The 144,179-nt window shown below is 47.1% G+C and overlaps 2 protein-coding genes across 2 annotated transcripts; one reads left to right on the plus strand and one right to left on the minus strand.

The window, feature by feature from the left end:
* The first annotated feature begins 12,357 nt into the window (after positions 1-12,357).
* Positions 12,358-112,341, plus strand: trim62.1 (tripartite motif containing 62, tandem duplicate 1). The gene is made up of 5 exons (XM_078239061.1): positions 12,358-12,846; positions 92,361-92,456; positions 98,227-98,483; positions 100,842-100,957; positions 110,002-112,341. Exons 1-5 carry the CDS (start codon positions 12,442-12,444, stop codon positions 110,550-110,552), a joined length of 1,425 nt encoding a protein of 474 aa, XP_078095187.1. The 5' UTR covers positions 12,358-12,441; the 3' UTR covers positions 110,553-112,341.
* An 11,780-nt stretch (positions 112,342-124,121) lies between these two features.
* Positions 124,122-128,316, minus strand: svbp (small vasohibin binding protein). Its single transcript, XM_078239060.1, has 3 exons — positions 128,216-128,316; positions 127,313-127,429; positions 124,122-124,364 (listed from the first exon to the last, which is right to left on the minus strand). The coding sequence occupies exons 2-3, from the start codon at positions 127,424-127,426 to the stop codon at positions 124,266-124,268; spliced, it is 213 nt and encodes a 70-aa protein (XP_078095186.1). The 5' UTR covers positions 127,427-127,429; positions 128,216-128,316; the 3' UTR covers positions 124,122-124,265.
* Positions 128,317-144,179: the final 15,863 nt, after the last annotated feature.

The raw sequence follows: 144,179 nt of genomic DNA on the forward strand, positions 1-144,179 counted from the left end.
GCAATCTTAGTGATGGTGTGGATGAGTGATCAGAAGCTCAGCTTGGGATCAAAAAATGACACTAAGTTCATGAACTGTCTGGTTCAATGTTAGACAATTGCCAGGGAGAAAGATGGAGTAGGCGGTGAGGCAATGGAGTTTGTGTTTAAACTGCCTTTAAGGGATAGCAGCATGCCATCACTGGAGAGGAAGTGTGCCATGTGATCCGGTCTCAGTTTCACTTTGGCCTGTGAGCAGAACACATCCCACACAGCTCAGCTACTGATGTTTTCAATCTTGCTTTGTATAAATGTTCCCAAGTGCCTCATCTAAAGAAATGAATGCACGGGCTGTTTACATAATTCCTTATGAACGATTGGTGCCTTTATTTCATTATAAAAGCACAACATGATGCTCTGCAGTGGTCAAACAGTTTGGCAGCAAGATTCAGTACAGGTACAACATGGTATTGGTCCCCTTATATGAGGAAGGATATATTGGCATTGGAGGGAGTGCAGAGAAGGTTCACCAGGTTGATACCGGAGATGAGGGGTTTGGATTATGAGGAGAGGCTGAGGAGATTGGGTTTGTACTCGTTGGAGTTTAGAAGGATGAGGGGGGATCTGATGGAGACTTATAAGATAATGCGGGGGCTGGATAGGGTGGAGGCGGAGAGGTTCTTTCCACTTAGTAAGGAAGTTAAAACTAGAGGACACAGCCTCAAAATAAAGGGGGGTCGGTTTAAGACAGAGTTGAGGAGGAACTTCTTCTCCCAGAGAGTGGTGAATCTCTGGAATTCTCTGCCCACTGAGGTGGTGGAGGCTACCTCGCTGAATATGTTTAAAGCGCGGATGGATGGATTCCTGATCGGTAAGGGAATTAAGGGTTATGGGGATCAGGCGGGTAAGTGGTACTGATCCACGTCAGATCAGCCATGATCTTATTGAATGGCGGGGCAGGCTCGAGGGGCTAGATGGCCTACTCCTGCTCCTATTTCTTATGTTCTTATGTTCTTATGGTGAACGGCCGTAAATTGTGTTACGTAAGATGAGACAATGCTTGATGTTTTGATCAGACCACAATGAGTATGCAACATTGGAGAAGGTTGACATTGTAGCATTGAGAATGTACAGGGAAGCTTTGAATGTACATAAAAATTGTGCCATAGGGATGTTGTGCTAATAACGGGTGGCTTTGAGAGTTGTTGAATAATAAATTGAATAAAATAAGGAGGAAAGTCAAAGGGATGATGTCAAAATGTGCACAAAATTCCCCAGTTTGAATTGGGATGCATTTAATCTACTATCCGAATTCAGAATGTTCCTTGATTCAGGTGTGTCCGAACCAGACAAGCAAGCCATAAAAATTCATCTACCAATAGGAATGAAGGCCTGCACATGTTAAACATGTCATGATTAACAGAAGAAGAGATAAAGGATCCCCAAAAGATATGGATTACATTGAAAGACGGGTTTAGAATCAAGTTAAATTTCCATTTTCATCGAATGGAGTTCATGTCTATGGGGAGACGACGGCCTAATGATATTATTGTTAGACTATTAATCCAGAAACTCAGCTAATGTTCTGGGTTCGAATCCCGCCACGGCAGATGGTGAATTCAATAAAAAAATCTGGAATTAAGAATCTACTGATGACCATGGAACCATTGTAAATTGTCAGAAAAACCCACCTGGTTCATTGATATCCTCTAGGGAAGGAAATCTGCCGAACTTACCTGGTCAGGCCTACATGTGACTCCAGAGCCACAGCAATGTGGTTGACTTTCAACTGCCTTCTCAGGACAATTAGGGATGGGCAATAAATGCTGGCCCAGCCAGTGACACCCATGTGCCACGAATGAATAAAGGTGAATAAAGGATATCATTTCGACAACAGATGACTGAACCTATAGTCCACGCTGTCAGCAGATGCAGGGAAAAGGGTACGTATGGGCTGTCATTTGTCAAATGCAGAGTTACCTGACAGAATTGTTCAGTTGGTGATTGCATCCACTCCCATGGAAGCATTCCAGTAGGATCTGTTAGACAAGCCAAGTAAAGTATTGCATTGTAGGACTTCTCAAGGATGGATACTGGTTTGAAGTGATCCTCACAGGTCAACAAAGCTTACAGGCCCCCGTATCACCCGGATTGGTGAGTAACTTAACTAAGTAACCTAAGCTAAGCAAGACATGTGGAAGGTGTGGCCTTCTGCATGGAAATGCCCAGCTTTCCATCAGTTCTGGAGGATACGTGGCAAGAAGTGTCATTGGCAGTGGCAAGGCACTAGAGAAAGACTAGTATAGCTATAGAGAGCCATGCACTGATCCAAACAGAACATACACAATGGGTACACAGTACTGTGCAGCTAGCAGTATTTATTCATTCACTAACTTCACGTGCAGGTTCCATAGTCCTGGAGTGCAAGGACAATCAATCCTTCTGGGTGCCATCGATGTTCTACATCATGGAAACTAAAGCCCCAACAACTGCAAGTCTATTGTCATACCATGACCTTGCAATAGTCACAATCCATGGAATCAGTCAGACCTCACATGACAGATCAATCTCAGAAATGACTCCAATCACTTCAGTTTATGACCTAATATCATAATTAATGGGGTAAACATATAGAGTAATGGGGATAGGTCTGGGTGGGGTGCTCTGTTGGAGAGTCAGTGCAGATTTGATGGGCTGAATGGCCTCCTTATGCACGATAAGGAATCTATGATTCTATTCTCCGATAATACCCAGAACGTTTTGACAAAATTGGCAATTTTTAAAGGAGCTGCAACATTATGCTTGCAGGAGAATGCAGGTCCGTCAATTGATCTGGTACATTTTGGAGTATTGCGTACAGTTCTGGTCGCCGTATTATAGGAAAGATGTGGAAGTGTTGGAAAGGGTGCAGAGGAGATTTACCAGGATGTTGCCTGGTTTGGTGGGAAAATCGTATGAGGAAAGGCTGAGGGGCTTGAGGTTGTTTTCGTTAGAGAGAAGAAGGTTAAGAAGTGACTTAATAGAGGCATACAAGATGATCAGAGGATTAGATAGGGTGGATAGTGAGAGCCTTTTTCCTCGGATGGTGTTGGCTAGCACGAGGGGACATAGCTTTAAATTGAGGGGTGAGAGATATAGGACAGATGTTAGAGGTAGGTTCTTTACTCAGAGAGTAGTAAGGGCATGGAATGCCCTGCCTGCAGCAGTGGTGGACTCGTCAACGTTGAGAGCGTTCAAGTGGTTATTGGATAAACATATGGATGATATTGGAATAGTGTAGATTAGAGGGGCTTTAGATTGGTACCACTGGTCGGCGCAACATCGAGAGCCGAAGGGCCTGTACTGCGCTGTAATGTTCTATGTTCTATGTTCTATTTTGCACAATTCAAATGCAAGAAGCTACAGGAAGAAATGGTGAAAGATTCCACACCACAGAAATTGTGGGAAACTTTCACTGAGGAATAACCTGATTCAATTCAGCATGTCCACGAACAGACGATACCATTTTGGCCTGATCAGGGCAAACTAGGCTTCTCCCGGGGAGTTAATTTTCAAGGCAGGCAAGTCATCATACTAGAACGTCTGATATTTTTCAACAACTTCATTACTCACACAAGGGCATAGATTAGTTGAGAAGACTCACAAGAGACACAGCCTATTAGCTGGATATGGACATTGAAGTCATTGTCAAGAATTGTGAGGCAAGTCAAGAACATATGCCAAGTTAGCACAAAGCACCATTGATTCCACATGAGGCTCCTACCCAACCTTTGTCCAAAATCACATCTGACCTCTTTCATGTCCATGGCAATGACTTCATCGTCCTCATTGACTACTTTACCAAGTACCCCATTATTTGACAATTGAACAATATGTCAAGAACAACTACCAAGCACATTCCAAGTGCTATTTTCAGTTTATTTGGTGTGCCTAGAGAGATCATTATGGATAACAGTTTATTGGTAAGCCATTTGAAGATACATGTGAGAATTGGAATATCGATCACACTACTTCTTCTCCTCATTACCCTATATCTAACAACCCAGCTGAACAAATGAGTCACACAGTGAAATCCATAATTCAAAAATATAGACAGATCAAGTAAGATCTACACGTTGCAATGTTACATCTGAGAGCAACACCTTTAAGTGCAGTTATTCCATCACCCATGGAGTTCATGTTTAGCAAGCCAGTGCATACCAATTTACCTACTATTACCCATTCTACTCTCTCAGAAACTAAACAGCAACTTTTTCAACTGTAAGAGAAGATGACCAATAAAATGCAGATGCAGAATTGCCAAGGTTAGACTTGGGTCACCGAGGTCACATTTGGGATATGTGGCAACCAGGTGAAGTCATGAGGATTTATTCAGAACAAAATCCCTATAAAGTTATTCCACACAAAGACGCAACAGTGAGGTGGAACCGATGACAAACTGAATCCATTCCAGCTCCTCAATCATCGTGCAGTCCTGTTGCATCCACGACAAGATTCCAAATGCAACCAGGAACAACATCTACGAATGATAATCCCACAGATCACTGTGAACAATTAATGACACTTCCAGACAAGGCTACCATTACAAGATCTGGGAATACCAGTCGACTATCTTTCCCCTTCAGAGACTCAAAGATTTATTTGTTGCATAATGGTAACTAAACATGAAAATGTATTGTAAATAGTTCTACTTCTTTGGAATGAGTGAAGAATCTAGAAAAAGAAAGGGGGATGTTGTAATATGTTGTTCAGCATGCCATCACTGGAGGGTAAGTGTGTCATGTGATCCAGCCTCAGTTTCACTTTGGCTTGTGAGCAGAACACAGCACACACAGCTCAGCTACTGTTGTCTTCAAGCTTTGTACCTTTGTATAATGTTCCCATGTGCCTAGTTTAAATAAATGAACCTACACCATGTTTACATAATCCCTTATGAGCAATTGGTACCTTTGTATCATTACAAAAACACAACAGTTTGTGGTGACGACCAAAGACAATGATTGTTTAAGAGTGATTTAGAGATCAGAGTCCAATTGGGGAGGAGGATTCAGAAAGCTTATTTATAAAATAACCAAATTCAACTTCCATCTGAAATCTAATTGAGGAGTTTTTTTAATTCATTCATGGGCATTGCTGGCTGGCCAGCATTTAATGCGAATCCCTAGTTGCCCTTGTTGAAAGGGCAGTTGAGAGTCAACCACATTGCTGTGACTCTGGAGTCACATGTAGGTCAGATCAGGCAAAGATGGCAGATTTCATTCCCTAAAGGGCATTAGTGAACCTGATGGGTTTTTCTGACAATCGACAATGGTCTCACAGTCACCATTAGATTCTTAATTCCAGATATTTTTTATTGAATTTTAAATTCCACCATCTGCCCTGGTGGGATTCGAACCCGGGTCTCAGACCATTAGCTGAGTTTCTGGATTAATAATCTAGCGATAATATCACTAGACCATTGCCTTCTGATGAGTTATGTAAAGAGTAAGAGATACTGAGAAGAGCAAGGGCGATCTATTTGTCCCTGTATCAACCAGCCACAGCCCTTACAAGCGGGCTTTATTTGAATCATTCATTGGATGTACGCAGCACTGGCAAGGTCAGCTTTTATTCCCCATCCCTAATTGCCCTTGAGAAGGTAGTGCTGAGCTACTGTATGGAACTGCTGCAGTCCATCTGGTTTAGATACACCCGCAGTGCAGTTTTTAGTGTCTATAGCAAGACAAATGCTCAATAATTTGCCACATATTGATGTTAAACTGGTGTTACAGTTAGACAACATTTCAAGAATGATTAATGTGGAAAATGACACAGTAGCTTGGGGTTTTCAGGTGACTGGTCTGAGCTACTGTTTTGCATTCAGATTATGCAGCATTTGATCTGGGAATGTTACATATGAATGTATTAAAAATAACGGACGGGGAGTAAGACAATTGCCTCACACAATGACGTTGTCTTGCACATCACAATATATAGACACACCAGTCCACGGTCCACCAGTTCTTGTTTGATGAGTATAGTTAAGTTGCTTCATTTGTTAGTTATAGCTAAACTGTGTTATTAAATAAAGATTGTTTTAGTATAAAGGATCCCTGATTTGTCTGGGGAATTACTCCCAAAGCGAAGTGTCCTATCCTCATATTTATGCCAAACTAAAAAAATTGTTGGGGTCTAGTCTGGTTTCCAGAACCTTGGGGTTCTGGTCCAGCACCCTAACACTTGATTTCCAAATGGAGAGGCTGCAGAGAGAAGTGTATTTGGGCTAAGATCCTGCAAATGCACTTAGTCCACATGGATCCACAGATTGGATGCAAAGTGAGAAAAGCTTCCATTTCACTGGGACAGACATTTTTACATTACAACAAGTCTAAATAGGGCAGGAGAACAAAGGGACCAAGGGGGAAACACAATTTTGCTAAAAGTAGCAACACACGCTGAAAAAAATGAACAAAGCACTCGGATTCACTTCTAGGAGAATGGGAAAGCTGAGATCTTATGTTAAACTTGTATTGGGCATTGGATAGACACACTGTTAAAACCCAGGCCAGAAATTCCAAGGTACCTTGTGAAGTTAGCCTCAACCCTGATTTTGGCATTGGTGAACATAAGGTGTTTCACTCTAGATATGATTCAAGTGACCCATTAGGAAGCTTTTAGTAAAGTTTATTTAAGAACACCGTTAGAATATAACAAAGAGAATTGGCATAACTTTTACCAATTACAAAACGTAAACATGACACAGTATAACTCTTAACAGCTAGCTATCTCTGTTGTTCCAATTTAAAAGCAATATCCCATAGACATACACCCTTCTTCAGAATTAGTTAGCACTAAAACAAGTATGCTCACGTGATACTACATTGCCAGCTTCTAACGCCAGTGGACAGAAATCCAAACATCCCTTTTCAGAGAAGGCTATCTCCGCAAGACAGTAAAACAGAGCAGTAAATCTAGTCTCTAGTAGCTTCAAGTCTTCAGACTTCAGAGACAGAAAAGGATACCTCTATCACTTTCTGCAACTCCAAGCAGCATCTGAAACAGCTAAGTAGGAATCCTTTGTGTAAGCCTAGCTATCCCCAGTCATATGACCTGACCTGTCAATTATCCCAATCAAGTTCTACTCTGCAATCCCAGGGCAACATTAAAACTACAGAACACTGCATTAGTTCAGATTAAAACAAACATGATATCAATTATACTGTTTCAGTAACAATAATAATTATACTGCTTCAGTAACTGTTGCAGGCAAAACGGCTCCGACTAAATGCCAGGGACTGCTTGAAACATCCTGCAGAGAAACATGATTAAAATACATTTCTTAAAGGCACAGAATCGTCACAACACTTAACAGTATTGTGAAGAGTTTGGGTCTCCAAATGATAAAAAGGTGCAAAAAAGATTTATAAGGATGATATCAAATTGAGCATTTAAATCCACATGGATGGAAAGCCCAAATAGGCTGGAGTTTTTCTCCAGGAAGAAGGAATCTGAAGGGTGGCCCAATGGACATCTTTAATATCACAAAATTGTTGGATATAGTCGGAGTAGAGAAAATGTTTCCACTTGTGGGAGATACCAAAACTAGGAGTCATCATATAAGAGGGTCACCGATAAGGAATTCGGGAGAAATTTCCTTACCCAGAGAATTGTTGGAATGTGGAACTATTTACCACAAGAGTAACTAAAGTGAATAGCATAGATGCATTTTAGAAGCAAGGTAGATGCAGGAGAAAGAAAGGAATAGAAGGTTATTCTGATGGGGTTAGATGGAGAGGGGCAGGAGAAGGCTTGTGTGGACCGTAGACATTGGCATGGATCAGTTGCCCTGTTTTTGTGGTGTGCGGACTATGTAATTCTGTATCACTAATGAGCGTAAAAAGCAACATGCTACGAAAACGAATGTATAAATAGTGAAAGCCTAAAATAAAATAGTAGGAAAGAATATCAGGTCAGTCAGTCCAGCAGAGGGAGATCCATTCATACTTCAGCTGTTCCAGTCTTTGAATATACTGAATATTATTGAGGGGGCCAGTCACACTGTGACCAAGATTTCAAAGACAGACAGAAAGATCTTTATTTTTTTATTATTTATTAGTGTCACAAGTAGGCCTACATTAACACTGCAATGAAGTTACTGTGAAAATCCCTTAGTGGCCACACTCCCGCACCTGTTCGGGTACACTGAGGGTGAATTTAGCATGACCAATGCACGCCTTTTTGGACTGTGAGAGGAAGACATGATGTGGAGATGCCGGCGTTGGACTGGGGTAAACACAGTAAGAGTTTAAACAACACCAGGTTAAAGTCCAACAGTAGCTAATGGCATTTGCTACCAAATAAACCTGTTGGACTTTAACCTGGTGTTGTTAAAACTCTTACAGAGGAAGACATAACAGGCTACAAGATGAAGGTATGTAAAATCGCTGACTCCCACGTATTCCTCTCTGATGAGCTCAATGCACTCTATGCCTGTTTTTGAGCAAGAGGTCAGCGAGAGCACGTCCTCCACCCGGGAAGCCCTGGATGAACCTGCATTTGAGGTCACCATTGCAGATGTCAGAGCAGCTTTCTCGAAGGTCAACTCACAGAAAGCGACTGGCCCGGATGGGGTACCCGGACGAGCACTCAGATCCTGTGCAGATCAGCTGGCGGGAGTATTCACAGACATCTTCAACCTCTCTTTACAACAATCTGAGGTCCCTTTCTGCTTCAAGAAGATGACCATCATCACGGTGCCTAAGAAAAGCCAAGCAGCGTGCCTTAATGACTATCGGCCGGTGGCTCTGACATCCATCATTATGAAGTGCTTCGAAAGGTTAGTCATGGCACGAATCAATTCCAGCCTCCCGGACTACCTGGATCCAGTACAGTTTGCCTACCGCCGCAACAGGTCCACAGCAGACACCATTTCCCTGGCCCTGCACTCAACCCTGGAACACCTAGATAACAGGGACACCTATGTCAGACTCCTATTTATTGTCTACAGCTCAGTCTTCAACACCATGATTCCCGCGAAACTCATCTCCAAACTCCGTGGCCTGGGCCTCAGCACCTCCCTCTGCGACTGGATCCTGAACTTCCGAACTCACAAACCACAATCAGTAAGGATAGGCCTCCTCCTCAACACCTCCTCCACGAACATCCTCAACACCGGTGCCCCACATTGCTGTGTTCTCAACCCCCTACTATACTCCTTATACACCTATGACCGTGTGGCCAAATTCCCCTCCAAATCGATTTTCAAGTTTGCTGATGACACCACCATGGTGGGTCAGATCTCAAACAATGACGAGACAGAGTACAGGAATGAGATAGAGAATCTGGTGAACTGGTGCAGCAACAATAATCTCTCCCTCAATGTCAACAAAACAAAGGAGATTGTCATCGACTTCAGGAATCGTAAAGGAGAACATGCCCCTGTCTATATCAATGGGGGCGAAGTAGAAAGGGTCGAGAGCTTCAAGTTTTTAGGTGTCCCGATCACCAACAACCTGTCCTGGCCCCCCATGCCGACACTATAGTTAAGAAAGCCTGCCAACGCCTCTACTTTCTCAGAAGACTAAGGAAATTTGGCATGTCAGCTATGATTCTCACCAACCTTTACAGATGCACCATAGAAAGCATTCGTTCTGGTTGTATCACAGCTTGGTATGGCTCCTGCACTGCCCAAGACCGCAAGGAACTACAAAAGGTTGTGAATGTAGCCCAATCCATCACGCAAACCAGCCTCCCTTCCATTGACTCTGTCCACACGTCCCGCTGCCTCGGAAAAGCAGCCAGCATAATTAAGGACCCCACGCACCCTGGACATTCTCTCTTCCACCTTCTTCCTTCGGGAAAAAGATACAAAAGTCTGAGGACACGTGCCAACCGACTCAAGAACAGCTTCTTCCCTGCTGCATTCAGAATTTTGAATGGATTTACCTTGCTTTAAGTTGATCTTTCTCTACACCCTAGCTCTGACTGTAACACTACACTCTGTACTCTCTCGTTTCCTTCTCTATAAACAGTATGCTTTGTCTGTATAATGCGCAAGAAACAATACTTTTCACTGTATATGCCTATTGCCTATATACATGTGACAATAATAAATCAAATCAAAGAAATTGAAGCACCCGGAGGAAACCCATGCAGACACGGGGAGAATGTGCAGACTCCGCACAAACAGTGAGCCAAGCCAGGAATTGAACTCAGGTCCCTCGTGCTGTGAGACAGCAATGCTAACCGCTGTGCCACTGTGCCACCCTAATTGATCCAGCTCCTTTCATGACTCCAGGATGTTTCATAGAACTTCAAAACCAATTGAATATTTCTAAAGTGTCATCACAGTTGTATTGGACAGAAACGAGGCAGCCAAAATGTGCACAGCAGGATCCCACCAGTAGCAATGACATAAACGTCCAGGGTAATCTCTTTACGTGACACTGGTTGAGGGATAGGTGTCAGGCCAGGATGCCGGGAGAACTCAATTTAATTGAAAAGCATTTTGCCTTACATTCGCTTAAAAGGCAGATGGTTTAATGTCTCATTCAATAGATGGCACCTCTAACAGTGCAACACTCCCTCAGTACTGGACTGACACGTCAGCCTGGAGTCTCGAGAGTGGGACTTCCTTCGGATTCAGAGGTGAGAGTATTCGTATTGGGCCAACACTGGCAGCAAAACCCAAGTTTGATGATATCTCGCCCTTATTATAGAATCAGAATCCCTACAGTACAGAAGGAGGCCATTCAGCCCATTGAGTCTGCATCAACTCTCCGATAGAGCATCCCACCCAGTCCCTATCCCTGTAACCCGACAAATTTTCCCTCTAATCCCCCTAACCTACACATCTTTGGATACTAGCACTCTGTCCTTTCCTTATCTCTGAATGGTATGCTTTGTCTGCATAACATGCAAGAAACAATACTTTTCACCGTATACCAATACATGTGACATTAATAAATCAAATCAAATCAAATCAAATCAGACTAAGGGGCTATTTACCATGGCCAATCCACCTAAGCTGCACATCTTTGGACTATGAGAGGAAACAGGAGCACCTAGAGGAAACCCACACAGAGAGATGGGCTGAATGGCCTCTTTCTGCAGTAAGAAGTTTAACAACACCAGGTTAAAGTCCAACAGGTTTATTTGGTAGCAAAAGCCACACAAGCTTTCGAGGCTCTGAGCCAGCATTCCCTCCCTGGCATCATCAGTTGGGAAGCAGAGGATAGGGCAACCCCTGGGTGAAGATGTTTTTTTCTCTCTTGAGTGGAAAATTGGCAAAGTTTTAAGGTGACCCTGAAAAGTGGATTGATTCCATGAGATTATTCCCCAATAGGAAGTGGGGGACTCCCAGTCATCTGGCGGCCTGTCGTGGCACAAAAGGTTTAAGAATTAATTTCCCTTTTTTGTTAGAGGTAGCCTCGAAAGCTTGTGTGGCTTTTGCTACCAAATAAACCTGTTGGACTTTAGCCTGATGTTGTTAAACTTCTTACTGTGTTTACCCCAGTCCAACGCCGGCATCTCCACATCATCTCTTTCTGCACTGCAGGGATTCTATGAATTCCAGAATATTACCTAAAATTAAATTGCCAAAGGGACACAGGTTCAAACTGGCAAAAAGTAAATTGAGAGTTATATCAGGTACTGTCCTAATAAAGAGTATTGGACATGTCGTCGCTATTTGGAAATTACTTTAAATTACATGTTCCCTTCCTCTATTGTTCCCAGTTACACGTTTACAAATCTATTTTGATGGTATTAAACTCTTTAAGTAGAAGTGAAGCGCTGGTTTCAGGGACACTGTGATGCCTTCACAGTTGAAGTGCGAGCCAGCATTCCCTCCCTGGCATCATCAGTTGGGAAGCAGAGGATAGGGCAACCCCTGGGTGAAGATGTTTTTTTCTCTCTTGAGTGGAAAATTGGCAAAGTTTTAAGGTGACCCTGAAAAGTGGATTGATTCCATGAGATTATTCCCCAATAGGAAGTGGGGGACTCCCAGTCATCTGGCGGCCTGTCGTGGCACAAAAGGTTTAAGAATTAATTTCCCTTTTTTGTTAGAGGTAGCGAATCCGATTGCAACATTAATGTAACACAATAACACGGTCCAGGAGCGACCATTTCCTTGGGGGGAAGGGATAAGAGACAGAAAAAATGGAAAGGCGGGGAGTTTAACCTGGGAGGGGGTGAAATCGCCTGGAAAGGTGGGGTTGTGTGTGGCTGGGTGAAGTGGGAGTGAGAGAGTGGGGTTGGAGGGACTGAGGTTTAAAGGGTTGGTGCCGGCTTTCTCCCCCCACCCCCCTCTCTCTGTCCCAGGTAGTAGCTTGGTGCTTCCCACAGGAACACTTCCTGGAATGAAATTGATCAGCAGTGAGAAGGATCGCGGAGAGGAATTCACATCAGAGCAGAGGGAGAGAGAGAAGCTCCTGGTCTAATATAACCCCCCCTTTCCTCCCAGTCTCAGCCTTTTGTGCTCCTTATGGCTTGCTGCCTCAAAGACGAGTTGCTTTGCTCCATCTGCCTCAGCATCTACCAGGACCCCGTGAGCTTTGGCTGCGAGCATTATTTCTGTAGGAAGTGTATCACCGAGCACTGGAACCGGCAGGATCACTGCTCCAGGGACTGCCCCGAGTGCCGGAGGAGCTTCAGGGACCCCTTGCTCTCCCCCAGCCTCAAGCTGTCCAATATCGTGGAGAGGTACAGCGCTTTCCCCCTGGACGCCATCCTCCAAGCCCAGAGGAACTCCTTCCCCTGTAAGGACCATGACAAAGTCAAGCTGTTCTGTCTGAATGACAAATGCCTGGTGTGCTTCTTTTGCGACGAGCCAGCTCTCCACGAACAACACCATGTCACCAACATCGAGGAATCCTTTGAAGAGATCCAGGTAATCCACCACCTTCATGGACAGAACACAGTCTTGTTCTTAAAGGGGCTTTGATCTAAAGAGATATCAATTCTGTCATGCAATTGATATGCTTTCTCTCTCTCTTCCTCCACCATGTCGTTTATAAATGTCATTTATGTCAACTCATTGGTACAATACAATATTTACTAAACAGGAACCAAGCTGTAGGGAGACTCTATTTAAACAAAAATTCTCTCTCTGGGCAAAAGTCACTTGCCCAGGGATTCCAAGTAATCTGATGCACTGAGTTTGGGAGGGGAGATGTTGTGGCGGGGTGGGGAGGTCCAACCAAAATAACTTCCCCATAACCTAAATATATCCTGGAGAGGCAAATGTTCCTCAGCCAGAGCTAACTGGACATTATAGAATCCAGCTTACTCCACATTTAAAGAGACAGTGCCTTGGTGAAAAGTATCCTCCCTGTGGGAGGAGGGGGAATGGTTCCTGAACCAGGCCAGTTAAGATGTGAGATGCAGGGTGATCAGGTGATATTCAGGGGTGCTCGATTAAATTCCAGATACATTTTTTCATGAATTGTGCAATCTTTTTAAATGTTGCAGTTTGTTTTGGATTTCTACACAATTTATGACCACTTTTTTTTAAACAATTAAATCCCCTCCCTCTTCAGAAAGTGCTGATAATTTGCTGGGGTGGGGGGGGGGGGGCACTGCTGCCTCACAGCGTCAGGGACCCAAGTTCGACTCCCGGCTTGGGTCACTGTCTGTGTGGAGTTTGCATGTTCTCACAGTGTCTGCGTGGGTTTCCTCCGGGTGCTCCGGTTTCCTCCCACAGTGGAAAGATGTGTGGGCTATGTTGATTGGTCATGCTAAATTGCCCCTTAGTGTCAGGGAGATTAGCAGGGTTAATAGAGCAAAGAAAATTACAGCACAGGAACAGGCTCTTTGGCCCTCCAAACCTGCACCGACCATGCTGCCCGACTGAACTAAAACCCCCTACCCTTCCGGGGACCGTATCCCTCTATTCCCATCCTATTCATGTATTTGTCAAGACGTCCCTTTAAATGTCACTACCGTATCTGCTTCCACTACCTCCCCTGGCAGCAAGTTCCAGGCACCCACCACCCTCTGTGTAAAAAAAACAATACATAGGATTATGGGGATAGGGCCTGGGTAGGATTGTTGGTGCAGGCTTGATGGGCTGAATGGACTTTTCTTGCACTGTAGGGATTCTATGATTCTATCTCAGCCTATTGGCCATTTTTTGAGGCTGAATCATGACTGTGTGTCGGGAAGCAGCTTGAAATGGGGAGGTGGGAGCCCATTCTCATTCTGGTATTCATATCTGGGTAGATCCATTGGGGATCACCGCATACTGACCTTTGATGACCTTTCTTTTCCCTGCTCAAGGCTAGATGAAGCTAATTGTGGCTTTTCAATATTTATACACCACCTTTCCTGGCTGTAGGATGTCTTAAAACTGTTTTATAACCCCAACAAGGCATCTTTGCTTTTGAAGTGCAGTCATTGTTGTAATATGGGAAATGTTGCGGGTAATGTATGCATGATAATGAAGATCTGATAATTTTTTTAAGTGATTGGTTGAAGGTTAAAGGAGGGTGTCTGGGCCCTGCTCTTTTTTTTCCCCAAAATAACACCACTAGATCTTTTACTTTCATCTGAAAGGGCAGATTGATGCTTAGTTTAATATCCGTTCAAAAGATCACATCCTGATAGTGTAGCACTGAAAACAGCATCAGGTTAGATTTCGTTCTTCAGCCTCTAGAGTCGGACTTGAACTCAAAACCTTCGGACTCCGAAGAAGTGTTGCTATCATTAAATTACATTTCATGGGATGTGGGCTTCGCCAGTTAGGCCAGCATTTATTGCCCTTGAGAAGGTGGTGTTGAGCCATCTTCTTGAACAGCGGCAGACCATATGGTACAGGGACACCCACAGGAAGAGAGTTCCAGGATCTCGACACACTGACAGTGATGGAACGGTGATATATTTCCAAGTCAGGATTGAGTGTGGTTTGGAGGGGAACTTGAAGGTGATGCTGTTCCCATGCATCTGCTGTCCTTGTCCTTCGAGGTGGTAGAGATTACAGGTTTGCAGCGTGCTGTCTCAGGAGTCTTGGTGAGTTGCTGCAGTGCATCTTGGAGATGGTACACACGCTGGTGGTGGAGGGAGTGAATATTTAAAGTGTTGGATGGGGTGCCAGTCAGGCGGGCTGCTTTGTCCTGGATGGTGTTGAGCTTCTTGAGTGTTGTTGGAGCTGCACCCACCCAGACAAGGGACAATATTCCATCGCACTCCTGACTTGTGTCTTGCACATAGTGGAAAGGTTCTGGTGAGTTGCTTGCTGCAAACTTTCCATCCTTTACCTGTCCTGGTAGCCACAGTATTTATAAGGCCAGTCCAGTTCAGTTTCTGGTCAGTGGTAACCCTAGGATGTTGATAATGGGGGATTCAGTGATGGTAATGCCACTGAATGTCAAGGGACGATGGTGAGATTCTCTCTTGCTGAAGGGAGATGGTTATTGCCTGGCTCTTGTGTGGCATGATTGTAACTTGCCACTCAATAGTCCAATCCTGAATATTGTCCAGTTTGTGTTGCATATGGATCAGACTGCTTCAGTATCTGAGGAGTCACAAATAATGATGAACGTTGTGCAAATCATCAGCGAACATTGCCATTTCTGACCTGATGATGGAGAGGCTTAGGACACTACCCCAAGAAATGCTTGCAGTGATGTCCAGGGTCTGAAATGACTGACTTGTAACAAACACAACCGTCTTCCCTTGTGCTAGGTATGACTCCAACCAGTGGAGAGCTTTTCTCTCTGATTTCCTTTGACTTCAGTTTTGCTAGAATCATACGATGCAGAAGAGGCCTTTCGGCCCATTGAGTCTGCACTGACACATTAGAAACACCTGAATTCCCACCTAATCCCATTGAATGTTATGACATGCCAAATGCCCATCCAAGAACTTTTTAAAGGGTGTGAGGCAACCCGCCTCTACCACCCTCCCAGGCAGCGCATTCCAGACTGTCACCATCCTTTGGGTAAAAAAGCTTTTCCTCACATCCCCCCCCCCCCCCCAACCTCCTGTCCCTCACCTTGAACCTATGTCCCCCCCGTGACTGACCCTTTAAGGGGAATAGCTGCTCCTTATCCATCTTGTCCATGCCCCTCATGATCTTGTGTACCTCAATTTGGTCGCCCCTCAGTCTTCTCTGCTCCAACGAAAACAACCCAGCTCGGGCTTCTTAATGCCACATTCAGTCAAATGTTGCTGCCACTAAGTGGCAACTTCTTTTAAATTATTTCATGGGATTGTGTCTTCGCTGGTTAGACAAGCATTTATTGCCCATCCCTAATTGCCATTGAGAAGGTGATGGTGAGTCACTTTCTTGAATCGCTGCAGACCGTACAGTACTGGGGCACCCACAGTGGTGTTAGGGCAGTCAATCTCGCCTCACCTCTGGAGTTCAGCTCTTGTTCATGTTTGAACTAAGGCTGTAATGAGTGGCCCTGGCAGAACCCAAGTTGAGCATCAGTGAGAAGATTATTGCTGACAAATCAGCTAGCTCCCCACAGAATTCTGAACCATGTTGCTTAGGTCAAAACCACTCTTTTTTCCTATTCACATTATTTTTTTATATGAGTATCACTCTCCATTTTGGCTATCAGCTAAGCGGCTAGAGACCAGGTAAGGATGGCATATTCTCTAAAGGACATAAGTGAACCAGATGGGTTTTTAATCGCAATCATAGATTCGCGATCAATTCCAAATTTTTATGTTGGATTTAAATTCCAGTGGTGGTGGTGGGATTTGAACCCATGTCCCAGAGGATTAGCCTGGGCCTTGAGATTCCTAGTCCAGGCACAGTACCCCTACATCACCATCACCTCCATTTCCTGATCTTGTTTCCCAATGTTAAACCTTCCACCATTTTTAGTTTAATTAGTGGATTGATGGGATTGGGTCACAGCTGATGATATTATCAGTGATGTCTGCACTGATTCCGTCAAAGTTGCAAATTCCCTATCGATGGTATTTTATTTCAGGGAAGTGGAATGTGCTGCCTGTCAGTACCTGCAGTGGATGACAACAGAATATTCTATCATGGAATTTTATTTCCCCTTCATATCGCCTAAGAAATATGACCAAAGTCTAACGGGTACGTTGGATTTACAGATCAACATACAAATGGAATCATGGGCGGCACAGTGGTTAGCACTGCTGACTCTCAGCGCCAGGGACCCGGGTTCAATTCCGGCCTTGGGTGACTGTGTGGTGTTTGCATGTTCTCCCTGTGTCTGCATGGGTTCCCTCCCACAATCTGAAGACGTGCTGGTTGGGTGCATTGGCCATACTAAATTCTCCCTCAGTGTACCCAAACAGGCGCAGGAGTGTGGCAACTGGGGGATTTTCACAGTAACTCCATTGCAATGTAAGTCTACTTGTGACACTAATAAATAAACTTTAAAAAGTTAGAAGGAAGCGAGGGTAAAAGCAAAATACTGCGGATACTGGAATCTGAAACAAAAATGGAAAATCTCAGCAGGTCTGACAGCATCTTAAGGGTCATCCAGACTCAACATTGGTTCTATTCTCTCCCCACAGATGCTGTCAGACCTGTTGAGATTTTACAACATTTTCTGTTTTTGTTTTAGAAGGAGGCTATATGGACCAAATGACGGCAAGGAGTTCCAAAGGCTCACAAACCTCGGAAAAGAAATTTCTCCTCATCTCAGTCTTCGATTGGCACCCCTTTATTCTGAGACTATGCCCTCTGGTCCTGGACTCTTCCATGAGGGGAAACACGCTCTCAGCATTTACCCTGTCAAGCCCCTTAAGAATCCTATTTGTCTCAATGAGATCATTCTCTCCCATATTCTTTCCGAGGCCCCAACTTGTTCCAGTTCCCATGCGGTGTCTGAGGGCACTGACGCCTTCTGGGCACCACAGGGGCTGGGGTGTATTATCGACCCCTTTGATCGCATTTTAATTTGATGTTTTAAGTTTCCTTTCTACTTTGTCTTTTGTTTTGGGTGGTTCCCTTCTTTTTGGGGGCTGCCCCTTTTAATTTGTCCCTTGGTTACTTTGAATTAGTTTAATTGTTTTGTCAAAGAGATTGACTTGTTACAGTTCCATCAGTGTGAGTTGTCTTTGTTACCTAGTTACCCATTCTTCGTGTGCCAACCTGGATGATGAGTGTTGGTCAGTCGGGGAGTATTACAGCCAAGGCTTGATCGTGGTCAGTATCCAATGAATAGAGCTTTGGTTATTGATCAGAAGGGGGAAAGCTCTGGCTATGTCTCTCTTGGTTGGCCAAAATGAACGGTAGTGTTCTGATTATGGTCATGATTTAGATCAGCATTGAGCGAGAATTGATCTGTATGGCCCAGTTCCACAGTGGACAGCACCAAGCCAACAGAAGCATTTGGGAAATAGTGCCCATTATCTTTTGCGGCTGATATCATTAAATTTTTTGGATTCAGATGGTTAATATAGGTGGCCTTTTTAATTATTTTAATTGAATGAAAAGCTTGACGTATGAAGAGTGTTTGAGCACTCTGGGTCTGTACTCAATGCAGTTTAGAAGGATGAAGGGGCATCTCATTGAAACTTACAGAATACTGAAAGGCCTGGATAGAATGGACGTGGGGAAGATGTTTCCATTCGTAGGAGAGACGAAGATCCGAGGGCACAGCCTCAGAGTAAAAGGATGACCCTTTAGAACCGAGCTGAGGAGGAATTTCTTCAGCCAGAGGGTGGTGAATCTATGGAATTCATTGCCACAGAAGGCTGTGGAGGCCAGGTCATTGAGTGTATTTAAGACAGATGGATAGGTTCTTGATTGGTAAGGGGATCAAAGGTTACAGGGAAAAGGCAGGAGAGAAACGTATCAGCCATGATTGAATAGCAGAGCAGACTCGATGGGCCGAATGGCTTAATTCTGCTTCTATATCTTATGGTCCTATGCGTGAAGTAAATTTGCGAATGAACACTTTCACCCTCCATTTCCCATTTTGTCTCCAGTTTCAAAAGCACCAACTGAGACAACCCTGTCCTGTAAAGAATCCAGTACTCGTGCTGTCGTAACTCAAAACCCTCCCCTGAAAATAGTTCCATTGGGTGTTTCTGAAGGAAAGTGTAACTCCTGGCAGACCTGCCACTGTTACTCTTGCAGGCTAAGCATTCAGTGCAACCATACAGACCAGTAATGCACCTCTGTCATTGCTGACTGATAGAAACCTCCACCCTGATTAACAAAAAAATGTTTCTGACCACAGAAAACACTCACACACCCAAATTCTACACATGAAAATTTGTCCTCTTGCTGCTGGTTCCACTTACAACAATTGTCCTCTGTTTTCTCATTTAAGGTGTTGAATAATTAAGAATATCAATAAATTTATCCGTCTTCTAGGTGAGAGGGGGATTTTCACAGTAACTTCATTGCAGTGTTAATGTAAGCCTACTTGTGCCACTAATAAATAAACTTTAAAATGTTCTGATTTACTCAAACTTTTTAAGTTTAAGTTTATTTATTAATGTCACGAGTAGGCTTACACTAACACTGCAATGAAGTTACTGTGAAAATCCCCTAGTTGCCACACTCTGGCCACACTTAACTCTCCCTCAGTGTACCCGAACAGGTGCCGGAGTGTGGCGACTAGGGGATTTTCACAGTAACTTCATTGCAGTGTTAATGTAAGCCTACTTGTGACATTAATAAGTAAACTTTAGAATGTTCTGATTTACTCAAATTTTTTAAATTTAAGTTTATTTATTAGTGTCACAAGTAGGCTTACATTAACACTGCAGTGAAGTTACTGTGAAAATCCCCTAGTCGCCACACTCCGGCGCCTGTTCGGGTACACTGAGGGAGAATTTAGTACGGCCAATGCACCCCAACCAGCACATCTTTTGGACTGTGCGAGGAGTCTGCAGATATTCTCCAAAAGAGCATTTTACCCAAGCCCTATCCCTGTACCCTCGTGCATTTAGCAAGACCAATCCACCTAACCTGCACATCTCGAGACACTAAGGGGCAATTTAGCATGGACAATCCACCTAAGCTAATCTTTAGACTGTGGGAGGAAACCGGAGCACCCGGAAGAAACCCACGCAGACACGGGAAGAACATGCAGTCTCCGCACAGACAGTGACCCAAGCCGGGAATCAAACCCGGGTCCCTGGCGTTGTGAGGCAGCAGTGCCACCAAGTTCTGAAATAAGCAGATTTTTTTGCCGCTAAACCCGTTTGTCTAGCTCATCTTCTTTAACAAAGATAATCCTGAGGTGTTCTACATATGAAGGCAGGTTCATATTAAAAATCAGTTCAGGGTGAGGTGGCATGAATCTGCTTCTTCAGGGTGCTTCTGCTGCCAACAGTGTGCCTCTGTTGGTGCCAAATCTTCACAAGGTCCATTGTTCAACACCGTTGCAAAATATAGACTTCTGGTACATTAAACCTTCAAAAGATCCATTGGGTGGAAGCAATATGAGCACCACTCTGCTGAATGCCTGGTAACAAGATGAAATAATAACGTAATTCTGCTACATTATTGAGTTGTTTCTATTAGAAACGGGCCAACGTTGAGCAGGACATGCTCTTTGGGATCTATCTCCTCACACTGAAACCATCGGAGAAGTCCGATGTCCGGAAATAATAGTCACGATTTATTTTTATTCACTTGTGAGACATAGGCTGAGTCAGCACTTATTGCCCATCCCTAGCCAGCCTTGAACTGAATGGCTTGCTAGGCCATTTCAGTGGGCAGTTGAGAGTTAACCACATTGCTGTGGCTCTGGAGTCGCATGTAGGCCAGACCAGGTAAGGACGGCGGATTTCCTTCCATTGCGGGCGGTACGATGGGTTTCTTCTGGGTGCTCCGGTTTCCTCCCGCAGTCCGAAAGACCTGCTGCTTGGGTGCATTGGCCATGCTAAATTCTCCCTCAGTGTACCCGAACAGGTGCCGGAGTGTGGCGACAAGGGGATTTTCACAGTAACTTCATTAGTGTGTTAATGTAAGCCTACTTGTGACACTAATAAATAAAATTTTAAAAGGGCGTCAGTGAACCAGATGGGTTTTGTCGACAATGGTTTCATGGCCATCAGTAGATTCTTAATTCCAGATATTTTTCGTTGAATTCAAATTCCACCATCTGCTATGGTGGGATTCGAACCCAGAACATTAGTTGAGTTTCTGGATTAATAGTCTAGCGATTATATCACTAGGCCATCTCCTCAGTAGTGATGACTAGCGATTCGTCAGTACTGAGGCCTCCACAACAACAGTCCACTGTGGAGGTGTGACAGCTTCTGTTGTTGTGAGCTGTAAAGGTTTGGGGGGGTCAGGGAGGGTGAATGTCCAAGCTCCACAAAAGCCAAAACAGAACAAAGCGGCAAAAAGCTAACTTGGGCAAACTTGCCATGTTTTTCGGGTTCCTCTGACCTGAGAACATGACCAATTCCACACTGTTTGATCTGTCAATTTTTTTAAAAAAGCCGGACTTCTCGTCTGCAATTAAGTGTGTTAATGTCACAAGTCGGTTTATATTAACACTGCAATGAAGTTACTGTGAAAATCCCCGAGTCGCCACACTTTGGCGCCTGTTCGGGTACACTGAGGGAGAATTTAGCCTGGTCAATGCACCTAACCAGCACGTCTTTCGGACTGTGGGAGGAAACCGGAGCACCCGGAGGAAACCCACGCAGACACAGGGAGAATGTGCAAACTCCACACAGGCAGTGACCCAAGCCCGGAATCGAACCCGGTGCTGTGAGGCAGCAGTACTAACCACTAGTATTAATTAGTATTCTTTTCAAAGAGTTTAACGTTGCCCAGAGCCCCTGACTGAAAAGGAACACCTACCTACTTTTGATATCACATTTTAGGTGCAACATCCAGAAATCACAACTGTTGTCATTTTTTTTAAAAATGCAAATGGCGAAAGCAAAAGCTGATAACGAGCGTCTAATTGTCATCAGGATGTGCTGAACTATATTCAGTCTTATGACTTTAAAGGGACAGTTTGCACAGCTGCACAAGAAACGGGGCATAATCCTCCAGTCAATTTAGTTACAAAGCAAACTCTCCGACTTGCCGTGAGCAGTGCCACAGGCCATCCACTATATGAACTTAAGAATATATTAACGTAATAAATGGGAGCAGAAGTAGGCCACACGGTCCCTTTTGAGCCTGCTACACCTTTCAATGATATCAATGGCTGATCTACCACACAAACTCCACTTTCCCACCCGATCTCCATTTCCCAAAGTCCCTTCATCTCATCTTTGATTTATATTTAACTGCTGAGTCTCTGTGGTCCTCTGGGGCAGAGATATCCAATGATTCGCCACCCTCTGAGGGAATAAATTCCTCCTCATCTCCTTCCAAAATGGCTGACTCCTTTTTTTCCTGAGAACGGCGCTGCTAGTTCTAGACTCTCCCTGCAGGGGAAGCAGCCTCTCACCATCGGCCCTTCCTGTCCTCCGGACGAGATTTTCACCACTGCAGTTTGATTCTCGTTCCCGCGCTGTGCCATTGAGTGCTAATGTAACCCTACTTGTGACTAGTAAATAAACTTTAAACTAGAGGGGATGGCTCTTGGTGAGTTCTGGTACCAGAAAGGGGATTACCAACTCTCGATCGCTGCCCGTGCTGGGCAGTTTTTGCCTAAGTGCATGTTGGAACTAGGTCAGCAAGTGTTGTGCCTTGAGTGATCAACATTGGCTGACTTGGAGTCACGTGGACTTTAGCATTTGGCAGTGCACTAACTCCATGTTTCTGGTACCAGAACTCACCAAGAGCCATCCCCTCTAGTTTAAAGTTTATTTATTAGTGTCACAAGTCGGCTTACATTCACACTGCAATGAAGTTACTGTGAAAATCCCCTGGTCGCCTGCTCGGTTGCACTGAGGGAGAATTTAGCACGGCCAATGCAGCTAACCAGAAAGTCTTTCGGACTGTGGGAGGAAACTGGAGCACCCGGAGGAAACCCACGCAGACACGGGGACAACGTGCGGACTCCGTACAGACAGTAACCCAAGTCGGGAATTGAACCCGGGTCCCTGGCGCTGTGAGGCAGCAGTGCTAACCACTGTGCCGCCATATCTTATGTGCAGGCTTGTGGACCTTGTGTATCAGGTTCCTTATTTAAAATGAATCAAAATATTTTTTAAAGAGAAAAAAAATTTAATGGTGATGTTTAATGACATTTGTTTGGTGCATAATGTATCTCTTTACCATATGCTGCGTCTGCTGTGCCAGAACTCCAGTGAGGCTACAGGATCTTGTGGGAGGGAGTGGGAGAACTAGCTTGCTCAGCTAGATTGTGTTTGTTTAGCTTCATTTTTCCCCTTGCACTGGTTGTACTTAATCTTGAACATATTCTTGTGCAAATAGCAAGTGTTTGGAATAAATCCTTGTTCGTTCTTGTGCACGGTACCGGGAGACAGACAGGAACAAAATACTCCCTGGCCTCTCATTTTCCCTTGAATGATTTCTCTCCGATTATTTTTTCTCCCCTCTCCCCCCTCTCCTGAAACCGCTGAGTCTTTCTTGTGGGGAAAGCTCCCATCGGTACTTTTATTTCAACCAGGTGGGTGACACAGTGGTTAGCACTGCTGCCTCACAGCGCCAGGGACGTGGGTTCAATTCCCGGCTTGGGTAACTGTCTGCAGAGTCTGCACATTCTCCCCGTGTTTGTGTGGGTTTCCTCCGGGTGCTCCGGTTTCCTCCCATAGTCCGAAAAACGTGCTGGTTAGGTGTATTGGCCGTGCTAAAAATTCTCCCTCAGTGTACCCGAACAGGCGCCAGAGTGTGGCGACTAGAGGATTTTCACAGTAATTTCATTGCAGTGTTAATGTAAGCCTACTTATGACTAGTAAATAAACTTTTAAAAATACGTAACCGTGGCAATGAAGGTTGACTCTGTAGGACACCATAGCTTAATATGACCTTGTTCTCACTGAAGGACCACACATTTCTTATCACTGACAATCTACTTTCTTCCAGTCTAAATGTATTACAGCTTGGGTATCCTTTATCCGAAACCCCTCAGGGCCAAGTGCATTTCAGAACATTTTGGTTTTCCATACCACATATCGACTTGCGTTATAAGAACCGAAGTCTAGGCTAGCAATAGTCCAATGTAATGGCTAGAACAATAAGATGTATCTGAATAATAAATACAGGGTACCTGTAATACGCTTCTCTTTGACATGTTAACCACAAAGATCACAAAGTAAACAGTGCGGACAAACAACTAGACTTCCCGTGCTGAAGGTCAATGAGATTCAAAACAAAGTGTGGTTTCTGGATTCACGGATAAAGGATACTCATAGAATCCCCACAGGGCCCATCGAGTCTGCACCGACAACAATCCCACCTAAGCCCTATCCCTGTAACCCCACATATTTACCGCGCTAATCCCTCTAACCTACACATCCCGGGACACTAAGGGGCAATGTGGCATGGCTGATGCACCTAATCCGCGCATCTTTGGAGTGTGGGAGGAAACCGGAGCACCCGGAGGAAACCCACGCAGACACGAGGAGAACGTGCAGACTCCACTCGGACAGTGACCCCAAGCCAGGAATCGAACCCAAGTCCCTGGAGCTATGAAGTGCCTCGGCCTGTACCTCTCTGGAGAGTGATGCGATTGAGAGATATGGGCCGAAGCTGAGTACAGGAAGGAAAAACTTGCATTTATATAGCGGCCTGTCCCATTGCACTGAATCAACAGGCTACTTTTGAAGTAGGTAAGTTGCTAATTAGCCATTGTCCCCATCTCTTCAGTGTCTCGTCAATCTGTTGGGTCGCTTTCAGGGGCGCCAGGTCAATGTACTATTAATCCAAATGTACAGCAATTACCTCGTTAAGGGAGTTGCTAGTTAAACATGTGACATTGATTGTCCTCTAAATAGAGACAGCTGGAGAACTTTGGGGAAGACCTTCTTGATGGCTAGTAGCATTGAGGAAGTGTCTTGCAATAAACCGACTCGAGCCTAACAGACCAGTCAGGATTGATTCTTCCATCGCAGTCACTTGTTGTGAGTAACACACCACTCAGTAGCAAGGGCAGGGCAAGCAAGGAAGAGGGTCCCAAATCTACCTCAGCCGCAACGGGAATTGAACCCATTGGCGGCACGGTAGCACAGTGGTTAGCACTGCTGCTTCACAGCTCCAGGGTCCCGGGTTCGATTCCCGGCTCGGGTCACTGTCTGTGTGGAGTTTGCACATTCTCCTCGTGTCTGCGTGGGTTTCCTCCGGGTGCTCCGGTTTCCTCCCACAGTCCAAAGATGTGCGGGTTAGGTTGATTGGCCAGGTTAAAAATTGCCCCTTAGAGTCCTGAGATGCGTAGGTTAGTGGGATTAGCGGGTAAATATGTGGGGGTAGGGCCTGGGTGGGATTGTGGTCGGTGCAGACTCGATGGGCCGAATGGCCTCCTTCTGCACTGTAGGGTTTCTATGATTTCTATGATGTTGTTATTCAGAATCAGGCACTCACCCATCTAGTCGACTGAGCTAACCGGCTCCCTGTGTAAGTAGATGTAGCTGCAAATGTGATCACTGTAAGGTACAAGGATTTTTGATTTGATTTAATTTGACTTATTATTGTCACTTGTATTGGTATACTGTAATAAGTATTGTTTCTTGCGCGCTATACAGACAAAGCATACTGTTCGTAGAGACGGAAAGGAGAGAATGTAGTGTCACAGTCATAGCTAGTGTATAGAGAAAGATCAGCTTAATATAAGGTAGGACAATTCCGAAGTCTGATGGCAGCAGGGAAGAAGCTGTTTTTGAGTTGGTTGCTACATGTCCTCAAACTTTTGTATCTGTTTCCCGAAGAAGGTGGAAGAGAGAATTTCCGGGGTGCGTGGGGTCCTTAATTATGCTGGCTGCTTTTCCAAGGTAGCCGGAAGTGTAGACAGAGTCAATGGATGGGTGGCTGGTTTGCTTGATGGACTGGGTTCACAATCCTTTGTAGCTTCTTGCGGTCTTGGTCGGAGCAGGAGCCATTCTAAGCTGTGACACATCCAGAAAGGATGCTTTCTATTTTGCGTCTGTAAAAGTTGGTGAGAGTCGTAGCTGACATGCCAAATTTCCTTAGCCTCCTGAGAAAGTAGAGGCGTTGGTGGGCTTTCTTAACTATACAAGGGGCAAGAGGGAAACTAATGACCACTTCACCTGTGGTTTTCTTTTTGCAATGTTGATTGAGGAATGAATGCCTCACTCTTATTGGGGGGGAAAAAAGAGTCTTTTGTATCCACTCGAATGGGTAAATTAGATCTCAGTTTACTGTCTCATCTGAAGGATGGGACCACGATCGATGTGGCCCTCCCTGTGTCCTACACTGAAGTGTCCAGTGATAGCCGGAATGGATTGATGGAAATGAAATTGGTGTACGATGTTCCTATCTGGAAGATTCACACGTTTTCTGTGGCTTTTTTTTCCACAAAATACGTTATGTCCTTGTTGGAGAAATTAAAAATTAATTGCAAAACCCAGCTGCAATGCTGAGGGAGCAACTGCCTCTGTCTGTCTGTTATCATTCTGAAAAGAATGTGGTTTAGGAAAAAAAAGCAGTAATTAAAACTGAGGGAGCCAGCTGACAACCATAAACCACGAGAGTACTGCTGGAGTGAAATAATAATGGCTTCTTTTGCGACCTAGCGATTAAATTAGGGCCCTGTCTGCAGCACTCAGCTACACATTCCCTCTGTACGCTCGGTGTCAAATGCAGTGCTCCAAGTATTAAATTACTAAATGCGAGGCATTCGCCAGTATGGGAGAATGATCGATCCAACAAATTGCTGTTTGAAACGTTATTTTGTGAAGGAAGAGTTGGGTTTTTTTTTCTGCCCTGCCCCCTCCGCCTTCCCTGAAAGCACAGGCTTGCAATTGTGGTGGGGGTGGGGTGTGCGGGGGAGGGGTGCTCAATCTTATGGATAATAGCTGCCCTCTGACATCTTGCCCACCTGGCTATTCTTCATGCATTGCTTTGGAGATGGTCAGTGTCGACAGCCTATTGGGCCGCGGGCATATTTGGAGCCCGGTCCGACCATGTCCTCATCCAGTGCTTCCAGCATCTTCTATAGTGGCGGTACCCTGGATAGAGATGGGCAGTGGGGATTCTATCTGGAACCCTTTTTGTCATTCCTACCCAGACGGAGGAAAATTGAATCATGTGGGAAATCTGAGTGTTGGGGGAGGACGGCACGGTGGCACAGTGGTTAGCACAGAGCCAGGGACCCGGGTTTGATTCCGGCCTCGGGTCACTGTCTGTGTGGAGTCTGCATGTTCTCCCCATGTCTGCGTGGGTTTCCTCCGGGTGCTCCAGTTTCCTCCCACAGTCCAAAGATGTGCAGGTTAGGTTGATTGGCCATGATAAATTGACCCTTGGTGTCGGGGGGATTAGCCGGGTAGATATGTGGGGTTGCGGGAATAGGGTGGGATTGTGGTTGGTGCAGACTCGATGGGCTGAATGGCCTCCACTGTAGTGATTCTATGAGAACAGTATCGGAGTTGATGCTGCTCCTTACAACTTTATTCATCTGTGGGACATGGACATCATTGGCTGGCCAGCATTTATTGTCCATCCCTAATTGCCTTGGAGGGCAGTTGAGAGTCAACCACATTGCTGTGACTCTGGAGTCACACATAGGCCAGACCAGGTAAGGATGGCAGATTTCCTTCCCTAAAGGGCATTAGTGAACTCAGATGGGTTTTTCCGACAATGGTTTCATGGTCATCAGTAGATTCTTAATTCCAGATATTTTTTATTAAATTCAAATTCTGCCATGGCGGGATTCGAACCATGATCCCCAGAACATTAGCTGAGTTGCTGGGTTAATAGTCTAGCGATAATACCACCAGACTATGGGCAGTGGGGATTGTAGCTGGAACTCATTGTGCCATTCCTACCCAGACGGAGGAAAGGTGAATCATGCGGGAAATCTGGGTGTCGGGTGAGGACAGTGTCGGAGTTGGTGCTACTCCAGATGAGGATATACCTGCTGTCTGAATGTGCACCGAAGAATAGCATATCTGTGAGTGAGATACTGGTGCCTGTGGAAACTGCACACAAGGCACCATCACTGCCGGCAACAGAGCAGAGGAAATTGGAAGATCAGAAAGTGCAGGATGTAGTTAATAATTTTGCCATTGGGTTACTAACCAGGGGGTTGTGTTTGTCAAACTGCCTCCCTTAGGTTTCACTGGGGCTGCTTCTCCAGTGTTTTGCAGCTGTGGCAATATTCCCCAGGGAGAGAACAGAGCAACAGAGAGAACACTGTGTGGGTGGCACAGTGGTTAGCACTGCTGCCTCACAGCGCCAGGGACCTGGGTTTGATTCCGGGTGTGCCGGTTTCCTCCCACAGTCCGAAAGACGTGCTGGTTAGATTCATTGGTCACACAAATTCTCCCTCAGTGTACCCGAACAGGCGCCGGAGTGTGGCGAATAGGGGATTTTCACAGGAACTTCATTGCAGTGTTAATGTAAGCCGACTTGTGACACTAATAAATAAACTTTCAAACTTCGACATCCCGAGGATTTCCATTGACCAGAAACTGAACTGGACCAGCCATATAAATAGAGGCAACATACCGCGGATACTGGAATCTGACACAAACGGAAAATGCTGGAGAAACTCTGCAGGTCTGACAGCATCTGTGGAGAGAGAATAGACCTAACGTTTCGAGTCTGGATGACAAACATTGGCTTTGTTCTCCAGCCAATATAAACACAGTGGCTACAAGGGTAGGTTAGAGGCTGGGAATCCTGTGATGAGTAACTCACCTCCTGACTCCCAAAAGCCTGTCCGCCATCTACATGGTACAAGTCAGCTGTCTGATGGTATCCTCCACTTGCCTGGGTGAGTGCAGCTCCCACAAAACTTGAAACCATCCAGGACAAAGCAACCCATTTTACAGGCATCACTTCCACAAACATTCATTCTCCACCACTAACATACACTAATAAAACTGGGCAGGAACTATAGAATCCTTACAGTGAAGAGAAGGAGGCCATTCGGCTCATCGATCTGCACTGACTCTCCAAAAGAGCATCCCACCCAGGCTCTCCCCTCTGCCCTTAACCCTGCGCATTTACCATGGCTACTCCACCTAACCTGTGCATCTTTGGAGTGTGGGAGGAAACCCACGCAGACACGGGGAGAATGTGCAAACTCCACACAGACAGTCACCCGAGACCGGAATTGAATCTGGGACCCTGGTGCTGTGAGGCCAGCAGGGGACCTAAAACACAAACAAGTGGTCTGGGATTTGGTGAAGGACTGGAGAGCATTAAACGAGTGATGAGGGTGTTGGGCAAAAGGAGGCAAAGATGGATAGAAATTTTAGAAAATGATTCATGGGACTTGTAAATGATTAGAGGAGAATAGCAGAGGAGGAAGAGGGAGGGATGCATGGTGGATCTGGCAAAGCAGAGAAGGCGGGAGGGTGGCACGGTGGTGCCTCACAGCGCCAGGGACCTGGGTTCGATTCCCGGCTTGAGTCACTGTCTGTGCAGACTCTGCATGTTCTCCCCGTGTCTGTGTGGGTTTCCTCCGGGTGATCCAGTTTCCTCCCACAGTCCGAAAGACATGCTGGTTAAGTCCATTGGCCATGCTAAATTCTCCCTCGGTGTATCCAAACAGGTGCTGGAGTGTGGCGACTAGGGGATTTTCACAGTAACTTCATTGCTGTGTTAATGTAAGCCTACTTAGGGCGGCACGGTAGCGCAGTGGTTAGCACTGCTGCTTCACAGCTCCAGGGTCCCGGGTTCGATTCCTGGCTCGGGTCACTGTCTGTGTGGAGTTTGCACATTCTCCTCGTGTCTGCGTGGGTTTCCTCCGGGTGCTCCGGTTTCCTCCCACAGTCCAAAGATGTGCGGGTTAGGTTGATTGGCCCGGTTAAAAATTGCCCCTTAGAATCCTAAAATGCGTAGATTAGAGGGATTAGCAGGTAAATATGTGGGGGTAGGGTGGGATTGTGGTCGGTGCAGACTGGATGGGCCGAATGGCCTCCTTCTGCACTGCAGGGTTTCCATGATTTCTATGATTTCTTCTACTTGTGATGCTAATAAATAAACTTTAAAATCTCAGTGGCCAAGAAGTCATGGAAGAATCAAAAAAGCAGGTTGATTATGGCTACTGCCCATGCAAGCCATGGATTATTTTTCGGAGTGCATTCTGAGCTGTATAGCATTGGGGTGGAGTCGGGGATGTTTTGCAGGTCTGATCCTGACTGGGAATCACCTGCGGTGATGAATTACGAGCATTATGTAAGTGTCTGAAGTGTGATGTTTTCCCAGTAATGTGTTGGAAGCTAGACAAGAAATCACCCCATTGATGGGTTTGATTCGTCATTGATTGCGATGGTGGCATGGTGAGAAACATTTTTGAGGTACTGTACTAAATATGCAGTAGGATTCCATCACTGTGACCTGCTGAAGCCATTCGACCAGAAACCTCAAAATAGCTCCTGTATGAATCTTCCTTTTCAAATGGAGTGGCTTGATCGGTGCAAGTATTCCCCAAACAACCATTATTTTAAAACCTATTAAAACACATGTAGAAGCCTATATACTACATAAGGGAACTTTTTAAGTGTGTACTATTGTACCATCAAGTGTTAAATGATTCAATGTGAAATTGCTCCTAATAGGAGATTGAGGTTTGGTTTATTTTTGGTTCTCTTTTTTTTTCCCCCCCACTTTGTCTTGGGAACAATTTGAATTTTTCCTTTTAAAAGTGGTTCACTCTGGCTCTAATTTATTATTTTTCTTAGGTTCATAATTTTGAGTCACATTTGAATTTTTAGCACAGTATAATTTCTCCAAAGGTTGCTTCACTGTAGCTTTACCAGATTGAACGCATTCACTGCAGTTTACAGGCACTCTCTCTCCTCTGCTCCTTGTCCGTCCTGCAGACTTCCACCAAATTCAACATGTCGCCTTCCTTCACCTCAAACCCAATTCGGCAAACCCCTCCACTCCCCGCATCCTCCTGCAAGCGCTGATCTCCGACACCTCCTACTTTCTACCTCCTCCAAAGTGGCTCCCTCGGCTTTTCCTCTCCCACCTTCCCAAAACTTCCCTTTTTGGTGTCTTCGCCCCTTTTATCCGTAGAATCCCTACAGAAAGAGGCCATTCGGCCCATCGAGTCTGTGCCGACTCTCTAAAAGAGCATCCCACCCAGGCCCTCCCCTCTGCCCTATCCTCGTCACCCAGCACGTTTACCATGACCATTTAACCTGCACATTTTCAGACACTAAGGGGCCAATCCATGATGAAATTCAAGATGGCGCCAGAGTGAGGCGACTTCTTGCAAGCTGTCCCCAGCATACCCTCTGATTATTTTCCTCGCTTTCTATGCTATGACTAACATTATATTCTGCACCCTCTCCTCTCCTTCTCCCCTATGTACTCTATGAAGGTATGTTTTGTCTGTATCGTGTGCAAGAAACTATTTTTCACTCTATCCCAATACATGTGACAATAATAAATCAAATCATTCCACCTAACCAGCACGTCTTTCAGACTGTGGGAGAAAACTGGAGCACCCGGAGGAAACCCATGCAGACACGGGGAGAAAGTGCTAACTCCACACAGTCACCCAAGGCCAGAATCAAACCCAGGTCCCTGGCGCTGTGAGGCAGCAGTGCTAAACACTGAAGTTTAAAGTTTATTTATTAGTGTCACAAGTAGGCTTACATTAACACTGCAATGAAGTTACTGTGAAAATCTCCTGGTCGCCACACTCTGGCGCCTGTGCGGGTACACTGAGGAAGAATTTAGCATGACCAATGCAACTAACCTTCACGTCTTTCGGACTGAGAGAGAAAACCAGAGCACCCGGAGGAAAACCCACGCAGACATGGGAGAATGTGCAGACTCCACACAGAGAGTGACCCAAGCCGGGAATCGAACTCGGGTCCCTGGTACTGTGAGGCAGCAGTGCTAACCACTGTGCCACCGTGCCGCCCTCCGCCCGTCTTCATCCATTTTATCCTCTTTACTTCACCATCCCCTCAATGTTGATCCTGCCCATTCCTTCAAATAGGAAAGTGGTTTCGCAGGTGAAATTATTCCCAGTAGAAGTGGGACTCTGGTAAGAGAAATGTTGAGGATAGCAGAACCCTGCACTGTGTTTGTTTATAAATATAATTTGCGCCCCACAAGGCTTTGACTATCTAATTCAGTGGATGCTTGGCATGTGCCCCAGTGCTGCACATGAAGAAAGGCCACCTGCAAGGGGAACTGGAGGCATTTGGGCTGTGGAAGTGAGACCCCCCAGTGTGAGAAACTATGTTCAGAAGAGGAGGGAATTAGGAGAACAGAAAATCGGTGGTCTAACACAACCAGCCCCAAGCCATCAGTAACCTGGACACTAGCGACAATAGACGGAGCTGAAACTTCAGGTATTTTGTTACCCCTTCTATTGTAGGTGCTGTCTGTTCCTGAGGCACATGTTTTTTTTTGGATTCTTGAATGGGATGTGGGCACTGCTGTCAAGGCTAGCATTTGTTGCCCATCTCTTGCAGTCCTTGAGAAGGTGGTGGTGAGTCGCTGCCATGAACCGACACAGTCCATGTGGTGTAGGCACAAAGAAAATTACAGCACAGGAGCAGGCCTTTGGCCCTCCAAGCCTGCACCGACCTTGCTGTCCGACTGAACTAAAACCCCTTACCCTTTCAGGGACTATATCCCTCTATTCCCATCTTATTCATGTATTTGTCAAGGTGCCCTTAAAACTCACTATCGTATCTGCTTCCACTACCTCCCCGGCAGCGAGTTCCAGACACCCACCACCTTCTTTGTAAAAAAAAAAAACTTGCCTCGTACATCTCCTTTAAACCTTGCCCCTCGCACCTTAAACCTGTGCCCCCTAGTAATTCACTCTTCCACCCTGGGAAAAAGCTTCTGACTATCCAGTCTGTCCATGCTTCTCGTAATCTTGTACACTTCTATCAGGTTGCCCCTCAACCTCTGTCGTTCCAGTGAGAACAAACCAAGTTTCTCCAACCTCTCCTCATAGCTAATGCCCTCCCATACCATGCAACATCCTGGTAAATCTTTTCTGTACTCTCTCCAAAGCCTCCATATCCTTCTGGTAGTGTGGCGACCAGAATTGAACACTATGTTCTAAGTGCAGCCGAACAAAGGTTCTATAAAGCTGCAACATGACTTGCCAATTTTTAAACTCAATGTCCCAGCTGATGAAGGCAAGCATGCCGTATGCCTTCTTGACCACCTGCGTTGCCACTTTCAGTGACCTGTGTATCTGTACATCCAGATCCCTCTGCCTATCAATGCTCTTAAGGGTTCTGTCATTTACTGTATATTTCCTTCTGTATTTGGCCTTCCAAAATGCATTACATCACATTTGTCCGGATTAAACTCCATCTGCCATCTCTCCGCCCAAGTCTCCAACCGATCTGTATCCTCTGATGGTCCTCATCGCTATCTGCAAATCCACCAACCTTTATGTCATCCGCAAACTTACTAATCAAACCAGTTACATTTTCCTTCAAATCATTTTATATATGCTACAAACAGCAAAGGTCCCAGCATTGATCCCTGAGGAACGGCACTTGTCACAGCCCTCCATTCAGAAATGCACCCTTCCACTGCTACTCTCTGTTTTCTTTGACCGAGCCAGTTTTGTATCCACCTTGCCAGTTCACCTCTGATCCCATGCGACTTCACCTTCTGCACCAGTCTGCCATGAGGGACCTTACTGACGTCCATGTAGACAACATCCACTGCCCTACCCTCATCAATCATCATCGTCACTTCCTCAAAAAACTCGATCAAGTTAGTGGGACATGACCTCCCCTTCGCAAAACCATGTTGCCTCTCGTTAATACGTCCACTTATTTCCAAGTGAGAATAAATCCTGTCTCGAAGTATCCTCTCCAATGATTTCCCTACCACTGATGTCAGGCTCACCGGCCTGTAATTACCTGGATTATTCTTGCTACACTTCTTAAACAAAGTGCTTAAGCAGCACCCACAGTGCTGTTAGAGAGGGAGTTCCAGCAATTTGACCCAGTGACAGTTAAAGAGTGACAATATATTTCCAAGTCGGGATGTTGTGTGGCGTGGAGGGGAACTTGCAGGTGGTGGTGTTCTTGTGCATCTGCTACCATTGTCCTTCAAGTGGCCACAGGTTTGGAAGGTGCTGTTGAAGGCAGCTTGGCAAGTTGCTGCCGTGCTTCTTGTATATGGCATGGACTGCTGCCACTGTGTGCCAATAGTGGTGGGAGTGAATGTTTAATGTGGTGATCGGGTGATGGGATGCTGATCAAAGGCTTGCTTTGTCATGGATGGTGTCGAGATTCCTGGAGCTGCACTCATCCAGGCAAATGGAGAGTATTCCATCACATTCCTGACTTGTGCCCTGTGGATGGTGGATAGGCTTTGGGGAGTCAGAAGGTGAGTTACTCTCCGCAGGATTCCCAGCCTCTGATCTGCTCTTGTAGCCTCAGTATTGATATCATTGGTTCAGTTCAGATTCTGATCAGTGGCACTGGGGCAGGATACGGTGGCACAGTGGTTAGCACTGCTGCCTCGCAGCACCAAGGACCTGGGTTCGATTCCCGGCTTGGGTCACTGTCTGTGCAGAGTCTGCACGTTCTCCCCGCATCTGCGTAGGTTTTCTCCAACAGTCCGAAAGACGTGCTGGTTAGGTGCAGTGGCCATGCTAAATTCTCCCTCAGTGTACCCGAACAAGTGCCGGAATGTGGTGACTAGGGGATTTTCACAGTAGCTTCATTGCAGTGTTAATGTAAGCCTATTTGTGACACTAATAAATAAACTCAAACTCAAATGTTGATGGTGGAAGATTCGGTGATGGCAATGCCATTGAATGTCAAGAGGTGATGAACAGGGATGGTCATTACCTGGTACAAGATGTTGGTTAATCAAACCATTTCATCCAGATGTCTGATCCTAGGCAGCGATTGTTAGCAGGATGTTCTGTTAGAATGGGTATTACAGTCGAGCTGAATCCTCACGTAGTATTCACTGGTATTAGCTTACTAACAAAAAAAACCCATCCTGGCTGATTTATTCAATCTCCAGTTCAGACAGCAGTGACCAATTATAATGCTCAACTACTGTCTTGGCTGAGATCAGATAACTCTGTACAGACTGGGAATAAGATCTGAGACCCTTAGATCTGCAGGAGTTGTTTTTACTCCTTTTACTGCTGGGGTTAGTTTTAGCCTTCACTGCGTTGAGTTTCTCTTTACTTTCTCACTGGCCCAACTCTGGAGAAATCAATCTGGTCCTTGAGCTTATAGTAATGTTAATGGATTCACATGATCGATATCTTGGCCATTATGAATAATGGCAACTCCCGGCTTTGTGACCTTTAGTGCACCGAGATAAAAGTTCTGCTGTTGCATCAGCTAGCTTTCTTGTGTGGTTTCTTAGAGCGGCACAGTGGTTAACGCTGCTGCCTCACAGCGCCAGCGACCCAAGTTCGATTCCCGGCTTGGGTCATTATCTGTGCGGAGTCTGCACGTTCTCCCCGTGAATACGTGGGTTTCCTCCAGTTTCCTCCAACAGTCTGAAAGACGTGCTGGTTAGGGTGCATTGGTCGTGCTAAATTCCCCCTCAGTGTATACCCAAACAGGCACCGGAGTGTGGCGACCTAGGGGATTATCACAGTAATCTCATTGCAGTGTTAACGTGAGCCTACTTGTGACACTAATAAATAAACTTTATTCACTAAGTCGATCAATTTGGCATGAGCTGCACGCTACTTTTATTGGTGTGGGGGCGGGAGAGGGGTTCGTACTCTTATCGGTTCTTACCCCTGACTGGCTCCATTTAATTACCTTCTGTGGAAAGGACACAAAAAAAGATTTATCGCAACCTGCATAGCATCCTAAAATTAAAGCGAAAGACTGCGGATGCTGGAAATCTGAAATATAAACAGAGTTTCTCTCTCCGCGGATGCTGCAAGACCTGCTGAGTTTCTTTTCTCCGTTTCTATTGACATAGAGCACTATTGTAGGCAAATCAAGTGTGTCAGTGACGTCTGCAGTCAAAATCGAAGAACCCGTTGTTTCGGGACGATTGTGCTGGCAAACAACATGTTCTTTTGTACTGTCCAGGAAATGGTGAACCATCTAGAACACAAAGGTCCCCAATTCAGTCAACCAGTTGGTGTTGGATGACCTGATATTTGTTTGGGCAAATGTAGGGATGCTACAGCTGGGTTTTACATGCCTGGACAGGCAGAGAGCAAGAACAAGCGAGAGAGAGAGAAGGGAAATCGGGCTAGATTCCTGAACATGATTCTGCGATTTCTTGCTGGAACACAAGTACTCAGTTTGGATTCCAAAGATGTGCAGGCTAGGTGGATTGGCTGTGTAAATTGCCCCTTGTGTGGTGATTCGTGGGATTAAGGGATAGGGCCTGGGTAAGATGCTCTGCCAGAGAGTCAGTGCAGACTCATTGGGCTGAATGGCCTCTTTCTGCACTGTAGGGATTCTATGATTCAGGTTGAGCTACTGTACTCCCCATGGTTGAATAGCTTTCTGACATTCACTGTCTAGACTCTCATGCGCGGCTTGTCCACTGGGTAAGTTATTGATGGCCCATCAGCCCGCTGACTGAATTGAAGCTCCCTGGGAAAGTGGGAACCAGGAAAAACTTGAATCAAGGTATTGATTAGTTATAGTGCAAGGTGATATGCTATTGTCTACTGAATTCCCCTTTACCATCTGTCCCCATAATGTTTCATATACCCCAGAAACATGTTAGAAAATGGTGTTTCTAAAAATAAATCCTTCCATGGGATGCAGGCATCGTTAGCAATCCTGAATTGCCCTTGAACTGAGTGGCTTTCTAGGCCATATTAGAAGATTTGGGCGGCATGGTAGCACAGTGGTTAGCACTGCTGCTTCTCAGCCCCAGGGACCTGGGTTCGATTCCCGGCTTGGGTCACTGTCTGTATGGAGTTTGCACATTCTCCTCGTGTCTGTGTGGGTTTCCTCAGGGTGCTCCGATTTCCTCCCACAGTCCAAAGATGTGCGGGTTAGGTTGATTGGCCATGCTAAAATTGCCCCTTAGTGTCCTGGGATGCGTAGATTAGAGGGATTAGCGGGTAAAATATGTAGGGATATGGGGGTAGGGCCTGGGTGGGATTGTGGTCGGTGCAGACTCGATGGGCCGAATGGTCTCTTTCTGTACTGTAGGGTTTCTATGATTTCTATGACAGTTAAGAGTCGGCCACATTGCTGTGGGTCTGGAGTCACGTAGGCCAGACCGGGTAAGGATGGCAGATTTCCTTCTCATAGAAGAGAATCCCAACAGTGCAGAAGGAGACCATTCGGCCCATCGAGCCTGAACCAAAAACAATCCCACCCAGGCCCTATCCCCGTAACCCCACATATTTACCCTCCTAATCCCCCTGACACTCAGGGGCAATATAGCATGGTCAATGCATCTAACCTGCACATCTTTGGACTGTGGGAGGAAACCGGAGCACTCAGAGGAAACCAACCAGACATGGGGAGAATGTACAAACTCCACACGGTGACCTGAGGCCGGAATCGAACCCGGGTCCCTGGCGCTGTGAGGCAGCAGTGCTATCCACTGTGCCGCCTTGAGGGGAATTAGTGAACCAGATGGGTATTTATAACTATCAATGATAGGCTCACTGAGCCTAACTTTCAATTCCAGATTTTTTAAAAATGGAATTAAATTTCACTAGCTGCCGCAGTAGGATTTGAACCCGTATCCCAAGAGCATCAGCCCAGACCTCTGGATTTCCAGCTCCATTCATCGGACAAGCCTCCAATCTTTCAAAATGCTTTTGAAAGCTGTAAATAAATAAAAAATTCTCATTTTTGTTTTGATTTTTGCATCCTAGTCCATGATCGTCTGCCAGTTAACCAAGTCTGGAGCCTCGGCTGACTGCGTTCCTCAACTGATATTCCAACCGCTACACCAGCATCTCGCTTACCGTCAATTGAATATCCATCATTAGACCCCTTTGTTAACTAGGCCATTAGCTTAATGAAAACTTGTTTCTATAAATAAAGGTTTGCCAGTAAAACAGAATAACCCCGTCACTCGCATTGAAATACAACTGATTATCATTCGTGGATGTGGCTGTGACATTAATGATAGAAGGGCCTTAATCCCCACTGAGAAAGTCGGGGAGAAAATCAGTCGTTTGCCTAAGAGCTTTCTGTTTCACAAAGGCTCTGATTAGCTACTGTCGGGTCTGAGTGAACAAGTCCGTGGCCTTATTGCAACGAAGGTTACTGCTTGTGAGAAATTAAAGAAAATTGCCACAGTCCTTGTGTGTGTGTGTGTATGTGTAGCATGTCTGTGTCTGGTGCTCTGTCTCAAGGCCAAGTGCCTAGGGGGAGGTTTCACATTCCACCCTCTGCTCTCATTCTGGTTTCTGCCGCCCAACGCTGTAATTGCTTATGACTTCGCCGAGGCAGCATGTTAGACATTTGCTATCCTGTTTTGACCCACCCCGCACCCCTGACCCTACCACCCCGCCGAAGGGTTGGGCCACAAGCGTTCCTCTCCCCTGCCTGATTGAAGCGGGCTGCTTGGGCTCGCACATGGATAATGGAAATCTGGGTGACTTACTAACTACAGTTTTTTAAAGTTTATTTATTAGTCGGCTTACATTAACACTGCAATGAAGTTATTGTGAAAATCTCGTAGTTGCCACACTCTGGCGCCTGTTCGGGTACACTGAGGGAGAATTTAGCACGGCCAATGCACCTAGTTCTGGACTGAGGGAGAAAACCGGAGAAAACACATGGGGACAGTGACCCAAGGTGGGAATCGAACCCAGGTCCCTAGCGCTGTGAGGCAGCAGTGCCACCATTGCCTATTGGCACCACACTCCGGCCAGAGTCGACACCTTTGGTGCAAAGGGGTTGGCATATCGGTTGAGGAACACTGTTGGTCGAGGACTTAGACTTGGTTAATTGGCAGACGATCATGGTTTGGAATCCACAATCGAAATAAATGAGAATTATTTACGTACAGCTTTCAGAAGCATAGAATGGAGAAAGATTAGAGGCATGTCGATTTTAATGAAACCAATCCCATCGCAATTTGTGTCCATGCCAGGCTTTGTCTCTTGTGTAGCTTGGTTAAGGGTGTGTTGCTCAGGTGGTTCGTTTTTGTGGTTTCAAAAATATTTCTCTATTGGGAAGAAAATGCCAGTTATGTGGCACTTTGTGCTGCACTTTGATGTATCGCAAACATACCAGAACTGAAAGACATTGACTGCCACGATATGTAAATGAATAAACATTAAACCTTACAATGGATTGTGCAGGAATGAAAGAGGTGATTGACTAAAATGAGGAAACTTGGACGGTATCTCTTGGCTCATTCTAATTTTTGGGGACTGAAGCTTGTGGCCATGGGTGGAGTTACTTCTGAAAAGGATCACTGTTCTCCGCTGCTGTGCACAGCACCCATGGGCTGGATGTGGTGGAGCCCCCGGGAAAGGGGGGCGATGGAAGGTGGTCACTAGGGAGGCTAGCGTTTACCGACAGCGGTAAAATTGTTACCGATTAAATCTGCTACGGGAAGGTAACAAAATGGAAAGCTCAGCCATTAGAGGTGGAAATCTCACTAATGTGCTTAAATGTCCCCCGCCCCCCGCATATAATTTAGTTTGACAGGATTTAATCCTGCCTGCACCCTTTTAATGAAACTCATGCCTTCAGTAATCCGTCCGCTGAAAGCTTCTGACTTATACCCTTGACTCCCTGAGAGCCCTATTGACTTGGTGGCACAGTGGTTAGCACGGCAGCCTCGCAGCTCCAGGGACCCGGGTTCGATTCCCGGCTTGGGTAACTAACTGTCTGCGTGGAGTTTGCACGTTCTCCCCGTGACTGTGTGGGTTTCCTTCCGGTGCTCCGGTTTCCTCCCGCACTCCACAGATGTGCAGGTTCGGTGGATTGGCCATGGCAAAAGTGTGTGTGGGTGCAGGAATAGGGCAGGAGAGAGGGGACTCAGAAAGAATAGAGTCAATGTTTTGAGTCTAGATAACCCTTCGTCAGAGCTGAGAGCAAATTCTGGTTTTCTTTGCTCTTAGCTGTTACAAAGGGTCATCTAGACTCAAAACGTTGGCTCTATTCTCTCTCCACAGATGCCGTCAGACCTGCTGAGATTTTCAAGCACTTTCTAATTTTGTTTCAGATTCTGGCATCCGCAGTATTTTGCTTTTATCCGAATCGCTTTGTTCCTCCCCAGTTTCTAGTCTCTCGCCCTGAAACAAATATTGCCGTTTGTTCTTCCTTGGATCCAGAGTAGGTGACCTCTCACTCTTCTCACACTGAACTCCATCTGTCAGTTTTGCGCACACACACACTTTATCTCTGTCCCTTTGCATAGATGGAACAGCAAGATGCAATTTGTGTCTCTTAGCATAGTGCCATCTGTCAACTTAGATATACAATTCTCTCCTCCTTCATCCAAGTCATTAATGTATGTGGTGAAAAGCTGAGGCCCCAATATATGTCCCTGGAGAATACCACTAGTTGGAACCCACCAATCAAAGTACACTCCCTTTATCCCCACTCTCTCTCTCAATCTGTGTCACATGGTTACTCCAATTCTGTCCTTTAGCCACATTACTGCTTCCCCTTTCCTCATTTCTGTGTCCTTTTTTGTTGCGACCCTATAAACCTGGAATATTTAGCCTAGCTCGTAGCCAGTTCCATGTACTGCTTTCGACATGGCAATATTTGAGCTCAATTTATTTATTAACTCATTTTGTTTAATGTTGTGTGCATATGGAAATTCTTATTCAGGAAACTGTTCCCATCCTTGGCATGGTGATGTTCTTCTTCCGTATGTTGCCTTTTCACACTTCTTGTTGGTGATTTTATTTTTTTGCACCATGTGATAATACGCAATTTAAAATGTTCTTGAAGTAAAGCTGGGGTGATGAAAATTAACAGTTTTTTTTTGTTGCTTCTTATAACTCTGCCTGTATGCTCAATAGTTACCTACAGATATGGCAAGAGTAGGCCACTCAGCCCCTCAAGCCTGCTCTGCCATTCAGTAAGATCATGGCTGATCTGATTGGAACCTCAAAGCCACCTACGCCCTGATGACCTTTCACCCCCTTGCTTATCAAGTTTCAATCTAGCTCTGCCTCAAAAAGAGGGGGGGGGGGGTGAAATGGCCTAGTGGTATTATTGCTGGACTATTAGTCCAGAAACTCAGCTAATGTTCTGGGGACCCGAGTTCGAATCCCAGCGCGGCAGTTGGTGGAATTTGAATTGATTAAAAATAATCTAGAATTAAGAATCTACTGACGATCATGAAATCATTGTCAATTGTCAGAAAAACCCATCTGAGTTCACTAATGTCCTTTTAGGGAAGGAAACCTGCCGTCCTTACCTGGTCTGGAATGTGGGTGACTCTCAACTGCCCTTGGGTAACTAGGGATGGGCAATATATGCTGGTCAGCCAGCGATGCCCGTGTCTCACAAATGAATTTTAAAAATATTCAAAGACTTCCACTTCCTTTGGAGGAAGAGAGTTCCAAAGACACTCGACCCTCTGAGAGAAAAAAAATGCCAGTATATAGTGTCAGAAAGCAGAGGTAGTTCTAAGTAATCTATGTCTTGTATTGTTAGAAATAAGGTTCAAATTTCTGAGAGTTGAATTTAGTGTTTCTGTGCAGGAAATGGGGGAAAATTCTGGTTATGCTCACGCATGGGGCTTTTGGTTTCATTACAAACTATATCTGTGTTGTGATTAGAGTTTACAACATGAAAAGCAAAGAGAGTTTAAAGAAAAACTAAGCTGTTGCTTAACCACCAGGGGCCACCTTTTAGGTCAGAATGACCTTTTTGGGTTTAGTTTTAATGGGTCCAAGGCTAGCGAGAAGGCAGCTCTCGCAACTCTGCCAGGAGCAGAATAATGGAGTCATGAGAAAGCAAGTCTCAGAAACTAAAGACTACAGAGTTCTAGAAACCAGGGAATGAAAAGAGAAGTAGCAGGAAGATTGAAGTCAAAGGGACAAAAGAAAATGGAATTTCAACACCATACTGTTCATTGGAATTCAAGGGAACAGCAGAGAAAATGGTCTTTGAGTTGAAGAGAAAGCTACAGTAAGCAGATTTAAAGTGGGAAATCAGACATCAGAGGTAAATCTAAAGTTTGGTGACATTTTACTACAGTTTGTGAAGCAATGATATTCTGTTGGCATGGCTGGATACCTGAGAGATTGTGTGAAAGCTTGAATTTAAGTCTCAATTCCAGGCAGACAAAATACTGAAAGGAGAGTTAGAAATCCGGGAAGTGGATCCTTGCTGCACACAGCCGAGGGAAAGCATTGTTTGAAAAAAGATTCTAATGTGTGCCTTACAAGAATGGATTTGTACTCATCCAGGCAAGGGGAGCGTATTATACCACCACTATGCTAACAGCGCTGTGGGCGTATCTACACCACGGGGACTGCAGTGATTCAAGATGGCACAAAAATAGATGAAAAGGCAGGTTGCGAGAGGGATGCAAACAGTTTACAAAGAGTTATTGATAGGTTAGGTAAATGGTCAAAAAGTTGGCAGATGGTGTATAGTGTGGCAAAATGTGAAGTTGTTCATTTTGGAAGGGAGAACAAAAGAACAGAGTATTATTCAAATGGAGAAAAACTGCAGAAAGCGACAATACAAAGGGACTTCTGCACGAAATGCAGGAAGATAACACACAGGTACAGCAGGTAATCAGAAAGGCTAATGGAATGCTGGCCCTTATTTCAAGGGGGTTGGAGTATAAGAGTAAGGAAGTCTTGCTGCAACTGTACAAGGTACTGGTGAGACCACATCTGGGGCACTGTGAGCAGTTTTGGTCCCCTTATTTAAGGAAAGATATCATTTCATTGGAGGCAGTTCAGAGAAGGTTCACTAGGATGATCCCCGGTATGGAGAGATTGATTATAGAGTCATAGAGGTTTACAGCATGGAAACAGGTTCTTCGGCTCAACTTGTCCATGCCGCCCTTTTTTTTTAAACCCCAAAGCTAGTCCTGATTGCCTGCATTTGGCCCATATCCCTCTATACCCATCTCACCCATGTAACTGTCTAAATGCTTTTTAAAAGACAAAATTGTACCCGCCTCTACTACTACCTCTGGCAGCTTGTTCCAGACACTCACCACCCTCTGTGTGAAAGAATTGCCCCTCTGGACCCTTTTGTATCTCTTCCCTCTCATCTTAAACCTTTGCCCTCCAGTTTTAGACTCTCCTACCTTTGGGAAAAGATATTGACTATTTAGCGGATCTATGTTCCTCAATATTTTATAGACCTCTATAACCCCTCAGCCTTCTATGCTCCAGAGAAAAAAGTCTATCCAGCCTCTGCTTATAACTCAAACCATCAATTCCCGGTAGCATCCTAGTAAATCTGAGGAAAGGTTAAACAGGCTGGGACTCTACTCATTGGAATTTAGAAGAATGAGACGTGATCTCATTGAAACGTATAGGATTCTTGACAGGGTAAATGCTGAGAGGGTGTTTCCCTCATGGGAGAGTCTAGGACCAGAGGGCATAGTCTCAGAATGAGGAGGCGCCAATTTAAGATCAAGATGAGAAGGAATTTCTCTTCTGAGGGTTGTGAGTCTTTGGAACTCCTTGCCACAGAGTGCTGTGGGGGTACAGTCCTTGTGTATATTTAAGACTGAGATAGATAGATTTTTGATCAGTAAGAGAATCGAGGGAAAAAGGCAGGAAAATGGGCATGAAGAACGTTGAAGCCATGATCCTATTGAATGGCAGAGCAGGCTTGAGAGGCTGAATGACCTGCTCCTGCTACTATTTCTTATGGTCTCATGATCTCTGTCCTAAATGGGTGATTCCTTATTTTCCACAATAGCCTTTAGTACTAAATTCTCCCATAAAAGGAAACACCCTCTCCACATCTACCCTGTCAAGATCCCTCAGGATCTGTTCTGATGAAGTTACCTGTTGCTCTTCTAAACTCCAGCAGATACAGGCCTAGTCTGTCCAACCGTTCCTCGGAACACAGCCTGTCCACTCCAGGTATTTACATTATCTTTGTCACCTTTACTGCTCTTTGCTTTTCTCTTACCCCTGTTTTCCTTGTCTTTAGATTTTGATTATTTCCAAATCCTGATGAAGGTTCATCCAAGAGTTGAAACGTTGGCTCTATTCTCTCTCCACAGATACTGTCAGACCTGCTGAGATTTTCCAGCACTTTCTGGTTTAGTTTAATACTGTAAAGTCTTTTCCCTGATCCTGCTTACTCTTTCTGCTCAGGCTCCCGGAGTCCCAGTCCAGGTTCATGTGCAGCCTGTCCCAGCAGTACAGGTACTCCCTGCCCCAGCACTATACCAGGGTCTCATATAATGAAACCCCTTCCTTCCAACGCACATTACTTTCCTGGCTTCTTTTTCCCCTGTGCCGGTTAACAAGCGGCTTGTTGTGATATTCCAGAGATGACTATCCTTTGGGTCCTGCTTGTTTACAGTGCTGCCTAGCTGTTGTCCTCTTTAGCAGGTCCCCCTGACCTCCTGTTTCCTCCATCATTGGATTCTGACATGGATTACGACATTGCAAGTTCCTCCCTAGTTCTTTAGATACGTCTGATGCCAGCAATGGTTAAGCAACACACCATCCTAGATTCCACTCTGACTAAAACTATACTCCTGTTCTGCTGCTTCCATCATAGAATCAGGGAACAAAAACAGAAAATGCTGGAAAATCTCAGCAGGTCTGACAGCATCTGTGGAGAGAGAATAGAGCCAACGTTTCGAGTCTGGATGACCCTTCGTCAGAGCTGGAATCAGGGAATCCCTACAGTACAGAAATAGGCCAGCGTGGTGGCACAACGATTAGCACTGCTGCCTCACAGCGCCAGGGACCCAGGTTCAATTCCGGCCTCGGGTAACTGTCTGTGTGGACTCTGCACGTTCTCTGCATGTCTGCGTGGCTTTCCTCCAGGTGCTCTGGTTTCCTCCCACAGTCCAAAGATGTGCGGGTTGGTGGGTTAGCCATGACAAATTGCTCCTTAGTGCCCCAAGATGTGAGGGTTAGGGGGTAAATATGTGAGGTTACGGGGTAAGGTAAAAGAAAAAGTGGGTCGGTGCACACTCAATGGGCTGAATGGCCTCCTCCTGCACTGTCGGGATTCTATGATTCTATCTTCATAGAATCCCTGCAGTGCAGGAAAAGGCCATTCAGCCCATTGAGTGTGCACCGACAACAATTCCACCCAGGCCCTATCCCCGTAACCCCACATATTTACCCTGCAAATGCCCTGACACTAAGTGGCAATTTAGCATGGCCAATCAACCCAACCCGCACATCTTTGGAGTGTGGGAGGAAAACGGAGCACCCGGAGGAAACCATGATTCCATCAGGCCATTCAGCCCATCAAGTCTGTACTGAATCTCTGAAAGAGCATCCCACCCAGGCCTTCCCCCTCCATCCTATCCCTGTTGCATTTATTATGACCAATCACCTAACCCACACATCTTTAGACCGTGGGACTAAACCTGAGCACGTGGGGGGAACATGCAAACTCCACCATCCTTGGACTGTCTTCTGCTCCACATATTTTGATTACAATTAAACAAGAACAAAGAACACTATAGCACAGGAACAGGCCCTTCGGCCCTCCAAGCCTATGCCTATCATTTTGTCCTATCTAAACCGACCGCCTGTACCCCTCTATTCCCTGTCTGCTCATATGTCTGGCTATTCTTCCTGTGGTTTTTTTTTCCTTACCCCCACATGTAGCAAGTACACCACATCTGACAAGATCAGCTTATGCGTTTTCTCATTGAATGGTACAGCTGACACAATGGGCCGAATGGCCTACTTCTGCTCCTGCGTCTTATGGTCTTGTTTCCTATTTCACCATGTTCCTCATACCTTGCTGACTGACAATCGTTCCTGTATTGAACCTGTATCTCTCTCTCTGTGTGGTCTAATTGTGCTCTGGTGTAAACTATCCAGCTACTCCATCCTATTTCCTACATATCGAAGTGTCTCCAGCTCATACTCCAGTTTAATGATTCAGAATTGGATATGAGTCAAGACATAGACGTTTTCCATAGGTATGAACATCTGGGACAGACTGACAGCCCATAAGTTCCCACGTACCGCCTTCCTAGCACACTGCTCATGATGCAATTATCTACTTTATATTTATCATACAACAATTATTTATCTATTTTTAGACCAAACTGATCCACTTTTAAATCCATCTGAAAATCAGAATTTAACGCTAACTTGATTTTCTTTGTTTTATTCCTTTAGCCTGTCATCTCTTGCTGTTATTAGTTTTTGTTTAATTTCTAAAGCTGCTGTTTGGATGTTTACCCGAGATTACTTGTTTTTAAGTGTAGTAGTCTCATCATATCCGATATAGTCAGGTTTCATACTGTGAGCAATTAGTTAAATGCTGTGTTCCTTGGCTCATTTATTCCATGTTTCCTTGCTCCTTGGATCAAAGCTCCACTCTGTTTTCACTCCATCACCAGCTCATTACGCTGTGCTCTTGGCTAAGTCCATCATGTTCCCGAGTGGTCTTCGTTTGAGATTTGTAGTTTAAAAACTGCAGATATCGCCCAGGCTTTGCAGTCAGTGGCAACACAATGGCCATTGCTTTCTGGCCTCAAAGTACGTCGATTAGGCAATCTTTGTGCCACCCATGACTGTAATGATTAGCACTGCTGCCTCACAGCACCAGGGACCCGGTTCGATTCTGGCCTCGGGTCACAGTCTGTGTGGAGTTTGCACATTCTCCCCGTGTCTGCGTAGATTTCCTCCGGGTGCTCCGATTTCCTCCCACAGTCCAAAGATGTGCAGGTTGGGTGGATTGGCCATGTTAAATTGCCCCTTAGTGTCAAGGGGGCTAGCCAGGGTAAATGCATGGGGTTATGGGGATAGAACCTGGGTGGGATTGTGGTCGGTGTGGACTCGATGGGCTGAATGGCCTCCTTCTGCACTGTAGGATTCTAGGGATTTCATTTTTCCCAATGTTAGTTCCAATCTGCTGCTAAATATGGGGGTTCTCTGGCATCCAGCAACAGTACTGCTATCAAACAGAGGAAACAGCCAAACAATTTTCAGAATTCGCACAGACAGGAAGTAAGAAGTATTGATAATCCTTTGCTTGTGTGGAGTCTGCACATTCTCCCCATGTCTACGTGGGTTTCCTACGGGTGCTCCGGTTTCCTCCCACAGTCTGAAAGACATGCTGGTTGGGTGGATTGGCCATACTAAATTCTCCCTCAGTGTACCCAATCATGTATCAGAGTGTGGCGACTAGGGGATTTTCACAGTAACTTCATTGCGGTGTTAATGTAATGAAGTGATGCTAATAAATAAATTTAAAACATTTTATGGAGAGCAAAATTAGGATTGGGATTAAGATGAAAGCTGAGACATCATAAATTTATGTCTATCACTGTAAGAATCTATGGAATAGTTTTTATCATCACGGGGAAATTTCAAATTCCACAAATATAAAATGAGTTTTTCAGGGCCAGAGGGGCTGTTCTACTGTAAATGTGACCTGGTATATTTAAAATCCCAAGCACACCTCAATTCGACAAGGCTGCACTTTTTAAAAAAGGTTTTTTACAGTTCGACTAACCGCATAAAAAGTGGAAGTTCGTGTCAATTCCGTCATATCCAAATATCGTCTGCAAGGACTTTGGCAAGTGTACCCTGGGGAAGAGCGGGGGATCACTGACTGCAGCTTCTGGAGATTCCCACGTTCCACTTGCTGTGCATGCCAGAAGTCGCTGTCGGTTTTACAGAGTAACGTCAACGGTTTTGTGGTGGCAATGCTGCCAGAACTATACGGATAGTTAACATTTCATTGGCTGGATATAGATTCCCTGCACTTTTATGAGATTAATCTGTGAGCCAGCATGACTCATGTCCTGCGTCAGAACTGCCATCTCAAAAGCGTCCCGTGCTGATAAACAAACAAACACGTCAAGACAGCGGGTCCTCCCATATCCCAGATCTCCAAACCTTTCTGGTAAATGGATTGGTTTGAACCAAAGTAATGGAGCAGCAATGACTTTTAACCACAATTTTCATAAATTGCGAAACCATTTCCGAATTTACCAGAATTTTCACTTGATTCCTTCATCCTGTTGACAGAAATACAATGCGCGTTATTAATTTAGTCCTTAAGTAAAAGATTTTCAGTGCCAATAGTTCCCCGAAGCGGCCTGAACCTTGTCATAACAGACGTTAATTAATCTGAGTTACAGCTACCTGTACAGTCACGTAACCCAGGGATATAATAATAGCATCTCCTAGTGATCCGGATCAGATGTTGTGTCTTTCATATATATATATATTGCAAATGCTTTGACGGTGGATGGATTGAACACTTGGTGAGATAAGGCAACGTATGGATTGTTGAACCGCCTTATTTGCAGAACAGTTGCAATCGAATACTTATTTCCATCACTACAACTTGCAATATAAAATGTGCCATGCCAATCTACTGTGGTGGGTCATCATTGCCTGATCTAAAACTTGAGGGTGGAATTCTCCCATGTTCCCATTTAGTGGGAACAACGGCTGGTGGAGGAGGGATGGGAGAATTGGCCAAGAGGCCGAAAAATCAGGTCCAACCCGGTGTGAAATTAAGAGCGGGATCTTCCTCTGCTGCCCGCAGATCGGGAATCCCACTGGAGGCCAGCGTGAAACTGGTTTGCATCCTGTTCATGAGATGCAGGTAAAAGTCTGACCGGAATCAACCCCCCTGCCATTACATCTGATTTACTGCAACAGACAACAGGAAAACACGCCGGACCGGAACATGTCTGGAACAATGTGGCGTTCAGACGTCTGGACTTGCCTGAAGAATGCTTGGGGCTTCCTTTGGAGTTTGGGATGAAGGCCGGCACTGACCACTGACCTTGGAACACCACAGGAGGGGGAGGGGGGGTAGTATCTATCAGGCGGATCTCTCAGCTTCAGTGTCTTCGAGGACTCCCAGCCTCAGTCTGTTCCTGACGATCCATCTTCTTTCTTTTAGGAGGTCCTGCTTACGCACGTACAAACATATTAATTAGAGTAGGCCACTCAGCCCCTCGAGCTTGCTATACCACTCAATAAGATTGTGGCTGATCTGATTGTAACCTCAACTCCCAATAACCTTCCACGCCCTTGTTAATCAAGAATCTGTCTAGCTCTGCCTTAAAAATATTCAATGACACTGCTTCCATTGCCTTTTGAAAAAGAGAGTTCCAGAGACTCAGGACCCGAAAAATCTCCTCACCTCTGTTTGAAATAAGTGACCCCTTATTTTTGAACAGTGACCCCCGAGTTCTAGACTCTCTGACAAGAGGAAACATCTTCTCCACATCCATCCTGTCAATATCCTTCAGATTCTTTAAAGGTTTGGATCAAGTCACCTCTTACTTTTCTAAACTCTACCTTCTCCAACTTTTCCTCAAAGGACAACCTGGCCATTCCTGGTATTAGTGTAGTAAACCTTCCCTGAGATGTTTCTAACACATTGACATCTTTCCTTTAAATAAGGAGACCAATACTGTACACAATACTCCAGATGTGGTCTCACCAATGCCCTGGACAACTGAAGCTTAATCTCCCTACTTTTGTAATCAATTCTCCTCACGATAAACAAGAACATTTATTAGCTTTCCTCATGGCCTGCTGTACTTGCTTTTACCTTTTGCGATTTCATGCACTAGGACACCCAGATCCCTCTGCACCTCACAGCTCTGCAATCTCTCGCCATTTAGATAGAAGCTGTTTTTACTCTTCCTGCCAAATGGACAATTTCATATTTGCCAGATTATTTCTTCAGTGGGTTCATCTTCATTTGTGGGTTAGTGATGTCGGGTGCTTTTTCAATAAGGCACCCGGGTATGATGGCGGGATGCCCACCATCAGGCTTTGAAGGTGATAGCCTAGTGGTAATATCGCTGGATTGTTAATCTAGAAACTTAGCTGATGTTTTGGGGACCCGGGTTCGAATCCTGCCTCGGCAGGTGGTGAATTTGAATTCAGTAAAACATATCTGGAATTAAAAGACTTATGACCATGAAACCATTGTTGGAAAAACCCATCTGGTTCACCAATGTCCTTTTTAGGGAAGGAAATCTGTTTATTGTGAAAATCCCGAGTCGCCACACTCCGGCGCCTGTTTGGGTACACTGAGGGAGAATTTAGCATGGCCAATGCACCTAACCAGCACGTCTTTGGGACTGCGGGAGGAAACCGGAGCACCCGGAGGAAATCCACGCAGACACAGGGAGAACATGCAAACTCTGCACAGACAGTGACCCAAGGCCGGAATCAAACTGGTCCCTGGCGCTGTGAGGCAGCAGTGCTAACCACTGTGCCACCGTGCCGCCCCTTACCTGGTCTGGCCTACATGTGACTCCTGATCCACAGCAATGTGCTTGACTCTCAACTGCCCTCTGGCAAGTAGGGATGGGCAATAAATGCTGGCCAGCCAGCGACGCCCATGTCCCACGAATGAATTTTTAAAAAATGCCCGCCCCGCCACAGAGGATGGAGCAAATCCCCCGGGGGCAGAATGAATTATGCCGGAGGGGGGGAAGATATGGCTTCCCGTCAGCCCTCCGCAGTGGGGGAACACTCCACCTCCTCGCCCACACGGCGGATCTAGTCCCCGATGGGAGAATTCTGTCTGATATTTCGAACTCGTCTCCCCTGTACTGCTTCCCTGTCAAACTCCTTTGCCGCCTGTCTCTCACTTTTACAACTCTCTGCAGCTGGTCTTTCTAATTTTTACAAAAAAACACCATGTCTACTTTTACAGAGGCTGTCTACCCAATCCACCCCCCCCCCCCCCCCCTCCTCCCAGAATGGCAGCCACTTTCCCAAACTGGCAATGACCTCCGAACCCTGCCCCACCCACCCACCCGCCTCGGAGTTCAGACGCACAGAGTTGCTGCAGCAGTGATCAGTGTGAAAGGTCAGAGGAATATCAAGTGGTCTTGCATTGTCTGCAACGTGCTGGTTTAGATACCCACCCCCCCCCCACCCCCATCTGAAACACAATCTGCTCCTGTCCGCCCTGTGATTTTAACCCCTTAAAAGCCAGGTTTGGCCCCCGTGGTGACATTTTTATTGAGAGATCACATCTAGATCCTCTGGTGTTGCCACCGTCGGAAATCTGCAGCTGAAAGAAGTCCTTATTTCAGGCTGACTAATTGTGCAACTGGGGCACAGTGACGAGATGGGTTTTCTGTGGATCACCTGGGATCACAGGATGCCCCCAGCCTGTGCTCTGCTCACTAACTAACTGCTTTGCGAAGTAAAATGCCCTACTCTAATTGCTTGTCCAAGTAATATCTTCCTGCTCTGCCCGGCACTCGCCCCATGTCTCACTGCGAGTCAGTCCCTCGGTACGCTTGCTGCAGCCCGCACAACTCTCGCGCTTGTGGAGGACTGTACGTCTGCTGGTGGTCTGTCTGAGCACCCATGATCCAAAGTCTTTCGAGGCTCCCCCTGCATTCCGAACCGGAGCCTCCTCGGCTGCTTCCCGGACACACTGTGGCAATCCCGTTCTCTCCTGTGAGCAAGGAGAGGTCCGTCGGTCGCCCACCACCGTCAGAGTAACAGTTGAGAATAATGAAATGCAAAGGAAAACCCGTTAGGGGCTGAACTTCCTCCTCCACCCTGCCGTGGGTCTCGTGGCTGGAAAATCCGGAGTGAGGTCCAAAATCCGAAACCCAGCGGGAGGGGAAAATGGTTTGGAATTTCCCCCTCGCCGCTTTGGCGGGTCGCGTTTCCCACTGATCCAGGCTGAGAACGCCATGTGCATGCATCATAGAAACTAGAAACAGGAGTAGGCCATTCGGCCCTTCGAGCCTGCTCCGCCATTCAATTTGACCACGGCTGATCATCAAATTCAATATCCTGATCCCTCTTTCCCCCTCCCCCCCCATATCCCTTGATCCCTTTAGCCCCAAGAGCTATATCTAATTTCTTCTTGAAATTGCACAATGTTTTGGCCTCAACTACTTTCTGTGATCGTGAATTCCACACATTCACCACCCTCTGGGTGAAGAAATTTCTCCTCCCCTCAGTTCTAAAAGGTTTACCCCTTATCCTCAAACTATGGGCAGCACGGTGGCACAGTGGTTAGCACTGCTGCTTCACAGCTCCAGGGACCTGGGTTCGAATCCCGGCTCGGGTCGCTGTCTGTGTGGAGTTTGCACATTCTCCCTGTGTCTGCGTGGGTTTCCTCCGGGTGCTCCGGTTTCCTCCCACAGTCCAAAGATGTGCAGGCTAGGTTGATTGGCCATTCTAAATTGCCCCTTAGTGTCCTGAGATGTGTAGGTTAGAGGGGTTAGTGGGTAAACATGTAGGGATACGTGGATAGGGCCTGGGTGGGATTGTGGTTGGTGCAGACCCGATGGGCCGAATGGCCTCTTTCTGCACTGTAGGATTCTATGACCCCTAGTTCTGGACTCCCCCACCATCGGGAACATCCTTTCTGAATCTACTCTGTCTAGCCCTATTAGAATTTTATAAGCTTCTATCAGATCCCCTTTCACTCTTCTAAATTCCAGTGAGTACAATCCTAACCGACTTAGTCTCTTCTCATATCATCTCATGAATATGCATTAAAAACGCTACTCGCTGGAATCACGCAGCCCCTCCCGATCTAGCGTCACATCGGCGGGAAACACGTTTGGGTGTAAGTGGTGTGATGCAGCTGCTGGCCTCCACTTCACTCCTGACTTTGAGGTGAATGCAATCCACGAAGCCTGTCCGCACCAGAGTTCTGGCCAATGCCAGTGAGACGCTGCGCAGGCTGGAGTGTAGGCTTGCCCTCCTCACTGGCTTCCTGTTGTCCAGGAGGGTGTTACCTGGGGGCGCGGACGTGGCAGCAATTCGGACAGAGACCAGCACTGGGAAGAAAACTTGGGGGACCGTGGGCAAAGGTGGGTTTGGGGGAGTGGGGGGGAAACGATGGCAGGTGAAAGGAAGGCCGAGGGCGGGGAAGCTAGAGCCCAGCATGAAAGACTGGATACCGTAGGGAACGGAACCACACGGTTTGGAGGAGAAGCATACGGACTCGGGAATATGAGGGGGGGGGGGGGGGAGGGGGTTGGTGTTAGTTTGGCGCAAGAACTGAAGGCTTGTGCAGAGATCCATGGGGGAAGGAGAACGGCTTATACATGAGGGAAGTGGGGTGGGTGGGGGCGGTTAGAACATTGCTGTCAGCAGGAATGGGAGATCTAAGAGAAAGACAGTCAAAGTCACTGGTCTGGAGCCAAGCAGTCAGGGTGCGAGAGTGAAGTCAGTCCTGGAGCTTTGTGGCCCATGCCGCAGAGCTATGGATGGCATGCACATCATAGTCCCACTCCAGAGGGGGCAAGGGCTGTGTGCTGTTAGAATAAGACACAGCTTGGTGTGCAGGGTGTGGCCATAGTCTTAATGTCACTGGCCATGACCATGTCTGGTCTGGTACTGGGCTGCAGATGGGATGGGAAACAATACAGAGGGGGGGTATTTGAAACTTTCCTGGGTGTAGGGGCTGTCCTCTAAGTGACGGTGCCCACAGCCTCGATAGGAGGTCACAGTGGAGTACGGGGACATCTACAATGATGGGTTTACATGGGAGGGTTGGAATATCGACCACAATGATTATGGGCTTTGGGATTACTGGAGGAGGCTGGAGGTACACCCACTGTGCTGTTAGGGAGAGTTCCATGAGTTTGACCCAGCCACAATGAAGGAACAACGGCATATTTCCAAGACAGGATGGTGAGTGACCTGGAGGGGAACCTCCAGGTGGTGGTCTACCCATGTATCTGCTGCCCCTGTCCTTCTAGATGGTGGTGGTTGTGGATTTGGAAGGTGCTGCCTAAGGAGCTTTGGTGAATTCCGTGGAGGTGGTACACACACTGTTGGTGGAGGGAATGAATGTTTGTGGAAGCGTTACTAATCAACTGGGTTGCTTTGTCTTGGATGGTGCCTTCATAGGTCATTCCCAGAGGTGCATCATCTGATTTAGACTCAGAAACCTGGGCTGTCACTGCCTCTGCCTGCTGTGAAGCTGTGTCCGTGAGGTGTTCCCCAGAAATTGAACCCAAGCCCCCTCTACAACTTGGGGGGGGTCCCCCGGGGTGTGTGTGTGTCGGAGCTGGTGGAGGGTGCAGGTGAATGCAGTAACAGGGTCTTCCTCGAATGGATCCTCAGCTGCCTCATCCCAGGTTGCCTGGGGGCTGGAGCTTCTGTTAGCTCTGTTACTATGTCTCAACCTGCTGGAGCCTGTAAGAGAGAGCTGAGTGATTTAGATAATGAGCAGGCTGAATACAACATTGCAAGTCACTCACTGTGAATGTCAGGATGTGCTGAATGCATGGAGGGTTCATCCATGCTGGCTTGCTGGGAGAGACCGACCCTGCCTTCCCCACAGATGCTGTCCCTGTTAACTCAGCGGCATCCTCCTGCAATTTAGTGAGGTCCCTTATGTCTGCCTTCCCTCCTCTGGTCTCTGATCTCGCCCTCTTCTTGTGAGCTGGGCCTGGGTGAAGGTGAGTGCGCTGAGATGGAGGAGAGGTTGGGAAGTATGCAAGCTGACTGTGTGTGTGCCGAGCCTCCCCCCGGTGAGGGCAGAGGCGGAGTTTGTGCAGCGTGATAGTTGAGATGCTGGCGATGCCACAGTGAGACACTCAGTGGTGATGTATCCCTCACTAATGTTGTGTGAGGTCCCTGAGCGGCGTAACCCTCTGAGTGCGCGATGCCACGATGAGAGTGTGAGGCTACAGTGAGGAGAAGGTTGACTTACCCTAATGGGGCGGGTGAGATCATTCATCCTCTTCCCGCACTGGATTGGGAGCAGTTGCCCAATGCACTAACTGCCCTCACAGGGACCTCCCAGGCCGGCGGGGTGAGGCAGGGTGGGCTATCTGGAACCATTCCCAGGGTAAGGAGTGTTCATGGATTATTACACACCATCGTGGGAGCCTGCAGGCAGCGCCCAGGAGTGGCTTTGCAGCAGCCAGTTCCGCAGGTCTCCTGAAAGCTGGGCTGGAGAGAGTCAGTGAGGGTGGTGTTTAAATACAGTGCCCGGACCATTGAGAACACCAGGTGATGGTGTGATGGATAAATCCAACTCCTGACCCACCAGATGATTTGGAGTGAAACTTGCCTATGCGTAATTAATGAACAAACAAGTGCACAATCAGGCATGATTTCTTGCCATGCCACTGGTGGCGCAGTGGTTAGCACTGCTGCTTCACAGCACCAGGGACCCGGGTTCGATTCCCGGCTTGGGTCGCTGTCTGTGTGGAGTTCGCACGTTCTCCCCGTGTCTGCTCTGGTTTCCTCCCACAATCCGAAAGCATTAGCAATGCAGAAATTCTCCTTCCGTGTACCCGAATAGGCGCAGGAGTGTGGTGACTAGGGGGTTTTCACAGTAACTTCATTGCAATGCTGATGTAAGTCTACTTGTGACTCCTAAATAAAGCTTTAAACAGTGGGAAACACGCCGCAGAACTCACCAGCCATCGCACTTAGTTTCAAAAATGGAAAATTCCGCCCAAGGTCTTCACTTTGTGCAATAGTGTAAAACTGGTGCTAGTTAATCAGCATCTCTCCCGATCCAGCCACTTCAAAGGGGAATAAGGACTGGGGTAAATGTGAGGCAGGTTGCTAGCGTCCATTTTGCACGTACACACAGAATCAAGATCTGTCCCAAAGTGTCAACACCATCCTGCAAATCAATACCTATTTTGGAGCTGGGGAAACAACAGGACCATACTTCTTTCCCCGTATTTCAATATCTCACATCCACAACATCACCTTCTTGCGTTTTAGAGTCAGTTCTTCGAAGCCTGTGCCCATGTGCCCACGTTTATGGGGCCAAGAGCATCTGACTCCCAATTTCTGGCACTACCACGTGCGGTGTTGATGTGGCTCTGTGCTCGATGTGGGCATTGTGACTGGGCCCATCCCTTCAACAGGGTGGCACAGTGGTTAGCACAGCTGCCACACAGCGCCAGGGACCTGGGTTCGATTCCCGGCTTGGGTCACTGTCTGTGTGGAGTTTGCACATTCTCCCCGCATTTGCGTGGGTTGCCTCCGGGTGCTCCGGTTTCCTCCCACAGTCCGAAAGACGAGCTGGCTAGGTTCATTGGTCATGCCAAATTCTCCCTCAGTGTACACGAACAGGCATCGGAGTGTGGCGACGGGGGAATTGTCACAGTAACTTTATTGCAGTGCTAATGTAAGCATACTTGTGACACTAATAAACTTTTTTAAAAAACTTAAAATTCAATTGAGTGTCTTGCCAGGCCATTTAAGAGGGCAGTTACGAGTCAACCCCATTGCTGTGGGTCTGAAATCACATGTAGGCCAGGTAAGGAATTTCTTTCCCTAAAGGGACATTAGTCGGGGTTTTTTTTTTACAACAATCGACAATGGTTTCATGGTCACCATTAGACTTTTAATTCCAAATTTTAAAAAATTGAATTCAAATTTCAGCAACTGCCCTGGTGGGATTCGAACCCAGGTTCCCAGAACATTGCCCTCTGCCTCTGAATTACTATGTGGAGATGCCAGCGTTGGACTGGGGTAAGCACAGTAAGAAGTCTCACAACACCAGGTTAAAGTCCAACAGGTTTATTTGGTAGCAAATACCATAAGCTTTCGGAGCGCTGCCCCTTCGTCAGATGGAGTGGATATCTGTTCTCCAACAGTGCACAGACACAGAAATTAAGTTACAGAATACTAATTAGAATGCAAATCTCTACAGCCAGCCAGGTCTTAAAAGGTACAGATAATGTGGTTGGGGGGAACATTAAACACAGGTTAAAGAGATGTGTATTGTCTCCAGACAGAACAGCTGGTGAGATTCTGCAAGATCAGGAGGAAAGCTGTGGGGGTTACTGATAATGTGACATAAATCCAACATCCCGGTTTGGGCCGTCCTCATGTGTGCGGAACTTGGCTATCAGTTTCTGCTCAGCGACTCTGCGCTGTCATGTGCCATGAAGGCCGCCGTGGAGAACGCTTACCTGAAGATCCACGGCTGAATGCCCGTGACTGCTGAAGTGCTCCCCCACAGGAAGAGAACAGTCTTGCCTGGTGATTGTCGAGCGGTGTTCATTCATCCGTTGTCGTAGCGTCTGCATGGTTTCCCCAATGTACCATGCCTCGGGACATCCTTTCCTGCAGCGTATCAGGTAGACAACGTTGGCCGAGTTGCAAGAGTAGGTACCATGTACCTGGTAGATGGTGTTCTCACGTGAGATTATGGCATCCGTGTCGATGATCCGAAACTACCCAGCCTTCAGGAGAACAGTGACCACGACACCACACAACCCTGCCACAGCAACCTCTGCAAGACGTGCCGGATCATCGACACGGATGCCATCATCTCACGTGAGAACACCATCTACCAGGTACACGGTACCTACTCTTGCAACTCGGCCAACGTTGTCTACCTGATACGCTGCAGGAAAGGATGTCCCGAGGCATGGTACATTGGGGAAACCATGCAGACGCTACGACAACGGATGAATGAACACCGCTCGACAATCACCAGGCAAGACTGTTCTCTTCCTGTGGGGGAGCACTTCAGCAGTCACGGGCATTCAGCCTTGGATCTTCAGGTAAGCGTTCTCCAAGGCGGCCTTCACGACACACGACAGCGCAGAGTCGCTGAGCAGAAACTGATAGCCAAGTTCCGCACACATGAGGACGGCCTAAACCGGGATGTTGGATTTATGTCACATTATCAGTAACCCCCACAGCTTTCCCCCTGATCTTGCAGAATCTCACTAGCTGTTCTGTCTGGAGACAATACACATCTCTTTAACCTGTGTTGAATGTTCCCTCCACCCACTTTATCTTTAAGACCTCGCTGGCTGTAGAGATTTGCATTCTAATTAGTATTCTGTAACTTGATTTCTGTGTCTGTGCACTGTTGGAGAACAGATATCCACTCCATCTGACGAAGGAGCAGTGCTCCGAAAGCTTATGGTATTTGCTACCAAATAAACCTGTTGGACTTTAACCTGGTGTTGTGAGACTTCTTACTCTGAATTACTAGTCCAGTGACAATACCCATCTGGTTCATTAATGTCTTTTAAGGAAGGAAATCTGCCATCCTTACCTAGTCTGGCCTACATGTGACTCCAGAGCCACAGCAATGTGGTTGACTCTCAACTGCACTCGGGCAACGAGGGATGGGCAATAAATGCTGGCCAGGCAGTGACTCCCATAAATGGATTTAAAATAAAGCCACCGTCTCCCCCTTGAAATATTGAATTAGATTTTCCAGCATTTTGGGATCTCCTGTCTTAAATAATGTGCCAAAAATAACTCCTTGGAGGGTCAGAGCATGCTCCCAGAGTTTAAAAAGCCCTTAAAGGAAAGAAAATTCTCGCAGTGCTGAGTGTGTGACAGAGTGACTTTGTGTACTTCCACTCCCCGTAATACAAGTAATGGAATATTGGGCATTCCTACTGCTTAAATTACAAGGCTGCGTCCCACTGTGCTCTCATTGTAACAATTTGTTTTCACATGTTAATAAGATCACATCCAGGCCTATTTGGCTGTCAGTTTTTTTTAAGGGAAGTGAGGTAGTGTCAGTTATGGCTCATCAGGTTTTACTGCTTTCCTCAGCTGTGCAGCACAGTTTATTCACATCACATTGCAATTTCACCGTAAATAGAGCGGGGAATATGTTACGCTCTTACCTTCCAGGACACTCTACCAAACCATCTCAGCTTCTCGCCTCCCTGCAGGAATGTTCTGCCAAAAAGTGTGTGTGTGTGGCAGTGGAAATTTGATGGTGTGTCTGTAACAAGGGCAATTGCTGCAGGGGTGTCCGCATGGAATTTGATGGTTTGTGTCTGTAACAACACCAGTTGCTGTAGGGTTGTGTGACAGTGGGAATTTGGTGTGCCTGTAACAAGGGCATTTGCTGTAGGGGTGTGTTTGTGTGACAGTGGGAATTTGATGGTTTGAGTGTGTAACAAGGGCAATTGCTGTAGGTATACGTATGGCGGAGGGAGAGGATAGTCAGTCAAATTATGTTCCTCAACTGTGTTTACCTTGCGACTGAATGATGTAAATGTTGATGGTTGCTTTCCTTGCCATCTCTTACCGCCCCTCCTCTATATTTGAGCCTTGGCTTGCTCCCCTTTCTCCATTCTCTCCTCTAATCCATCCCAAGCCAGCCTGCGAATATTTCAAAAGCATTTGCGGCCCAGTACCCCGGCTTCGTTGAGTTTGAATGTCTGTTGTTTCTGAGCCATCCCATTTCAGCTCCCAGATCAACCTGTTTATTTCTGAATTCCAGCCGCCTTTACCCTCATCCATTGTTGGAAACCGTTTATTTGGTTCGATTGGCTGTAACAGGGGAGAATCTCATACTTCTAAAATTTCTGATCCTGCAGTTAGTTAGAGGAGCACCATTTCAGAATTAAGCATGGTCCAAGCCTCATCCTCACAAAATGATGGTGCTGACTGAATCAGAACTATGTGGCCCTTCGGCCAACCATAGAGCCTTATAGGAGGACATAGGGGCCTACTGAAGAAAAGCATAAATGCCACGATAAAGAGAAATAATTGCTTCATGTGTCCTCACCTTCCAACAGGTACTGGAGCACCATTCATTTCAATACTTCTCTCTCTTCACTATCTCTTCATCTCCCCTTCTCTGTGTGCATGTTTCTGTAACTGTCTTTCTTCATCTATCTCCTTTAATTAATCTCTCACTATCGCTGTTGTGTCCTCTGTGTATGTGCGCACTCGTGCACCGTTCTCTTTTGTCCTCTGCCTTTCTTTTCCATACCTGTGTGTGTGTTTGTTTCTCATCTCTGTACATCCGCCTCTGAAGGATTTTGTGTCTATTTTCCCAGCTCTCTGCATGCTGTTTTTGCATTTTTGTACTTGTCCCTTGGAGAATACTGTGACGTGGTGGAAGGATTTACAGGCTGCTATGTGAACAGGACTGTAACTATCTATGGAGCCGCTGATTAGGTTGGCTGGTCCAGTGCGGTTGGCAGGTTTTATAGGATCACAACCCATACAATAAAGGGTGGGGTGGGGCACCCACAACCAAGTGTAGACGGAGCTGGATTTCTGATGGTGGCATCGTGGTAATGTCACTGGGCTAGTAATCCAAAGGCCCAGGCTAATTTTTAAAATTCATTTGAAAGAACATGGGCGTCGCTGGCTGGCCAGCATTTATTGCCCATCCCGAGTTGCCCTTGAATCTGGGTGGCTTGCTGGGCCATTTCAGTGGGTAGTTGAGAGTCAACCACATTGCTGTGGCTCTGGAGTCACATGTAGGCCAGACCAGATAAGGACAGCAGATTTCCTTCCCTGAAGGACACTAGTGAACCAGATGGGGATTTCCGACAATTGGCAACGGTTTCATGGTCATCAGTAGATTTTTAATTCAAGATATTTTGTTTTATTGAATTCAAATTCCACCATCTGCCATGGCGGGATTCGAACCCGGGTTCCCCAGAGCATTAGCTGGGTTTCTGGATTAATAGTCTAGCGATAATACCACTGGGCCATGGCTCTGGGGACAAGGGTTTAAGTCCCACCATGGCAGCTGGTGGAATTTAAATTCTGTTCATAAAAATCTGGGCTATAAAGCCAGTCTCAGCAATGTTGACCAAGGCGGCACGGTAGCACAGTGGCTAGCACTGCTGCCTCACAGCTCCAGGGACCTGGGTTCGAATCCCGGCTCGGGTCACTGTCTGTGTGGAGTTTGCACATTCTCCCTGTGTTTGCGTGGGTTTCCTCCGGGTGCTCCGGTTTCCTCCCACAGTCCAAAGATGTGCGGGCTAGGTTGATTGGCCATTCTAAATTGCCCCTTAGTGTCCCAGGATGCATAGATTAGTGGGTAAATATATGGGGATAGGGTCCGGGTGGGATTGTGGTCGGTGCAGACTCGATGGGCCGAATGGCCTCTTTCTGCACTGTAGGATTCTATGATTCTATGATTGTCGCGAAACCCATCTGGTTCACTAGTGCCCTTTAGGGAAGGAAATCTGCCAACCTCGTCTGATCTACATACAACAGCAGTGTTGTTGTCACTTCATGGCCCGCTGAAATGGGCGAGCAAGTCACTTAGCTCATTGGTAACAAATGCTGGCCTTGCCAGCGACACCCATTGTCCCATGAAAGAATAAAGAGAAACTGTCTGGAACCGAACCCTTTGACTCAGACAGGAATGCCAGCCTTAAGCCAAAGACTCTAGAGGAAGTGCTGCTAGCTGATGGGTTGTTACGCTACTGGTTGTCGAGTATCATTCTGATGCCCTGGTGTATCTGTAGCCACGGGAACAATTCAAATGAGATCAGTGTTGATTTTTACTTCAATAGACAGTTAATCCTAGAGTGGGTACACTTACAAATGTCATGGCAAAGATGTTGCTTGGCTCTTTTAACTGTTGTTCATTTTGGAACAATGATTTAACGACGTTTCCAACATTTAAAAAATAAAAGATGCTGCCTGCTTTATAGAACATAGAACAGTACAGCACAGAACAGGCCCTTCGGCCCACGTTGTTGTGCCGAGCTTTGTCTGAAACCCAGATCAAGCTATTTTCTCCCTATCATCCCGAAGTACTCCAAGTGCCTATCCAATAGCTTCTTAAATGTTCCTAAAGTTTCTGACTCCACTATCACTGCAGGCAGTCCATTCCACACCCCAACCACTCTCTGAGTAAAAAACCTACCTCGGACATCCTTCCTATATCTCCCACCATGAACCCTATAGTTATGCCCCCTAGTTACCACTCCATTCACCCGAGGAAATAGTCTTTGAACGTTCACTCTATCTATCCCCCTCATCATCTTATAAACCTCTATCAAGTCTCCTCTCAACCTCCTCCGCTCCAAAGAGAAAAGCCCAAGTTCCCTCAACCTTTCGTCATAAGACCTACCCTCCAAACCAGGCAGCGTCCTGGTAAATCTCCTTTGCACTCTTTCCAGTGTCTCCACATCCTTCTTATAGTGAGGTGACCAGAACTGCACACAATATTCCAAATGTGGTCTCACCAAGGTCCTGTACAGTTGCAGCATAACCCCACGGCTCTTAAACTCAAACCCCCTGTTAATGAACGCCAACACACTATAGGCCTTCTTCACGGCTCTATCCACTTGAGTGGCAACCTTCAGAGATCTATGGATATGAACCCCAAGATCTCTCTGTTCCTCCACATTCTTCAGAACCCTACCTTTGACCCTGTAATCCACATTTAAATTTGTCCTACCAAAATGAATCACCTCGCATTTGTCAGGGGACAAATCATTTTTTGTTATTCATTTACCAATCATTTACTTTATGTTAAACTCTATTTGTATAATCCTTTGAATCTAATGAAACAACCCTGGCACTTTTACAGGTGGCAGGTTCTGAAGGTTGAGCAGAAGGTAGGAGAGAAGTTCGGGGAGCTGACAGGAAGTGTGCGTGTTCTTGGAGTTTTTTTTATTTGTTCACAGGGTGAGGGTATCGTTGGCTGGGCCAACATTTATCACCCATCCCTAATTGCCCTTGAGAAGGAACAGAGCATGGTGAGCAGGCAAAGAGGGTTAGGATGAGTATGCAAAAAACTGACTGAAGATGCTGACTCCAACAATGGAGCAGAGTTGGGAAGTGGATTGGTGTGTACGGAGACAGACACAGAGCCAGACCACCCCCCCCCCCCCACACACACACACACACACAGAGCCAGACACCCACACACACACACACAGCCGGACACCCACACACCCCTACACAAACACAGAACTATAAAACACACTCGCATGCACGCGCGCAAACACAGCCAGACGCGTGTGCACACAGCCAGACGTGCACACACACCTACCCACACAGACACAGAGCCAGGTGCGCGCACACATACACAAACACAGAACTATAAAACACACACGCGCACACAGACATACACCCCCACCCCCCACCCACACACTTTGCAAACAGAAAATAATGAAGTTCATCAACATTTGGAACAAACCCTCAGCCCGCTCCATCATTCAATTCGATCACAGCTAATCTGTGTCCATTTACTTCACCTTTGTCTATTCCTTACCTAATGAAAACCCATTTATCTCCAGCTTTAAAAGACCTGTTTTTTTTGTTGTGCATACTCAGCTTTCCGGAGTATTCCAGATTTCCACTGCCCTTGACATGGATAATTACAAAAGCTCTTCTGTGAAAAATCAATCCTGCCATTTTAAAGAAACTTGATAATGCTGCTAATTCAACTGTGGGTGAGAGAACAGAGTACTGCACATTCCCATAATGCCTTTCTTTCACAGCCATAAGACGTCTCCAAGCATTTTACAGCCAATGCCATTCTTTTGAAGTAGAATGTGGTGATGATGAACAATGATGTCATGCATGCCCCGGGTCCTTCTGTGCCTGGCAGGCTGCCCCCATTGAGTCAATCGACTGACCAATCAAAATAGTGTGGACAGACAAAAACTGCATATTTATTCTTATGGTAAATAGTGTGGAGACCGGAAAGATGAGCTGTCTGGCTCATGATCAAGCATCATCTTAACTGGGGAGCCTGAGCTTGTTTGCCTCTCCAATTCGTGCAGGAAGATGGCGGGGACGGAATGATGGTCATGTGGGGGACACCAATGGTGGCTGGAGACCATAAGCAATAGGAACAGGAGTAGGCCGTTCAGCCCCTCGAGCCTGCCCCACCATTCAATAGGATCATGGCTGATCCGACAATATTCATATACACTTTGCTGCCCTTTCTCCATATCCCTTGATTCCCTTACTGGTCAAAAACCTATCTATCTCAGTCTTAAATATACACAAGGACTCCTTGACACAGGCATGGGCGCACGCATGGACACAGAGCTGGGCACAGAGCCATGGACACGCAGCTGGACATGAAGCCACGCACACGCGCAGAGCCAGACACACACACACACACACACACACACACACACAGCTGTGGGGACAGAGTTCCAAAGACTTGCAACCCTCAGAGACGAAATTCCTCCTCATCTCAGTCTTAAGTTGGCGCCTCTTTGTTCTGAGACTATCCCCTCTGGTCCCTGACTCTCCCATGAGGGGAAACATCCTCTCAGCGTTTACCCTGTCAAGCCCCCTTAAGAATGCTATACGGGCAGGAGGTTGCGTGATAAAACCTTCAGGGTGAAACCCAAACAATTGTCAAAACCGGAATTCAGCCTTCCTGTAGTAAGCTGTGATTAGCACCACAAAGCCCAGACCGCAATGTTGGTTTGATAGCTTGGACCGTATCATCAAAAGGGAAGCCTGAGGTGTTTTTGAGTTGAAGATCATCAATGGAGACCCCGTGCTCTTTGCCTTGACGGATGATGATAGGAGTTGCCCCTCACATGCATGAATGCACCACGGGATATTTGGGTTTGATAGAGTGCAGATAACCTGAAGTACAGATTACTGCAGGTGATCCGAGGTGAACAGAGGCAAATATCGCCTGAAGTATTGTGCTCCAACTCGAAACTATTTGCAAATCAGATAAGCACATTCCTGTTTGAAGGCCCATTATTTTCTCTGCCAAGTCTCTGATAGGTTCCTGTTGAGAGTCAGTGCAGCAAATACACTTTTAATGTTCTTTTGTGGCTAGTTGGAGGGAAACTAAGTGGCCACTCACTATATGTAAAACAACATGAGTGGTTAGACTGGGATTACAGTCAGGCTTCTGTGTTTTCCCCCTCTCTTCATCCAAGACAGCGCTTACTATGTGTGTAGAATTTTGCTCCGTGGCATCAAATTATGGGTAACATCTGAAAATTACAAGGGAGGAGATTGGACAGTGGGCTGTCTGATATCGAAGCTCAGTCAATGGCTGTGCAGGCTTGGTGAGCAGTTGAGCCTGGCAGACCTGGAAGGCCCCCGGGATTGACCCCTGGTCTGTGCTGACTTAGCTGACCATGTTGGGGAGGTGTCACATCAGTATGAAGCAACATCAGTGCCTCTGGATTAGGAAGAGTCAGGGTTCCCATTCCTCCTTTTTTCTCTGGATGTCCAGCTGACCTTGGGTTGACCTTCGTTTCTAACAAAGAATTAAAAAGCCAAATTTTCCATACTGATTGGCCTTGTACTGTGTTTGCTTAACAGCAATTTATATTTTGTGACTTTGCAGGGATGTACCTTCAGCTTATGAAGAGAAGTCAATCATGGATACCATGTGGTGTAACATTCATGTTCTAATAGAAACTAGAAGCAGGAGTAGGCCTTTAGGCCCTTCGAGCCTGCTCTGCTATTCATTTTAATCACGGCTGATCATCAAATTCAATAATCTAATTCCACCCTTTCCCTCATATCCCTTGATCCCTTTAGCCCCAAGAGCTATATCTAATTTCTTCTGCTGGATTGTTTACTTTTATAGGGGCACAAATGAATCACAGTTAATGCCTACATAGAAACATAGAAATTAGAAGCAGGAGTAGGCCATTTGGTCCTTTGAGCCTGTCCCACCATTCATTTTGATTGTAGCTGATCATTTGAATTCAATATCCTGATTTCCCCCTTCAGCCCCAAGAGCTATATCTAATTTCTTCTTGAAATCGCATGCTATTCTGGCCTTAGCTACTTTCTGTGGTAGTGAATTCCACACATTCACCACTCTCTGGGTGAAGAAATTTCTCCTCATCTCAGTTCGAAAAGGTTTACCCCTTATCCTCGAGCTATGACCCCTGGACTCCCACACCATCGGGAACATTCTTTCTGAATCTACCCTGTCTAACCTTTTAGAATTTTGTAAGTTTCTATAAGATCCTCTCTCATTCTTCTAAACTCCAATGAATACAATCCTAACTGATTTAGTCTTTCCTCAGATGACAGACCTGCCATCCCAGGAATCAGCCTGGTAAACCTTCGCTGCACTCCCTCGATAGCAAGGACATCCTTTCTTTTATAAAATGTCTATCGTTTGGCTTGTCCTGAACAGCCCCACAAAAGGGCTACCAGTATGTAAAATGTAAGAGAGTTTTGTCCCCTCCAAATGCCAGATGTCTTGCATCAAATTTAAACGTTATACAGACCCGAAGCATTTTCTTTTGAAGGGAGATGGAGTCATTAGCTTGGAATGTTATTCCCTCTACCTCCAAACCCCTTCTGCTGAGGTCAGGTTTGAGATATTGGTTTGATCTGTTCGAGTATCATCAGGTAAATGAACGAGGGAATGGCTGTTCTTCACGCTTGTACCTACCACACTTCTTGGGTGGCATGGTTGGACAATGGTTAGCACTGCTGCCTCACAGCTCCAGGGACCCAGGTTCAATTCCCAGCTTGGGTCACTGTCTGTATGGAGTTTGCACATTCTCCCCGTGTCTGCGTGGGTTTCCTCCGGGTGCTCCAATTTCCTCCCACAGTCCAAAGGTGTGCAGGTTAGGTGGAATGGCTATGCTAAATTGCCCCTTAGTGTACCGGGATGTGTATGCTAGAGGGATTAGCAGGGTAAATATGTGGGATTTTCAGGGATGGGGTCTGGGTGGGTTTGTGGTCGGTGCAGACTCGATGGGCCGAACGGCCTCCTTCTGCACTGTAGGGTTTCTATGATTCTAGGACAGGATAATGGTCAACCACCTTGATGAGGAGGATCTTTGAATCAGCAAATGATACAAAAAGAGAGAAAAAGCCTGAGAGTGGATTAGCAAGAGGCATCAGAACACACATCTCTTTTGGTAATAGAGGAGTAAACATGGGTCCATTGGAGGCTAAGAAAGTGAAATGGGCAATAAGGAAATGTTAGAGACATTACTTCACAGTAGATTTCATTTAGCAAATTCTGGAAATAAGGGGAAACCAAGGGGGCGATCTTGTGAGAAAAATTCCAAGTGCTGAATGAGCGAAAAAACGGCAGAGTTTCAGACCCGTTTGTTTGGGAGAGAGAAAGAAATCCAATCTTGTGACAATTAGTTGGTTCAATAAAGAGGGAGAGCCCCATACAAAAACAGAACAATGCTGGAAAATCTCAGCAGGTCTAACAGCATCTGTGGAGAGAGAGTAGAGCCAATGTTTCAAGTCTAGATGACCCTTCGTCAGAGTGGTGGCACAGTGGTTAGCACTGCTGCCTCACAGCGCCAGGAACCCGGATTCAATTCCGACTTCAGGTCACTGTCCGTGTGGAGTTTGCACATTCTCCCCGTGTCTGCGTGGGTTTCCTCCGGGTGCTCCGGTTTCCCTCCCACACTCCAAAGATGTGCGGGTTAGGTTGATTGGCCATGTGAAATTGACCCTAGTGTCAGGGGATTATCAGAGTAAATATGTGAGGTTATGAGAATAGGTGGGATTGCAGTTGGTGCAGACTCGATGGGCCGAATGGTCTCCTTCTGGACTGTAGGGATTCTGTGATATGATTCTTTGAATAAATTGGGAGTGGGAGCCTGGTTAATTTGACTTTTTACCTCCTTGGTTCGAGGGTGTTAAAGGTAGATGAAGCATTCATACAGAATGAGATCTGGAAAATTAGCGGAAACCAGGGATAGACCTTTTCCTATTGGCCCAGTTTCTCGATTCGACTGATTTGAGTGAACTGGAATAACCCCTTTAAGGAAAATATATCATATTTGGATTAATGAATCACTTCTGTGAATTAACCTCCTTTTGTTTGTGTTGGAATTAGAAGCCAGAACATTCCAGTCCTGTTAAATGAAAAACCCATCCGGGGCAGTGTTGCAGTTTCCTCATAGCTGGTGACTTTGGGGAGAAAGATCAGTGGGAGCTTCTGCCGTACGAGTTTATCCTTGTGCGAGGACCTTTTGGACGTCAAAAAGGTGTCAAGTGCCACTGGCTGTGAGCCAAACAGGATGGGTTTGAGCCCAGCTCCTGGCATTGTTGTCAGCTTGTCTGAGCAAGGGCTAACGCAGTACATTGAAATTGGAATGCGGAGAAGGAAGTTGTGCTGGTTAGAAAAGAAATAATTTGCATTTATAATACAGTCTTTCACATTGCCGGATGTACCAAACCACTTCACAGCTTGCCAATGGATTAGTGTGGGAGCCAAGCTACTGTTATACGGCCAAAGGTGGGCACCAGTTTCACACAGCGAGATCACCAGACAGTGAATTAAAGCAGATGACAGCTTTATCTCTTGGTCATGTTGGGACAGGGAACAATATTGGTCAGGATGCTAAGTAGATTCTCAGCTATTTGTCTCATTAACTCTATCATGATTGCCTGCGCAGGTACTGGGGCCTCGATCTTACATCCTATCCAAAAGGCAGCTCTTCCAACTGCAGGGTCGGCCTAGTTGGTGTGCGCCAGCCCTGGCATGGGCCTTAAAAATAAAATTCCGTGACAAAAGTCTAAACTGAGAGTGGATATGATGGGAGGTGATGGCCTTAGTGGTATTATCACAAGACTATTAATCCAAAAACCAAAAGAGAAAACGCTGGAAAATCTCAGCTGGTCTGGCAGCATCTGTAAGGAGAGAAAAGAGCTTACGTTTTGAGTCCAGATGACCCTTTGTCAAAGCTTTGACAAAGGGTCATCTGGACTCGAAACGTCAGCTCTTTTCTCTCCTTTTACAGATGCTGCCAGACCTGCTGAGATTTTCCAGCAATTTCTCTTATGGTTTCAGATGCCAGCATCCGCAGTAATTTGCCTTTATTAATCCAGAAACTCAGCTAATGTTCTGGGGACCTGGGTTCGAATCCCGCCACGGCAGATGGTGGAATTTGAATTCAACAAAAAATATCTGGAATTAAGTATCTACTGATGACCATGAAACCATTGTCAATTGTCAGAAAAACCCAACTGGTTCACTCATGTCCTTTAGGGAAGGAAATCTGCCGTCCTTACCTGGTCAGGCCTACATGTGACTCCAGAGCCACGGCAATGTGGTTGACTTTCAACTGCCCTCCAAGGGCAACAAGGGATGGGCAATAAATGCTGGCCAGCCAGGGACGCCCATGTCCCACAAATGAATAAAAAAAACCATCACTTAGCTGAGCACTTGAGTAACTCCTGTGGTCTGGTACTTTCCTAACAATGGATCCGATGGAGGTTAACCAAAATATTCTGATTAATTCTTGTCCCAGATCCTAAGAAAAAGTCTCTTCATTACAGATGCTGAGTGACTCTCATCTGCCCACTGAACAAGGGCAACTAGGGATGGGCAATAAATGCTGGCCAACCAGCGATGCCCATGTCCCACGAATGAATAAATAAAAGTCTCATCACCTACTTCTGTGCTGTACGTTCCTTGATTTTCCTCATACACCTAGCCTTTCTAGTATCCTTTTATAGTAGTCCTTTTTCAAATTCAAGCTTAGCTGAGATTAGATTCTCTTCCCTCAGTGACGATTAAAGAACATCAAAGAAATAGGAGCAGGGATATAAGAACATAAGAACATAAGGAATAGGAGCAGGAGTAGGCCATCTAGCCCCTCGAGCCTGCCCCGCCATTCAAAAAGATCATGGCTGATCTGAAGTGGATCAGTTCCACTTAACCGCCTGATCCCTATAACCCCTAATTCCCTTACCGATCAGGAATCCATCTATCCGTGATTTAAACATATTCAACGAGGTAGCCTCCACCACTTCAGTGGGCAGAGAATTCCAGAGATTCACCACCCTCTGAGAGAAGTTCCTCCTCAACTCTGTCCTAAACTGACCCCCCTTTATTTTGAGGCTGTGCCCTCTAGTTCTAGTTTCCTTTCTAAGTGGAAAGAATCTCTCCATCTCTACCCTATCCAGCCCCTTCATTATCTTATAGGTCTCTATAAGATCCCCCCTCAGCCTTCTAAATTCCAACGAATGCAAACCCAATCTGTTCAGTCTCGCCTCATAATCAACACCCCTCATCTCTGGTATCAACCTGGTGAACCTTCTCTGTACTCCCTCCAAGGCCAATATATCCTTCCGCAAATAAGGGGACCAATACTGCACACAGTATTCCAGCTGCGGCCTCACCAATGCCCTGTACAGATGCAGCAAGACATCTCTGCTTTTATATTCTATCCCCCTTGCGATATAGGCCAACATCCCATTTGTCTTCTTGATCACCTGTTGCACCTGCAGACTGGGTTTTTGTGTCTCATGCACAAGGACCCCCAGGTCCCTCTGCACAGCAGCATGTTGTAATTTCTTTCCATTTAGATAATAATCCAATTTGCTATTATTTCTTCCAAAGTGAATAACCTCACATTTGTTAACGTTATACTCCATCTGCCAGATCCTCGCCCACTCACTCAGCCTGTCCAAATCTCTCTGCAGACCTTCTACGCCCTCCACACGATTCACTTTTCCACTTATCTTTGTGTCGTCTGCAAACTTTGTTACCCTACACTCAGTCCCCTCCTCCAGATCGTCTATATAAATAGTAAACAGTTGAGGCCCCAGTACCGATCCCTGCGGCATGCCACTAGTAACCATCTGCCAACCAGAAAAGCACCCATTTATTCCGACTCTCTGCTTCCTGTCGGATAGCCAATCGGATCCATCCTGTCGGATGGATCATTCGGCCCATCAAGTCTTCCAAAAAAAAAGTTGCCAAGTCTAAACAGCTTTCCACAGTTTGGATATAAGGTGCCATTGGCTGGTGAGCTTAGCTCCTGGCTCTACAATCATGGCTGATCTTCCAACTCAATTGGGAGTGGCAAAGTGGCACAGTGGTTGGCACTGCTGCCTCACAGCACCAGGGACCTCGGTTCGATTCCCGGCTTGGGTGACTGGAGTTTGCATGTTCTCCCCGTGTCTGCGTAGGCTTCCGCCGGGTGCTCGGGTTTCCCCCCACACTCCAAAGATGTGCGGGTTAGGTGGATTGGTCATGCTAAATTGCCCCTTAGTGTCGGGGGGATTAGCAGGGGAAATGTATTGGGTTATGGGGAGATGGCCTGAGTGGGATTGTGGTCGGTGCAGACTTGATAGGCTGACTGGTCTCCTTCTGCACTGTAGGATTCTATGATTCTATAATTCCATTTACCCACAAGATCCCTCAATTCCTTTTAATATCAAAAAATCTTGATTTCTGTCTTGAATATATTCTGTTACTGAGAATCCACAGCTGGGATGGAGATGTCCAAAGATCCATACTCCTTTTAAGTGACAAAATCTCTAGTTATCTCAGTGTTAAATGGCGGGTCCCTTTATGCTGCGACTCTCTTAGTTTAGGCCTCAAAACAGCGAAAATATCCTTCCTGCATCTATCCTATCAAACTCTTTTTAATAATGTTCTATATTTACTCCATCTTTTCCTCATGGGACAAGCCCCTCATTAGGAATCAGTCTGGCAAATCGTTATTGCGTCCTCTCTCTCTCCCTCCCTCTCTCCGCAAGGTTAGTATATTATTTCGGTAAGGACACTAAAACTATCCATTAACAACAGAAAATTCTGGAAACACTCAACAGGTCAGGCAGAACCTGTGAAGAGAGAAACGGAGTTAGCCTTTCAGGTCGATGACAGTTCATCAGAACCGGGAACAGTTAGAAATGCGATAGGCTTTTTATGAAAAGTGGATGGGGACAAGGAAAGGCCTGGGAAAGAATAAGAAGTCCCACAACACCAGGTTAAAGCCCAACAGGTTTATTTGGAATCATGAGCTTTCAGAGCGCTGCTCCTTCATCAGGTGAGTTACCTGATGAAGGAGCAGTGCTCTGAAAGTTTGTGATTCCAAATAAACCTGTTGGACTTTAATCTGGTGTGTGAGACTTCTTACTGTGCCCACCCCAGTCCAACATCGGCATCTCCACATCTGGGAAAGAGTGAAAAGGCAGGAGAGATTGGCTGAAAGAAAACTCTACCTGTGTATGGCACGGTGGCACAGTGGTTAGCATCGCTGCCTCTCAGTGCCAGGGACCTGGGTTCAATTCCGGCCTTGTGTCACTGTCTGTGTGGAGTTCTCCCCGTGTCTGCGTGGGTTTCCTCTGATTTTTTTCCACAGTACAAAGATGTGCCGGTTAGGTGGATTGGCCATGGTAAATGTGTGGGGTCGCAGGGTAAGGGTGGGGGAGAAGGCCTGGATGGGATGCTCTGTCAGAGAGTTGGTGCAGACTCAGTGGGGCAAATGGCTTCTTCTGCCTTGTAGAGATTCTATGATTCTATTCCAGGCGTGCCCCTTACCAAGCACTGTTATGCTTGTGACCAACCCACATTCCAATCATGGCAAAGAAAAGATTTCCAAATTGCCCCTTTTTGCTTTCCTCATGATAAACCTCAGTCAATGGCACTTTGTGGTTGGAACACAACAACTGGCGTAGGACATCTGGGGTAGGCAGAGATAGAATATCATCCAGGGTTCCCACTATTGATCACAGACCAGTTACCTGCAAACTTCTCTCTTCTGCCAGCCACCCATATCCTTTTATTGGCTTGGGAGGGGAGGGAGGGAGGGGGAGTGATCATAGAGTCATGGTTTACAGCCCTTCAGCCCAACTTGTCCATGCCACCCCTTTTTTTTAACCACTAAGTTGGTCCCAATTGCCTGCATTTGGCCCATATCCCTCTATACCCATCTTACCCATGTAACCGTCTAAACGCTTTTTAAGAGACAAAACCGTACCTGCCTCTGTTACTATCTGACAGCTTGTTCCAGACACTCAATCACCCTCTGTGTGAAAAATTGTCATTTGAACTCTATCCTGGAGAGGTTGAAAGATGCTATCTCATTGCTACCAATTCTGATCAACAGTAACCCAGCACTTTCTTCCCTCAGAAATGCAAGCAGAGCGCCCCAGATGCTAGAAATCTGAAATTAAAAACAGAAAGCGCTGGAAAATCTCAGCAGGTTTGGCAGCATCTGTGGAGAGAGAAACTTGAGTTAACAGGCGGGGCTTTCTGGCTGTTCCCACCAATGGGGTCATCCAGTCCTGCCAATGGTGAGCCCCCGGCAGCAGAGGGTGCGGACAAAGGGAAACCCTCCCGTTGACAGCAGTGGGACAGGAAGACCCCGCCGCTGGCCAAGAGTGGGCCACTTCGGCTGTTGCCACAAATCACGTTGCAGCGGAGGGAGGAAAATCCTGCCTAACTCTTCAAATCCATCGGACTCCTCTTCGAAGCTCCAGTGTTTTCTCTTCCCCGCGTCCTCTGTTTTTATCTCTCTTTGCTGTTGTGGATATCCTCCTTGTGGGGAAGAGGGGAGTGGTGTTAAGGTAGGTGAAGGGTCCATAATCCTGCAGCTTGCTCAAGATCTAAGGGTTGGCAGAGATGGTGCTCACTCAGCATCTATAATGAAGAAGCTTTTTCTTAGGATCTGGGACAAGAATTAATCAGAATATTTTGGTTAAACTCCAGCGGGGCAATTAGGAAAATACCAAACTACAGGAGCTACTTCACAAGTCCTCAGCTAAGTGATGTATTTTTTTTTATTCATTCGTGGGACATTGGCATTGCTGGCGGGTCCAGCATTTATTGCCCATCCCTAGTTGCTAGAGGCAGTTGAGAATCAACCACATTGCTGTGGATCTGGAGTCACATGTAGGCCAGACCAGGTAAGGACAGCAGACTTCCTTCCCTAAAGGACATAAGTGAACCAGATGGATTTTTCCAACAATCGACGATGGTTTCATGGTCATCAGTAAATTCTTAATTCCAGATTTGTTTTAATTGAATTCAAATTCCATCATCTGCCTTGGTGGGATTTGAACCCAGGTCCCCAGAACATTAGCTGAGTTTCTGGATTAATAGTCCAGCGATAATACCACTAGGCCATCGCCTCCCCGAAAAGTATAGTAAATTGGCCCCTCCAATATCCGCACTGCAATTAATGGATGTCCTGATTACCCAGTGGAATTTTCACGGGGTGAAGCATGGTGATATTTGTCACCTCATTAAATGGCCTTTTTTAAAATATTCCTCTCTTGGGGAACAAAGCTGCATCTGCTTTCTTTAGTTACTTACACTGTCGTTGCTGTGCACAGTGTGTGGCTGGTCGCTGCTTTACTGGGAGGACGAAAGGAAGCCTCCACTCTTCCCCTGCCTCCCTCCATTCTAGTCCCTTGCTTCCCCCATACTTCACTCACTCCTCCTTCCCCACCCCCTCACCCCACCACTTTCAGTTGTAGGAAACAATACCCGCAATAAAAGCAGAAAATGCTGGAATAAACTCAGCACGTCTGGTGCGGGACATGGTGGCACAGTGGTTAGCACTGCTGCCTTGCAGTGCCAGGGACCTGGGTTCGATTCCTGGCTTGGGTCAGTGTGTGGAGTCTGCACATTCTCCCCGTGTCTGCGTGGGTTTCCTCTGGATGCTTCAGTTTCCTCCCACAGTCCCAAAGACGTGCTGGTCAGGTGCATTGGCCATGCTATATTCTCCCTCAGTGTATCCGATAAGGCGCCAGAGTGTGGCAACTAGGGGATTTTCACACTAACTTCATTGCAGTGTTAATGTAAACCTACTTGTGACACTAATAAATGAACTTAAACTGGTAGTATCTGTGCAGAGAGACACAGAATTAATGGGGGGAATTTTCCGGTCCTGCCCGCCACAGGATTCGTCACGGGCAGTCCATTGCAATAGTCCGTTGACCTTAGGCGGGATTTTCTGGGGTGAGCACGGCCGGAAAATCCCACCCAATGTTTCGAGTCCGTATGACCCCTCTTCAGACCCCTCTAACTGAGGTGCCTACCTTTCAAAACTAGATACTTGAGCAGGAACAATTACAGGGCTGTGGGGAAAGAGCGGGTTAGGTGTGATTAATTGGATAGCTCTTTGAGACAGGCAGGATGGGCCGGATGTCCTCCTTTTGTCAGTCCACCCACTGGCTCGCACTGGGGAAGAGAGAGCCACTTTGCTATCCCCCCACAGCCCCGCATCGGACACCGTTTTGCTGCTTCGAGTGCATGCATGGCGTGAGGAACAGAAGAATCTCACACAAGGGACTTGTCCAGTGTTGGCAGCATTGACACATATTAAAGAACGGCTGTGTTATTACTGTGAAGGGATTGACCTCAATCTGCATTCACCGTGGCAGGTATCAGCGGCAAATGTGCCGCATGCAGTTAGCCTTCTGTTCTGGAAATCAGGGCGAGTTAATCATCTAAGAGCCTTTGAGACTCGCTGCAGCATAGAATATCTGTCGAGCCTTGAATTATTGACGGTCATAAGTCTTAGCTTGAAACGTAAACAAAGCAGCCGCAAAAATCTGGAAATCTGAGCACTCGAGGAGGTGCAGCTCCCAGTTTGAAAAGATGTGGGGCAAATAAGATTACTTGTCGGATTTAAGAAACCAAATAGATTTTTTTTTTCGCTCCCCTTTCTTCCCAGCTCCATGTATTACTGAAATAAAATCAAAGTATACTGCGGAGGGCGGCACAGTGGTTAGCACTGCTGCCTCGCAGCATCCAGGTTCGATTCCCGTCTTGGGTCACTGTCTGTGCAGAGTCTGCACGTTCTCCCCGTGTCTGCGTGGGTTTCTTCCGGGTGCACCGGTTTCCTCCCAAAGTCCGAAAGACGTGCTGGTTAGGGTGCATTGGCCGTGCTGAATTCTCCCTCAGTTGTACCCGAACAGGCGCCGGAGTGTGGCGACTAGGGGATTTTCACAGTAACTTCATTGCAGCGTTAATGTAAACCTACTTGTGACACTAATAAATGAATAAACTTTAAACTTGGGATGCTGGAAATTGGGACTAAAAACAGAAAATGCTGGAAAAATTCAAAGGGTGGGATTTTACGGCCTAACTCGTCCCAAAACCGTACAATCCCGCCCGAGGTCACTGGACCTTTCCATGGTCCGCCCCTTGCCCACTCTGATTCCCGTGGTGGGCGGGACGGTAAAATTCTGACCAAAAGGTCTGGCATCACCGGCGGAGAGAGAAACAGAGTTAATGTTTCAAGTCCGTATGACCCTTTTACAGAACTATCATACCTTACTATGATAAAGACAAAATACTGCGGACGTTGGAAGCTGAAACAAAAACAGAAAATGATGGAAAAACTCAGCAGGTCTGACAGCAATCTGCTGAGATTTTCCAGCACCTTCTGTTTTTGTACCATTCCTCACTCCCTGTTTTGGATCTGCATTTGTTGGCGCCCACATGGTTATTGATCTGAGGGCATCATCGGCCAAAACAAACATTGCTGATTCAACGCAATTGATTCTATATCCTCCCCCTTTTAAGGAAATAAGTCACTATCCATCTAATTAACTAATTTCTCGGGTGTTGATCAATGTTTTAAACGCTGCTGGTTCTTTTTCAACCAGCCAGAATGTGTGGCTTCAGCACTTATTGCCCACCCTTAATTGCCCTTGACCTGAGTGGCTTTCTGGGTCATTGCCGAGGGCATTTAAGAGTCAACCACATTGCCCTGGATTTGCTGTCACATGGAGGCCGGGTGAGGATAGACTTTTAATCACAACTTTTTTTAACTTTGAATTCTAATTTCACCATCTGCCGTGCTGGGATTCGAACCCAGGTCCCCAGAGCATTACCCTGGTCTCTGGATTACGAGCCCAGTGACAATACTGTGTTGTTGTGTTAAATGGATGCATATCCAACTTGGCCTGAGCTCAGGCAGGGTTCAGCCATCTGCAGCTTCTGCTCAGCAAGAAAGAGAGGTTTAAAATTGAAGAAATAGAGTGGGAATTTCCACTGCTCAGCAACCTCCCTTGATCGATGGAGATGTGCGAGTGATTGCTGAAGACAGGAACAAGTCACTTCTGCTCACTAAGGTGGAATATCTATTGACTGAAGAGTAGCCATAGAACCATAGCATCCCTACAGTGCAGAAAGAGGCCATCTGGCCCATCAAGTCTACACCGACCCTCTGCAAGATCATCCCACCGAGGCCCCCCCCTTTGTCCTATCGCCACAACCCCATACATTTACCATGGCTAATCCACCTAATCTGCACGTCTTTGGACACTAAGGGGCAATTTAGCATATTCAATCCAACTAAGCTACAACTTTTTGGACCCTAAGGGGCAATATAGCATAGCCAATCCACCTAACCTGTACAAATTTGAACACTAAGGGGCAATTTAGCATGGCCAATCCACTTGAGCTACAGATCTTTGGACACTAAGGCACAATTTAGCATAGCCAATCCACCTAACCTGCACATCTTTGGACACTAAGGCACAATTTAGCATATTCAATCCACCTAACCCTTGAACAAGGTATCCGAGAAGTAGAGAAAGAGAAAGCTGTGCATTTATGTAGCGCTTTTCACGACCAATGGATGTCTCGAAAGAGTTTACAGCCAATGGAATACTTTAGAAGTGCAGTCACTGTTGTAATGTGGGAAACGCGGTGGCCAATTTGTGCATAGCAAGCTCCCACAAACAGCAGTGTGATAACGACAAGGTGATGTGTTTTTGTGATGATGTTGATTGAAGGGCACCAGGGATAACTCCCTCGCTCTTCAAAAATAGCATCACGGGATCTTTCACATCTACCCAAATAGGCAGATGGGACCTCAGTTTAATGTTTCTAACATTAGCGCTCCCTCAGTACTGCACCAGAGAATCAGCCTGGATTTTATTTTTAGGTGTTGTGTGCCCTGGGGGATTTGAACCCAGAATCTTGCAACTCAAAAGGCGAGAGTGTTACCAACTGAGCAGTGGCTGACACTGGGAGTGTACTGATAGAGTTGCACCCTGACAGGAATGGTGTCTGACCGAGAGAAAGGCGGAAGGTCACAGGGGATGATCAATAAAACAAGGGCGTATGGTGTGTTGGACCAGAGATTTGCCTTTCGAGAAGTTAAGGACCTCGTGCCACCTTTGTCACGCTGGCTGAGGGAAAATTGTGGTTACATTTGTTTTGACCTCTTTCTTCGTTCAGCAGTGGCATTGATTCTTAATGGGGTGGCACGGTGGTTAGCACCGCTACCTCACAGCGCCAGGGACCCGGGTTCGATTCCCGGCTTGGGTCACTGTCTGTGTGGAGTCTGCACGTTCTCCCGGTGTCTGGGTGGGTTTCCTCCGGGTGCTCTGGTTTCCTCCCACAGTCCGAAAGATGTGCTGGTTAGGTTGATTGGTCATGGTAAATTACCCCTTAGTGTCAGGGGCACTAGCAGGTTAAATAAGTGGGGTTATGAGGATAGGACCTGGGTGGAGTTGTGGTCATTGCAGACTCGATGGGCCGAATGGCCTCTTTCTGCACTGTAGGGATTCTATCTTCCATGACTTAAGATACCCTCTTGGCACCTTCCACATGTGAACCTTGATGGTAGACTCCTAATACTATTCCTGACCTTGGCAGGATCATGGTTTAACCCAATTCCACATTATATACACATCCAGTGGGACAGGGTGGCAGGCAGGTAGGCATGGTAAAACGATATAGAATAAGGCCCTGGCTTCTTTGTTGTTTCCTCCCCAGGGGCACAAAGGACCATAGTAATAGTTCTGTTGCCAGCCTAGACAAAATCAGCTTTCTTTATATTCTTCCACAGGATGTTGCCATCACTGGCTAGACCAGCATTTGATGCCGCTCTCTACTTGCCCTTGTGAAGGTGGTGGTGTGCTGCTCTGAACCCCTACGTGGTTCCATATGATTCCATATATGTACATCCATAGCGCTGTTGGGTAGCGAGTTCCAAGATTCTGATCCAGCTAATTCACCACTGATTCCCGATTGGACCTGGGGCCTTCCTCAGGTCTGCGCGCTGTTTTATGCCCAGTAACTAAACCTTCCACCTTCCAAACTCATAACCACTACTATCTAGAAGGACAAGGGCAGCAGATACCTAAGGACACCACCACCTGGTAGATTCCCTCCAAGTCACTCCCTGACTTGGAAATGTTGCGCCGCTCCTGCACTGTTGCTGGGTCGAAATCCTGGAACTCCCTCCCAAACAGCACTGTGGGTGTCCCTACACCTCGGGGACTGCAGCAGTTCAAGAAGGCAGCTTACCACTACCTTTCTCAAGGGGCAATTAGGGATGGGCATTGAATGCTGACCTAGCCAGCGATGCCGACATCCCATAAATTAATTTTAAAAAAGGCCAAATGACTCAGACCAATCGAGTGTGCAATTCACCTAGTTGGAATCTGACCACAGACTCAGAAATGTAATTATTTAACATGTCTATATTTCGTTACGATCCCTCAAATCCCCCCTCTCCTCAAGTCCATATATTTAGATGAGCATTTGTCGTGCCATAGCATACAAGGCTACGGACCAAGTGCTGGAAAATGGGATTAGAATAGATAGGTGCTTGAAGGCCAGTGCAGACATGATGGGCTGAAGGGCCTCTCTCTGTGCTGCAAAACTCTGTGACTCCTTTGTTTGGTGAGTTCTGCTGAACGGGATGTGAGCAAACCTACCTGAGTCGCCTCAAGAGGACGAGCGTGCCAGAAAACTCTGTCCTAGAATAGTTGCCTCCTCTCCTTTTGTCCTCGTTAACCATTGTCCCCTTTCTCTCTCGTACTTCTCCCATTGGAGAGTGGATTTATGTTTTCTAAACCCTGTGGATCCTAGTCCACAGTTTGAAGCCAGTGTGGGGAGCAAAAGCTTGAAAGGGCCTGTAATTAATTCCAAACTCTTAACAGTTCTGGAGCACAGCAAATGCTGGAGGGCATTTCCGTCTCCAAAGAGCTTTAATACCATTTTGATCAAGAGCTCGTTTCAAGTTGGATCTTGGTTTTAGGTGGAGGCAACCCGTGAGTGCAAGGCAAACCGAAAGAAAGTGACACTTAACAAAGAACAAACCAAAGTACAGCACAGGAACAGGCCATTCGGCCCTCCAAGCCCGTGCTGATCATGATGCCCTGACTAAACTTAAAAAAAAACCTTCTGCCCTTACTCGGTCCGTATCCCTCTATTCCCTCCCTATTCATGCACCCATCCAGTGCCCCTTAAATGTTGCTAATGTGCCTGCTTCCACCACCTCCTCTGGCAGCGCGTTCCAGGCACTCGCCACTCTCTGCATGAAAAACTTCCCCCGCACATCTCCCTTAAACTTTCCCCCTCTCACCTTGAACCTGTGCCCCCTTGTAATTGACACTTCTACCCTGGGAAATAGCCTCTGATTATCCAACCTGTCCATGCCTCTCATCATTTTGTAGACTTCTATCAGGTCTCCCCTCAGCCTCTCTCTTTTCCAGTGAAAACAACCCAGTTTATTCAATCTCTCCTCATAGCCAACACCCTCGAGACCAGCCCTAGAGTCGCTTGCTGCGGATTCTTTGGCTTCTGGCCTGGTTTGCGTCGTGCCTGCTGCTACAGGAATACAGAGGATTAAAATGGCACCCGATCGCGGCATGTGTGGTGTAAATTTAGTTTATCTGCCTCTCGGCTATTGAGAAAAGTGACAGGCCTATGGTAGGGGGAGAGAGGTTGGCAGCTACGTGCTGGGTGGCAATGCCGGTGAAGGGCGGCACGGTAGCACAGTGGTTAGCACTGCTGCTTCACAGCTCCAGGGCCCCAGGTTCGATTCCCGGCTCAGGTCACTGTCTGTGTGGAGTTTGCACATTCTCCTCGTGTCTGCGTGGGTTTCCTCCGGGTGCTCCGGTTTCCTCCCACAGTCCAAAGATGTGCAGGTTAGGTTGATTGGCCAGGTTAAAAATTGCCCCTTAGAGTCCTGGGATGCGTAGGTTAGAGGGATTAGCGGGTAAATATGTGGGGGTTGGGCCTGGGTGGGATTGTGGTCGGTGCAGACTCGATGGGCTGAATGGCCTCCTTCTGCACTGTAGGGTTTCTATGATTTCTATGAATACCGGGCACAGCACCGGGACGATAGCTTAAGCAATCCCAATTGTAAAGCTTGCAATCGGAAAGGCCTGCAAAGGTGGCATTATGCAAATCCAAATAGCCTGAAGCTGTGGTGGAATTTATTATCCTCGCTCCATGGTGTGTTTGGCGGCAGGAGGGGATTTAGCAGGTGGGCATTCTGCTGTCTTGCCTATGCCCCCTGTCCATGGCAGGATGGCCCAGGGACGGCCTTGCCGTCCAGTTAATGCCCACTTCAGGGCCGCACTCTCACCCGATGCTGCGTGGGGGACTTGCCAAGCAGGAGGTCCAAAAAGCAAAGCCCATTGGCGTTGTTTCCATGGGGGAACGATCCCTCAGGCACTCAATAAACTCCCTCCTCCCTTGCCGCTGTTGCCTTCCCCCCCCCCCCCCCCCCCATCCCTCCCCTCCATTATCCACCATCCTGCAATCTTCCTCATGCCATCTCTCACCTCTGGTCTGGTTTCTCCAGCGATCCTGGGCCTTGGGTGGGCGCATTACCGGCAGCAGCCACCACCATCCCAGCGGCGTTGCCGCGCAGTGAAGATTCACCAGTAGCCTTCGGCAGGTGGGACTTCCAAGCCCGGGGTCCTTGGATCCCCATGCCACCGCAGATTGGACGTTTATGTGGTGGACCTTCCCAAAAAGAGATAAACGACGCTGTGATTCTGTGACTAGGGACTCTGACTCTCTCTCCAGCTGGTGGGCGAGACCCCTCCTATTATCTACACTAAGTTCCGTCCAGTGCCTGCAGGGCAAGTGATGAGAGACCTAGACAAAGAACATCTTTCCCATTTAGCTGATGGTATGAGGACTCGCTGGCAAGAGATGCAGGGGGATTGCAAGAAAGAACTTTATAGTCTTCTGAGTATCCCTCCCGCCCCCGTCCAAAATAAACTAATTAACAAATTGACAGCCTCTTAAAGGAACACTGCAACAAAAGACAAAATGTTAAAGGAGACACGTCTAACCAAATTAGTGTTCCAGGCACTGATAGAATCATGGAATCCCAACAGTACAGAAGGAGGCCATTCGGCCCATTGAGCCTGCAGCGACAACAATCCTACCCAGGCCCTATCCCCGTAACCCCACATATTTACTATACTAATACCCCTGAAACTAGGGGCAATTTAGCATAGCCAATCAACCTTACCCGCACATCTTTGGATTATGGGAGGGAACTGGAGCACCCGGAGGAAACCCACGCAGACACAGGGAGAACTCCACACAGACCGTCACTCAAGCTGGGAATCGAACCCAGGTCCCTGCGCTGTGAGACAGCAGTGCTAACCACTGATCATGCACTCCAGCTCCTTGTGGTGTCCAGGGAGGGCTCCCAAGAGTACTGGTGGCCAATGAGTGCTCCCTCTCCTGGGCGTGAATGTGCCTGCAGAAGAGGGGCAGACAGCTGGGCAGACAAACGGCCGGTGCCCAGCCCTGTTAGTGGCCACCCTAGCCCAGGAGCAGGCTTAAGAGTCGGTCCTCTGGCCTGCCCACCCCCTGACCCTCTGCACCAGGTAGTCTAAGATCAGGAGCATGGGGCTGAAGTGCAGCCCCCTCAAATAGTCAAAAAGGGACTGCAGCCTCTGGCAGCTTGTATACATGTGAAACACGGACTCCTTGAAACCACAGAATATGTAGGAGACCTGGGACTCCGTGAACCACGTCACTGTTGCATGCCATACTTTCCATGTCAACACCCCCCCCCGCCCCACTTCGCCATGGTAAAGTGGAGAACTCCCACATAGAGAGCCCCCCACTGGGAGCTTCCACCAGGTCCGGACGTTAGGGCAGAACGCTATGATATTGGGAAAGACTATTACACAGCGAGTGCTAATGACCTGGGACTCACTGCTGGTGAGGGTGGTGGAAGCAAAGATGATGAACGATTCCTGAAGGAACTTGATTGGACACATGAAGGAACTAAGCTTGCAGGGCCACAGAGATGTGGTGGGGTGGTGGAGGGAGGGGGAAATGGGACTGACTGGATTACCATATGGAATGCTGGCGTGGGCTGAATGGCCACCTTCTGTGCTGTAAAAGATTCTGGGTGGGATTTTCCAGCCCTTCCCGCCGGCAGGGCCTACCGCTGCGGGTTCCCCAGCGGCAAGACGGGTGAGCCAGACAAAACGCTGCAGACATCGAGGGGACTGGAAAATCCTGCTCGGAGCCAATGGCGAGCTGCCTCTGCTGTTGGAAAACGTAGTAAGAAGTTTAACAACACCAGGTTAAAGTCCAACAGGTTTATTTGGTAGCAAAAGCCACACAAGCTTTCGGAGCTCTAAGCCCCTTCTTCAGGTGAATGGGAATTCTGTTCACAAACAGAGCATATAAAGACACAGACTCACAGGCTTTTGCTACCAAATAAACCTGTTGGACTTTAACCTGGTGTTGTTAAACTTCTTACTGTGTTTACCCCAGTCCAACACCGGCATCTCCACATCATGACGTTGGAAAACGTAGCAGAGGGGGCTGGAAGATCCCACCCTCTGACTCTCTGTCTGCCTCATACCTTCCCAGACACTCAGAAGGGTTTGCAGCATGCTTGATGACAGGTAATGCTAACAGAGAGGTATGAGTTGAGGATGGGCTGGACTTTCTGGGCCAGTGTTAATTGATTTATGTAACATGTGAAACTGGTTCGAAACTTAAATACACAAATGGGGATAGTTCCTGGTAATGTTGGGTTTTAAATTCCACACATGGTGAGTTTTCAAGGTCATTGAGAGGGCACCTCCTTTGCATCGGAATGTTTCTTTGGCAAACATGAGGGAACATTCCAAAATTGGTTGTGGGGCAGGAGAGCTAAGAGTTTCCCATGATTCCTTCCACCTTCGCCACCCCCTCTGTCCCATCAAACCCCAACCACAGGTCTAATTGTGTGAAGGTCGATCCAGGAAATAACTCTTTTGGAAGAAGAGCCTTCAGGAGTCCACACCCTCTGTCAGATATGGGAGCCTGATGATTGATGCCACAGTTGTTCTTGTGGAGGCTGGTGAAACTTCCCGCCTTTCACCATATCAACCTCCGCTGAAACACTGGGTTGAATCCTGTGGGGGTGGTGGGCAGTGGGTGTCCCTGTCCCCAGCTGGAGAGGCAATATATGAATATGCATCCCCCCCACCCCTCTATTGTCCCTTTTCAAGAAGGCCCGCCAGATCTTGTGCCACTCGGATACTTGACAAACCAATGGCGACCCTCCTTCTCGGAATCGAGGATCTTGAGGGCAGAAGTCCTGCCCGTTGATTGGCTGCCAGCTCTTGCTCACTCAGTAGTGCCACTGGGAGGCGGTGGCCACTGCTGACGCTATACTCATTGAGGCCTTGGAGCTGGATACAGATGAGTGATGCTGGGAAGGATGGTCATGTGGTGGGGTTCACAGAACAGGTGCCGGAGTGTGGAGTCTAGGGGATTTTCACCGTAATTTTATTGCAGGCGGTGTTAATTGAAAGCCCACTTGTGACTAGTAAATAAACTTTAACTTTAGAGGGAGGTTGGCAGCAAGGGCACGGAGTGGTGGCTTTCAGTAGGTCCCCTTCTTCCCAATGCCAGGTCCAACAATTAGGCACTGAATGCCTTTGAATGAGGGATTCCCCCATCACTGGGTGCCACAAGCAAACACGTCCAATACTCCCTGGGTGGCAAGTTCCCGTCCGCCACTCGATTAATACTAGCTCTGTCCTTCATGGGCATAAATTTAAGAGCCTGTAGATTGTGGAAAGAAGGGGAGGCTGAGACATCAAGAAATGTGACAGATTGACAGTGCTGGAAAAGAATCCAGGCACCATCTTGAGCGAGAATTCCAGAGGGGGAAAGGTCAGTGGAATACCTCTGGATCTTGGAAGGAACAAAAGGAATTGGACCATCTAGACCAGAAAGGAAGGCCCTAAATTCCATTGCTGATGTAGCCCTCCTCAAGCCACCTCTGGTACTTCTAGGCTCGAGAGAGGAAATGTCCACATCTGCTCCTCATCTTTACCTAGTGTCCCCTGGACTGTGCTCATTTATAAAAGTCAATTGAAGATCAGATCTGGGCTAACTCTTGGTTGAAGTGCCTGCTGACTCTTTGGGTTCATGCATTAAGAAAGACCTCTTGCGGTGCTTGAGAGATCTGGACGCGAGTGAAGAATAGGCCAACTGGAGGGAAGCAGGCTGGTGGGGGAAAGTTGCGTGGGGAAAGTCTTTATTTTTTAAAAGGAATGAATTCCAGTCAGATCTTAACTCAGAACCCAACTGAGTGAGTGACTTTCCCCCTCTGAAAACTCTGCGCACACACCGGCAGCAGGTGTTGGGGCTGGAATAAATCTCACATTGTGTATTTTTGGCATCGTACTGAGTGAGCATTCGGCCGTGACCGCTGTTTTTGAAAGGAGTGTATAGAAAAGTGTGCTAACAAATTCCAAGAATTCGTTGGTGATCTTTACAGTTTTCTCTCTCGTTCTCTCCTGCCTCTCTCTCTCTCAGCCTCTCTTTCCCCATCCCCTCATTCCCCCACCTCCCCCTCCCTCTCTCTGCTAAGTTTAAGTTTATTTATTAGTGTCACAAATAGGCTTACATTAACAGTCCAACTCTCTGAAATCTTTGACCACTTTGCTCATCTCTATCCTAAATCCTTCTCCACTTAGTCCCTCTCCTCTATGTGAAGCACTGTGAAATGTTTGATTATATTAAATATTCCGTACGAATGGATGGGGTAATTGATGGTCCATTCAGTGGTCTGCACTCCCCTGCACACTTACTAACTTACGGCATTGCAGGATAAACCTGGAGTGTAACTATTCAGGGGAGGCAGTTTTGGGCATCGCAGGGCAGCAGTGAGCACTCGCTGTGTTGTGGAGTGACCTGAGTTGCTCCCTGTGTTGGAACTGGGGCTCATTTCTCTCACGATGTCTTGAGTTATGGAGGTCAAATAGGCAGCGACTGTGGGAGGGAGGGCTGGGCGGTGGCAGGCAGCAATGCCTGTTCCTTGTAGAAGAGGAACTTCCTGCATCTCCCAGCTCCACGTTCAGGTCATTTATATTTCAAATGATTTGCCTTGACATCATGGGTGGCACGGTGGTTAGCACCGCTGCCTCACAGCGCCAGGGACCTGGGTTCAATTCCCGGCTTGGGTCGCTGTCTGTGCGGAGTCTGTCCATTCTCCTCGTGTCTGCGTGGGTTTCCTCCGGGTGCTCCGGTTTCCTCCCACAGTCCAAAGATACGCGAGTTCGGTTGATTGGCCATGATAAATTAACCCTAGTGTCAGGGGGATTAGCAGGGTAAATATGAGGGGTTATGGGAATAGAGCCTGGGTGGGTGGTCGGTGCAGACTCAATGGGCTGAATGGTCTCTTTCGGCACTGTAGGGATTCCATGATTCTCTGATTTGCAATCTGGAGTGCGCCCTTGTGAGGACCCCTTGGGTTGGATGGGTTTTCCTGTAGTGGGCCCCATTGTAATCTCCCAAGGGAAGGGGAAGGGGGGGGTTGCAGTGGGCAGAGCGCTTACAACCTGTGATGAACAGGCTCCCTGCTGCTATATTGGAGGATTAGGAAAGCATTTAGAGCCTGAAAAATGGCCTCATCTCTTGGCCTTCATCATTTCATTCTGTGCTTGAGGGTTGAAGTATGTGTTTAAAAAAAAAAATCACTGATGGTTAATGCGTTTTTTAAAAAAAAGCTATTTGAAAATATATATACAATTCAACCCACTCTCTCCAGAACGAACTGCTGGACCAGATAATTCCTTCTAATCTCACTTTTTCAGGAATGCCAATCCTACTATCTCCCAGTGACAGCACCACAGTATCCAGCTGTATGTGGGAGTTTGTATTACTGGCGGCGCACTTACATTGTCTCATGATCCTATTGCAGGAATGGGTAGCCAGCCCTGTGTGTACGTACGATGGTTAAAACCCACACTTCTTTTTTCTACTTGGTATGTTTCCCACACGCACATTATATGCAGGCAGTTTTGCGTTTTTAATGTTTTAAAGTTTATACATGGGGCGGCATGGTGGCACACTGCTGCCTCACAGCGTCAGGGACCCGGGTTCGATTCCCGGCTTGGGTCACTGTCTGTGCGGAGTCTGCACATTCTCCCCGTGTCTGCGTGGGTTTCCTCCGGGTGCTCCGGTTTCCTCCCACAGTCCAAAGATGTGCTGGTTAGGTGGATTGGCTGTGCTAAATTCCCCCTCAGTGTACCCGAACAGACACCGGAGTGTGGCGACGAGGAGATTTTCACAATAACTTCATTGTAGTGTTAATGTAAGCCTACATGTGACACTAAATAAATAAACTTTAAACAAGTACATTAACGCCGCAGTGAAGTTACTGTGAAAATCCCCGAGTCGCCACACTCCTGTTCGGGTACACTGAGGGAGCATTTAGCATGGCTAATGCACCTAAACAGCACCACTTCCGGACTGAGGGAAGAAACCCATGCAGACACAGGGAGAACATGCAGACTCTGCACAGACAGTCACCCAAATTCCTGGTGCTATGAGGCAGCGGTGCTAACCGCTGTGTCATCGTGTCGTCCCACAGTTGTGGATTCATTGCAGGTTCTGTTTTTGGAAAATCCGCCTTTCCTTGGCTCCTGCGATAACGGTTTGTGCTCCAGAGAATGGAACTGCGTCGAGTGTTCCGGCTGGGCTTTTTTTTTTGGTGATGATTTCTGCTGCAGAATTCCCATCCACGTGAAACATTTTGCAGGTGGAAGTCAGGAAAGGGCAGGGAGTAGTACAGGAGAACGCCATGAAAGGGGAAGGTGGAGGAGAGCGCTCCAGGAGCTGAAAGAAGAGAGGTTGTTGGAGCGAGGTGAGGAGTGCCAATGTGACCTGAGGGAGATGAGTGACAGCACAACCAGGACTGGGTCGGGGGTGGATGGGAGAGGGGGGAGCTTTGGAGGGTGGAATGGTGTGAGAGCAAAATTCCATTGTGGGGGGGAAAAAATAAGTAAAATAATGCCTCCGAGCACTGTGACAATATTTGAATCTTTTTTAAAATTGTTAACAATTTGAGTTAACATCAGCATTCACAAACATCCGCAAGAGGAGTGATTCCCCACTGTGCCCTAATCTTATACTTTACTTGTGATACAAGAACAGGGAAAGCTGGAAAATCTCAGCCGGTTAGGCAGCATCCACAGGGAGAGATACCAGAGTTAACGGTCGGAATTCTCCCATCTTGCACGTCCACTACTGCTGCGAGCGAGGGCAGATAATTGGGGCGGCACGGTGGCACAGTGGTTAGCACTGCTGCTTCACAGCGCTAGGGACCCGGGTTCGATTCCCGGCTTGGGTCACTGTCTGTGGGGAGTTTGCATGTTCTCCCCGTGTCTGTGTGGGTTTCCTCTGGGTGTTCCGGTTTCCTCCCACAGTCTAAAAGACGTGCTGGTTAGGTGCATTGATCCAAACAGGCGCCGGAATGTGGCGACTAGGGGAATTTCACAATAACTTCATTGCAGTGTTAATATAAGCCTTACTTGTGACTAATAAATAAACTTACTTCTAATTTGGCGCTCAGCCAAATCCCCGTTTCATTGCAGCGGGATTGGAGAATCGCAGCTGTGGGCGAGGTTGGAGAATTTTGACCAACTTTTCGAATCCTCATGACTCTTCCTCAGAACCAAAGAAGGGGAAAGTTGTGATTCTATATAAGAGGGGGTGGAATAGCTGGAACAGAGATTAGGTGGAGCTAGGAGAGATTGCAAGAAAAATGTAGCAAAACTTAAGAACAAGTGACAGATGGCCCAGTGGGGGAGGGAGGGTTTGCATTGGGACAAAAAAATGTTTGGGGATATAAAAACAAAAGTAAAGATGGAGGAGAAAGGTCAGAGTCTAAAGTTGTTGAACTCCGTGTTGAGCCCTGAGGGCTGTAACGTATCATTGGATTCGGAAGCCTGGGAAGGTAGCACAGTGGTTAGCACTGCTGCCTCACAGCGCCAGGGGCTGGGTTCAATTCCCAGCTTGGGTCACTGTCTGTGGGGGGTTTGCACGTTCTCCCCGTGTCTGTGTGGATTTCCTCCGGATGCTCCGGTTTCCTCCCACAGTCTGAAAGACGTGCTGGTTAGGTGCATTGACCCGAACAGGAGCCGGACTGTGGCGACTAGGGGAATTTCACAGTAAATTCATTGCAGTGTTCATGTAAGCCTTACTTGTGACTAACAAGCAAATAAATAAACTTATAAACAAAGTCTAATGACTAAGAGGCAACCACTCCTCTTGCTCCCAGGCCTCTCACAGTGATGGTCTGAACTGTTTGCTGCTCCTCTGGTTTGCATTGGGCTCACTGAGACGTTGCAGCAGGCTGAGGAAGGACATGTGGGCATGAGAGCAGGTTGCGGACTTGAAATGGCAAGCGACAGGAAAGTTAGGATTGTGCTTGCAGGCTGAGCAAAGCTATTCCGCAAAGCAGGTCACTCAGCCTGAGGAGTTGGTGCAGACTCGATGGGCCGAATGACCTCCTCCTGCACTACAGGGATTCCATGACTTTTATGTTGAAGCCAACAAAAGGGGGGGAAGTTTAACACAGATATCAGAAGGACATATTTTACACAGAGGGTGGTGGGGGCCTGGAATGTGCTGCCAGGCAAGGTGGTGGAGGCGGACACACTGGGAACGTTTAAGACTTATCTAGATAGCCACATGAACGGAGTGGGAATGGAGGGATACAAAAGAATGGTCTAGTGTGGACCAGGGAGCGGCACGGGCTTGGAGGGCCGAAGGGCCTGTTCCTGTGCTGTATTGTTCTTTGTTTGTTCTAAGACAGTGTTATTAATATAGGGCACACCAAGTAGTATTGTGATCCTTCATGACAGATTGTGCCTAGGATCTCTGTAACTTCAGGGTTGTTTCTGATGGGACTGGAATTGTCGTGTTGAAGGCAGACAACTGTTAGCCATGGATGGCCACCAGCCCATGCAGTGTATTCCACGCGAATACAAGTGTAGCTGATTTTACTCAGCAGATAGTATCTTGTCTTTGGCAGGTCCCTGTGAGGTCTGCATCCCTCAGGGGCTGTGGGTGAACAACCTCCACCACCTGTTGCCCGTTCCCCGTGAAGTGCTCAGGATGCCAACTACTGCCCGCTGCAAAGGGAGGTTTGGAGGCGGGGTGGGGGCATTTATTGGGCAGGAGGATTGGGAACCCTGCTACCTTCCTGCCTCTGTCCTGCTTAAGCCCGCAGCTCATTGACAGCCTTTCTGCCATGGCATTCCACCAGATACGGGCGGGGCATTCTCCACATGGGAAACCTGAAAAGTTAACCCTGTCGAGTGTGTTTGTGAGCCCCTGATGGGGAGCGGGGGGGGGGGGGGGGGGGGGGGGGGCGTGGGGAACCTTTGTTTGAAGGCCTGATTTTAGAACCCACCGTCCAGAAGTGGGGTAGGCACTGAGAGTCCTCGACCTGCCTTTGCTTCCAATCTCTTCCCCCAATCCCTGTGACTCCAATCCCGCCCTCACACAGCTGTGGCCTGGTTTCCTCACTGATCCTTGGCTTCTGGTGGCTGCAATCTTTGTAGTTGCCATCACTCCTCATGCCACAGCCTGCAACAAAGAGCCACCAGGTTCTGATTGGCTGGCAGCTCTGGGGAAAGGTGGGGGAATGGGGGGGGTGGGGGTGGGGGAGGGTGGTTAGTCTGGGGCTGATTGCCAGCCCTGCATCTTGATCCCAGGGAAAGTCCAACACAGGCCGCTTAAGTGCCTGATTGCCAGTTAATGCAGCGGACCTTCCCTTAAGGAGGTAATGCGAGGTTCTCACTGGCTCTTTAGCCAGTGGGAAAGGCCCCAATAATTGGATTAAAGTCTGCAAGACTCTACCAGTTGCCCGTGTGGAAGTCGGTCAGGAGGACATGAGGTTATGAGACTGGGTCTGAGCTCTGGCGATACACTTTGCGCTGCGCTATCCCTTGATCCTTTGATGATATTTTGGCTTCTTTGAAATAATCTAATAACTATGGGCCACCTCCTGTTTCACGTTTGTCATGGCAGGACAAGATGGTATTTGAATGGCAATCTGCAGAATAGGGATTGAAACTGTGTAGAACCAGTGTCCAGTGCCACATAGCTTCAGGAGTATGCTGCTTGATGCAAAAGGAGGACACATATTCCAGAAGCTTCAACACACAATCTAGGCTGACACTTCGATGCGGTCCTTAGGGAGTGCTGCATGGCTGGAGGCTTTGACCTTTCGATGAGATGTTAAACTGAGAGCCTCTTCTGCCCGTCCTGGTGGACATAAAAGATCCACTGTGTCTCCCGCCAACGCAAGATGGCCACCGATACCAGTCTGCACATGCTCGCTTTGTCCATGCATGGGCAGCAAACCAATGACCGTATTGGCCGGAGACATCAGTGTCAGTGAAACCAGAACTCCCCTGACCAACATTTATAACTCAAACGCCATGACTAAAACTGATTATCTGGTTGTTTTCACATTGCTGTTTATGGGAACTTGTTTTGCACAAATTGTTTACAGTGATCACTGCACTTAAAGGTACCCCACTGGCTGTAACATCCTTCAGGGTCTCCCAAGGGTATGATGGGCGCTATATAAATGTAACTCTTGATAGTTTTCATATGGCACAATATGAAATGAGGACACCGTATTCATTGAGTGAAGCCCTTTTAAGAATTGGTGTTGGGCCATCCTGTACTTTGTAGTTGTAAGCCCACATCATGCACGTCTCCTGTACAATAAACCATATCTAGACTTTGATCTGTCATGGCAGGACTATATCTAGGTGACCTGGTCTCCCTGCTTAATGCCATTCCACACGAAACCAAGAAACCATTAGACCGTGGTATTTATTTTTAGCATTTGCATAGAGGCCTGTGTTTGTCATGCAACAAAGTAATTAGTTTACATAACCTACACCTTGATTTTTTTTTCCTGATTCTTTTTAGCTCTCGCTGGACACTGCATTCATATTTTCAGCCATCTCCTTCTCTGCCGCCTTTTCTCAGAGTTCTGGGTAGGAGACAGGGGCACTTTGGTGTCCACCCCCCCCCCCCCCCCTCCCCGCTCCTGTGGCACTTTCCGTGGTGACACAGTGGTTGGCACTGTTGCCTCACAGTGCCAGAGACTCAGGCTTGATTCCAGCCTTGGGTGTCTGTCTGTGTGGAATCTGCATGTTCTCCCCGTGTCTGTGTGGGTTTCCTCCGGGTGCTCCGGTTTCCTCCCACAGTCCAAAGATGTGCGGGTTAGGTGGATTGGCCACGCTAAATTGCCCCTTAGTGTCCAAAGATGTGCAGGTTTGTGGATTGGCCATGCTTAATTGCCCCTTAGTGTCCAAAGATGGTAGGTTAGATGGATTAACCATATTAAATGCGCGGGGGTTTATGGGGACAGGGGAAAGGGGAGGACCTGGGTTGGATGCTCTTTCGGAGAGTCGGTGCAGACTCAATGGGCTGAATGGCCTCTTTCTGCACTGTTAGGATTCTGTGGTTTGCAAAGGCACCAGGCTGGCAAACCCTGGCATTGCTTACCCTGCTGCCCGCCAGTCTCAGCAGTTTGTGGCTGGTTAACAGCTGCCCTGTCCTGACCGACGCAATGTGTTTGTTGCTGTTTATGTCGCAGTGAAATGCAATTAGAAACTGTTGGTCTGCTCTATTGACTTTGCCGCCTCGCCTAATGATCCATCGTGCACGTGCCTCAGCGCAGCGATCAAACTCTGGAATATTCTCTGTTAAACAGCCTTCTTTACGACCTTCACAAAGTCATAAGTCAGTCAACTGCTGATTCGGAGACTGGGAAGCAGCTTCTTAAATGAGAAGGCTGGGGTTACACTTGATGGTGGATTGAGCTGCATTTGTTTTGAGTTAACATCACGCTGTCTGGGCGAGAGATGCCCAATCCAAGTTCCCCTGTCTGCCAATCACACCGATTTCCATTGTTTTTAATTGCAGAGGGAGTTGAAGGATCAGTATGACGTTCTGCAGGACAGTGAGCACGGCCACGTGAAGGCCCTACAGCTACTGAAACGCCAGCTCTCCGAGACCAAGGTAAACCTTAAGGGAAACACTTTTCACTTTTAATCTCCTTCCATCCTCTCCTGAGGCTCCAGGCTCCTCGCTGTGACAACTCCAGCCACATCTGTCCTCTCGATAAGAGGCAATTTATTGCAGAGATTAGCGTGGACTGCCTTTCAAATTCATTCTTTTGGTTAGGTAATTTATTTATTAATCACAAGGACGCTTACATTAACACTGCAATGAAGTTACTGTGAAAATCCCCTAGTCGCCACACTCCGGCGCCTGTTCGGGTACACTGAGGGAGAATTTAGCACGGCCAATGCATCTAACCAGCACATCTTTCAGACTGTGGGAGGAAACCAGAGCACCCGGAGGAAACCCACGCAGACACGGGGAGAATGTGCAAACTCCACAGAGACGGTGACCCAAGCCGGGAATCGAACCCGGGTCCCTGGCGCTGTGAGGCAGCAGTGCTAACCACTGTGCCACCATGCCATGTGGTAACCCTGTCCCCATTGCCAGGTTTTCTTTTCATGTAAATAGCAAGTCAGAACAGGGAAATGTGAGCGTAGAACATTTGATTAGATCACGGCTGATTATAGAATCACAGAATCCCTACAGTGCAGAGGGAGGCCATTCAGCCCATTTGGTCTGCACTGCCTTACCCCAGGCTTACCCCGTAACCCCAAGACCGGAATCGAACCCGGGTCCCTGGTGCTATGAGGCAGCAGTGCTAACCACTGTACCACCACGAAGTTCCTGGGTTCAACCTTCGATCCAACTGAGGTTACCTAATTTCTGTTGGGATGGTGGCTGGAATTCTACGATTGACCTTAGCTTTCTGGATTAAAGAGGTGGAATGTAACCAGGCGTCCTGCGTTTGATAATGACTGCGTGACCCTTGCTGGAAGCACGCGTGTGTGGACTTTGAGCGAGGAGAGAATCTGGTTCCTTTGTGCTTCCTCGTGTAGTTGAGTAGCCTGCCAACACTCCCCTTCTCTTTAGGTCCTCACATTCCCAAATGGGGAGGTACCAGTTGGCTCTCAGCATCCTTAAACCAAAAACCAGCAAAAGGCAGAAATGTCTGGAGAAGAAGGAATTAAACTATTGAGAAAAGTCTTTAAACAGTGGCAAGGTACTTCACCCAGGGAAAGAGTGATCATTGCATCAGAGTTTTAATTATCCTTATCTCCTGTATAATACTCTCTGCTTGGGCTCTGGACCAGATTGGTTTCCTCAACTGTATTCACTATTTACAAATTAAAATGCTGCAGTGCTGGAGGTATGAATCATACTGTGTGTTCTCTGTACAATATGTTGCTTCAATATGCAAACTATCTTTCCTCCACTTCTGAAGGGGGTGACTCTGTTTTGGGTCATGTTCCACAGATACTGGTTCCCATCTGGTACCTCACCCAAGTGCTTTTGCCCAAGACCATAAGATATAGGAGCAGAATTGGACCATTTGGCCCATCAACTCTGTTCCACCATTCAATCATGCCTGATAAGTTTCTCAACCATTCTCCCGCCTTTACCCCATAACCTTTGATCCCCTTACATAGAATCATAGAAACCCTACAGTACAGAAGGAGGCCATTCGGCCCATCGAGTCTGCACCGACCACAATCCCACCCAGGCCCTACCCCCACATATTTACCCGCTAATCCCGCTAATTTACGCATCTCAGGGGCAATTTTTAACCTGGCCAATCAACCTAACCCGCACATCTTTGGACTGTGGGAGGAAACTGGAGCACCCGGAGGAAACCCACGCAGACACGAGGAGAATGTGCAAACTCCACACAGACAGTGACCCGAGCCGGGAATCGAACCCGGGACCCTGGAGCTGTGAAGCAGCAGTGCTAACCACTGTGCTTACCAATCAAGAACCTATCTATCTCTGTCTTAAATACACTCAATGACCTGGCCTCCACAGCCTTCTGCGGCAATGAATTCCACAGATCCACCACCCTCTGGCTGAAGAAATTCCTCCTCATCTCAGTTCTAGAGGGTCATTTCTTTATTCTGAGACTGTGCCCTCGGATCCCAGTCTCTCCTACGAATGGAAACATCTTCTCCATATCCACTCTATCCAGGCCTTTCATTATTCTGTAAGTTTCAATGAGATTCCCCCCCATCCTTCTAAACTTCCATCGAATACAGACCCAGAGCCCTCAAACGGCAAGCTTTTCATTCCCGGGATCATTCTCTGGAATCTCCTCTGGACCATCCAAGGCCAGAACTGGGTATCCAAATGTTTCAGGGTAGGATCACAACCAAGCCCATTCCTCTCCTTGGGACTTTGCCCCGCTGTCCCACCTCATGCTTGTGAATATGGGGCTGGCAGGTGATTAGGATCTGGAATGCATTGCCTGAGAGGGTGGTGGAGGGAGATCCAATTGTGGCTTTCAAAAGGGAATTGGATCATCACCTGAAGAAGAAAACCTTGTGGAGTTAGGAGGTGGGACTAGCTGAGATATTCTTCCAGAGAGCCGGCACAGCACCATGGGCTGAATGGCCTCCTCCTTTTGTGCTGAAACCTATCCATGATTCAATGTCTCCATATTGTCAGAAAGCCTTGTCTCCAATAACTGGCCAACCTTGCACATGCAGAATGAAGTTGTGTAAGATTGCTAGCGCCCATGGTTTGATTTGATAGATTTATTTTCTTTTGTTAAGGCATGGTGGACAAGGGTGGGTAACTGGAGTTAAGGTACAGTGGTTCGCACTGCTGCCTCACAGAGCCAGGGTCCTGGGTTCAATTCCGGCCTTGGGTGACTGTGTGGAGTTGCACTTTCTCCCCGTGTCTGCAAACTCAAAGAACAAAGAAAATTACAGCACAGCCCTTCGGCCCTCCGAGCCTGCACCGACCATGCTGCCTGACTTAATTAAAACCCCCTACCCTTCTGGGGACTGTATCCCTCCATTCTCATCCTATTCATGTATTTGTCAAGACGCCTCTGAAAAGTCACTATCGTATCTGCTTCCACTACCTCCCTGGCAGCGAGTTCCAGGCACACACCACCCTCTGTGTAAAAAAAAAACCCTGCCTCGTACATCTCGTGTGGGTTTCCTCCCACAGTCCGAAAGACGTGCTGGTTAGGTGCATTGGCCATGCTAAATTCTCTATCAGTGTACCCGAAACAGGTGCTGGAGTGTGGCAACCAGGGGATTTTCACAGTAATTTCATTGCAGTGTTAATGAATCATAGAATCCCTATAGTACAGAAGGAGACCATTCGGCCTGTTGAGTCTGTACTGGCCACAATCCCACCCAGGCCCTATTATCGCAACCCCACATATTTACCCTGTTACTCCCCCTGACACTAGGGTCAATTTAGCATGGCAATCCACCTAACCCGCACATCTTTGGACTGTGGGAGGAAACCGGAGCACCCGGAGGAAACCCACGCAGACACGGGGAGAATGTGCAAACTCCACACAGACAGTTACCCAAGGCTGGAATTGAACCCGGGTCCCTGGCGCTGTGAGGCAGCAGTGCTAACCACTCTACCACCGTGTCACCTGCTGTAAGACTGCTTGTGACACTAATATAAACTTAAACACACAGACTGAATCTGTGGACATGCCGCTCTTTACAATGCAAAATATTTATCGGATAAGAGATTGAATTGGACTTCAGGTAATTGGTATAGTGTGGATTAGCATAAAACTGTTGCTGCAGAAGGACAAGAGAGATTACTGGGAACAGGTTAATTATTCTAGAATCTGATATTTTTTTGTCTATGTGTGTGTTTTCCTGACCCTACCATTTATTATCCTCCCGAAGGTGCTGGCACACAGCTTAATGAATACCCAATGATTAGTCTTTATTCATGAGTGTTAGTAGGATAATCCCAATTGAGCCCAAACACATCCTCAACTATAATGTGCAACACACAATGTCCACTGGGGATCACTGCATAGTGACCAGAGGCAGGGACCCCTGAGTGATTTTTCCTCCTCATTCCTAGGAGTACTGAGGCCAGTTATATCCCCACAATGGAAGCTGACTGACTCAGTACAGATGTGGAGATGTCGGAGTTGGACTGGGGTAAGCAGAGTCAGGAGTCTCACAACAGCATATATGCCCTGTTTGTGAACACAAGTCCTCACTCACCTGATGAAGGAGCTTGAGGCTCCGAAAGCGAGTGCTGCCAAATAAACCTGTTGGACTTTAACCTGGTGTTGTGAGACTTCTTACTGACTCAGTACAGACCAGGGATTAAAGTCAGGACTTCCAGGTGTCTATGACTCATTTACAGACTTACTGAGCTAGCGAGGGAGTGAACGAGTTATCAGGTTTGTACATGATCCAAGTGCAGTTTGAAGTTTTTTTTTTGTGTAACTGCTGTCTCCCTCTTGTTGGAGCATGTATATATGAGTGGCAGCAGAAGACTGGATTCCTACACATTGTGCTGTCAGCTTAATACCTTCGCATGTGTGTGTGTGTGTATGTATGCAATGTCCCCACGTGTGTGCAATGTCCCCATGTGTCTGCGTGTGTGCAGTGTCCCCATGTGTGTGTGTATGCAAGTTTGTTTCTTTGCTTGACCTCCTGCCATCTCACTATGAGAGGCCTAACACCAGGCTGTTGTATATGCCTCCCGCAGCTGGTTGCTAGGAAGTTCGTGTCTGACATTTATGTTCCTTCTCTTCCCCCAGCTACCCTCCACGCCCCCTGCCCTCCTCTTGTCAGTTGGACCAGGTGATAGGTTTTACTCTGTGTCCCCTCACAGTTGAGATGGTGCAGAGTGAGATTCAGGTTCTCTCTGTTACTCTGTCCCTCTTAGACTTGCTGACAGTCAGGGCCTACTTACATCATGCAGAAATTGACACATTTTTCACGTGTCTCTCACAACGCGAATAGCAAGATCTGAGGATGTGATTCTCCTTGGAGCAAGGAGGATCGAGGGGAAATTTGATAAGGTTTACATGTTTAGATAATAAGGTAGGCAAGAGAAAGCGGTGTTCCCATTCACTGATGGCACAAGGGCTGCAGGGGGGTGGGGGTGGTGTGAGGTGGGGTGGGGATGGGGTGGGGGTGGTGTGAGGTGGGGTGGGGGTGGTGTGAGGTGGGGTGGGGGTGGTGTGAGGTGGGGTGGGGGTGCGAGTTGGTGTGAGGAAGGCCTTTTTCATGCAGTAAACGATAATGACCTGGAACTTGCTGTCCACAAGGGTGGCGGAAGCACAGATGATCAATAATTTCAACAGGGTATTTGACGTGGGCCATTCGGGGAAATAAACTTAACAGGGCTACGCAGGTAGCGTGGGGGGATGTGACTGACTGTGCTGTACAGATTGTCTGCAGGGACTCAGTGAGCTGATGGCTGCCTCCTGTGCCATTATGACCCATGCCTGTCTCTAATTCAAGCTGGCGATATGGGCCCTTTGAATTTATTTTTAATAGTAGGTATAATTTCTTTTAGAATACCTCTTCATCTTTAATTACTCCAGATAGCCACTGTGATAACAGCTTTTAGAGGGAGAACAGTTAGAATAACCAATCAACAATATAGTGCAGAAGGAGGCCATTCGATCCATCAAACCTGCATCAACAACAATGCTGCTTAGATCCTATCCCCATAACCCCACGTATATATCCTGTTAATCCCCTAACACAAAGGGGCAATTTAGCATGGCCAGTCCACCTAACCTGCACATCTTTGGACTCCCAGAGGCTAACTCCAGTTACGGCAATATGAGATTGCCCCCATATTGGTGAGTGCCAAGAGTTTGGTCATAACTTTGCTGATGCTTCTTTGGTTTTCGATTGTTCCTCTGCTCTTATCTTTTACTCAGTCTTCGGCGAAGAGTCTTCGAGCGACCATCGCGGAGGCCTTTGACCGTCTGCACCGTTTCCTGAAGGAGAAACAGAAGTCGATGCTGGAAGAGTTGGAGACTGACACCGCCCGCACCCTGAATGACATTGAACAGAAAATCCAGCGCTACAGCCACCAACTGCGCGAGGTGCAGGAGGGGATGCAGATCCTGCAGGAGAAGCTGGTCGAGGCGGACAAGCTGCTTTTCCTCGAAGGCATCAACATTACTTTGGAGAGGTAGAGTATCCGTTCACCATTCATTCTTTGGGATGTTTGTGCTAAGTAGGTCCAGTGGAGAGCTTGTGTGTCCTGCCTGTGCCTTGCTTCCAGATCAGACAAACATCGTGTTGAGGACACATTCCCAATCAATGTCCTGGTTGAGGGAAATTCCCAGGGATGCTGCATTACACACAAGACATAGAAGCAGGCATTGGCCACCAGGTCCTTTAAGCCTGCCCTGCCATTCAATGGCTGATCTATGCTGGCCTCAACTCCTTTTATGTGCCATTTTCCCAAAGCCCTCTACAGGAACACAGGAAATAGCAGTAGGAGTGTCTAGCACTGCCCGATGGGAGTGGTAGACCCAGATCTATGTCTATGATTCCCTATGCAGTGCCTTTCTATTTTTACTCTGAATAGTTTCCAAATGAAGGGCAGAGATCATTTAACCTGTAAAGCAACTATTATTGGTATCATCACTAGACTATTAATCCAGAGCAAAAACAGAAAAATGCTGGAAAATCTCAGCAGATCTGACAGCATCCGTGGAGAGAGAATAGAGCCAATGTTTCGAGTCTAGATGACCCTTCATCTCTATTCCCTCTCCACAGATGATGTCAGACCTGCCAAGATTTTCCAGCATTTTTCTGTTTTTGTTTCAGATTCCAGCATCCGCAGTATTTTACGTTTATCTTAATCCAGAAACTCAGCTAATGTCCTGGGGACCTGGGTTCGAATCCCACCATGGTAGATGGTGGAAGTTAAATTCAATTAAAAAAAAATCTGGAATTAAGAATTTACAGATGACCATGAAACAATTGTCGATTGTCGGAAAAACCCATCTGGTCCACTATTGTCGTTTAGGGAAGGAAATCTGCTGTCCTTACCTGGTCTGACCGACATGTGACTCCAGAGCCACAGCAATGTGGTTGACTCTCAACTGACCTCCAAGGGCAAATAGGGATGGGCAATAAATGCTGGCCAGCCAGTGATGCCCACGTCCCATGAATGAATAAAACAAAACTTGTTTCATTTTATCAGAATCTCTATGGAGGCTGGGAAAAACGCCATGAATGCCAACCCAGAAAACTAGCAAGAACCTGACCAATAGATTCCAAAAAGGAAACTGACAAGCAAAGAATGGCTATGATGATAACTCTTTGACACGGAGTAATTTGTGACTTAAGATGCGAGTGCAGAAACAATATTTCTTCACTTGTACCAGGGAGGGATAGAAATAAATAAATGCTTAAATGTGTAAAAGTCAGAAACGGATAAATCCAAATGTTCCTGTCACACGATTATTGGTACGGGGATCCCAAAAACCAGTTTACCTGGTAAACGTTAAATTACTCCATCCCATTTTATGTGGGTCGGTCAGGCTGGAAGTGAAGATTTTGAACCTTGAGGAGTATTTTGATCTTCGACAGACCGAGGTCTCTCTTCCCACTCTTTCTTGCTTCCCTCAACTGCTGCAATTCGCACTGACCACACGGCTGGCTGCTTTCTTTGGAGCCTGTCAGCACTTGTTTGTTCTTCCGATGTCAATTTAGAACAGAGTTGAGGAGGAACTTCTTCTCCCAGAGGGTAGTGAATCTTTGGAATTCTCTGCCCAATGAAGCGGTAGAGGCTACCTCATTAAATGTGTTTAAGTCACAGATAGATAGGTTTTTAGCCAATAAGGGAATTAAGGGTTATGGCGAGCGGGCGGGTAAGTGGAACTGAACCCACTATCAGATCAGCCATGAGATTATTGAATGGCGGAGCAGGCTTGAGGGGCCAGATGGCCAACTCCTGCTTCTATTATGTTCTTATGTCGTCTTCTCCTTGTGAAAATTTCAAATGACTTTGAATTCCCAAGTGCATGAGCCAGAGCGGGTGGCACAGTGGTTAGCACTGCTGCCTCACAGCGCCAGGGGACCCGGGTTCGATTCCTGGCTTGGGTCACTGTCTGTGCGGAGTCTGCACGTTCTCCCCGTGTCTGCGTGGGTTTCCTCCGGGTGCTCCGGTTTCCTCCCACAGTCCAAAGATGTGCAGGTTAGGTCGATTGGCCGTGGTAAATTGCCCCTTCGTGTCAGGGGTACTAGCTAGAGTAAATAGGTGGGGTTATGGGGATAGAGCCTGGGTGGGATTGTGGTCGGTGCAGACTCGATGGACCGAATGACCACCTTCTACACTGGAGGAATCTATGAATATGATTCTATGAATCTATGAGTAACTATAGGGGCTGTTCTGTCGAAGAATCATTTAGATCTGAAACATTTGCTCTGAGTCTCTCTCCACAGAAGCTGCCAGAGCTGCTGAGTTTATCCAGCATTTTCTGTTAATTTTGTACTCGTTCGTTTTCTGTGCGCTAAAGTGAGCTTTCTCCTCCAGGTTAAAGGGAAAGATCCACGAAACCAATTTAACATACGAAGACTTTCCAACTTCCAAGTACATGGGCCCCCTGCAGTACACCATCTGGAAATCCTTGTTCCAGGATATTCAGCCGGGTGAGTTACTAACGAGTGATGTTTGTCAGGTCTCAGGGAAGGCAGGCTTGCCGCCGTTGTAATGCTGCTCCTAGAACATAGAACATTACAGCGCAGTACAGGCCCTTCGGCCCTCGATGTTGCGCCGACCAATGAAACCAATCTAAAGCCCATCTAATCTACACTATTCCAATATCATCCATATGTTTATCCAATTTAAATGCCCTTAATGTTGGCGAGTCCACTACTGCTGCAGGCAGGGCATTCCACTTCCTTACTACTCTCTGAGTGAAGAACCTACCTCTGACATCTGTCCTATATCTATCACCCCTCAATTTAAAGCTATGTCCCCTCGTGCTAGCCATCACCATCCGAGGAAAAAGGCTGTCACTATCCACCCTATCTAATCCTCTGATCATCTTGTATGCCTCTATTAAGTCACCTCTTAACCTTCTTCTCTCTAATGAAAACAACCTCAAGTCCCTCAGCCTTTCCTCATAAGACCTTCCCACCATACCAGGCAACATCCTGGTAAATCTCCTCTGCACCCTTTCCAATGCATCCACATCCTTCCTATAATGCGGTGACCAGGACTGTACGCAATACTCCAAGTGCGGCCACACCAGAGTTTTGTACAGCTGCAACATGACCTCCTGGCTCCGAAACTCAATCCCTCTACCAATAAAAGCTAACACACCGTACGCCTTCTTAACAACCCTATCAACCTGGGTGCCAACTTTCAGGGATCTATGCACATGGACACTGAGATCTCTTTGTTCATCCACACTACCAAGTATCTTACCATTAGCCCAGTACTCTGTATCCCTGTTACTCCTTCCAAAGTGAATCACCTCACACTTTTCCGCATTGAACTCCATTTGCCACCTCTCCCCCCTCCTGGTGACTGGGAGGTCAGCGAGTGGGACTCTAGGTGAAGCCTGTTTGTTGCTCTCTCTCCCGAAGGTGCGAACTGCCTTGGCGCAACGGAATTGGTATTGAATGTCCAGTACGTGCTCCAAAGTGCTATTCTTCACGTGAGCCACAACATGGAATATTACTGTAGAACCTTAGGATCCCTACGAAAGAGGCTCTTTGACCCATCGAGTCGACACCAACTCTCCGAAAGATCATGGCGGGGATTCTCCCAAGAAAATTTCAAGTCCCCAGTTTGCGGGAAAATGGGAATAACTCCTACTGGTATTTTCAGTGTGATTTCCAGAGCGAATCTCCCACACTCTGTGCATCATAGAGTGCCCGAGTAGGATTCACTGTGAAAGTCAGTGGGCTGGGCCTATTCCCGCTGGAGCGGCCGGTAGCATAGTGCTGAGTGGGCCACTGCACATGCCCGACCTGTCAGTGCCGAGATCAGCGCATGAGCATCGGCCCCGCACTGCCAACCTCCCGATCGCTGGCCAGCCCCGCGACGCCCCCATTGCTGGCCTCCCGGACCTCCAAGGGCAAGCTTTGAGTCCTGTACCCCCACTTCCCACACACAGGGAGTCCCAATCCCCTTTCCAAACAGTCCTGACAACCCCCCCCAACCCCCACGCAAATGGCTAGCCCCAATTGTATTCCTCCCTCCCTCTGCCTGCCATCCCTGTGCAGAATGGTGACGCCTGGTGGGCAGTGTCAAGCTGCCCCTTGAGCAGTGCCAGTTTGCCTCTTGGGCAGTGTCAGGGTGCCAGGCTGGCAGTGCCCATGAGGCACTCCTGACCTCGTGGGGGGGGGGCCTCCATGACCTCTGTTCCCTCCAGTGGGGTCGGCTGCCTGTTCCCCATTAGTGGAGAGCAGTTGTAAACCCTGCTGGAATGAACCACTCCCGACGGGGATGGGGGCAGACGCTAGTGACCTGGAAAATACCATCCGCTAATGAAATTTAAACCCCGATTTCCATGTGGAAATCGGCGTGGAGCTGATTACTCTGGAAATCGTAGCTGCGGAGGCCGTGGCCCCCTGCGGGAAGCCTGTGAAACGGCCTCTGCTGAATCCCCCCGCCCCCCCACTCACCATCCCCGTAACCCCACTCGTTTACCATGACTAATTCACCTAACCTGCACATTTGTGGACACCAAGGGGCAATTTAGCACAGCCAATCCACCTAACCCGCACATCTTTGGACTCTGGGAGGAAACCCAAGCACCTGAAGGAAACCCACGCAGACACGGGGAGAATGTGCAGACTCTGCACAGTCATCCGAGGCTGGGAATCGAACCCGGGTCCCTGGCGCTGTGAGGCAGCAGCGCTAACCACTGCGCCACTGTGGACTGTTCTACTGAGGATGGAATAATGCTTTATCCAATCATGGGGCGGGATTTTACCGCCTCCCTCGAGTGAGACCGGAAATTTCTGCCCGAGGTCTACAGAGATTTGTGTTGTCGGACCCTTGCTCGCTGGGTGACCGGACAATGAGTAAAAGCAGAATCTCTTCCTGTTTTATTTTTAAACCCCTTTTTTCCTTGTCCAGCAGTACTGAGGTCATTTGTGTCATACGCCCAGCTGGTTGAGATCAGCACATTCAGCAAGAAGCCAGATTGAAGCAAGGACTTTGCTGTTCTGTGCATTTACCAATTAGCTACAGAGACATTTTGTTTTATTTTAACAGATGCCTGAATTGTGCCATGAGTGCAGTTTCTAAATTTCTCCTCTGAGCAACCCCAAACTAGCCACGGCCACACCGCCCAAACCCACTCGTCACCATCAAGCTGATCCGACCCACTTTCACCAATCGACCACAACCTCACCAAACCATTATACAACATGCTTACTGCAGCCAACTGGCCTGTACTGTTTTACTGTATGCTAACCGAGCAAACCATAGGAGCTAAACGAGATGGTGGGAGACGTGGTTGTAGAGATTGGTTTTTGAAGGTTAAGGAGAGGAAGCAGGGTACATGGGAAGAGCTCTGGGAAGAGGCGAAGTGATGTTTGATAACTTTGTCATTGATCAAGTTTAAAGTTTATTTGTTAGTGTCACAAGTAGGCTTACATTAATACTGCAATGAAGTTACTGTGAAAATCCCGTAGTCGCCACACTCAGGCGCCTGTTCGGGTACACTGAGGGAGAATTTAGCACGGCCAATGTACCTAACCAGCACATTTTTTCTGACTGTGGGAGGAAACCGGAGCACCCGGAGGAAACCCACGCAGACACGGGGAGAACGTGCAAACTCTACACAAACAGTGACCCAAGCCGGGAATCGAACCTGGGTCGCCGTCGCTGTGAGGCAGCATGTACCTGAGATAAGGGGTTGGTTAGCTCAGTTGGTTGGACAGCTGATTAGCGATACAGAGTGGCGCCAACAGCATGGGTTCAATTCCCGTCCTGGCCAAAGTTACTCACGAAGGCCTTCGCAACCTTGCCCCTCGGCTGGGGTGTGGTGATCCTCGGGTTAAATCACCATCAGTCAGCTCTCCCCCCTCAAAGGGGGAGAGCAGCCTATGGTCACCTGGGACTATGGAGACTTCACCTTACCTGAGACAAGGGGCGACATTTGGAGTCTGAGTTGATAGTGTGGGCTGGTGGAAGTTGCTGTTAGCCTGGGCAGGATCAAGGAAGCACTTTGGAATCAGTGTGCTGCCATTTGGACAGGACATTGAGGATGAAGGAGACGGGTGAGCAGGGTGGAGTGTTGGATCAGATGCATCCAGCAGATTCTTGGATGGAATATGGTTTATGGATTCAAAGAGCGAGGAGCTTAGCCTGAAGAGGTGATGCTTTATGGGTGAAATAAGATGGATAACATATAAGAATTGCAGCTCAACTCAGCATCAAACAGAATATTATGAATGTACATTGTCTGGCTCAATATGAGTGAGAGGCTGCACCTGCAGGAGAGCGCGAAGACTGAAATTTCTGGAAGATTTGAGGGGTCAAACTGCAGCTTGTATAAATATCACTGGGGGGGTGGGGTTGGTTAGCTCTTGGCTAGACGGCTGGTTAGTGATGCAGAGCGATGCCCACAGTGGGGGTTCAATTCCCGTACCAGCTGAGGTTACTCACGAAGGCCCCTCCTTCTCACCATTGCCTCTCGCCTCGAGCTGTGGTGATCCTCAGGTTAAATCACCACCAGTCACCTCTTCCCCTCGAAAGGGGAGGGCAGCCTATGGTCAAATTCCACCTCTGGTCAAACATCACAGATTACAAAAACAAATTGCACAGAGCTGACTTGTGCCAGTGTGTATCCATCCCGCAGAAAGGTCATATGGACTCGAAACGTTAATACTTCCTCTCTCCGCAGATGCTGCCTTACCTGCTGAGTTTATCCAGCATGCACTGTTTCTGTGCCATAAATCATTATTTTAAAAGTCCAACTGGTTTTAGAACATAGAACAGTATTGTACAGGAACAGGCCCTTCGGCCCACGATGTTGTGCTGAACATGATGCCAAATTAAACTAATCCCCTCTGCCTGCCCTTGGTCCATATCCCTCTGTTCCTTGCATATTCATGTGCTTATTTAAACGCCCCAATAGTATCTGCCTCCGCCACCACCCCCGGCAGCGCATTCCAGACACCTACCACTCTCTGTGTAAAAAAAACTTGGCCGCTCCCATCTCCTTTGAACTTTCCCCTCTCACCTTCAGTTCATACTCCCTGGTATTAGACATTTCAACTCTGGGAAAAGGATTCTGACTGGTTTTATTCTATTTGTGTCGCGGAGTGGGCTAGGTGGGTTTAGGGTTACTCTGAGCGCTCATTCTGTGATGACTCCAGTCAACTTAGGAGAGAATTGAATAAGCAATTCCCACACCTGGCTTTTCTCCACGCGCATGCAATTAGGTGCTAACCAGTTAAAGACCTGTCTAACCAGCTCCACACCATCATGGTTCAGTCAATTCACAGGCTGGTGGCGCGATCAGTTGCAGTTTCTGGAAAATCTGTACATTCAAACACTTCACCATTGTGCCCCACAGCTGCCCGTGCAGCTGAGTTTTAAAAATTTGCAATTTATTACAATAATTCGAACATAAGGCGTTCCCTCCTTTTCACCATTCTTAATAAAGTATTACTGCAAAATCCAGCAGCAACTCTAGATCCCTAGCCAGGGCTATAAGGCCTAGAGATGATGGGGGAACATGTTGAACTGCAGAGGGGGAGGGTCAGGGGGAATAATGACGGACACAGTAAAGTCCAATCAGGGAATGACCGACCATTAAAAATCCGCAGTGTGTCCCGTAACAAACGTGGCTCATTTTTAAACTGGGGGGTTCAGGGCGGCACGGTGGCATAGTGGTTAGCACTGCTGCCTCACAGCGCCAGGGACCTGGGTTCGATTCCCGGCTTGGGTCACAGTCTGTGTGGAGTTTGCACATTCTTCCTCCGGGTGCTCCGGTTTCCTCCCACACTCCAAAGATGTGCAGATTAGGTTGATTGGCCATGTTAAATTGCCCCTTGGTGTCCAAAGATGTGCAGGTTAGGTGGATTGGCCATGCAAAATTGCCCCTTAGTGTCACAATATGTAGGTTCGATGGATTAGCCGTCGTGGGGTTATAGGAATAGGGCCTGCTTAAGATACTCTGTCAGAGAGTCGGTGCAGACTCAGTGGGCCCAATGACCTCTTCTGCTGTCCTTGCCTAGTCTGGCCTACATGTAACCCCAGGCCCACAGCAAGAGTGGCTGACTCTTAAATGGCCTAGCAAACAACTCTCAGTTCAATTAGGGACGGGTAATAAATGTTGGCCCAGCCAGTGATGCCCACATCCCATGAATGAATACAAAAAACATGCACTGGTATTAAATAGGATTGGATGGGAAAGCTGCCAAGCTCGCTGCTCCAGGTGAAGTGAATTTTACTGGGAATGTCCAATCTTTTGTTTATAGCTTTATACCATAAGAGGTTTGGGATGGGGGTGGGGCGGTTGGTGAGTTGTCCCCTGTGAAGTTCATGTTAGGTTTGTCGATGCCAACAGGTCCTGGATGTTCTGTTTTTAAGATTTCTCAATTACTCAATGCAGCCATTTGTAAACTACCAGGAGCACAATGTACAAAGGAAAATCTTGGTCCAAATCAGGCTGAGTAACCTAGGCTTCCAGGACCTTGGGGGTGAAGCAAAGAAGTCGTGTGTGGCTCTGTTGGATAATAATAAATGTAAGGAAAATCATAATGAAGTGCCACCTTGTGGTGGCTTTTCCTGTTCAGAAAGCGAGATTACCACAAGAATAAATACTTACAGCTCCCTCTTGCGATAGCTGTGCTTTTGGTTAACAAATGGCAAAGTTTAAGAGGCTTCTTGACAGATACATGAATAGGCAGGGAATAGAGGGACATGGACCGTGCAGAGCCAAAAGGTCTTAGATTAGAAAGGTGCCATGTGTGAGCGCAGGCTTGATGGGCCGAAGGGCCTTGTTCCTGTGCTGTATGGTTTTGTTCTATGGCTGAAAGGCTTGAGACAGTGACCTTTCCCTTGGTGTGGTCTGGTAACCTTCCAGTGACATCTGCTGGAAAGGGCTGATATGTTGAATGTCAGACGAGGCTATAATGGATTTGGCTGGGTGGCCTCACACGCTAGCGACAGTCAATTAGCTCATGTGTCGAAAGTGAGGAGGGAGGCTAGCAGCTGCTGAGTCAATGGTGTAGTGAGGCAGTGGCGTAGTGGTATAGTCAATGGACTAATAATCCAGCAACCCAGGGCAATACTCTGGGGACCCGGATCCGAATCCCACCACAGCAGATGGTGAAACTTGAATTCCGTTAAAAACCTTGAATTAAAAGTCTAATGATGGCCATGAATAGGTTGTCGTAAAAACCCATTAGGTTCACTAATGTCCTTTAGGGAAGGAAATCTCCCATCCTTGCCTGTCAGGCCTACATGTCACTTTGAGAGTGTGGAGACTAGAGGATTTTCATATTGACTTCATTGTAGTGTTAATGTAAGCCTAGTTGTGACACGAATAAATATGTTAAAATTTTATGTATCCCGCTTCCCTCTCAAATACACTCAGGGATGGGCACTAAATGCTGACCCAGCCAATGACACCCACATCCCATGAATGAATGAAAAAAAGCCTAGCAAAATAGTGACTGGTCAGTCATGGCTTAGGCCTTTGAATAAGGAAGTTATGGCATTTACATCCCACTGGCTACATAATCGAAGCTGATGCAGTAGTGAGGGAATGCTGCAGGGACTGAGGGATGGAGTGGATGAGACGTTAAACTGAGGACCTCAGGTGGAATTTTCCCATTTTCCCCCTCCCCCCACGGGAACCATAGTGGGCAGGATGGGGGGGATGGAATGGACCATGCAAAGGTCCATTGATAACATGGTTCACTCTTAACTGCCCTCTGAAATTACCTAGCAAGCCACTCAGTTCAAGGGCAACTAGGGATGGGCAATAAATGCTGGCCCAGCCAGCGATGCCCATGTCCATGAATGAATGAAAAAAATAACCTCGGGCGGGAATCTCCAGCCTTGGAGCGAGTGCGGCTGGAAACCCCTCCCCTAGTCTGCCGGGTCAAGTGAAGAAGAAGCAACTCCGGGGGTGCTGTGTCATTGGTCAGAGGGATATAGAATCCTCCAGTGCAGACGGAGGCCATTCGGCCTATTAAGTCTGCACTGACCACAATCCCACCCAGGTCCTATCCCCATAACCCCATGCATTTATCCTAGCTAGTCCCCCTGACACTGAGGGGCAATTTAGCACGGCCAATCCACCTAACCTGCACACCTTTGGACATCTATAAAAGATCCAAGGGGGTTATTTTTGAAGAAGAGCAGTGGGGACCTCCCTGGTGTCCTGGCTAATATCCATCCCTCAACCAATGTCCTTTGGGACTATGATAATTTTCACATCACTGTTTGAATCATAGAAACTTAGAAAGCTACAGTGCAGAAGGAGGCCATTCGGCCCATCGAGTTTGCTACACTGAAATTTGCAGTCCAACAATGACTAACCTTCAACAGTACTTAATCAGCTGAAAAACAATTGGGGGAGTCAGGAAAGGCAGTATCTAATTTCAAATTCCTTTCTTTGAAAGGAATGTCTTGATGCACCTGTACAGGGCATTGGTGAGGCCGCAGCTGGAATACTGTGTGCAGTATTGGTCCCCTTATATGAGGAAGGATATATTGGCATTGGAGGGAGTGCAGAGAAGGTTCACCAGGTTGATACCGGAGATGAGGGGTTTGGATTATGAGGAGAGGCTGAGGAGATTGGGTTTGTACTCGTTGGAGTTTAGAAGGATGAGGGGGGATCTTATGGAGACTTATAAGATAATGCGGGGGCTGGATAGGGTGGAGGCGGGGCGATTCTTTCCACTTAGTAAGGAAGTTAAAACTAGAGGACACAGCCTCAAAATAAAGGGGGGTCGGTTTAAGACAGAGTTGAGGAGGAACTTCTTCTCCCAGAGGGTGGTGAATCTCTGGAATTCTCTGCCCACTGAGGTGGTGGAGGCTACCTCGCTGAATATGTTTAAAGCGCGGATGGATGGATTCCTGATCGGTAAGGGAGTTAAGGGTTATGGGGATCAGGCGGGTAAGTGGTACTGATCCACGTCAGATCAGCCATGATCTTATTGAATGGCGGGGCAGGCTCGAGGGGCTAGATGGCCTACTCCTGCTCCTATTTCTTATGTTCTTATGTTCTTATGAAGAGAGGGCAGAAGACAATGGTGACACATTGGGCGGCACGGTGACACAGTGATTAGCACTACTGCCTCACAGCTCCAGGGAACCGGGTTCGATTCCCAACTTGGGTCACTATATTGAGTTTGCACGTTCTCCCCGTGTCTGCCTGGGTTTCCTCTGGGTGCTCCAGTTTCCTCCCACACTCCAAAGATATGCGGATTAAGTTGATTGGCCAAGGTAAATTGCCCCGTAGTGTCCCGGGATGCTTAGGATAGAGGGATTAATGGGGTAAATATGTGGGGTTACAGGGATAGAACCTGGGTGGGATTCTTGTCGGTACAGACTCGATGGGCCGAATGGTCTGCTTCTGCATTGTAGGGATTCTATGATATTTACAAGATGGATGTACAACATGGGTCATTTAACGTAATGCAATGGCTTTGTGGTTGGCGTTGGGCATTTTGAAAGAATGGTGATGATTTTCATTCCCTTTTCCTCACAGTCCCGGCCGCACTGACGTTGGATCCGATAACAGCCCACCAGCGCCTCATTCTCTCGGACGACTGCACCATCGTGGCTTACGGCAACCTCCACCCTCAGCCGTTGCAGGACTCCCCCAAGCGTTTTGACGTGGAGGTGTCCGTCCTGGGGTCGGATGGCTTCGACGGCGGCGTCCACTACTGGGAGGTGATGGTGTCCGAAAAGACGCAGTGGATGATTGGCGTGGCGCTGGAGTCCGTGAACCGGAAAGGCAGCATCCAGATCCAGCCATCGCGGGGCTTCCATTGCATTGTAATGCACGATGGCAACCAGTACAGCGCCTGCACTGAGCCCTGGACCCGGCTGAACGTCAAGTCCAAGCTGGAGAAGGTTGGCGTCTATTTTGACTACGACAAAAGCCTCCTGACCTTCTACAACGCTGACGACATGTCCTGGCTTTACACCTTCCGGGAGAAGTTCACCGGGAAGTTTTTCCCGTATTTTAGCCCAGGGCAGAGCCACGCTAACGGGAAAAATGTTCAGCCGTTGCGGATCAATACTGTCCGAATCTGAAAATCTGGGAAAATGTAGGCTAAAAATCAGAGTTCCCGCTTTGATTCTGTTACTCGCTCCCACTCCTCTTAATTTAATTTACGGTCGAGGCCCATCACTTGTTTCCCCAGCCCTCTGGCCTCCTTGGGCAGTATCTGATGAGGGGGCACTGGTGGGTAAACTGCTGTGAGTGCCTTTGGCTGCGCCAGTCACAAGTGACCCTCCATTGTGCATCGAAATGGGCCTGTGGGACCTCTTCCCTGTTCTTCCCACTTTATTTGGGAATGCCGTGAATCGATTCTCTACTTCCCCACAATGACGAGGTGGTGATCAGGAACTTAGTAGGATGGGCATAAGTGCCCATTTTTGTTTTGCTGCATTTTGCCACCTCATTGGAATTATATTTTAGTAGCTATATATTTTCTCTCTCTCTCTCTCAATGGCCCCATTCCTGTCTGGCACGGAGCCTGAAACTTGACGCATCTCGATGTGACAACCCTGTCACCAGCATGAGGTTAAATGCTCTCATTTTAATGCGGGAAGCAGATGGCTTGCGCCAAGAGTTCTGTTTTGCATGCCCTGTCTGTGCGTGTGCCTCTGTGCTTCTATCCAGGGCAGCCATCTACAACCCTCTCCACCCACGAGGGTGGGGTAAGTGAGAGACTGGAACTGCAACGGACACAAGTTGACCCGAATGGGACACCGTACGCGCAATGGACTCCAAACCGGTTTGGGGATTTTAAGCTGAACTGCAAAACCCGAGATGTGTCTTAAAGTCTCCTTCACAATAATCGATGAGTCTTGGTATCTTTCTGGCTGCATGCACATTAATCGATGATCGGGGGCTCTTTTCCTTTCATGTTACTTTGTGATTTTATTTTATATACATGTATAAACGTGAATTTTGGTTGATGGATGAAGCGGTGAAGGACAGGGCCCTTTGACGTGAGGCACAGGTGTGAAATGGCCTTCAGACACTGCGTTCCTTCAGTCAGCGTGAAGCCGCAAGTTATTTATGAATGTTTTATTTTGGTTAGGGATTGGGTGGTGAATGCCAATGCCTCTTTTCTGTCTGGAGTCATTTAAGACTGTGGTTTTAATGCTGTTGTGATGCAGCTTTCCTATGGTGGAGGACTCGCTCGGATTCGGAGTCAGATTGGGCCCTGACTCTGGATTTTTATACCCTCTAACCTTTGACCTGCAGCAGAAGCTTGACACACAAGGTTATAGCATATGCACACCCCGGGACTGGGGGTTCAAGTTGAACCTGGACTTTGATGGGATGTGAGTCATTTCTCTCGGCTAAACGTCTTGGGCAGTCTGATCCCACTCGGGACGCAGTCGGAAACATGAACGGTTCCAAAATGGCGCCTCATTGGTTTTGGTGTAAAGGGCTTATGGGAATGGGCAATGAAAAGTTACACAAGTACAGCTAGGATGCACCTTTTCAAGTGAGGCCAGAGCATGTGAAATCCCTGCAAGCTTGTGTGAGTGTTTGATCCTATCATACAGAAAGCGTTTTGTCCTCTTTCTCTCTCCCTCCATGGTGGCACAGTGGTTAGCACTGCTGCTTCGCAGCGCCAAGGACCTGGGTTTGATTCCCGGCTCAGGTCTCTGTCTGTGCGGAGTTTGCACGTTCTCCCCGTGTCTGCGTGGGTTTCCTCCGGGTGCTCCGGTTTCCTCCCACAGTTCAAAGGTGTGCGCGTTAGGTGGATTGGCCACGCTAAATTGCCCCTTAGTGTCAGGGGGACTAGCTAGGGTAAATGCATGGGGTTATGGGGATAGGGCCTGGGTGGGATTGTGGTCAGTGCAGACTCGATGGGCCGAATGGCCTCTGTCTGCACTGTAGGATTCTATGATCAGCACTGATCATGAGCATTTATATAGAAAAAAAAGTGCTGGGATATGTTGTGGTTATTCTTTTGGGGGGGATTGGGGTGGGGGAGTGCATACACTGGTTCAAAGGGTTAGGACAGGCCAAGACCCAGTAGTTAGCTCTCTATGTTAAATATCTGCAAGCCACTGCACTCCTTTCAGTCCTGTACAAGTGCTTCTTTTTTTGGACAAGCCATATTTCTGCATGGAATCCTCCAATGGAAAAGTCAAAAATGGCATTTTCCTCTTTGGGAGAAGTTCTCCACTCTTGTGCATCCAAAAGATGGAACATTTAACTCCACTTCCCACCATCTCCCCACCCGCTTCTTGTCCATTCTTTCTGTCCCGTAGGGGCTGGCTCCTAATCTGGAACAGAACCACAGGCCCAAACTAGTCCTGTGAGCTCTGGCTGTGAGAAATTAGACTATTTGACTGCGGAGGGCTTCGCAAGTCGAACCCGTTCTTGTCTGTGCCCGTTATGTGCAGGCACTTGCAGAGAGGTCGTTGCTCCTGTAGAATAGGCCTTGGGCACTGAAATGCGTCAAGAGTAAAAAATCCTCATTCAACATGGGAACTGGGCGCGAGACCTTTCTGGACAGTGGGGCCCAGCTATTTATCGGACAAATGGAACCTCTGGGGAAAGCTCGCTGCCAAGATTTTCCAATTTAGCAGTTTGACTCGTTCTGATAACCTGGGGTTACGGAGAGTTATTAGACCCATCATTTACCCTCTTCTCTTCTTCACTTGAGTATTTATTTTTAGACAGTCCAATTATTCATTTTATTGCTTTGACTTCCACGTGCTGGCTCAAGGGGAGCCAGGACGCCAAACAGTAACTGCTATGTGACGTTGAATTGATTTTTCTGGAGTTATGATGAATTGAAACACTCTGTTGTGAAGCGGCGGGTCTGATGATTTCTCTCTCTCCACCCACCACCTTTCCAAAGAAATTATTTCTGGCACCTTGCACTCCCAGCGTGAGGCAAGTCCTCTGTTTGGTGCAAGGCAGTGCCTCATGTTCTCTGCATCGACGTAGAGAGATGCTCTTCGGTCAGCCGTGCCACATGAAGACAGCCGAACCCAATCCAGTGCAAGAGGAGCAGCTGGAGATGAAGCTAATGATGTGGCGACGCCTCCAAAGCGTTGCACTCTGAGAACAATTCAGGACCATTAATCCAAAGTCTTTTTCATTTGCTCCCCGCGTGGGTATTTTGCTGAGGCAATGTGGAATGCTCCACTGATGGATGCTTCCTGATTCTGGAGCTGGCAAACTCTGAAACGTTGCTGATTTTGTTGTTTACGCTGTAGCTCAGGTAAAAAAAAACCCTTAGAATTCTGGGCGCCTCTCCCCACGGGTGGATTTTCACCTCTTTTTCTGCCCCATTAATCGGTTTTGAAAATTGGCCACCTTGGTACGTACGCAATGCCTATCAATGCTCCCCTGGTTAGATTTCACAGACCCTCATGGTGATTGCCTCCTGACTGTTGGTCTGTGGTGTCCATGACAATCCAGTACCTCGCCACCATGGCCACTGGGATATGAACCCAGGTTTGTGGGTGGGGGGGGGTGGTTTCTGGTCATGCATCAGACATTGTTGGGGCAGGACGGGAAAATTTGGAGAGGGGCCCAAAGTCCAATCCTCAAATTGTTCCGTTTTTCCCGTGATGATGTCTGCCATCTATTGAGTGTTGTGAGGTCGTTTGACTGCACGGGGCATCACAACTGAACTTGGTCCAGGACGACACGGTGGCATAGTGGTTAGCACTGCTGCCTCACAGTGCCAGGGACCCGGGTTCAGTTCCGGCCTCGGGTCACTGTCTGTGTGGAGTTTGTATGTTCTCCCCGTGTCTGCGTGGGTTTCCTCTGGGTGCTCCGGTTTCCTCCCACAGTCCGAAAGATGTGTGGGTTAGGTTGATTGCCCGTAATAAATTACCCCTTCATGTCAGGGGGATTAGGAGGGTAAATATGTGGGGTTATGGGGATAGGGCCTGGGTGGGATTGTTGTCGGTGCAGACTCGATGGGCCGAGTGACCTCCTTCTGCACTGTTGATTCTATGATTCTAAGGAACTCTTCAGTTACAGGCAATAAAATAAAACAAGACTTACTCCAACTTATAAATCAAAGAAAAAGGTTTAATAAAGAACCCTCATTACTCCAACACTTGAGGCCTCACCCTGGGCCATTCCAAGCTCCCACAAACACCAGCAGCTTCTTATTTATACTGAGTCAGCTGACCACCACATCATTTTGTCATTAGTTACATAGTTTACTGGGTCAGCTGACCCTATAGCATGTTACCATTTGTCTACAACACTACCACAGATCAATGTTATCATTGATTAACTTCTAACACTGTCATCGCCCAAAATCCACATATGCGCCCTTACCCAAAGGTCTCGGGACAAACAACTCTGAGTGAGGAATCTACTGGGCAGCATGGTGACACAGTGGTTAGCATTGCTGCCTCACAGCGCCAAGGACCTGGGTGTGATTCCCGGCTTGGGTCACTGTGCGGAGTCTGCACATTCTCCCCGTGTCTGCGTGGCTTTCCTCCGGGTGCTCCGGTTTCCTCCCACAGTGCGAAAGACATGCAGGTTAGGTGCATTGGCCGTGCTAAATTCTCCCTCAGTGTACCCGAACAGGCGCCGGAGTGTGGCGACTAGGGGATTTTCACAGTAACTTCATTGCAGTGTTAATATAAGCCTACTTGTGACAATAATAACAAATAATAATGAACTTCTATCATCTTGCTGCCCCCTCCCTCTTTATCTCCTGCCTCAGCTAATGTTTGCTGTAGGCTCCAATAAACAGACTATAGGCGTGGACCAGGAACTGAACCTTGAATCTTATTGTCTGTATGGTTTTTTGCTGCACTGGGTAGAGCCATTGCTTATTGGATCACTGCGGGTCAGTCCATGTTCTGGATCCCCACCTGAGCAAAACATCTCCCCAAATAAATTAGAGGAACAATTTCCTGTTGACTGAGATGTGATAGATTGCTGAAGCCCAAGGTCTCTGCAGTCAGAAATTGAGGACACAACAAATTAATTCTCGTTGGGCTCCACAAACAGAAACCATCTTGAATAATACAACAAAATGGCCGATTAGATATGCCTTTAAGAGCCATCTTAATCATTCAATTAGAATGCAAGTTTTTCATAAAGGAATATTTAATTTGATTTAGAATCACTAAACAATGATGACACGAGGAAAGGTTTTCTTCATTAGCATCTGGAAGGCACTGTGGTGGGGGCAGGTTTGATCGAGGCATTCAAGAGGAAATCGGATTATTATTTATTATTCAAAAAAGAAAAATGTGGGGCGTGGGGTGGGGGGGGGTGTGAATGCAGAGGTGGGGAGTGGCTCTAGGTGAATGAATTGTTCCTTCAGAGGGGCAGCACAGACACGATGGGGGCAGTTGTACCGTTCCACCCGCCATGGGGAATCGGAGTGGGCGAAGGGCGGACAATGGGAAGATCCGTTGACCTTGGGTGGGGGATTTTCTGGTTTCGGGGCAAGCGAGGCTGGAAAATCCCACCCGATGGGTGGAATGGCCTTCCTCAATGCTGTAACCCTTCTCTGATTCTATTCTATGATATGTCCACTGGAGCCCTCTCTTATTTCTACTGATTTGTGAAGGGTTGCTCTTGAGTTAATGGGCATTGTGGTAGTGGATAGGGCAGTGCCAGTTGGTCACTTGTACTGGGTAAACGTGGGGGCAGGTAGCCCTGGGACAAGAGTATAGCAGAGTGCGGCATTCTGAAGCCAGTGGAATGTTGATGCTTGTAACAATGGGAATGTGGGAATGAAAATGAATGGGACATGTCAGGTGGGTCCCAGTCTTGCCCGAAAGACTTCAAGAAGTTTGGGGTAATTTTGCAACCTGCCAGTGTGAAACCTGAAGAGTGGGTGAAACGGGGCCTAAAGCTGTATGGTCTACGTTGTTGTGAAGTTGGAACCTACCTCACAGCAATACAACCTGTACAACTGGCCTATCTATGAGCGATCTCTCAAGGGTCTTTATTTCTCAAAACTTTCTCATTCAGATAATCATTAAAGCCCATGGAATAATAAGACTGTCCCGTTGGACTTTTGAAGGTTTTGGATTTGGTTCTGGTGGGATTATTGGGCGGTTGGGAGATGCATGATAGGATTCCTACCGGATTGATTTCCCACCTCCAGAATGTAAAGTGCACAGTTTGTATCCTCCTTGATTATGTCTTTAATAAAATTGTGGACTGCTGCTTACATATTTGGCATCGGTTCTTTTATTAAGGGATGGGTCAGTGACTGTTCATTTTGTTTTGAGCCTCTTGGGTTTAAAATGGCACTTATAGGATGAGAAAATATTAATAAATCTATCAAACTTACTGTTTTCCCTCTTCTCTCCCTCCCCCTGTGTAATTCATTTGTGGGACATGGGCGTCGCTGGCTGGCCAGCATTTATTGTCCATTCCTAGTTGTCCTTGTTCAGAGGGCAGTTGAGAGTCAACCACATTGCTGTAGCTCTGGAGTCACATGTAGGCCAGACCAGATAAGGACGGCAGATTTCCTTCCCTAAAGGACATTAGTGAACCAGATGGGTTTTTCCGACAATCGACAATGGTTTCATCGTCATCAGTAGATTCTTAATTCCAGATATTTTTCGTTCAATTCAAATTGCACCATCTGCCGAGGCAAGATTTGAACCCAGGTCCCCAGAACATCAGCTGAGTTTCTGGACTAATAGCCTCGCAATAATACCACAAGGCCATCGCCTTCCCTAAAAGGTGCCGACTGTTGCTGAGGTACAGTTTAATGGGCGGTAGCTGTCCTTTTGTACCTCAGAGGTCATCGGTGCGTGTGTGAGGCATCACAGATGACCTTGGTTCACAAGGCAGATGCACACCATTGAGGAGTCACTCAGTGGTTCAGCTGCCCAGGGGAACCAAGGTGAAATTCTACTCCCATAGGATCAGCTGAACCGAGGTCCGCAAACTCCACTTAAACTGGAGTCAGAGCTTGGATCTTCCCGGTGTCCGTGGCTCGGTTTTAGTCCAATATTGGCTGCAAACTGCCCTCGTCGACAATCAGTGTCTGGAGGGAACCTCACCCCTCTGTGATTTCCAATGGTATTCCAGCAAAGGCATCCAATACCAGCCAGTGTCTCATTCACCATTTAACTGGGAGAAGTTCTAAAGGTAATGATGACTGCGGCCTCCTCGAGACCAGAAGGGTTCTTTGTGGTGCTATACTTAGCCTCAGTGCCCTGAATCCGAAACTTTAGACAAGTCAACCACGTTAACCGGCACGGTGGTCAGCACTGCTGCCTCACAGCGGCAGGGACCTGGGTTCAATTTTGGCCTTGGGTCACTGTCTGTGTGGAGTAGCATTCTCCCCATGTCTGCGTGGGTTTCCTTTGGGTGCTCCAGTTTTCTCCCACACTCCATAGATCTGTAGGTTTGGTGGATTGGCCATGCTAATATGCCCTTAGTGTGTAGGTTAGGGGGAATTAGCTATGATGGATGTGCTGGGTTGCGATGATGGGGGAGGAGGGAGTGGAGCCTGGGTGGGATATTCTCCAGAGGGTTGCTGCAGACTCAAATTTCAAATTCAGCAAAAAGAATGCAGCGAGTTGGTCAGATTAAGAAGACCAATCAAGATGGTCCAAATGGCCTCCAGGCACTGTCGGGATTCGATGATTCTAGCTGCTGATCTCTGCCAAGCAGACTCTCACCGGTACTTTTACATTTGGCGATGACGGGAATGGCTGCCATTTCCCCCCAACGGCGATGCATCTCACAGTCGAATACCTAGCGGCATGATGAAGAATGTGTTCCCACTGGTGCAATTCCAGAGAGCTTGCTGACACTTGTTAAACAGCACCCAACATGATTTAGTACATCTGGCACAGGGCAGGAAAGAATTGCTCATACACGTAGCCGAAAGCATTAAATAGGATTAATTGTGGAAAGTTCAGACATTTCCCCTCTTTGAAACAAACACATCGCCCTGAAGTGTATTGTGAGTGGGTATACTTGCTTGCCACAAATTACTTCACTGACACCAATCAATAACAGTTGAATAGACGGTGAGCTGATACCAGCACCTCAATGTTAAGAACACAGAACAAAGAAAGATGCAGCACAGGAACAGGCCCTTCAGCCCTCCAAGCCTGTGCCAATCATGATGCCCTAAACTAAACTAAAACAAACCTCCTGCCCTTACTCAGTCTGTATCCCTCTATTCCCTCCCTATTCATGTACTCATCCAGCTGCCTCTTAAGTGTTGTTAATGTGCCTGCTTCCACCACCTCCACTCTCAACGCGTTCCAGGCACCCACCACTCTCTGCGTGAAAAACTTCCCACGCACATCTCCCTTAACTTTCCCCCATCACCCTGAACTTCTTGTAATTGACACTTCCACCCTGGGAAAAAGCCTCTGTGACCATCCACCCTGTCTATGCCTCTTATAATTTTGTAGACCTCTATCAGGTCTCCCCCTCAGCCTATGTCTTTCCAGTGAAAACAATCCTAGTTTATTCAACCTCTCCTCACAGCCGACACCCTCGAGACCAGGCAACATCCTGGTGAACCTTCTTTGCACTCTCTCCAAAGCTTCCACGTCCTTCTGGTAGTGTGGCAACCAGAATTGCATGCAATACTCCAAATGAGGCTTAACCAAGGTTTTAAATATCTGTCGTGGTTTGAAAGCAGTGTGACAATCTGGAGGTTAGAATATTCAGCTTCTCCAGTGAGTTACTTTGCATTTTATATGGTGCCCAACATCAAGAAATGTCCCAATGCACTTCAGAGGAAAACTGACGGTGAGCTGCGAAGGGAGAGATTGAGAAGTTAGGCCAAAGCTTTTGTCAAATTGGACATTGGGAAGGGTTTTTGGGAGCGGAGAGGGAAGTTGGGAATTCCAGATGGGAGGATTGAGGCGGCTCAAGACGCTCATCAATTGTGGGGCCTGGGAGAGGCCGGGATCAGAGGAGTGGGGCGTATTTGGGGAGGGAGATATTCAGGAGTATGGGTATAAAATCATAGAATCCCTACAGTGCAGAAGGAGGCCATTCGGCCCATCAAAACTATACCAACAATCCCACCAGGCTCTATCCCCGTAACCCCTCACATTTGCCCCACTAATCTCCCTGACACTAAGGGGCAATTTAGCATAGCCGATCCACCTAACCCACACATCTTTGGACTGTGGACTGCTTCCATTATCTCCACTCGTTCCAGCACGTCCCAGGCACCCATCACTCTCTGCGTGACGAACTTCCCTTGCACATCTCCCTTGAACTTTCCCCCCTCTCACCTTGAACCTGTGCCCTCTTGTAATTGACACTTCCACCCTGGAAAAAAGCCTCTATCCACCCCGTCTATGCCTCTCATAATTTTGTAGCTCTCTATCATGCGGAAGAAACCCACACAGACACGGGGAGAACTCCGCACACAGTCACCCAAGGGCAGAATTGAACCTGGGTCCCTGGCACTGTGAAGCAGCAGTGCTAACCACTGTGCCACCGTTAAAATCAAAGAGGAGAATGTGGGCATGTTTGATGGGTATATTTTTAAAATTCTTCATTCATGGGATGTGGGCCAATATTTATTGCCCATTCCTAATTGTCCTTGCTATTTCAGAGGGCAATTAAGAGCCAAACACATCATTGTGGCTCTGGAGTCACATGTAGGCCAGACCAGGTAAAGAAGGTATATTTCCTTCCCCAAAGGACATGAGTCCAAATGGGATTTTACAACCAATCGACAAAGATTTTGTGGTTGTTAAGACTTTTATTTCCGGATTTTTATTGAATTCAAATTTCACAATCTGCCATGGTGGGATTTGAACCCGGGTTCCCAGAGCAGTACATTGGGTCTCTGGATTACTAGTGCAGCAACAATACCACCACCTCCCCATGTGACTGCAGAAAGTGGAGCAGAGAGTGCATGGAACAAGGCAGGAGAAAACAACAAGGTTAACAGAGGGACCAAACTCAATCTGTGCCAAGTTAGCTGATTTGAGCTGGGGGTAATAATGGGGTCAGCGCCTCTGTCCTTAGGAGTAGGGTTGTCAACTAATATTAAATGTACTCCTGGAGATTGCATCACATAATTTGCCCCAGCGCTCCAGCCATTTATCAGCCAATGCACCCATCCATGTGACGCACTGCCTCCCAACTCCAATTGGAAAGCATAAAGACCCATTACCCAATTGGATGATGCTCAGCAGGCAACCAACCAATCTTTTTTCAATATTATAATATTTGATAAAGAGGTGTTAAAAGAAAATGAAAAAAAGATCCTTTTTAACGTCCCCGTGTTTTTTTTTTCCAGGGTTGCACACAACAGTGTCCTGGAGATTGATTCCTGGTGATTCCAGGACAATCCTGGAAGGTTGGCAACCCTATTTGGAAGTGGTGTGGGTAAAGAAAATGAAGTTGGTTTGATGCTTCTGGTTGCTATCTGATGACATCTACTGGAAAATTTGTGTATGACTCTTGAAGCCAGAATCAGACTTTGCAATGCCCCCCCAGTATCGCATGAGCTATTGATATCCAGCTGCCGAGGCACACAAGTGGAAGAACACTTGTGTCAGGGTGGCACAGTGGTTAGCACTAATGCTTCACAGGGCCAGGGACCCGGATTCAATTCTGGCCTTGGGTCGCTATTTGCAAATTCTCCCCGTGTCTGTGTGGGTTTCCTCTGGGTGCTCTGGTTTCCTCCCACAGTCCAAAGATGTGCAGGCTAGGTTGATTGGCCATGCTAAATTGACCCTAGTGTTAAGGGATTAGCAGGGTAAATATGTGGGGTTACGGGAATAGGGTCTGGGTGGGATTGTGGTCAGTGCAGGCTCGATGGGCTGAATGGCCTCCTTCTGCCCAGTAGGGATTCTTTGTGGGCAGGTTTGGCTTCTAGACTGCCGTCTTATAAACTAGCACAAAAAGAGATCACAGAAACTGAAGTTACAGCGAACATAATTAGAGTCATAGCCAGAGTCCTACAGTGCAGAAAAGGCCCTTCGGCCCATTGAGTCTGCACCGACAATAACTACCACTAAAGTCGCGCCAATCCCATTTTCCAGCACTTGTCCCATTCCTTCAATGTTATTTCATGAGCTTATCCAATAACATTTTAAAGGTTGAAAGGTTTTCAGTCTCCACTACCTTCCCAGGCAAATGCAGTCTAGATTCACCCTCTGATTTTTTTTCTCTCAAATCCTCTCTGAATCTCCTGCCCCGTACCCTAAAATTATGCCTCCTCTTGACCCCTCAACTGAGAGGAATAGCTGCTTCCTATTCACCCTGTCCAAATCCCTCATAATCTTATACACTTCAAGCATGTCCCCCCTCAGCCTTCTCTGCTCTAAAGAAAGCAATCCAAATCTATCCAGTCTCTCATCCCTATCCAGGTGCACTAAAGTTCCAGATTCCTTGCAAGGATTACACTGGTTTCACACAAATGGGGGTCAAAGAAAGCAGAATCAAGCAGAGACTCTTGCCCAAAATGTTTTGACACCATTTTATTTATTACATTGACATAGGGCAGTAACTAAATATCATACCCAAGACTTTCATTTCCAGCTAAAATTCCATCTTTACGGTCATTTACAGTGGCAGCTATTTTGTCTCCCTCAGTACTTTCTTTCCCCATGGGAACTGAAACAACACAAAGTATAAGTTACAGCATACAATGACAATAAATATTCAAACATAAATACAAGTATATATATATATAATATGCACATTTTCTCCAAAGAGATGCAACAGGAAAGTCCTGTCATCTGAGGAATGAAGATCCTATAAAGAAGTTAATCTTGCTTTCCTCATTTCTCAGTTCCATTTTGCACTCCCAATTCTGAACAGTCCTCTTGAAGGAGGACTCCGATCTTCACAGTTTAGGTTTCTCCGGGTCCATCCAACAAAATGGCGCCTATCCCTAGCCCTCAATGTTGCAGGTTGGCCTGCCTGACTACGTTGCTCCAATGCCCTGGTCGGAGCAACAGCTGAGGGTGGAAGCAGGGCATTCTGTGGCCTTTTCAATGGGAAAGTAAACTAGAGGGGTACATCAAGGTAGACTTTTCAAGCTCAAAACAGATAAACTGAAGAAACAAAAAGGAAAAGAAAAATCAAATGGTGATGTTTAGGGAAGCAGGATGATTGTTCCAAGGATTCTTCAAAACCTATTGATCCAAGTTGCCAATGACCCAAAAGGTGCAACCCTATTGGCACTGCAAAGCTGGAGAATGGAGTCTCACTCTGCTTGGCTTGGAACATTCTAGCATTGGGTGCAAAGTGAAAGTTCTTCATTCTTCTGGCCGAATGCAAAGCAAAACAAATCTATAAGTGGCTTGAAAGACGGGTTAGCTTGCTGCAAACAAGTATAAGAGATCACAACTACAAACTTCACAAGACCCAGACAAGGTTAGAGAAAGCATCCCCCCAACAAAATAGTGTCCAGACTCCTGGAGTAGATTCAAGAGCCAAATAAAAGAGAGAGCACTGGATAGATATGTCAAAGAGGTTAGCACTGGATAGATATGTCAAAGAGGTTAGCACTACTTGATATTTTTCAGGGGAGGGAAGGAGAAGGGATTCAGTGTTACTGATCGGAGGAGGAATCAGCTGGAAACTGGTGGTGGTTTAGGGTGGAATACATGATACACTGGGTGCAACAGCCTTGATGTTTCAAATGACCTTTTCTTGCCCCAAACGTGAAAGAAATTTAAATGCAGGATTATTCTTGGCTCACTTGATAAACATGGGAAATGATTGGCATAATTCACAGATCGAGAGCAGCTGGGTCACAAAGCCCTAGTTAAAATCTAGATTCGGGAAAGGGCAACAGTCCCTCGGTTCCTCACTCACTGACCACTCTTCATTTCTCCGGAGTGGAAGATTATTTCTCACGCAGGAGGCATTGCAGCTGAAGCTCACCTGGTCTTCACCCAGCATGGGCACGTGCATACAGGAGCAGCAGGAGACACCAGACAACAATCAGGTCCAGCAAACTCGCCGATTGCTTCACTGAAACGTTTAAACTCGAGGGGAACAAAATAACTGTGGCCCAGATCTTCCGCCAAGCAGCAATCATCACCAGATTGTTGTTCCGCTCAAACTTTCCGACACTCCGATGGTGCTCCGCATTTCTGGCTGGGGTATCTGAGCCCGGTTACTTCAGAAATGCAGAGTGTACAGTCCCATGAAGAACCCAAAGCAGCGCTGCAGACATACCACACCCTCACCCATCCTTTTTTTTTTACTGTGCTAGCACTGAAAGGTACATTTTAATGTCCAGTGTGAACGAGTGAGTGGCTGAATGAGTGAATGGGTAGGCTGGGTGAGGTAAGTGGACAGGGTGGCAGGTGAGTGAGGTAGCAGACATGCGAGGGGGGTCAGGTCAGGGACTGGGGTGGAGCTCCAGTGTGAGCGGTTGAGGGGTCAGTTCTGCGGTTAATCAGGGAGTTAGACTGGGAAGCTATTCAAGTAAGTACAGCGGGACTGACCAAAGGTTTCGACTCTAGCTTTGAGTCGGAGACGTTCACATGGGGGTCCCTGGGAAATCGCCCATCGAACGTTAAAACTTCCCAGGCAATCCCCATAGTGGTCAGCACATTGGGGCTTCCCCAAGGTCCCGATGTACACCTTGGGTCATATGTCTGGTCTCTGTCAATCTGGAGACTGGAAGATCTGGCCCTAGTCAAATGGTGATCTGAGACAAGTTACTTATTTACTTTTTGCCTAACTTTCGAGGATAACTTATGAACAAAGAACAGGATCTTCTTTTCCAAAACAAATGTTGCTCTTCGTAAGCATTTGGAGCTTTTTTTTTAAAGAAAAAAGCTGCCTGTTCTGGGCGGTGGCGTGTCAAATAGTTAGAGCTGTCCACATTCATTCTGCGACTGCATTTGTTTGCAGAAAGCCTCAAACTGCTGTTGTTCCAGCTCCGTCATCACTTTGTTTAAAGCGTAGATCTGTGGGGGGAGGAGGAAACAGCACAAAGTTTAACACTGTACCAATGAAAACTATGTAACAATAGGCAGATAAGAGTAAATTCAAAAACCCTGCATTCCAAGTGCCTCTTTGAGATAATGATATCATGGTTAGATATGACATCTAACCTCCACATCTATTAGGTAAGGCTGAACACTGGCAGCAAAGGATTGCTGAAGAATCGAATACTTTGTTGATTTAACAAAAGATCAAAGAAAATTACAGGCCCAAGAAAGGGGTGGGTGTCTCCATGAGGGGTCTTTTTTAGTTTAATTATGAGTGTCACAAGTAGGCTTACATTAACAATGCAATCAAGTTACTGTGAAGATTCCCTAGTCGCCCAGCACAGGTTGGCACTGCCCCATGGGTGGGGTTCCCTTTATGTGTGTTAGGGAGAACTAATGCCTGTATGGAGGGAGAGTGCCCCTGAGACTGCAGTTGTGGGAGGGAGGGAAGAGCCCTGGTTCCTGTGCAATAGAATAGAAGAGGATCATTGAAACCCTACAGTGCAGAAGGAGGCCATTCGGCCCATCGAGTCTGCACCCACCACAATCCCACCCAGGCCCTATCCCAGTAACCCCACATATTTACCCTGCTAATCCCCCTGGCAATTTATCATGCCAATCAACCTAACCCGCACATCTTTGGGGTGTGGGAAGAAACTGGAGCACCCGGAGGAAACCCACGCAGACAGGGGGCGAACATGCAGACTCCGCACAGACAGTGACCGGAGGCCGGAATCGAACCCGGGTCCGTGGCACTGTGAGGCAGCAGTGCTAACCATTATGCCACCATGCTAGCCAGTAACATTAGGAATGATAGTAAAAGTTTCTTTAAATACATTAAAAACAAACGGGAGGCAAAAGTAGACATTGGGCCGCTCCAAAATGACGCTGGTAATCTAGTGATGGGAGACAAGGAAATAGCTGAGGAACTTAATAAGTACTTTGCGTCAGTCTTCACAGTAGAAGACATGAGTAATATCCCAACAATTCAGGAAAGTCAGGGGGCAGAGTTGAATATGGTTGCCATCACAAAGGAGAAAGTGCTAAAGAAACTAAAAGGTCTGAAAATTGATAAATCTCCGGGCCCAGATGGGCTACATCCTAGAGTTCTAAAGGAGATAGCTGAAGAAATAGTGGAGGCGTTAGTTATGATCTTTCAAAAGTCACTGGAGTCAGGGAAAGTCCCAGAGGATTGGAAAATCGCTGTTGTAACCCCACTGTTCAAGAAGGGAACAAGAAAAAAGATGGAAAATTATAGGCCAATTAGCCTAACCTCAGTTGTTGGCAAAATTCTAGAATCCATCGTTAAGGATGAGATTTCTAAATTCTTGGAAGTGCAGGGTCGGATTAAGACAAGTCAGCATGGATTTAGTAAGGGGAGGTCGTGCCTGACAAACCTGTTAGAGTTCTTTGAAGAGATAACAAATAGGTTAGACCAAGGAGAGCCAATGGATGTTATCTATCTTGACTTCCAAAAGGCCTTTGACAAGGTGCCTCACGGGAGACTGCTGAGTAAAATAAGGGCCCATGGTATTCGAGGCAAGGTACTAACATGGATTGACGATTGGCTGTCAGACAGAAGGCAGAGAGTTGGGATAAAAGGTTCTTTCTCAGAATGGCAACCGGTGACAAGTGGTGTCCCGCAGGGTTCAGTGTTGGGGCCACAGCTGTTCTCTTTATATATTAACGATCTAGATGACGGGACTGGGAGCATTCTGGCCAAGTTTGCCGATGATACAAAGATAGGTGGAGGGGCAGGTAGTATTGAGGAGGTGGGGAGGCTGCAGAAAGATTTAGACAGTTTAGGAGAGTGGTCCAAGAAGTGGCTGATGAAATTCAACGTGGGCAAGTGCGAGGTCGTACACTTTGGAAAAAAGAATAGAGGCATGGACTATTTTCTAAACGGTGACAAAATTCATAATGCTAAAGTGCAAAGGGACTTGGGAGTCCTAGTCCAGGATTCTCTAAAGGTAAACTTGCAGGTTGAGTCCGTAATTAGGAAAGCAAATGTAATGTTGTCATTTATCTCAAGAGGCTTGGAATACAAAAGCAGGGATGTACTTCTGAGGCTTTATAAAGCACTGGTTAGGCCCCATTTGGAGTACTGTGAGCAATTTTGGGCCCCACACCTCAGGAAGGACATACTGGCACTGGAGCGGGTCCAGCGGAGATTCACACGGATGATCCCAGGAATGGTAGGCCTGACATACGATGAACGTCTGAGGATCGTGGGATTATATTCATTGGAGTTTAGGAGGTTGAGGGGAGATCTGATAGAAACTTACAAGATAATGAACGGCTTAGATAGGATGGACGTAGGGAAGTTGTTTCCATTAACAGGGGAGACTAGGACGCGGGGGCACAGCCTTAGAATAAAAGGGAGTCACTTTAGAACAGAGATGAGGAGAAATTTCTTCAGCCAGAGAGTGGTGGGTCTGTGGAATTCATTGCCACAGAGGGCTGTGGAGGCCGAGACGTTGAGCGTCTTCAAGACAGAAATGGATAAATTCTTGATTTCTCGAGGAATTAAGGGCTATGGGGAGAGAGCGGGTAAATGGAGTTGAAATCAACCATGATTGAATGGTGGAGTGGACTCGATGGGCCGAATGGCCTTACTTCCGCTCCTATGTCTTATGGTCTTATGGGTGCCTGGAACTCGCTGCTGGGGCAGGTCGTGGAAGCAGATACGATAGTGAGTTTTAAGGGGCATCTGAACAAATACATGAATAGGATGGGAATAGAGGGATATGGTCCCCGGAAGGGTAAGGGGTTTTAGTTCAGTTGGGCAGCATGGTCAGTGCAGGCTTGGAGGGCCGAAGGGCCTGTTCCTGTGCTGTAATTTTCTTTGATCTTTTGTTCTAGTTGTGCTCGAGCTTTGTAATTCATCGAATGCTTAATGAGCATATCAGCCCAATATCACACACCTCAGCTCGCTGCCGCTGTTTGAGTTCTTGTAGGGCAGATTTCTGTTTGGTTTTGTCCCCCCGGTAGGGTGGCTCCTTCGGCTTTGGCTTCTCCTTACGGCAGGATGGTTCCATCTCCTGCACAAACAACAAAGCGAACGGAAAGACAAGATAGAACTGAATGCAAATGGTCTAAAGCAGAGTTATTGCTGGACTTACATTGTTTACTATTATTCAGATCCCAACATAACGGTAAAACCAGGGCGTGAGATCTAAAATTAATTTACAAAATGCCAAACTGTTCTGCTCTCTCGACAGCGGTGGCTTCTTACCAGGGTACAATTCCACGGATGACCGTGTGAACACAGGTGAAGGAGCCACTTGATGCCAAGCAACGGGCTATTGAATTTGCCTGTCAGCCAAGCCTGCTTCAGAGACCACACATTGGCAATTCCAATGGGGAGCCATCAGGGGAGGGGACCCTGGCTGGTCTTTCACAGAATCCCTACAGTGCAGAAAGAGGCCATCGAGCCTGCACCGACAACAATCCCACCCAGGCTTTATCCGCGCAACCCCACATCTTTACCCTGCTAATCCCCCTGACACTAAGGGACAATTTGCCATGGCCAATCCACATAAACTGCACATCTCAGGTCAATTCTGAGGCCCAGGATTCTCTGGCTGGGAAGCAGTTTGAGCTGGTCAGGGATGAAGGAAGCTGGGCCCCTCTCCCTGCCACCACCCAGCCAGACTGAGAGATCAAACCCCCCTCACTCAGACATTCAGTGAGTGTGTGCTTGGGGAGGGATGTTTAACATTGACAGGAGCTCCAGCTGGTGGGGGAGGAGCCACAGCCTGCAACCCGATTATGGCGGCGATGGGGCTCCCAGTGCTGGAAACGAAACGTGTCCGCCTCACACTCACTGCAAAGTGGTGGCTGGGACTCGGCGGAGGTCAAACCGCGCGGACCAGGCCGGGCGGAACCTATTCCCGCGCGGACCCAGCGGTCCGGTCCGTCCCTCAAAGCGCTCCGGGCGGAGGGAACCGGTTTCCATGGAGACGCCGGCAGCATCCAGGACAATGGGTGAGTGATGGCAGCTGCAGCAAGGGGAAGGCGCAATCCCCTCAAACAGGTGGCACAGAGTTTGAGAAGCAGCTTCACTGCAAAGAAAATATTAAACAGTGTGCAAAACCTGAAAAAAATATACATTTAAACTTTAGGACAAGGGAGGTTAAAATTATATTAAATTGCACATGGGCAAGGGACCATTTAAAAAATGTATATCAAACTGTAAAGGACAAGGGACCACAGGTTAAACATTATATCAAGTAGGTTGATTGGCCATGCTAAAATTGCCCCTTAATGTCCTGGGATGCGCAGATTAGAGGGATTAGCGGGTAAAATATGTCAGGATATGGGGGTAAGGGCCTGGGTGGGATTGTGGTCGGTGCAGACTCGATGGGCCGAATGGCCTCTTTCTACACTGTAGGGTTTCTATGATTTCTAAGTTGCACAGGATAAGGAGCTAGTCATCGACTTCAGGAAGTGTAGTGGAGAACATTCCCCTGTCTACATCGTAAGAAATCTCACAACACCAGGTTAAAGTCCAACATGTTTATTTGGCAGCACAAGCTTTCGGAGCGCTACCCCTTCTTCAGGTGAGTGAGGGGCATCTACATCAACAGGGATGAAGTGGAAATGGTTGAAATCTTCAAGTTTCTAGGTGTCCAGATCACCAACAACCTGTTCTGGTCCCCCCATTCCGATGCTATGGTTAAGAAAGCCCACTGACCCCTCTACTTTCTCAGAGGAGTGAGGAAATTCGGCATGTCCACTACGACTCTCACCAACTTTTACAGATGCACCATAGAAAGCATTCTCTCTGGTTGTATCACAGCTTGGTATGGCTCCTGCTCCGGCCAAGACTGCAAGAAACTACAAAGGGTTGTGAACAAAGCCCAGTTTATCACGCCAAGCAGCGTCCCATCCATTGACTCTGTCTACACTTCCTGCTGCCTCAGCAAAGCAGCCAGCATAATCAAGGACCCCACGCACCCCAGACGTACTCTCTTCCACCTTTTTCCGTTAGGAAAATGATACAAAAGTCTGAGGACACGTACTGACCAACTCAAGAACAGCTTCTTCCATGCTGCCATCAGACATTTGAATGGACCTACCTCATATTCAGTTGATCTTTCTCTACACCCTAGCTATGACTGTAACACTACATCTGCACTCACTCCTTTCCTTCTTTATGTCTGGTATGCTTTGTCTGTATTGTATGTAAGAAACAATACTTTACACTGTGTACCTATACATGTGACAATAATAAGTCAAATCAAAGGATAAGGGACCATAGGCTAAACATTATATCAAATGTGTTAGGGTGCTGGATCAGAGCCCCAAGGTTTATTATGAAGCCAGACTAGACCCCAAAAAGTTTCTATTTTGGCATAAATGTGAGGAAAGGATGCTTCACTCCAGGAGTAGTCCCCCTGACAAATGTTATAGTAAAACAAACTTTATTTAATAACACAGTTTAAATATAACTCTCACAAATGAAGCAACTTAACTATTAACAATATTTAAAAATGAAATAACTTTGATTCCTAACTTTCAATGTTTCAGTTCCAAATAAGCAAATTTCCTCTTGCAGATTTACAATGGAACTTTAAATACAGTTAGCACCCATAAGGAAACTTGCTACAATGAGTGTAGTTAGTCTTAAAGCTTTCAGAGAGCAAGAATGAGTTTCAGTGCAGCTTGTAGAACTCTGTCTTCAAACAATTCCTAGCCAGAACTGAAAAGCTGTTTCTCTGCTGCAGACCCAGCTCTTCCCATTAAACATATCATCACATGATCCTGCCTACTTCAACACAGATTCCATTCCTTTAATTAAATACCCCAGGGGACTTTTTCTTTTGACTAAAACGTCCATTAGCTCTGTCTTAGTAAACACTACATGGCCAACATGAGTAATTATCCTGTTCTCCCAGGATCTGAGCTAAATGTTTTCCAGTCAAACTGACTGCCTGTAGAATCGAACTGACTCTGTAAACAGTTCCCTTTAACATAAATTTATATAGCCAAAGCATATTATCATGACAAATTGCACAAGACAAGGCATCATCAGTTTAAAATTATATTAAACAGCACAGGACAAGGGACCACAGGTTTTAAACTATAATAAACTGTACAGGACAAAGCACCACAGGTTCAAATGTCAAAGAAAGACCTGCAGTTCTATGGCGCCTTTCATGATCACCAGATGTTTCAAAGATCTTTGCAGCCAATGTTCAACTTCTTCTTTTGAAGTGTCGTCACATATATGGTGGCAACCAATTTATGCACAGCAAGATCTCACCAACAGCAATGTGGCAATGACCAGATAATCTGTTTTTGTGGTGTTGACGGAGGAATCAATATTGGCTTCAGGACACCAGGAGTATCCCATACTCTTCTTTGAATTAGTGCCCAGATTTTGCTTCTACCTGAGACAAGGCCTCGGGTTGACATCACATCCAGGAAGGTGCCATCTCTGGCATTGCAAGCTCTCCCCCAGTACTGCACTGTAGTGTCAGCCTTGATTTTTGTGCTTAACGTCTGGAGTGGGGTTTGAACCCAGAAACTTTATAATTCAGAGGTGAGAGTACTGTTGGAAAACTGAAGTAGTTGTAAGTAATCTATGTTCGTATTGTTGGATATTAGAAATAAGGTATAGATTTAGGTGGGTTTAATTTAGTGTCTTTTTGTAAGAAAGGATAACACTCTAGTTAGATTCATGTTAAACAATGGTGTTTGCGTGTATGGGTGTTTTTCGGTTTCAGTTCAAACTGTGTCTATATTGTGCTTAGAGAGTTTACAACGTGAAAAGTAAACATGAGCTCGAAGAAAGAATGAGCAGTTGCTTAGCAACCAGGGACCACTTTAGATAAGGAAGATTTTTTGAGTTTAGTTTTAAACGGAACCTATAGCAGACTGAGCCAGGAAACTAGGCCGGGAACAGTTCTCTTAGCTCTGCTGGAGGAAAAGCCAAACCATGGAGTAATGGGCAAGAATACAAGCCCAGAATCGAAAGGACAGTTAATTCCAGAAACTAAAGAATGAGGAGAAGTTTCCAGGAAGGTTGAAGTAAAAAGGAACAAAGAGGAACTGTCATTAGGACAGGGTACTGTTCGCTGAAGTTAAAGTCAGAGCTGAAAAGTTCAGACCTGGTGCAGTTAGCTAGTGAAAAGCCAGTGATATCTGAAGTACTCCTAAGGTTGGTGATACCTTACTAAAGCCTGTGAAGTAAAAGATTGAAGCAATTGTGAAGCAATTGATGGCTGAATCCCTGAGAGACTTGTGAAAGTTTGAAATCTCCTAGTTATTTAAGACAAAGGAATACTGAAAAAAGTTGGAAAACCTGGAGGTGGATCCTTGCTTTCTCTCAGTTGTTTTCAGCATTATTTGAAAGAAGATTCTAAGGTGTGTCTGTTCGAATGTGGAGTTTGGAAACACTCAGATGGAAGCTAGAGTGCAGTGAGATCAGTTGACTCAGAGTGTAATAGTCATCTGGGGGGGTTGGAGGGAGGGGTGGATTTGAGGATAAGTCAAAATAAATTCAATTGAGTGCCATCTGCCACTTAGTTTAGAGTGGGGTGTTGTCTGACCAGAGGTAGCCTGTTGGATTAAGTGGATGAAGGGTGTGATCTTACCGGCTGTTCACACCCCACCACCACTGCAAGCAAGGATGGAGAATTTGGCGCTCAGCCAATCACCGTTCCCCGCAGCGGGACCAGAAAATCCGCTGGTATGAACGGCCATAAGATTCTGCCCTCTGTGTTCATTGAAAGCCTTAGACAATAGATATATTTTGCAACCTGTGTCATCCTTAAAATCTATATAGATTTGTCAAGATAAGCCGGATGATGGAGTATCGTATTGTAGCCAAACTCTTTATGTTTAATAAATGTTATTTTTTGTTGCTGAAAGCTAATTGATAGTCCTGTGATTCGTTCATCTACATTTCCTAAAAAAAAGTGGAAGTTAGGATCTTTTGAGTCACTTTTCCATTCTGGGCCATTCCCATCCAGTAGTCTCACCAACTGGGATCATAACAGTACTTCCAACTGAACCACCGCTGACGACACAAGATGAATTTGTGTTTGATGAGATAATACTTTTTGTGATATTGTCACTGGGCTAATAATCTAATGGTGCAGGCTAATTCTCAGGGGGCGGGTATGGGTTCAAGTAGCACTGCCGGAAGTTTACTGGCACGCCCTCCCCGAAATCAGGGCGGGCGAGGCTCGCAGAACAGCATTCTCCGTTGGCCTCGGGCAGGATCTTACGAGCCTTGGGTGGGCGAGGTGGTAAAGATCTGGCACACGAATGTCCACAGTAAGAAGTTTAACAACACCAGGTTAAACACCAGAAACTTCTTACTGTGTTTACCCCAGTCCAACGCCGGCATCTCCACATCATGACACGAATGTCCTCCAGGGTAGGTAGTCTGTTATCCTTACCCAATCTGAGCTGTATGTGACCCCAGACCCCCTAATAATGTCATTCGCTTTGAAATGGCCTTGCAAGTCTCTCAGTTCAATGTCAACAAATGCCGGTCTTGCCATGCATACAGCTCATGAAGGAATAGTTAAAAAATCCCTCCCCTTGAATGTGCTAATTTATGTTGGGACACAGTTCCATCCACACATCCTTAGCTTGAAGCTATCAACACACATTTAGCTTCTTTCTAACCACTCAGACTGAGATCAGGTAAATCATCATCTGCTTTGCACACATGACCCTTCTCTATCCAGCTCAGTTTTACACATGATAATGGATTTACCAACTAGATCATTACAGAAGCTTGGATATTATTTTTTAAACAATGTTTAGGAACTGTGGCAACTTTTAATAAAGCGTCCTTGTTATTACATTGAGCTTTGTTTGGTTGGGTTTTGAAACTAAGGGCTGAATTTTCCAGCCCTTCCCGCCAGCGGGTTCCCCGACAGAGGGATGGATTGTAATAGAAATCATAGAATCTCTACAGTGCAGAAGGTCATTCGGCCCATCGAGCTTGCACCGACAACAATCCCACCCAGGCTCTATCCCCGTAACTCCACATATTTACCCCGCTAATCTCTCTAACCTATGCATCCCAGACACTAAGGGGCAATTTACCATGGCCAATCAACCTAAACCACATATCTTTGGACTGTGGGAGGAAACCAGAGCACCTGCAGGAACCCCATGCAGACACGGGGAGAACGTGCAAACTCCACACGGACAGTGACCCAAGTTGGGAATCGAACCCGGGTCCCTGAAGCTGTGAGGCAGCAGTGCTAACCACCGTGCCACCGTGCTGCCCACCGAGCCACGCAAAGTGCAATAGACATCAAGAGGATTAGAACATCCCACCTGTGACCAATGGTGAACTGCACTCCACGCTTGGGGGGGAGGGGGGGGGTGGTGGTGGTGTGGAAAATCCTGCCCAAAGTAATTTACTGCAACAACTAAGTTTCACTTGCTGTACTTCACTATAAAACTGCGGTCCTTACAGAGCCATAAGCACCCAGCATAGTCACTGGCTGCAGTGTGCTATGGAAGGTGTGATGAAAGGTTGACCTGAAACATTGTGCGGGATGCTCCCATCCCACCAACGGCAGGTTTGGTGACTGGCAGGAGCAGAGAATCTGGTGAGAGCCAGTAAGTCAGAACATTGCGGGCATGTTGCTGTTCTCCCAATGACGGGTCGATCGCCCCACTAGCAGATGCTGCCAATGCTTCCCCCCTGGTATCCCATCAGGCCTTTTAATTTTGTGTCACACCAGTGGGAAATTACATTGGCATCAATCCCAATTGCTAAAGAGTGGCGTCTCAAGACGTCCCTCAGTTAGCAAGAGACTTTGAGATGAACGCAAAGCTTTCTACCACTGTGCTGCACTGTTCACCATTGGTGTTTAACCTGGTGTTGTTAAAACTCTTACTCTGTTCACCACTGCCAGGGCGGACCGGTTCCTGCCCTCCCTCTCCATATTGAGCTGGTCTTCACCATGCTGCTGCACCCATGGACTTTCTAGTGTCACCTAGTTGATTCAGTGTTGCTCGTGGGGTAGGGGAGTATAGGGTACTCCTTCACCCCACTGGTTCCACACGCTAGTGTCTGTCTGGACAGCACTGTGCTGCGGGACTCATGCAGCCCACCACAACAAAGGACCCCAAAATTTGACCGGGGGGTGGAGTGCAAGGTGAGGAATGGGAGACCGGGACTGGTGGCCAAGACGAGGGGGAAATGTGGAAGGAGGGAGTGGTGGGAGGAGGGGTGGGGGTAGGGCGAGGGCTCACAATGGCAGGGTGAGAGGCAATGAGGCAGATGAGGATTATGAACAATGGAAGGTAGAGAGAAGACTGAGGGGAGGGAAGCTGGATCCTGACAAGGCTGCGTGAATATCTCATTAACAAGGGGATCAAAGTGACACCGCATCATGTGCTGGAAGGGGATGGATTGAGACTCCAGAGGCAGTGGATAGAGGTTCATATGGGGCATGGGAACTCCACAGGCATTGGGCTCGGTGGCAGGGGGAGATGGTTTAATCAAGGAACAGACTTCCAGAGGCTGCAAGCCTTTTCCCTCTGCGCTGCTGACATTTTTCTTTATTAATTCGTGGGACATGGGTGTCACTGTCTAGGCCAGCATTTATTGCCCATCCCTAGTTGCCCTTGAGAAGGTGGTGGTGAGCTGCCTTCTTGAATCCCTGCAGTCCATGTGCTGTTGGTTGACCCACAATCTTGCATGGCCTGGTGAAGAGGGGTGGGCTGGAGAGAGTGATATGAGTGTGCTGAGCTGGTGTTGAAATACGGCGCTGCGACCTTTGAACCTTCCAGCTGAGGGCAGGCAGATAAACTGCCAGACCACCAAGCGAGTCAGAGGGGAACCCGCTTGTGCATAAATAATGAGGTTTCAAATGCTGAATCTAGCGCGGGATCACACCATTCTGGTCAACTCGAGGCTCCCGCCACTGTACTGAGACCCATAATGGGAGGATTCCACTAATTAATTCTGTTCCCCTCTCCATGGACACTGATTGAGTTGCTGAATGTTTGCAACATTTTCTGTTTCTGTTTCCAATTCCCAGCATCTGCAGTATTTTGGTTTTGTTATTTATGTATACACAAGTTGGGAAAGATTGAGGCAAAGCCCGACCCACAATGACAGGAGTAGAATCTCCCTGTTGGTACAATCTTATACTCTCGAAGGCCTTTTTGCTAAATGTAAGCAGAGTTAACATTTCAGCTCATCCTTTCCTCGGATCTTACACAGTGCATTGCAGGTAGTGACTGTGCTGGATGCATATAGAATCCCTACAGTGCCGAGGGAGGCCACTCGGCCCATCGAGTCTACACCAACCACAATCTCATCCAAGCCCTATTCCCATAACCCCACATATTTACCCTGCTAATCCCCTGACACTAGGGCCATGCTAAATTGACCCATCAACCTAACCCGCACATCTTTGAACTGTGGGAGGAAAACGGAGTACCTGGAGGAAACCCACACAGACACAGGGGGAATCATACAAACTCCACACAGACAGTGATCCGAGGCCGGAATTGAACACGGGTCTGTGGCGCTGTGAGGCAGCAGTGCTAATCACTTTGCCACCGTGCCGCCCTATAGCTTTGTAAGGACCGCAGTTTTACAGTTTTCAAAAGCCTGGCAAGTACAACTTTCAACTTGTTCATTTGTTGCAATAAAAGACTTAGGGCACGATCTTACTGCCCTTTCACGCAGTGCCCCTACTGCAGTGAGGTCAGAGAATTTAGCATCCAGCCAAATCTCCATTCACTGGGAAAATCCCACTGGCGTGAATGGCCATAAGATTCCGACTCTAGTTTCAAAACCCAACCAAACGAATCTTAATGTAATAATATGGATTTTTAATAAAAGTTGTTACAGTTCCTTACTGTGGTTTAAAATAATTCCCTAGCTTCTGGCACTGCTGCCTCACAGATCCAGGGACCCGGGTTCGATTTCCGGCTTGGGTCACTCTCTGTGTCGAGTCTGCATGTTTTCCCCGTGTCTGCGTGAGTTTCCTCCGGGTGCTCCGGTTTCCTCCCACAGTCCGAAAGACGTGCTGGTTAGGTGCATTGGCCATGCTAAATTCTCCCTCAGTGTACCCGAACAGGTGCCAGAGTGTGGCGACTAGGGGATTTTCACAGTAACTTCATTGCAGTGTTAATGTAAGCCTACTTGTGACCTTAAGAAATAAACTAAAAAGAACTAAAGCACAAGCATGTGAAAGCTTGCTATTTTTTGCAGCTGATGCATTTTGTTGCAACAACACTGCTTTGCTACCAGCATGTGGCAGTGTTATACCATGAACCAAAAGGTGAAGCAGTTTGATAAAGTTTTGGGCCCCACTTCTTGCACAGATTGTAAAAAGAAATGAAAGTTTGCTTTGTTAGTTCTGCCTTAAATGCATACAGTGTACAAAATGAATTGCGGGCGCAAATCCTTGGGACATGATCCTAGTGTTACATTAGGTAGCCATCTCTCATCAGTGGAAGCACTGTTGAGGTCTGTGTCTTTAACCTTTAAAGGCCTGTGTCTTTAACCTGGTGTTGTGAGACTTCTTACCGAGGTCTGTGGGGACAGTGACAGATCCCAGTCAATTTGCATAGTGCAGGTGGGTACAAGTAGCACCATTGGTGGTCTTGGGCACCTGCCCGCCCCATGTTGAAGAAAATGGTGCCTCTCAACCAGCTCTGGCTATATCTCAGAAGGAAAAAGACAGTAAAACTTGGGAAATGACTGGTATTAGTTCAAACTGGCCTTTTATATCTTAAAATGGAACTCCAATTCAAACCAGCACCAGCGGCAGTGGACCCCTCAGGTAGGGGCTGGGCCAGGGACCTTGAAGATAGCACTGGTACAGACACTGGCCCCCTTATGTAGGAGGATCCCAGGAATAAATGCCTGTAAAATGTGGAAATGAATGGCTCAGGTCCAAACTGGTCTTGTTCAAGGATTAAGCTGGATTCCAGTTTGTATCAGTATCAGTCATTTTCACGTGTTGCTGGCCTTGTTTTTCTGGGATCCTCCTCTGTAAAACCCCAGGTCTATCTTTGGGGTCCCCTGCTTGAACCCCACCTTCTATTGCCGCCCATTTGATTTTCAACACCCTTCAAACCGCTTGGCGTATCGTTCTCCATATCATGACCATGCGAGGCCAATGGTAATTCCAGGTGTAGGGAGTCTAGCCCCCACTGGCTCTCTCACACTTGCCCTGTATGGGATGGAAGGAAGTTCTGCAGAGACCCACTGCAGACTCTGGGAATCAATGTGCTCTCAGTGTAACCAAGGCCCTGCCCTTTTCCGGGGGCTTGTGTTGGTCTCCAGTTGGAGTGCTGGTGGGAGTTCAGGGGAAAACCTGCAGATCGTTTTGGACCAACTTGTTGTAAACCTTTGAAATAAAAACATATATTTTTTGGAGTGGGTATTTAGCATTTGGTTTTGGATCTGAAAGACAGTTCATTAAAAAATAAAGCGTCAAAATAAAAACACGGATGACCATGCAATTGAGTGGATCCTCTCTGGTTTTTGACTGAGCAAAATGTAGAATAGTTAGTAAAACATCTTACTACATCAGGGCATAGTCAAATCATAATAGTTCTAAAAAAAAAGCCTTCTGGAGTGATTGATGTCCTCTTTGACTTCACTCTTATTAAGAGAAGAGAATCATAGAAGCCCTATAGTGCAGAAAGAGGCCACTTGGCTCGTCAAGTCTGCACGGACCACAATCTCACCCAGGCCCTATCCCCATAACCTCACTTATCCACCCTGCTAGTCCCTCTGACACTAAGAGGCCATTTTACCATAGCCAATCAAGCTAACCCGCACATCTTTGGACTGTGGGAAGAAACCAGAGCACCCGGAGGAAACCCACGCAGACACGGGGAGAATGTACAAATTCCACTCAGACAGTGACCCAAGGCCAGATTTGAACCCGGGGTCCCTGGCGCTGTGAGGCAGCTGTGCTAACCACTGTGCCGCCGTGCCGTCGATCTGAAGCATTTTGGAATGTTTCTCTATGTTAAAGATGCTAGGTAAGTGCACATTGTTGTTGCAGAGCTCACAAGAACTCTGGATGGCTTTACCATCTCCCTAGACATAGCCTGAAGCCAAGCTTTCTGCATGACAGTGAGTAATTCCCTCTGCTTGAAGCTGACATGGGGTGGGGGGAGGGGCTAGGGGGGAGGGATCTGCTTCTACACATGAGAAGGTGCGTCCCCCACCTACTAGTGCACAACACTCTCCACCAGGGCAAAGATGAGTTCACAGCTGGATGGTATACATCCGTCTGAATGAGTGAAATATGAATCTGGAGAAGCTCCAAACCGTGTTAGCTTCTCCCTCAAGTCCACATCCGAGGGAGCCAGAATAAAGAGATGGAAGTCTTGTGGCGCAGTGGGTAGCGTCTCTGCCTCTAAGCTAGAAGCTCCGGATTCAAGTCCCACCCAGGATTTGATAGTGAAAGAATATGCATTCATAATGCTGCCAAACAGGTTAAGTATCAGCCTGAAAAATCCTTCCAAGCCACCACTGGCTGGTGGTAAGAGTGGGAGAGATTCCTGGTCAGCCACGTTTGATGTGGATTGGTAAGGTAGCCTCCTGTTCTTGGAAGAAACCTTGCCATTGGGACAGAGGAAAGTCTGCCGTGCGCACCACTAGGTGTGGGAAGAGAAACAACAAGGGAGACGGTGATATAGTGGTACTGTCATTGGACTAGTAATTCAGAGGCCCAGGCTAATGCTTTGGGGAGCTGGGTTCGAATCCCATCACAGCACATGGTGAAATTTGAATTCAATGACAAAAAAATCTGGAATTTTAAAAGAAGTTTAATGATAACCATGAAACCATTGTCGTAAAAACCCATCTGGTTCACAAATGTCCTTTAGGGAAGGAAATCTGTCGTCCTTACCTGGTCTGGCCTACATGTGACTCCAGAGAACACAGCAATGTGGTTGACTCTCAAATGCCCTCAGGGATGGGTAATAAATGCTGGCCCAGCCAGCGATGCCTGCACCCCATGAACAAATTTTTAAAAAAAGAATAAAGAAAGCATTGGGACCCTAATGACTCACTGCTTGCTCCAAGAACTCCATACACCAGGTACCACTCAAATCTCACCTTCACCCTGCTTCTCCATTCACTTACAGCTGACTGTAGCCTATATGCAGTGCTATCCAAATGTGCACAATTGACTTAAAAACCTCAAGTGAAAATGTACGGTCGCTCGCGAGTGTCGAAAAAGGCAGACGATTTGAATATAGACGCCTTATCAGAACTGAAAGATGAGACTGAACAAGTGCATTTAAGCTTATTCCAGATTTACAACATTCGCAGTTCCCCCTAGACCAGGCCCTTTGTGATAATACAATATCGTGTGCCCAACAAAAGTTGGTTTTCAGAAAAATAAAGTTTTTTTTTGTCTTTTCTTTTTCAAAACAGCATCAGCTGAATCTGCTCCTTGTGAATTTACGAGTTTTCTAAGTAGAGGGAAGTCATGCAGCAAATCTCACAAATAGCTACGTTTACCACATGCTGTCTAAACATTGCAATGAAAGTGCCAGTTTCACTCATAATCATAAGCCTTGGAAGTACCCTCAATAGCTAGTAGTAAAATACAATTGAATCAAGGAGCTCTCTTACCGTTTACAATGCCATCAAAACCCTTTAGTTTGGTTCCTGGCCAAGATTTTTTGCCAGCATTCATATTCTTTAGACTTTAATCCCATGTCTTAAACCTCCTGTTAATTCATTCTCTCCCTTGTTTTATGACTATGTTGGAAATATTGATATTGAGACAATAAATCACAAACCTAATGGTTTGTAATTTGAATCATAGAATCCCTACAGTGCAGAAGGAGGCCATTCGGCCCATCGGGTCTGTACAGACCATAATCCCACCTAAGCCCCCTTTCCGTAACCCCTCATATTTACCCTGCTAATCCCCCTGGGTTAATTTAGCATGGCCAATCAACCTAACTTGCACATCTTTGGACTGTGAGAGGAAACCCACGCAGACACGGGAAGAATGTGCAAACTCCACACAGACAGTGACCCAAGGCCAGAATTGAACCTGGGTTCCTGGCGCTGTGAGGCAACAGTGCTAACCACTGTGCTTCCGTGCTGCCCCATAAATGGAATTTTAACCTGCCTCTCACCCTCCCCAGTCCTGCCTGCTCTCCATGGGCTCTGTGTGTGTGGGATTTGGGTCTCCAGTGGGATTTGAGCCTGGGTTTCTGGGTGACGGGAGTGGGATTTGAACCTGACTCTCCAGGTCCCCAGTCCTGCGCTCTGCCTGCTCTCTGCAGGCTGGTGCTGGTAAAACTTTCAAAAAATCATTCATGGGACATGGGCGTCGCTGGCTGGGTCAGCATTTATTGCCCATCCCTGATTGTCTTTTGAACTGAGTGGCTTGCGAGGCCATTTCAGAGGGCATTTAAGAATCAACCACATTGCTGTGGATCTTTAGTCACATGCAGGCCAGGCCAGGCCAGACCAGGTAAAGATGGTAGATTTCCTTCCCTAAAGGACATTAGTGAACCAGATGGGTTTTTACAACATTTAGAACTTTTAATTCCAGATTATTTGATTGAATTCAAATTCCACCATCTGCCAGTGGTGAAATTCGAACCCAGGTATCCCAGATGGCCAGAGCATTGGGCTTCTGGATTACCAGTGTAGTGACAATACCAGTACCCCACCACCTCCCCTCTAACACCTCGATTAGCCCCTCTACGAGATTGAAGTCAGGTAACTGAGCTCGTACTGGGAATGGTACTCGAGGCAATCCTTGTATGGCTTAATTCTACATTTAGCAGTGCTTTAGCTGGTAAGTTTGATTTACAGTTTGTTTATAAGGTACAATGCAGTTCTGGCATCACCTTGTCAGTTTTGTGTCTAGTTGACTGGAGATTGTAGCAGAATACCTAACCCCCATGCAGATCCTGACACGCTGTATTATTCGTGAGTATCACTTGTCAACAAGTACTTGTAGTAAATAGCTGCTGAAAGCTGTTAATTCTACAAATTGTAAAATTGCTGAAATTCTTCCACCCACCTGGAAACCCAGAGTGTTCAGTATACACTGTCACAACAATGTCAAATAATACTAACATTTTCATACTTAATAACCCTGAAGAATGCAAGCAACAGCAAGCACAGGGAATAAGAAAAAGTCCACCTTCTTTTCTGTCTCCATGCGATCAGCACTCTTACCAGCTGGTTTTGGGGGTTTGTAGATTAAGTTCAGTCTTACAGGTCAGGCAAATTGCTTGCAGTAACCCCATCTCAAACTTTAGGCTTCTTTTGTCTCTGAGGGCTATAGGCTGTGTGGGTGATAACTCGGGGCTATAGGCTGTGTGGGTGATAACTCAGGGCTAAAGGCTGTGTGGGTGATAGCTCAGGGCTATAGGCTGTGTGGGTGATAACTCAGGGCTAAAGGCTGTGTGGGTGATAACTCGGGGCTATCGGCTGTGTGGGTGATAACTCGGGGCTATAGGCTGTGTGGGTGATAACTCAGGGCTATAGGCTGTATGGGTGATAGCTCAGGGCTAAAGGCTGCGTGGGTGATAACTCGGGGCTATAGGCTGTGTGGGTGATAACTCGGGGCTATAGGCTGTGTGGGTGATAACTCAGGGCTATAGGCTGTGTGGGTGATAGCTCAGGGCTAAAGGCTGTGTGGGTGATAACTCGGGGCTAAAGGCGGTGTGGGTGATAACTCTGAGGGCTATAGACCAAGAAGTGCTAACTTTGAGATGATAAGATAAATTGACTCGCACCCTCATGAGCCCAAGTTACAGAGCTTACTCTCAATCAAACCTGCTGCCCTCTGGATTAGGGTGATTTTTGGTAGTGGTTATAATGGAATTTCAGGAGCAGAGGTGAGTTGTGCCATCTAGCCTGCTTTCCCTCTCTCTCCCGAAATTGCTTTGAGTATACCATTCCATGGACATTGGCAGCCATTTGGGACCTTGATCAAGTACTCTTCTCTCAAGTACAAAGTGAATGTTGGCAGGCTACTCAAACCGTGGAAAGCAGCACACAGCCTGATCCTATGCTCATTTGCCCCCTGCATGTACACTTTCTAACAGGGATGTCTGCACGGTGGTTTGAAGTGAGAGTTCTGGTTGGCTCTTCCTTCTCTGATTCAAGATGCTGAGTCCAATTGTAGCAACTCCTTCCCTTGATGAGATGAACTAAGTGAATACAAAGCAGGATCTGAGAGGAGGATCCACAATAGTTAGTGCCACACCATGCAGGAAGGGGAAAGAGGCTGACCATTGATAGACTTTCTGGCTTTTCTGGCTGTACAGTGATTAACACTGCTGCCTCACAGCGCTAGGGACCCAGGTTTGATTCTCGGCTTGGGTGACTGTGCAGTTTGCACATTCTCCCAGTGTCTGGGTGCTCCGGTTTCCTCCCACAGTCCAAAGATGTGTGGGTTAGCTGGATTGGCTATGCTAAATTGCCCCTTGTCAGGGGACTAGCTAGGGTAAATGCATGGGATTATGGGGCTAGGGTGGGATTGTGGTTCATGCAGACTTGATGGGTAAATGCATGGGATTATGGGGATAGGGTGGGATTGTGGTCGGTGCAGACTTGATGGGGCGAATGGCCGCCTTCTACACTGGAGGATTCTATGATTACTGCTGGAAATACCACAAAGCTCTTGGATGGAAGGGAATGTCACTGACTAACAACTCACTGGGTAGAACATCATAGATTCATAGAATGATGACAGTGTTAAAGCTAAAGTTTATTTATTAGTGTCACAAGTAGGCTTACATTAACACTGCAATGAAGTTACTGTGAAAATCCCCCAGTCGCCACACTCTGGCGCCTGTTCAGGTACACCGAGAGAGAATTTAGCATGGCCCATACACCTAACCAGCATGTCTTTCAGACTGTGGGAGGAAACCGGAGCACCCGGAGGAAACCCACGCAGACACGGGGAAGAATGTGCAGACTCTGCACAGACAGTGAGCCAAGCTGGGAATCGAACCCGGGTCCCTGGCGCTGTGAGGCAGCAGTGCTAACCACTGTGCCACCGTGCCGCCCCTGTATAGATTTCTGAACATACTACTCTTCTGTGGCTCTTTCGACAGGGTACATTTAGTGCTGTCATCAGCCTAAACACCACCAGCACCTACACTGATATTGGCGAATCTATTGCTTGATGTCCAATATTTATTGTGACAGCAACTTTATAACTCAGCCTCCCATAAGGATAGGCAGGATTAAAAATCAACTGATCCTTCTTCCTAAACCAGACCACCACTGGATAAACCCAGCAGGTCTGGCAGCATCTGTGGAGAGAGAAACAGAGTTAATGCTTCGACTCCATATGACTCTTCTTCAGAGTTAAGGAGAGGCAGAAATGTGATGGATATTTTGTCGGAGAGAGACAGGAGCAGTACTTCCTCAAGGTAGGCATTCCTGGAAGAGGAATGGGCGGCAGGGTAGCACAAGTGCTGCCTCACAGCTCCAGGGACCTGGGTTCAATTCCTGGCTTAGGTTACTGCCTGCATGGAGTTTGCACATTCTCCCCGTATCTGCGTGGGTTTCCTCCGGGTGCTCCGGTTTCATCCCACAGTCCAAAGATGTGCAGGTTAGATGGATTGGCCTTGCTAAATTGCCCCTTAGTAACAGGGGGACTAGCTAGGGTAAATGCATGGGGTTATGGAGATAGGGCCTGGATTGGTGCAGACTTGATGGGTCAAATGGCCTCCTTCTGCACTGTAAGATTCTATGAATGGCAGTTAATTAAACACAAAAGTGAAAGCAAAATACTTTACTTTGTTATGACAGCTGGGCGAGTGACCATTTCATTAATG

Source organism: Mustelus asterias, chromosome 22, assembly GCF_964213995.1.
Source record: "Mustelus asterias chromosome 22, sMusAst1.hap1.1, whole genome shotgun sequence".
NCBI lineage: Eukaryota > Metazoa > Chordata > Chondrichthyes > Carcharhiniformes > Triakidae > Mustelus > Mustelus asterias.

Excerpts from the sequence above, each read along its gene's own strand:
- trim62.1 (XM_078239061.1), top strand. The coding sequence starts at position 12,442 with ATGGCTTGCTGCCTCAAAGACGAGTTGCTTTGCTCCATCTGCCTCAGC. Across the intron at positions 92,457-98,226 it reads GCCAGCTCTCCGAGACCAAG|TCTTCGGCGAAGAGTCTTCG; the intron begins GTAAACCTTAAG and ends TCTTTTACTCAG. Across the intron at positions 100,958-110,001 it reads GTTCCAGGATATTCAGCCGG|TCCCGGCCGCACTGACGTTG; the intron begins GTGAGTTACTAA and ends TTTTCCTCACAG.
- svbp (XM_078239060.1), bottom strand. The coding sequence starts at position 127,426 with ATGGAACCATCCTGCCGTAAGGAGAAGCCAAAGCCGAAGGAGCCACCC. Across the intron at positions 124,365-127,312 it reads AACAGCGGCAGCGAGCTGAG|ATCTACGCTTTAAACAAAGT; the intron begins GTGTGTGATATT and ends CTCCCCCCACAG.